Source organism: Aythya fuligula, chromosome 3 (genome assembly GCF_009819795.1).
Source record: "Aythya fuligula isolate bAytFul2 chromosome 3, bAytFul2.pri, whole genome shotgun sequence".
In the NCBI taxonomy this organism is placed as follows: Eukaryota; Metazoa; Chordata; class Aves; order Anseriformes; family Anatidae; genus Aythya; species Aythya fuligula.
In genome coordinates, this window is record NC_045561.1 from 36,813,603 (window position 1) to 36,957,781 (window position 144,179).

Below are 144,179 nucleotides of genomic sequence, written 5' to 3' on the forward strand. Positions count from 1 at the left end.
TTGTTTCTTCTGTCTTTTTGAGGGCTAGTGACACCTGATATGATTATGCACTAACGCAACTCCACTTCTGTCCCACTCATGTGCCCGCTGACTGCCCACTGATAACTTTTCAATGAGAATTTCAACTGCTTTTGACAAAGAAGTAAAGTATCAGAGATGTGACATTTCCACTAGGTTTCATGGGAATCAGTGGCTGGGTAGGGGAAAGAGACAAACATGTACTGATGCTAAGGAAGAGGCTGTTGAAGTTGAGACCCTTCCTAATTTCCAAGAGGCAGGGCCTTGCCAACTAACAAGGCACAGACGTATGCTCCATATTTGTATTACATATCCTTTACATGATCATAGAAGCTATTATTCACATAGTATCACAGAAGCATTAAGGTTGGAAGAGACCTCCAACACCATCTGGTCCAACCATCCCCCTACCACCACTATCACCCACTAAACCATGTCCCCAAGCACCACGTCCAACCTTGCCTTGAACACCCTCAGGGACGGTGACCCCACCACCTCCCTGGGCAACTCATTCCAATGCCTGACTGCTCTTTCTGAGAAGAAATTTCTTCTCATTTCTAACCCAGACCTCTTCAGGCATAACTTGAGGCCATTGCCTCTAGTCCTATCACTAGTATGAGCAACTGGATCCACCTGAGTTGGCCAGTGGGCGCAGTTCACACAGTTTTTCACTTGACAAAGTGTTTGCAGGATCAAGGTCTTATCTTGTAACCATTCATTAAATCGTATTGACTAACTTCAGTGGGTGAAAGGAAGTGCCTGATTAGTTTGTACATTGTCTTCTATATAATTATTTACACATCTCAGAAGGGAATGTAAATTGTTAGTCCTCTATTCAACAGCACATTACGCTCTGCTGATATATAAAGCATCTGCTTGATATATGCAACGGACTCCCTCACTGTATTTCTCAGAAAAGTAACAATCAAACCAAGATATAATATCCCAGAGTAACACGGTCTAAACTAATATGCTGTAGTGTTTCCAAACCTGTTAGTAAATGGTTCGGTCCACTGTCAAAGACCCACTGTGGGGGCATGCAGGGGAATCGTGTGAGAACCCTCTTATCTGTTGTCACTTTGCTCACTGTGCCTGCATCAGCTCCTTTCCTCAGGTGCCAATGTACTGAAGTCAAAGTTCTTTGTCTCTCTCTTAGTTTAGAATCCAAGTAATTATGCTTTTATCAGGAACACGTTACTTTCGCTTTTTCATATTCACAATGTTAGTTTTTGTATTCCTACACATTTATTTATTTTTCGGGGTTCTCCAACTCCAATGTCTTTTAAAAATCAGGAAAGGTAAACAGGAGTATCCCTATCTATCAATTGAAAAGTCATTGCCATATTAGAATGAGATCTGAGGTGTGTTTGTATTGGATGTGGGGGACAATAGCACCACTGTGTTAATAAATATATATAAATTTTAGAACAAATAACTGGCAATCCAAATAATTCTTTCTTGCCATTCATCAGCTTGAGTGATAGAGAAGAATTCACTCGTGTGCAAAATAACATGACTCATTAGGCTTGGGAGGCTTTTTTATTTAATTTGGAAAAAAAAAAAAAAAAAAAAAAAGAGGACTCTGAGACCCAGCACAGCTGATCTTCCCTTTTTCAGGATGTCTATGAAATGGAGTCAGACATAGATGCAGCATTCCTAAAAGCATGCAATTTCTCTATTAGTACAATATTTCAAACACAAAGATCTCCAAAGTCTGGGGATAATATGTTAATTTCCCTAAAAAATAGTTTTAGTACATCCAGAAAGGAATCATAAAAGCCATGGCCACTTGAAGGGAAAAAGTCATGTCAATAAAAAGCTGTTCAAGATCTTTTGGAAGGGTAATTTGATTTCTGTGTGCTGTGTAAGACTTGGCAGTTTTATTCCAGTAGAACCGTGTCTCTCTCTATGACCTCCCAGACCGTTTTACCACTTTCTTGTCCTCTTTCCATTCTCTGTACCACAATTCCCAATCTCCAGGCATCTTCTTGATGTCACCAGCTGCCTTTATAAATTCATGCACTTACTGTGGCACTAGGATACAGGCTTGGATCTTCTCTCTCCTGCCAGACCACTTGAACTCCACCCTTACAACTACAATAAGCTCGACTTACCCATAGGAACAGCATTATTGTAACTCAGATCTGCATCTGACTCAGCCATAGCTAGAGCCCAGCAGGAAAGATACTGTGGTTATCTTCCTTGGGCTTCATCCACCACATACACAGCCTGGCACTGAGAGCTGGGGGATCTGCTTCGATTCTGGGAGGAAGCAGTGGTGCAAGGGGCCAACACGGAGACCTCAGCACATGATGCTACTTGCCATGGTTTTCCTGGACCAATGCGTTCATATGGACGTTTTACAAAGCTGTGTCAGCAAGACTCTGAGAAGGATATGAGAAAGCCATGGACAACTGTGGATGCTCTAGACTATGGGGGTACAATGTGTCTATTAAAAGAAATCAGATCACATCCTTTCTCAGGATGTGCATACGCCCTTCAATGCAAAGCAATTCTCCAGGGAGACATCTGGGCAATCCCCCTTTCCAGCAGGCAGTTCATTTTCCTGAAGGAGGGCAGCGATCCATTCATTGTGGGAGGACGAGGGGACGCGGTGGGGAGGCAGGGCTTGGAAGAAGGTGATCAGAGGCTGGAAACCAAGCAGGCCGCTGCCTCCCACGTTGGCCCGCTTTCATCTTTCGATGTTTATTTCCCGGGCTTGCCGCCAGCAGCCGCGTGCTCTGCCAACAATGCTGGGCTGCTGGGCATGCCCTGCACGGCGCCCCCGGCCTGCTGCTCCTGGCTGACACTGCCCATGGCAGGGCTGTGAGCCGCCGTGGTGGCCGAAGCAGCCCTGAGCTGCCACACGGGGTGTGTTGCCCCAGCCCACCTCGCCCTGCTCCTTGCCTCTCGGCGGGCTCCTGATTCATCGCGGCTCTGCGTGAGGAATTGCCTGACCCTTGCAAGCTCTGCAGCTCTGGCCCCGAGCTCCTTCGCCCACTCCCTTCTCCAGGGTTTATCCTGTCTCCACCCTAGAGCAATTCTGAGAAAGCAAATGCAAGCTTAAATCAAACTTTTTTTTTTTTTTTCTATTCCAAACAGTACTTCATGACGGGACATGAAGTTAGGCAAGGCACACATTTTCCCCTCGCTCTTAGCAGCTCATCAATCACATACTAAACCTCGGTTAGTGCATCAGGAGGGGTAAAACTGGAGTTCAGCAAAGCACAACAGTACCCTTTCAATTTCGGCTGATGTAGCAGGCTTCTCTGCAGACCCAACATCTCTACTCTGTGTCCAGAAGGCAGTGTGTCTGTGAGAATCGTGGTGCAGCTATAGTGGTGGGGCTTTCCTAGGCTGGGGTGAATAAGTGCTTCTTCTAGCCCACAGTAATACACAGCCCAATGTCTGCCCATGGAAGTCAGGGCAGTCATCGAAGTGTGGTTGTTTGATGCTGCCTCCCGTCTTCCAGGCCTTTTCTCTTCAGGCTGGAGCTAGACAAACACCCCTCTTCCCTTCAGCCAGAAGGAGGAGAAGAATTGATGATGGAAAATGTAAGCTATCATCAAGGAAAGATAGCTGGAGAAAACAAATAACCACTTTCATTGTCCTGTTGAGGAAATCTTGGCATCTGTGGATAAATCCTGTCAGGAAAGGATACCTTGAAGCAAAAAGGATGATGAGCATGTGCTACGTAAACCATGGGATCTGGGAAGAGGGACCTACAAAACAAAAGTGGATGCCTTCTGGGGAAGGCGGAGGAAGCTCCAGCGAGTGTGGAGCCTTGCCTGGTGTCGAATTCAACACAAATAATCCCATCAGCAGGTCAGCTGGCTTCGTGCAGCTGGGCACCTTGAGCTAGTGCTAGCCTGCTTTGCCCTCACAGACCTCTGGCTGTTGCCTCCACACAAAATCTGCTGCAGCGTGGCTGCCCTGCAGCTTGCAAGCATACCTGCTAAATTTACAGGACAAAAAGTTGCACCTTGCCCAAATGAACAGAAAGCAAACTTGCACTTAAATATAAGAACCTCAGGTATCAGAAGAAAGCTTTTTGCCATGTTGACCTGTATAGCCAGCACACCTGCCCTGCCGGGGGACTGCCCCCCAAAGAAAAGGAAAGGCTGCTGAACTGTGTGGGGGCAAGCCTGGGAGACATAGATCCAAAGCAGGTTTTTCATCTGGACTAACTGAACATGAGTGGAAGCAGCAGGGAATGAAATAAAACACTGGCAGAGGAAGAGCTTGGAAGCAGTTACTTGCTTTCTCCTTCAGCTCTTTGCTTTCTCCTGCCTGCACCAGTGCAGCTGAGCTGGGGAAAGAGCTCGAAGCCTTTCTGAATTGTTCTGAAGCTGAGTCATTTGGGTGGATGAAATAAGGACATCTGTGATGCTCCTTTCTCCATTATTGCATACCTTGAATGAGCACTGGCACCGCGGCTGAAACATCGGCCTTCTGATTCAGTTGCAGTCCTCCCCTTCGCGCAGGAGTGAATGGTGATTCCTCCTGCTGGGCACAGGACAGCCAGGCTCCAGGACAGCTTCAGGCAGGCACAACCCATACAGTGACATTCAAAAGTACTCTGACATGTCCAAGCATGACCCAAGACTGCAGGATGTGGTCTTGATCTTTCTTTTAATAAGCAATACAAAACAACTGCTAGAACCGGTCCCCAGTCTACCCTCTTTTGCTTACATGCTGTTCATTAAGCAGCTTCCGTTCATCCCCAGAGTCTCGAATTCTCCTCTTGCAAGTGCAAGGAAGGCATCATTTGAGAATATTTTCCTTTGAAATGTATTTATTTGTGATCTGTAAATCTACTCTGGGGCTCTATTACTAACTTGCGAATTGACATACTTTTGTTTTTGTTACCAGTAAACAGCATCCACCGTGTCCTTAAAATGACATGGGCTGAAGGTTTTGAGCATGAGGTAGACAATTTTGGAAAGCCAGTGCTTAGCTTTTCTGAAAACCCGGTCCCTTTTTAAGGTATTTCCAACCAAACACATGAAAGCAAAGAAACCCCAAATCATTAATTACTTTTGAAAATTTTAGCCAGGGAACACTTTTTTAGTGCTGGTTGAGGAGTCATTAATTATCATTGCACTGAATGTAATAACAAACCAGACCTCCCCAATGGGCAAAGGCAAACCACTTCTCTTCTAGATTTTTTTTTATGGCAATAATAAAACATATTATTATGCACCTCCAACCACGAATGTTCTCCAAAGCAACTTGATATTAAAACCCAAATCATCTGACTGGATGGGTTTTTACAGATCGTTACAGCAGGGCAAGCCAGGAATGTTATTGGAGTGGCCTGAGGCACAGTACTATTCCATGGAAAACGAATAACAGTTAAAAATGTGAAGTGTTCCAGAATTCATTTTCTCAAAGGGGATTTGTGGCACTGTTGGGAGATTAGAGCCATTCCTACTCAACCAGCTATACTCCCTGTGAGCCCTTCGTTTGTGCCTGTTTCATCTGAACGGTCAGGTTTCTTTCACTGTGGCAGAATATAAATGTGAGCTGGCTCTTCTGTTGTCTGGACTTGTTTATTTTTTCCTCCTTTTCTTTAGCAGCAATGCATTTGCATAGTTTTCCAGGCTACAGCAGCAGCAGTAGGAAAAGGTTGGGCTGAAACCCAGTTAATGCCACTCCAATATGCTCCAGGTTTGCATTTCAGAACTCGGTCCCTGTGATCGTACTCTGTACTACAAGATTTCCCTCCATGCTTTGCAAGATTCAACGTGGAAGCCCATTTTTTTTTTTTTTTTTTTTTTTTTTTTTTTTTGTATAGCACTTTTCATCTGCAGATGTCACTGCCTGTTGGAAAGAGGACAAGCAAAAGGATGTGCATCTCAGCTACCTGTGGTGCCTCCTGCGTCCTCAGAATAGACCTCTGTGCACATCTGCGTGGGGTGTCTCTGCTACTCTAGGAGTGATGCGGTTTTTAAAATGCTTCAGGTAGTGCAGATCTAACACCAGAACGAACAGGGTTGCATTTTTGCACATCTTTGTGAGTTTTAGAGTGAAATTTAGGTGCAAACAATTAAAGACTCAAGAGGCATGGCTGAAGTTTTTTGAAATTTAGGTCTGAGACCTGTATAGTTGCATTAAAACTTCTGTTTGTTCCCCAGGTCTTGGAGGCACCTGACTGTCAGCATGATCTTAGTATAAGTTGAAGCAGCCAAGCAGTCCCCTGGCATCTGCACAGGCCATACTCCTGCTGTAGAAGAACCTGCCAGGAGCTGGGCAACCTTATGGTTGGTGCCTTCAGTCCATGTAGAGACTCATAGACTTATAGCAAAGAAGTTTTGAACTTGGTCTGTGGTTTCAGAGCACTGACGGTCAGTGATGTAAGGCTGAGGATCTCGATTTCTTACATTAAAATCTGATTGTAATTATTAATGTTCAGTGTTAGTGGCTACTGCTGACAGCTAAACATAAAGAATGAAAAAACATTGAAAAGGTTCATACAGTGTCAAAACACCTGAATGATTTAAATTAAATGATCCTGTGTCTGTGCATGTGTACATAGATAAATATAAATAAGTAATCAAAAACATGAAGGTAGTAAAAAAGAGAGAATGTCTTTTGTGTTTTTTTGTTTGTTTGTTTGTTTAAATCTCCATCAAGAAACAAAAAATACAGTGTATTTGTTCATGTCTTTGGGATTTGTGTGTGTGTGTGTGTTGAAGGAAAAATATGAACTGGGAAATACAACTAAAGCCATAATTGAGAAGAGCTGTAGAAATGAAAATTAAAGACAAATGAGAGCAAAAGGGACGGAACATTAATAAACATACAGATCATGCAAATTCAGTGTCATTTATGTTAGGATCAACTGGATTAATGTTAAAATTAATACCTATTTCTCTGTGAGGGCTGTCTGGATTTACTACAGGTTGGACATTACAAGCTTGGGTATCTCCAAGGATGGAGACTGTACAACTTCTCTGGGCAATCTGTCACTGGACAGCCCTGACAAGAGCCTGCCTCCTTCATTCCCTCTCACCAGGTGTTTGTACAGACCGTGAAGATCCCCTCTGAGACTCTCCTTCTCCAGGCTGAGCAGCCTCACCCCTCTCAGCCTCTCCTCACACGACAGAGGCTCCAGACAAAAAAAAAAAAAAAAAAAATCAAAGAAGTTGAGAAAGTATTAGTTGTGGATTTTCAAACCTAGAAGGGAAGTAAATTGTTTTACATGTACTGTTTATTGATGACTTATTTTTAAGTGCACATGGAGACTTACCACATGTTCAGCTAAGTGGTAACTATTCATTTCCTAAACTGGTTTTCTTTTCCTAGGCTTTAACTCCTAGGTTAGAAGAGGATGTATTACCCTACCTCATCACTGACACAAAGGAAGCCCAGGTGACTAGGCAGGACACCTGGCCTTCAGGTATAGGATTAGGTAAGACAAACTTCCTGATCCCCCACGTCACACACCCACGTACACACACCCACTGGTTTGGCCATGTCATTAGCACTGACCAAGCACGTAGCTCTTCCCAAGCCTGCACAGCAATTGATGCACCTCTGCTGTGGCTGTGCTTGCTCAAGGAAAGGCAAGGCCCCATTTTCCACCCCTTGTGTATCGCCCCGTGCTGTTGGAGTGCTAGCAGGGAGCTCTGGGGTGTTGCTGCTGTTTCCCATAGCCATACCGCACTGTTTGGGAAGCTTTTTCAGAACTTTCTCTAGCTGCTCTTGTGGACTTCAAATGGGATTGCCTTTGGTTAAGTCACTCAGGTTGCACAATGGGCCGAACTACTAACCACATGTCTCATCAGACCTTCACTTCACCAGAGAGCATTTCGGTGAGTGTCGTGCTTCGCTGCCAGCTGCACAGACTATTTTTGCACCTAGGATAGAGCCTGCTTTTAGGACATGTCTATCAGGACCAACATTGACTCCAGGAATGTAGACACAGACATGTCTGAAAAAGCAAGCAGCAAGTTATGGTTGTTTTCAAGCCTCTTCTGAGGCAAGAGGAGGCCTCAGGGGTACATCTCAAAGTGTAAAACAATGACCAGATTAAAGGAGATTTAAAGCACAGATTAAAGGAGCCCTTATTAGAGTACACATTAGAAGAAGTAGGACAACTAGAACATTTTCTCAGGATGTGCTCAGAACCACACAGGAATTGTTTCAAAGAGCAGTGGCTTATGACTAAAAGAGACAGTTTGAAGTGTTTTTGGACATCATGTGTCTCTTGCCTTTACCACAGCTTTAGCCTTGCATGGACAAATAGTCCAATTCCAGCACAAGGGGCATTTACTTTCTTATTAAACTATGCAGTTTATATGTTGGCATTGTCTGAAGCAATGGTGCCTACTAGATTTTTATGCTCTGACTCTTACGACCCCTCTTCTCCACCCTCCTTGTGTTGAACACCTATTTGGGTTAACCTAAACATATTGCCTGGGTGACAGCAAATCATGTGGTCAAATAATAATACTGGTTCCAATGCTCAGTTTTCTAAGCAATCCTACTTCAGTTGGGCTATTTACGAGGATAACGACCATTCTTGTAGTAAAGGAATGCACTATTAGATTATTTTTTTTATTTTTAGCTGGCAAGTAGATGGCCTTTTAGCTGGAAATATCCCTAAGTTGTAAGTAGCTATATGACTATAATAAGATTTACTTGAAGAAACTTAAACATTCATGCTGATCTCTCCTTAAAACATAAATGTCAGAGTAGCTGAGATAACTAACTCCCACTGATTCCAGTGAAATAGATACTAATTACCCTTTGAGGATTTGAACCTGGACCATAACAGAAGGCAAAATGTAACTTAAAGAAATATATAATAGAAAAAGTATTATGACATTATAAAAATAACTTGCATTGCTGTTGTACTGAATATTCTGCACTTAGATGTTTTCTTAAAAAGACTTACAAGATTTATAAATCTGGTTCTACAACATTTTAGAATTCAAACCTGGGATAGACCATGTCATTTATATCACAGCAATCTCCTTAATTTACTTTAAATCAGTTCAGTTTACAAGAACGGACATTTTTTTCAACAGGCTCTATTTTCTCCTATATGCATTTGATAATACAGGCCTCAGGACCACTCAATCGCTACCAGAAAGACTGTAAGTTCTAAAAGCTGGCTCTGAAAACAGCTTATTGCTGTACTTGTTGGAGCCAACAGACCATTGTCTTAGGGACAAGATGTGTATTAATTTTTGATGTTAGCTAACGGCTGTGTGAAACTTCTAAAGAAGTTGTCAATAGTCAGCATTTAACTCAGTGAGACAAGAAGATGCAGCCCACGAGGCTAGTCCCAAGATCTAGTTGACTTTGGCCCCCTAAATCAAGTCTTCCTGTGTAGGCACAAAACACTGCAGTTACAAACACCCAGCTTATGCCTGCAGACAGACATTGAACTCTCCAACTGCCTAGATGACACACAAAACGTTGGGTGTTCTTTTGAGTGAGGCAGTTTTAGATGTACTGGGCTTCGCTCTGAATCTGAATATCCTTCCCTTGCATTTAACAGAATGTAACAGCTTCTCAGATGCCTTTATAGTCTCACCTTGTGAAATGAAAATATTCAGCCAGCTTCATGGTATCTATTCTATCACTTATCAACCTGCTGAAGGCTATGTATTAGCATCCTCAGAAGGACTGCTATGTCTCATATGCATCAGAATCCCCCAAAGCCACCCAGGTAAAATTTAGACGTTAAATCCCAGCTGCCCATTCAGAACTGGACCTGAATCCATCTTTCCTTGGGTCTGGCATAGGCTTTTTGAGTGAAGATTACTACAGTGCCATCTAGTGCCACGTTGCTGATCCTCGCATACGCTGCATAGCATGTCTGAGGGCATTGCTCTGTACTCATTACTTCTAGCTGTGAATACTTAGATCTCGAAAATGCAGTCCACTTCCTCGGGAACATTCCTTCCTCATCCCATCTTTTTTTCAGGGAAGTCATAATACAGATTATATATATTTCTATAACAGACCTTTCAGCAATGCTATGCAATAAAATTGGCACCGAGCAGTGTGACTGTGTGGAATGGGGAAGGAACTGGAGATTATCTTGCAAAGACCATGTGTTCCCTAATCTTCAAAATGTGCAACTTTTAAAAATAGGAATGTGGAAGTTGCTCGGTAAAGTAAGCTTAGAGAAGGGGTCTGATGCCTTCTGGCATGGCCAGTCTGGGTGCTGGAGAGTACCAGGGAGGCGAGGGGAGGTATCCCCGAATGCAAAGATGCACAAAAATAGTGAAAAAGCTATTATTTTCCCTATATATATGGGAAGCAATCTCTGTTGAAAAATCCATAGAGGTTCCCACACCCCAGGAGATGAAAAACTCTTCAAAACTTTCTATGCAATCCTATTAACAAAAATGCAGCTGATTCACGTGGCAATACTCCCTGTCAACTCACCCAGGTCTCCCGCTTTCCCAGACGAGGAGCCCTGAGCGGATCTTGGCACAGGCATGAGAGGAGAGCTGCCCTAAAGTACCCATAGATTAAGAAGTTACCCAACGGGCAGCGTTTGAATTTCTGCAGGCTGAAGCAAGGCAGCGTGCCTCCAGACAGCTAATGCCATATTTCTGAAGTCTTTTTAAAGTAATAATACACAGAAGGTCCTAGTGAGAAACCAATGGGAAATGAGCACTTAGGGACTCGTGAAAATCATGCCGGGTTCCTGTCTACATCTGCAGAAGCTTTTAAACCTGACCTCAGGACATCTTGTGGCCAAGTAAACGTGCTTTGCTAAATGTGACACTCATTTTGGGCACTGTGGTACAATGTGACCTGTGGCCTGTGTGATTAAAAGTAGCTGCTGTCGCCAGATGTTCCACGTGTTTCCCCAGGCTGCTTATTTAGAGTGCTGGCACCATCTACCACCACACGGTCCAGCACCAAGCAGGCAAATGACTTTCTGTTGTCTTGAAGAGCTATAATGTTGGGGTGTTTATCTGAAACAGTTTGAGGCCATGTCCATGATAACAACTGGAGGATGGATAATTTCAGGTGTATGACAGTTTCCACTGAGACCAGTAAAGTCTGTTCTGTGATTTCTCTCATCTTACAATCATTGTAGTTCAAGAACTATACTGGGATTGCTCTTGAAAAGTCCTACTGACACTCCCAGCATTCTCATTTTCATAGCACCTTCAATACTGATCTAAAATTAGACTCTGTTCCTGAACTGAATGTATTGCTCTTCAATATGCAAGCCACAAATTGACAAAAAAAATCCGTCTTGTATACTTAGTGCTGAATTAGCTTGCAGTAAGACAAAAAGATTTACTTTTTGCCACATCTAAGGTCATAAAGTAAATAATAAAACTGTTTTCCATGAAGTCTGATTGAAAGTTTTTGCACCTTATTAGCCATCAGAGCAAATTTTGTCTGGTAGCAGAACTATAGGTAAGATAGTAAAATATGTAAGAGAAGTAACATTCTAAAACTCTACGTTAAATAAATATGTATCAAGAAATTAATGCATTCTACAAATCCAGATGTATTATTGCTATTTTATTTTGACTTAAAAATAGGTACAAGCTTTCACATACTTGATATAAATGTCTAGACCTTATCTTACTTGAGTGAATTCATGTCTGTTTAATAAGCAGAATGGTGCCAACAATTTTATAGAAAGCCCCACATGTTTTTTTTTTTCCCCTCTGGAATGTCTCCAAGCAAGTCACACTCCTCAGAAAAAAAAAAAAATGTTTGGCCCTGATCCTGAAAAGACTTATGTATGTGTCAAGTTTTACATGCTGTGAAGAGCCCCATTGATTTAAATAGAGCCACTCACAAAGCAAAATGTTAAGCATCTGTACACATTTCACCAGGTTTAGGATCGTTGTTTGAAATGCATTTATATGTTCTTAACCGTCCTTCCTAATTGGCCTTTTGTCTCTGTGCAGTCAATACAGCCCACTGTTCGGTTTGTGTGTACCCAACACCTTCTTTAACTGTTGTGTTATTACTTCAGCCTGAATTTGCTGGACCATTTCACAGGATCCTGTGAACTGTGCAAGAGGAAACTGCAAGTCGGGAACCTACCTCGTCTATGCCTTTTGCAGATCAAGAGTGCAATACGCTGTCCTTAGGACAATATTAATAGAACTCTGTGAGTTAATGAGAGATATAAGAATTTGATGCAATAAAAAGTGTCTAAAATCCACTCAGCAGGAATAGGGATGTCCCCCCATGACTGACAATAACTTTCATTTTTAAAAAGTTTCTAGTGCTGTTCCTGAAAGAAAAAAAAAAAAAAAAAAAACAAATCACTAATGTGATTTGAGAATGACACAGTCTAGTACCATCTTCCTGAGTCTGCAAAAGATAATTCCAGTCTGCTGCTGCCAAAGTCTTCTCAAATTGCAAAGGAGTGAAAAATGACAGAGTTTAAACTGATATGAGAAGACACTTTTTGCATTTTGCCAGGTAAGTCTTACAGAATGACAGTGAATCTAAGGTCTTCCTAAAGTCTTTGAGTGAGTGGATAAGCTATTTTGGAGGTGCCCACCATCTATCTTGGATAGTGCTCAAGTTAGAGAACAGAAAAGAGTGACTTATAATCACGTCTGACTGCCACCCACTTGGAACACGTCACAGAAACTAGGGATAAAAAAGTCTGATACAGTTTAATTTAGGGACATTTGTACTGATTTTTACTTCACACTCTACATTAGCTCTGATAAGAGTCTCAATTTTAGGACTGTGCTAAATATGTCTTAGCAAATAAACGTACCAAATATGCAAGCAAACTGCACAGACTTTACTCTTTCTTTAAAGGTCAGGACTGCATTCCTATTGTGTCTAGAAAACATTTCACACAGTTTGTGAGTGCTGCCTATGATACATAAAAAAGAGCTGATTGACAGCGTCACAGTTAAGCACAGTACACAACTGTCTCATTCTTTTAAATGTCAAATAGATGTTCCGCTCTGCTATATTTCAAACTTGTTAAGAGACTTAGATATAACAGGTGTAGATCAATTTTTCACTGTCAAGCAATAAATATAACTTAAGAAACAATATAGAAACAGAAGGCTTTAAATATAAATATTCCCTTCTCCTAGGAGTTAAACCAGAACATATCAATACAAGGATCTCAGTGACTTCTGAAGAGTCAGTGACATCTGAGTTCACATTTTTACCACATATAATTGGTGTTTTGCATATAAACTCCTCAATGATATTTAGCAGGTCCAACTGCTAAACCTTTGACCTGGACTCATTTCTGTCAGAAGGACTTTGATCTAGTCTGCTGTCTCTTGTGAGAGTGAAAACCAGGTGGATGGGCAGAGAGAGTGAAACGTGGGTGTATAAACTGAGGGAGAAGCAGCCAACAACAGCAATGGGCCAAAGAAATGGAGGCTGGTGCAGAAATAGCAGACACCCAGATTTCAGAGTTCAGGGCAAGGGTAACTACAAGGGAGAGGGAAGTGGGACTTCAAGCCTCAGTGTGACTTGTGCTTTTTTTTCAGGCTGCTTGCCAACAAAGAGTTTATTGATTTTTCTGGTTATTGTTGGATAATATTAAGATATATGTCAAGTTCTGACCTGCTAAAAGTGTTCCGAAGGCTTTCAGTCCTTAGCCGGAAGAAGATTTTGCCAGTCCCCCAGTCCAATATTTAACTTGGCCATAGGCTGTCTGAGAATGCAGTGGAAGATCCAGCTGGAGTACATGGGGTTGGGCATGGGCTCTGATAAGGAGAGGTGAGATCAGTCTGGAAACCAAGCTGTACAGAAGCCTCTAAGTGTAAATGTCATCTGCAGCTTAATATCACATTGAAATGAAACACATTCACAATGAGCTTTTGTGGCTTTAAGAAAGATTCGGGTGTCCTGGTGCCCTTAAGCACAGCAGATCAGTGCCTGGGATCCTTCTCCCAGCTGCTGTGTCCAGCTGACCTGAGCTGTCTGCCTGGCCAGCTGGGGTGCAGAACTTCAGAAGCCCCACTAAGTAACTGAGCCCTTGGCTACGGTCACTTCTGATGACACTGGGCAGCCCCTTTCTAACTCTCTCCCTCACCCCAGATATCTTCCTTATCCCTTATCCCATCATCTTTAAAAGTGAAGAGGAAATTGGTAAATGTTCACTGGATACCATCACCAGGCTTGCAGGGACTTGGGCTCCAGTGCAATGATGCTGCAGCGCCCATCTCCCTGAGCAATGCAATCCTCTTTGAGCTTTCACGAGCACAGCAGAAGGCTCCCAGAGTCAGTACTTCAACACAGGTCTGCTGGCCAGCCTGCAGAGCAAGAGAACAACAGAGGGATTTATTTTACCTGTTCTTTGTTTCCTGATGTCAAATATTTGTGCACGCACAAGTCAGCTTTCATAACCCACTACAGATGATGAGATATTTAGGAAGAGTTGCTGGGTTTGTTTTGCTTTTGCAGAATTGTCAGCTCAGGAGCTAATCTCTTGCAAAGAGTATCCCATTTCTCATTGCTGCCTAACACACCCATCTCTCAGTGGTACAGTTTCCTATCCCCTCCATTTAATAGCCAAAGCTTCATTTTCATTCTTTATTACAATTCCTTTAGCTTTATACAGTTCAGTGCTATAACTCCAAATAATCTCCATCTGGAATATTACTTTGGCTTTCTTTTTCATATTACTGGGAATCCATTTGGTTTTGTCAGTGTTTTGGTTTGTTTAACTCTGCCTTCAATTTTTTATTTTTTTAAAACTTTGGTGGTGAGTTGCTGGAAGATTGTTAGCTGAGTTTCTGGATGGGTTGCATTAGTTTCCCATTCTGATTTAAAGGCACAAAATGCTAAAACTTAACAGGTTGTGTCACAGCAGAGATTTCAGTTTTTCAACAGCCACAAATAATGCGTTTTGACATTTTGAGTGTTTCTTTTTTGTTGTTGTTGTTGTTGTCCTCTTAATTCTTGCAGTGCACTTGTGATAGATACTGTCAAGATAATTAGTTTAGATATGAACTTTCACAGCTATTCAGTTGTGTTCCCAACTCTCTGTAATTCCTCCTTGGTGCTGGAATGCCTACTTCTGTTTGTTTGTTTGTTTGTTTTTAATTTTTTTCCCTTTTTTTTTTCCTCATGATTATGTAGCTTCTTGTCTCAGGACAAGAAATTATTGTATCAGAAATTATTTTTCCTAATAACAGTAATGTGGATTTTTATATAACTTTTCTTGCCGTAAGATTGGTATCATTCTATTCTTTTCCCTTTTATCCCTACAGTATGTGTTAGAACAGATTTATCTCGTTACCATCGTGCTCAAATAATGTCATGTAAATCCTTCTCTTTATGATTCCTATGCATGCAGAGCAGAAAGCAATAAAGTCAGTCATTCAGGACCAGGTTTTGTTCTCCTTTTCGCAGAAGTAAAACCGGAGACCACTGCTGACTGTTCTGTAGTTGTCAAGGTATTTCAGTTCAAATGAAAACAAAATTTCTGCTTTAATGCATAGCCAGCAGGGCAGCTCTCTCATTGCCAGCAAGATATTCATTCCTAGCAGTCTTTCAACTGTCTTTTCAGAATAGTTACAAAGATAGATGGTCAAATCTCTTTTTTAGCATGCTCTGGAATTACATGGATAATTAAGGGTGTTTTTCAAACTTCTGCAGAAATTCATTGCACTGTGAATAAAGACCACTGATTTATTTTTTTTTCAGTTTCCCTTCAAATTTAAATACATTATAAGTCTATTTTACTTTCTTGATCTTCCTTTCACACACCATAGAACCACGGTGCTGTTGCAGCAGGCTTTGATACCTACTGTTGCAACAATACATCTGTCCGTACTCTGAGGGATCATCCACAGATCCCCTCTCTCTTAACATTCTTCCCCTTCCTTGGGCCTAAAATTTGGCTTATTCATACTCTGCTCAGAGGGCTTTCCGTAATATGACTGAACAGTGCTTGATGATGAAGTGAGAAGAGAAGAAGATTTTAAAAATATTTTTTCTTTTCTATTAATTTAGCACTGCTGAGTGATTTGAGGTTCTCTGTCAGAAAGTACTCAGGTTACTGCTGTGACTCCTGTAACTGCAGTGACCATGGTGAAAATCTAAAAGTTTGAAAAGGAGTTTTTCCTCTCCTGGAATTTCTAAGAGTCTGCTCTTGTCCAATATTATACATTTTATTCCTGGTTCGTGCGTGTAACTTGGGGAAATTCTGCCTCCCAAAAGAGTACCTTTCCTTCAGTAAGTGGAACTGTAAGAGAATCCATCCAGCTCTCCTATGCTTTGCAAGTAGCTTATTCCTCACAGGTAAGCTGCCTTCTTCTGCCAGGGCAGAGCTCTTGGGCTGCAGGGAAAGCGGAGACGGACAGTTTGTGGGCCCACAGCATTTGCCATTTCGGAACCCAGATGGGGTATCCTTCTACTAGAAGTGGTGGGCTTGATTTGCAAAACCCAGCTGCCTATATTATGGCTGAGTGAGACAAGATGACAGCTAATTCTTTCTGGCTGCAGGGCTTATGAATAAATGAAGACTTGAAGAGGCAGAGAGAGAGAGAGAGTCTACGTTCTTGGGGAGTCCTCTGTCACATGAGGAACAGGAAGCATGTCCACATGCAAAAGAAGCAGAGTCAGGGAGGCCTAAATGACCTACAAATTATTCTCTCCTAAGTTTCAAACACTTCTCTTTATACTGTTGTGAGGTAAAGATTTTCCAAGGAACGCATCTGTAATTTGAACACTTCTGACACCTTTATTCCTAAATTTGGAAAGTCTGAAAAGATTTATTATTTTTGAGTAGTAATTGCACTCTTCTCCTGACAGAGCAGTACATCGCACTGTAACAGGACTGACACTACGGCTGCAGCATTCCCTTGTGTCATTCATTCTGTCACACCAACTTTTTCCACCTCTGAAATGTTCTTCAGCTTTTATTGACTGATCTCATCAATGTGCCACAATAGAGACACTGAAAAACAATTGCAAATTCTGGTATTATATGTGGGCTTGCTGGAAATACTTACCCTTTTTGAGAGATAATTACTAAAAACTAATTAAATTTAAATTTGCTTTAGAAAACACATGAATTGCATTATTGTTTTTAAAAATTGCAATGATTTCAAGAAAGCCTCTTTTTATAGCTTCTAGACTCTTAAGGAACATAAGTTTTCCATTAAAAAAAAAAAAAAAGTTTTATTTTTCAAAAGTAGCTGGTTTTACTCCAAATGCCAAAAGCTAAGACATTTGAGAATGTGAAAATCTTTTTCTGTTTTCATTGGCAAAGAATCCCCATTTAGAGGAAAAATCAGCAGGGAAGAATAGAGGGCTTTGCGAGAGACCAGAGAGCATTATAAGTACATTTATTATCCTGGCACTTTTAATATTTCTTCAAATGAGTTTGTCTTACTGTTACAGCTCCCTTACAGTTAAATGCCAGTCAGGTTTTCAGTGTTCTAACACTTTTCAGGACTCAGAATCACATGATATGACATAGTCTCTCAGAAGCCCACTGTATATGTTTGGAATAAAGTCAATGGTTTTGATAACTGTTTACATTGTCTGAATCATTTCCCTTTCATTTTCCTAAAAGAAAAGCCATTTGAACTAATGATGTCTGCTAAACTGACATATAAATATCATATTTCTTTTTTAGATGTACAGATCCTTGAGAATGACTTGGTGGCAACATTTCAAGCATGCTGCTGTTGCACACACCTAAAGTTCACCTCCTATGGTTTGCACAATCCTTTTGTGCAATGTGTTGATTCAGTGTGTGCTCCGTCCCTCCTCTCCTTGTCTGTCCAAATGATAAACTAAAAGTTCTCAGTGCTGGGATAAGAACAACCACTGAGGTAGCTTTTGCATGCACAGATGAGCAAATACGTTTGCCCTCTTTGAGCATCTGGCCTTTACGGTCAAGTAGAAGAAGCTCCTTCCTCACTTTTGAGAGTTAAGGATCTAGAGGCAAGCTATGGATAAATTAGGAAGACCTCATAAAAGAAGAAGACTAGACACCTACTTCTCACCTCCTTGAAATTCATCCCATAGATTTCAGCAAAGTTATTCTTTTATACTTATTAAAACGGGAACAGAGCAAAGCTCTGAGTTTGCAGGGCTATACTTCTGACATAAACAATTCCACCTCAATATCCAAATCCCCTCCCTATTGTCCTGCTCTCCATGACCTGCTCTCTCCTCACTCCTTCTGCTCCTCCTCTCCTTCAGTAGCTCCTGAAATTTTTCACTGGTTCTTCTCTCTTGAGGCCTAAGCTAGAAGGTTCCCTCTATCTCTTTTCCTGCAGGAGAGAAGGTGCTTTTTTGAGAGAGAAAAAATGCATACATATGTTGAAAAAGGCTGATCATAAGGAAGGTGTTCCATAACTTGTTTACATACAAAATTACTTTGCAGATCCAAAATCTGTGTTAGAGAACCCTGCTAGTTTGATTTAGCATGCGTGACTTGAGTCACAAGAAGTAAACATATTCCAGACTTGCTGCTTCTGTCATCTTCCCTCTGTACGTTGCTGTATGAATCAGTGAATAAGGGTGTGAAGGTCAGCTAAGTGACTCACTGAGTATATTTCGAGAGAAGTGAAGGTGGCAGAATTAGGTCTTCCTGGATACATCTATATCTTCAAAGGCATGCTGCCTCTTGTCTAATCCTTTGCTTTTTACTCCCATGAGGCGAGCTGAGGTGGAATATTCTCAGCTCACCAAGGCAGGAGGAAGGAAACGAGGCCTCACTGGGAGCTCTGAGGGGAGGTGTTAGAGAAAGTACAAGTAGGTGCCGTGTTTAGGTGTTCCCATCACAGGGTTTGTCAAGCATGACGGAGCCCAGCAAGCAAAACGTCTGCCCTGTGTCACACAGGACACATAAGCCTTGACAGAAAGCACAGCAGAGGTTACAAAAGAACAGATTGGGCTTTCAGTCCTCTCAGTGTTCAGTTTTTCTAGTACATACAGCAGAGAACCAAGACAGGGAGCCTTGCGAGCTGGCCTTTAAAAACAAACAAACAAAACCCACAAAGACACAAGAAACACTCCTGCAAAAGACTGTTGCATGTGCAGGAGCTCTAGCCAGTCAAGTCTGTGCTGTAATTCCTGAGCATGCTGATTCATCTGTGAACACGCAGAGTCCAAGCTGCTTTGTGGGCCCAGATCACCTAGGCTCGTCACAGCCGTGGTGCTGCTGCCGAGAGCTCCAGTAAACTAGGATGCCTCACCAGCAGCCTGCACGGTGACAGCCAAAGCAGCCAGGACACTTAATTCAGCTGTAGCCCCCAGCTAAGAAAGAAAACATCCAGGATGTTGTTGAGGGCAAAAGGTTGGCATTTGGAAGTCTGCAAAGAAAACTGACGTTTATGTGCATCAGCCATGCCAGAGGCCCTCTGGCAGGGTGTGTGTTTTGGTTGAGTCTTGTGGCATGAAGGGAAGTTCCTTCTGTGGGAGATCCCACAAGGAAAGAGGCATCCCTGGAGAGGCACTGTTTTCAAGGAAAAGTCTGATTCCCAGATGGCAGATTATCTCTTCAGATCTAGCCCATGATGTCACATGCCTTGATGTTATCATAAAGATGACCAGTGTCTGTGGAGGAGTGACTCCAAAGTGAAAGCGGGAACTGTCAAGGAAAAACCGAAGACTGAAGGGTGGTTGCCCCTTTAACAAGATCAAAGAGGACTGCCAAAGATCACTGAAGCCTAGTTGTTTTTACCAAAATGCCAAAAGCCACCCATGGGGCATGCCCATGAGGGCATGGCATTGCATTCACCCTCTTCTAAGATACAATACAATACTTTCCCTGAAGCTGCTTTTATATTAGATTGGATGGCTAAGTGAGCAGATCTTGCAATGACTTACCTTTCCAGACCCACTTTCAGTATAGGGGAAAGTGGGGAAATATCCTGTTGCTTCATAGAAGTTAGAGTACAGAGTAGGAGAGGATTGCTCTCACACCTGGTTCGCTACTGCTGAAGTTTGACCTGGGGCCACCAGTAAAACTGAGGTTTCCAGGGTAGACCAGTGGGACAAGACACCGAGTATGCTGTGCTTGAGCAGCCGTAAGAACCTGAAGAGCCTGATAATCTAAAAGCCAACGCTTTGTTTCAGTACTGCTAATGACAAGTATTCAAAATTCATGAGGCAGACACCCCAGATCATAAGGTTTTGTCATCACTGTTGTTGTTATATCTTTTGGGGCTCTTTATCTTTTAGAATACATAATTTTTCTTTGCCACTACACAAGTAAGTGTGACAATATGGCATTCCAGGATTTACATTTAGGAAATCCACATCATCCCACTATCATAAAATACACGCTAAGATTATGCGTTTGTAGAGCAATGATGAAAGTTTTGGGTTACTTTTATTTTATTTAGCTCCACTTCTTTCATGGAATTGTTTGAGTCACATGGCATGAAGTGTATTTAAATAATCTCTGGAAATAAATTTGTAGATGTAGAAAACTTCATTGAGATTTGCAAGTCATGTAACTCACTGGGTCTTGCTGGGATGGAGTTACCTTTCCCTGCAGCAGTCGATATAGCGTTGTGTTCTGCACTCGTAGCTAGAACAGCATTGATATCACATTGAAGTTTTGTCTACTGCTCCACAACACTAGCACAGCATCAAGACTCCCTCCAATGTCCCCCAAAAGCCAGTAGGCTGGGGGTGGGCAAGATGTGGGGAGGGGACATCACCAGGCAGCTGAGCTAAGCTGACCAAAGGGATATCCATACCATGTGGTGTCACACTCAGCAATAAAAGGTGGGAAAGGGGAAGGAGAGGGGGGCTTCTTGTTATGAAGACGCCTTTTCCAAACAACCATTATGCATATCTGCTTCCTGGGGCATGGCTGAACATCACTCATTGATATTGATGGGAAGTAGAGAATAATTTTTTTTCTCTCTCTGTGCTTCCGCACAGCCTTTGCTTGTTGTTTCCCTCTTCCTTTGACCTTTAATTAAATTATCCTTATCTCAACCTGCGAGCCTTTTTTTTTTCTTTCCAGTGTCCTCCAGCTTTTCTGAGGAGGAGGGGAAGTGAGAGAGCAGTTGTGGTGGAGTTCAGCTACCCAGCAAGGTAAAACCACCACAAAACCCAGTACATTCTTCTCATCACATAATGGCTTCAATTCTCACAAGAGCCTACTCACATTTAAATAAAGACAGTCTTCGATGTGGCTGAAATCTCATAAATCCTTAATCAAAGGACTCTACTGCCTTTGATTGCATGAAAGCAGTCAGGTGACATCAAGACTGGCACTCTTCACCGCGGCTTACATACCGATTATAGATACACTATGTACAGTTTTTGGTTGCATGTGAGAGCTCGTGACCTTCTGGGTTTCCTTTCATGTGCCAAAACACGAAGGGCTGCTTGTTCTCCTAATTATCCATCTAACTAAGACAAAGGAAACCCTTTTGTTCTACTCAGAAAATACAACCTTTGAACTTCAAATGAATCCCATTTTCCCAGCTAGGCAGACATCTTGGGAGGAATCAGGACAGACCTGGACTAGGTATCTATGCCGTTTAGATGCCCTAGGTTGTTAAGGGATCTACATTGGGCAGACAGGTATGATAAGGACTTACAGAAGATCTAAGCCCTTTTTCAGCAGCAACTGAAGGCTGGTCACGATATAAGAAGACGTGAGATGCTTCTGATTAGCCAACTGAATCACCTAATATTTAACATTCAAAGCTGCACCTAAACAGGATGGCTGTGGAAATTCATAGAGTCTGTAGCGTTCACCATCTCCTACATCTATATATGCAAGCAATCAATTTTAGAAGAGCTGTTGATTCTGCACACATTTCAGGGACTGAGTCTTATTCAGGAGCTAGTGCTGATCAGTTGCCTCTCTGTCCTTTACTTTTTTCCCATTAATTGTTCATGAAGTCTTGCAAAGCTGATAGAAGGCACACACAGGAGCCAGAGACCGAGGTAACACATATCATGCTACTGAGCAGACACTAGAAATAGTATGTGACTGAACAGAATTAATTACAAGACACAAGCAGCAATGCAGGATTGCACTGTCCTCATTTCTTTACTGGGATGTTCCATGCCAGTGGGCATGGTGCTCAGTGAAGATGAAAAAAATAAAAACAGCTGCTTGGCCTGTCTTTGGCTGACTACTGCAGCAAGCTATGGGATGCCTTCAGAGGAGGCTTTTTTCCGCTGTATAGAAAACATGGCAGGATGTTATAGGGTAATAGATAAAAAATTCACCATAGAGGAACTTCTTTACCTCTGAAGCAGCAGCAGGAACTTCTTGTAGATCTTCCATAAACCTAATGCCCAAGACAAAAGGACAGAGAAGGTTTCATGCAGGATGACCAGCAGCCTCTCTAATTCTTGCATTTGTGGCCAACCTGAGAGCTACAAGAGCTTCCATCCAGATCCAGCCACACAGAATAGTGCCAGGAGGAAACCTTGTAACCCTTGTAACCCTCAACAGCATGACCCCAGCAAGGCAGGCTTTGTCCTGTGCTGGGACTGCTGGGAGAAACAATGCCTCCTACCAATGTCACTCCTTGCTGAGAAGAATTACTGTCTTTATTCAAAACAATAGCAAAACTGCTTTTGACTTAGGAGAAAACAGTTTCTTCTTTGGAGAAACGAAGGAGTGGCTTTGTATTTCCAGACTGAGTAGCTCTTATCCCAAGAGACTGGAAAAGACTACAGCTATTAGTGATTCATCGGTGGACGCTCAGGCAGGACTTTCTGTTTCCTTGAAATGTTTGATGGAAATGCCAGAATCTGACCTGTTAATAACATTCAAAATTGGAAAGTTACTCCTTAACTTTGAAGACAATTCTCTTGGTCATAAGTAATGTTTGCCAGCTATAATCTCTGAGTGTACAACTTGAAGTAGAGTGGACAGCAGGTAACATGCAGCTATACAGAGAAATCAACCCTTTGTAATACTTCCATATTTATTCTTTCACTCATGAGCATTCAGGCTGCTTGTGTAGTGCACATGCATACCCTAAAGTCTTAAACTCACTGAATGCAGACGCTTCCAAACAATCTGGGGGCATGAGGGGTGGTGGGAATGCTGCAGACATCTGTCACTGTGATAACACAAGTTAAGCACTTTGTTCTGCCTTCAGTTTCCTGATGACAGGAGTGGAAAACAATTATTGTTTTCCCAACTGGATTCTGAGTTTATTGTCCTGGGAACATTCCTTGCAGATGACAGCTAAAAAGAGAAGAAAGTATTTTACCAGATGTACTTCTAGTTCTTCTACTGTTTATCCCTCCTGCCAATTTGGAAGCCTGTTTATTTGGTTTATTGAATATTACAGCTAACTCTTTAAAATATCATACAGCAGGACTGGAAGAACTACATACTCAACCACTACGTTTTCTTCCTTTGTTCAGCTGTTATCTGACAAGGTCATTACTTATAGAGTGTAGACACCTTCAAGACACAATATGGCAATAAATTGTTCTCGTTTTAGTATCAGTTGTAAAATCTGCAGGATGACTGACAATTATGAACACCTTAGGAAATGAGGTAAGAGTATTTAATACTGGATTCTGACATCTATATTCTGTGTTGGAGGCACGATCTCTGTAGCAGGACGTGTATAACAATTGAATGGGAGCCTATGACATGTTTCATTCTTACAGCTCCACTGCCTCTTCCTCTTACCAAATGATAGTCACTATGAGAAACCTTTTTTCCTCTTCTGTTTTTGCATCAAAGAGGAAAAGATAATAATTATCTTTCATACATCTAGGCAGCTGGAGAGCTTCTTAAGCACTTGCTTCAATAAAGTGTACACTCCTGCCCCTGTGGTCCCTACATGGCATAATTCAGTGATGAATGTATCTTTCACAGGACCTTACATCCTGTGTTGGTCTGTACTTTAAAAATATATATGATACAACTTTTAAATAATTTCAGTACATGTATTTTTTACTGGCTCTTTACAGACATTGATCAATGCCTGTGCAATAATAAGAGCTTTGGAGTGACTCATTTTAAACCTCCTTTTAGCCATACCCTCAGGGAGGAGCAGAGGGTGAGTATGTAACCTTTCAGCATGCATACTCGCAACACAGCAAAATTAGAAATCCAACATATGTGAAAGTTAAAATCAGAACCTTGTACTTTGCCATCAGTGCTCTGAAGGATAAAGGTCACAGGGTCCCACCTGTTTTGGTACCCTCTATAGTACATACAGGGTCTGATCAGCATTGCTAATGGAAGATCTGTGGGCTCCCTCCTCCTCCCAGCGATATTCCACCACTTTTCCCTCTTTTTCCATCTCTACTATCTACTGCCATGTGCTGTATGGGACACAAGTGGAAGCACAAGGAAAAATGACAGTATGGTGTTTTCAAACTCAGAAATATGGGAATGATCCTTCTCTGAGTAACCTTCAGTTCTTGGGAACAATAAAGGTTTGCAAAGGCTCAGGAATAACTTCTTCATCTTCCTCTGAGCCATCCTACAGCAAGTATTCTAGTTCATTTATGTTTTTGAATCATTCAGTCCTATTCTAAGAGGGAGATAAATTCCAGGAAAGTATGTTTACTCTTCTTAGTTGAAGGAGGTAAGTGCATAGACACAGCAGATCAAAACTACTTTGCAGAAAATTAACAAAATGTAGTCATTTAAATGAGGAAAATCTGTAGTGCAGAGCTAAACCTGGCAGTCCAAACCCATTTCCAGGCATTCCTCAAAATGGAATTATTTCTGTTATTCAGAAGTTCTGGATTTAAAGCTTCACATTGTAACAATGAGCACAGTTAATCAGCTTGAACATCAGGCATACTTGTAAATATTCAGAGAGAGTTCAAAACAAAGTGAAAATAACCCTTGAGAATTTAGTTAGGATTGCAAACAAGCAGTGATTTAAATAGAGCTACAGTCTGACCTCCTTCTACAATCCTCCTGTTATTTGATTTCTGTACTTTGCCTGTTATGACACTCCAGACATACACATTAGGATACTAAACACACAGAAGATGAACTAACATGATGTTAAAAATGACCCTTAAAGAAATCCCTCTCCCACAGAAGAAAAAGCGACAGCCTCCCCTTTTGATCCTTCCTTTCAGAGAAAGCCTCAGGCCACATCTCTACCAGAAGCCTTTTCCCCACAGAACCTGTATTGTTTCATATTGGCTTACACTAGTGTCATGAGAGCATATCCTGGTTGTTTTTTTTGCCAGGGGCTGAGTTTAAATGGAGGATTGTTTTCTTTGGGGAGGATAATTTTATTCAGGTGACAGAAAGGCTAGGTTTTGCTGGCTAACATCAAATGTGTATACAAATACATGCAAATCAATAGTGACAAAAGCTATCTTCTGTTGATAAACCTTTCTAGAACAGACCAGATGTTTTCCACCATCTCTGGAAGTCTTATAGGATTTTGGAAACAAAGGGGAAGGCTTAAACTCAAGAGCTCACCTTTGAAAACAGTTACCCATGAGACCTTCCTGTTTGAGGCAAGCAACTAAGTTGATCTCACCAACTTAGGAAAAGAGACAGAAGAGCAGAATCCTCAAAGGGCACATCCATTTACAATCACAAACATGCTCAGATGGGGCATAAAGTATGAGTTTTGTTCAAGGTGTAGTTGTAGCGTCATGGAGCTAGCTCCCATCAGCATCTTAAATGGATTCTGCATCCTATACTTACGTATTAGTACGTACTAGTGTTGTTTAAACTGCTGTTAGCACCAAAGCCAACTGAATGAGACCTCAGATATAAGACAGTCAGCCTAGCACAACTAAATAGATAGTCCTTACATTTACAAAGTCCAAGCCTTACGGCACTTGTTATGGCAAAATAAACACCTTAAGTTGTAGCTGAAAATGAAGTGGAATCTGTAAAGGGAGACGAAATATGCTCTGTGTATGATACAATGCAGAGCACAGGCACACCCCTCTCGTATTAGCTTGGATTACCTTTGTTCTGTTGAGAAAAAGTACAGTGGTCCAAGATGAAAGCGAGAAATGAAGCGAGAAATGCATGGAGTAAGGCAGCATGGTCCTTGTCCAAGGCAGGTATTGCAGATTGGTAGTCAGGCACAAGGAGGTTCCAGCCTCCACTGCAATTTGTGCATCCTGAGGCCGCCAAGGAATGCAAGCTCTAGGTTAAAAAAAAAAAAAGAAAAAAAAAAAGAGAGAGGTAGGCATATTGTTAAATTGATGGGAAAGGTCACATATCTGTCACATCATCTGTTTAAAGTAAATATATTTTTTTCCCGAAATTTGACAGCATTAATGAGACTTAGAGATCTATATCTGCAAGGGATTTCCTGGTATCACTCAGTTTACTCCCTAGTACCAATGCAAAATGAAGTGTATCAAGCTATTCCTGACAGATGCTTATTTCATGACAGCTTCCAGTGAAAATGATTGCACAATGACAGCAACAGCATCCCCTCACACTAGTTCATTGCCCTTCTAACTAGATGTTTTTTTCCTAGTGATTAGGCTAAATCTTTCGTTACAAAATTCAGATAATTGCTTCTTAATGTCTTACCCGTACTGGACACAGACAGCAGTTGAATCGACTTCAACTTCATAACAACTGAAAACATACTTAGCATTGTATAGCAATGTTAGATTGATAGAGAGCAATTGTTAGATTGCTCTCTCTCTTCTTCTCTCAGTTCCCTCTTTTTTTTTTTTTTTTTTTTTTTTTTTTTTTTTTTTAGCCTAACTTCCTTCTTTCCTTTCTTGGCACTTAGGTTTTCTGAACTGCCTGTCATTTCTACTGCTTTTCTTCCCATTGTCTAGCTTTTCATCCCTTTCAAAACACAGTACCCAAAACAGGACTCTCTTTTCCAGCTGTGGAAGAACAATCCAGTGCCAAGCAGACCAGAAAAATGACCTTCTTTGGCCTATGTATGACCCTATTATTAACACTTCCCAGAACATCATTTGTCTGTTTTGCAATCCTGTCACAGAACTTGACTCATACTCAGCTTATGACCCGTGTAACCCCAGGTTTTCCTCTACAGAAAGCACTGCATGAGGATTTTGAGCTCACTCTGAAGAACAGACTAGGGTAGATCACGTTGTGTTGTGACAGCTGTGAGGAAAGAGAGCCTCAGGGCCTGTATCTACCAGCCACCACCAGCCCAGACATAGCTGAAAAAGGTACTGTCAATTATTTTGCACCAAAACCCAGGTGGTATCAATCCCCAGAGAAAGGCTTGATCCTGCCACCTGTTTCATGAGTATAGTCTTACATTCATCAAATTATTTAATACAACAACAAATGGGCTGAAACAACTGTAAAAGGAGTCCATGGGCAGAGGGCAGTGGGGAACAGAGCTATCAGGAGCATGCAGATCATTTTATACAATTACAGGACTTCAGCCTCAAGACTGTCATGCCTATTACCTTTACCCTAAGTATGCTGAATAAAGAACAGCAAAAGGATGTTCGTGCTACTAATTGCTTATTTTTCTTCAGGTGTCTCCTCCTCACCTCGCTTCTGCCTCTGAATTAGCACAGGATTCACCCCACCTCACTGAGCTAAACCTGGCGTCATCTCAAAGCTTGCCTTTTAGGCCTCCTCTGCAGTCCAGGAGAGGAAGGACTACCTACCGAGCTCTGCATTATCCCTCTCCAAAATAAATGTTTTAGATATATGGAGTGTATCACCTTCTGAAAGTGGTGTCTCCATTGACTAGCGAGGAGCATAAAGGACAACGTAGGACCAGATGTCTACCTCTCCAAGAGCCATAGAAAGGCAATCACAGTTATTTCCTTAATGATGGCTCGGGCTCTCTAGTCCAGCTGATTACTTTTCCAGAACAGCGCTTATAATCTGTTCCATGCATAGCCAAACTCATGATGTATGACAATCCACACAGTTTAATTTAAATGCTGAATATCCTCTCTGTTCTCTGTCTTCCACACATCCTCTGCCTCTATCTCCAGTTATCTGTAGCAAATTGTCTTTTCCCTGCCATTCCTGGCAATACCTCAATAACCAGCAGCTGGGTCACATTCATGGAGTCACAAGAACAAGACAAAGCTATCAGTTAAAAAATGATATCACCTCTCCCTGACTTTCATTTGGCCTGACATAAACCAACAATGGGATGTAATTATTTTTTTTGCCTGACTACATTTCTCAAAGCACGTAGAAGGAAGTGTAATTTGCTATCACAGCATTTTTTTCCTTTTCACACTTGGCTAACCACACTCTACATTTCACACAGATCTTTTCAGTCAGCTGCTGCAAGTCATGGTCTCAACATATCAGAAATCAGAGGCTACGCTGCCTCAGCTTGCTTAGAAGCCATAGCACTCTACACTAAAACTAAATAACTTTTACTGATTTTATTAAAACAAATGTTTTGGTAGCAAAATTCATAAAATACAAAATGCTCTCAGAAAAGCTCTGCTAACAGATTTTTGAAGAGTAGCTTATATCATTATACAGCACATGTATATGTAGTTATGGTTCTGTTTCTGGAGGAATCCATGCAAGAACTGGAAGGTCAACATCATTTCCTAGAAAGGCTGATAATCATCAGCTAAATTTGAGATGCAAAGGACTGCAGTTATGGAATGGGTCAGAAGCTGACATTAACCTGGAACAACAGTAGAAAATAATTTTCTCCACCCAAGCTGTGCCTGCAGATTCATTTAACACCCCCAACTTATTTCCCTGAAAAGTATTCTACATTTGCCTCTAACGGATATAGAAATGTCCTTCTGAATTGATCAGTTAGTTCAGTGTAACATCATGAGAGAGAGAAGGGACTGGAAGTCACAAGCATCAAGATGTTTTTGAATATCCTGCTCTGCTATATTTGTATTCTCTAACTGGAAAAACTTAAGTGCATTAAATTAATTAGGTAATAGTTCCCAACACCACTAGCCTTTATTGCAGCTGAAACCTTTTTGTAGTGCTGTTGTGCTCGGTGGTCTAGAGTTTATCTATTTTTTTAACACTAGGTGGTGCCAAGGGACCACACATATCGAAAAGCTGACTAAAGAAGCAAAAATGTTCAATTTAAAGGCAACATAGGTGCCATTGGGTCCGTATCTTGTTCTGTGAATTAGTTCAGTTTCTACTGTTAAAATATCTCCTTGTCTAGGAAGTGACAGGAACAATTCTATGCAAGATGACAATAATTCAAGTAAACTCAGAGGTGATTTGGTGCTGTAGCCTACAGAGCAGACAGTAATTCAGCAGTAAAGTTTCAATACGTGGATATTACCTGCATGGGCAGGTCCAGATTCATTTGGTCCAAAACCTTTTCTCTGACAGTGGCTGGTACAAAGTGTTTCAAAGGAACCTTCAAGAGCTTCGTGGCAAGTAAATAGTCAGACTCCTAGCCTTGGTCTTAGCCTGGTGCCTAGCACATACAGGTTGGCTTAAGCTCCAGTTTATGAAGCCAAACTTCCCCCAGAGGTGTTTCTAATTCAAAAAATAGGATGTTCATGTTAGATAGATAAATACTAGCTGACCTATTTTATAAGTTAACTACAATTACAATGCTAAAAAATACAAAAGTTGCAAATTATACAGGCTTATATAATAACAAAGGTTCTAAAAATCTTCATTTTCCTAGATTTAGTACTTTCTAGAGTAGAAAATATCATATTTGCTCATCTGATAGTCTTACTGGTGTCAGTATATGTGACCAAACTCTGTAATGAGTAAGAAACAAATTTAGAGTAATTTAAATCAGAAATCCACATACTGCTTTAGAGCAGTATTTCAGAATAGAGGTATTCCACGAGGGAGTTCCTATGAAACTATTATCTGTGAGATAATCATGTTGATAGTTTGCAGGAAGACTGTCATTAAGTTACCAGTAGGAAAGGAAAGAGAGAGAAGGAATATTTGAGACCTCATTAGCATTTCTATTCTGATACTCCTTTGTTTCAAGTTATTGATGCTTTTCTCCTTTTCCAGTACAGGTCTGCCTGTTTGTATACAGTTAGATTTCTGTGGAAGGAGGAATTTATGCCTGCCAAGGACATGCAAGAGGGTGCATTTACCTTTTTCTAGGTTTCTGGGGAAGGTCTCAGTTGATGGAGTTATTTGTCAGTACAGGTGCTGGATCCTGGCCATGCTATCTGAATAGTTATCATAAGGAACATCTCGTACATGTTAATGCAGCTGCACAGAGAGTCTATTTCCTCAGTGAAGTGAGTACAATTTCATAGGTCCTTCTGACTTAAGTCTTTCAGAAGCTTCCTTGGATCTGTTCTTGATGTATAATTGTTCCCTGGGAATTGGACTGTGATTTCTGCACAGTGCTATGTCTCAGTGTCCTTTGTGCAGCAGAATGTATGTAAATAAATCAATTTACTTTTAGAGGACCGGTCTGCAAGACTACAGATATCTCTTGCAGATATTTCTTAAGCAGGCTTACAAAAAGCAAGGCCCGGTCCATAGGCAACAGAAATGATGTGATGTAGCCCACCATAAAGGGGACTGAGCACACAGAAAGCACTGTATCTCTGTTGCTTGTATATCTTTCATTTACTAGAACTATGCTGCCTCAACAAAGTCCCATACAGAAGCTATAGTGGGAGGGTGCACAGGACAGGCAAAGATACTGAGAGGAAAACAACATTACACCTGTGCCTAACTGATGCTGATGCTTAAAGACTCAACAAAAGATTACAACAGCTGTGAAGAATGAGGAAAGGTCAATAATACATGACTGTCTGGATGGCATGGTAAACTGGACACAAGCAGAAAATATAATAAAACATAAGTTACAGATGTAAGAAGAAAGAATGCAGACCCATACAGCAGATGAAAGCTAGAAGATCTGTCCTGAGAAGGTGACATTGGAAAAGACTTGGAATTGAATACGGTGGGTTATCTGCTTGGCACTAGCTACTTGCTTCTGATGTGATTCTGTAGCCAGGAGGGCTAATGCTCTCCATAAATGTACTTCTAAATCAAAAGGGAAGAAGCCTATTTGACAGCCGTGTGATTAATCTCCACCAAATTCAGTGCTGGGGCACTGAGAAGGCTTAAATAAGACTCACAATTACCATTAAAAAATTGAAAATGTTTTGTAGTGAAAAATGTGAGCAATTTGCTTTGCTTTAATTCTGAAACAAACCTAAATCTGTAATCTCCCGTGCAGTTCCTCTGCAGATTAGCATTGCTCCACGTGCCCTCTGAGTCCAATACTCCAAGCTTACAGTACTTGGGCAGATTAGGTTCCTAGGATGGGTTAAATATTCCTGAAGAAATATTCCTGAAGCTGAATATTCCTGAAGAAAGAGAGTGAGAGTGACAGAAAATAAGTCCTTTACCCATTCACTAGGGATCTAAAGGGAATAAGGACTGCAGTTCTTCTTTCAGCCACCTCCAGGCTGAAGTCACATCCACCTGAGCAGCTCCTTGTGGTGACTCCACCACCCAGGGAAGCCCAAGTGAATAGAGCTGTGTGCTGTGGCAGTGGGAAAGCTGGTGCCTTGGCTTACTGGTATCTGCAGGATGGGCATTCGCTTGTCTCAAAACCCATGCTGAAGCCTCAGATTGCTGACAGGACATTCATGTGTCCTCGTTTCCCATGATTATGTGAGTGGTCCTTGCCACTAACTGTGCAGTGATGGCATCTGAAGACCTGAGTTGCTGCTGACACATGACTACAACTCATGCCATCTGGGAATGAGTGGCCTTTGTGGGCCAAATACAACCCGTTGCCCAGACTTTGAGCTGTCTTGCCTTAAGCATTCCTTCACAGTCTCATTTCTGAGCGTTGTAATTGTAGATCATCTGCCAAAGACTGATTAGCTTCAAAAGGCCAACTTCAGTTTCCAGGTGTCCTGACAAAACCACCTACACAGCATCAATTCAAGCCCAAAGTCAGGAATGGGAAAACTAAATGATACTGCTGCAGTGCTCAGCAAGCAAGATTTCCACACTAGCAAACAAAACATCAAATAAATAGTTTTATTTCTAGTTAGCCCTATAACTTAACCCTTTTTAACTGGAGAAAAGGAAAAATAGCAGCACATCCACTAGATATGCCTGGATAGTATGTAATACCCAGGTCAACCACATAACTCCCAATATGAAGCTAGAAATATATCCATCCTCATTCTCCAAAAGCTATCAGGGCTGGCTGAGATAACCAGCTACTGCTCACGATGCAAAGTTCAGGCTCAAAACAGATGAACTGATGGGCTGGTCTATGAGCAGCCTGTGTAGGGGATGTCCATCCTTTAGACTTGGCAACCAGCTTACAAAAACAAAATCAGAACACATCATAATTTTCAGCCTGCAAGACAGAACTGTTACAGAGTGATAAAATGGCCCTGGATGTCAAAACTGCTTTTCCCAACTACCTCTTTTTTTTTTTTTTCTTTTCTTTTTTTTTTTTCCCTAATAAAACCAAACTTATAATGTTATACAATTCATGCCAAAAACTTCAGCTCCAAAATTGTGAGTTTTATATACACGCTGAACTACAAAACTATGCTTATGTAAAATGAAGTAGGAGTTAAGCTCAGAATAAGGAGTAATGAGATCTTGATTCAGATCACAGCTCATTTACCAGTTAATGACCGCTAACAAATTTCATAAGCTACCTACATCTGAATTTGCCGTTTGGAAAAAAAAAAATCATAGTATTACATGCTTCACAGTGAAACTATAAGGTCTAGTCTATTAAACTGTGAAGTGCGGTGAGATACTGAGAAGATGTTAGGAACAAATAAGATTTATTTGAAAGTACAGAAAATGATCTGAACACAAAACAGATTTGGCTAAATTAATAGGAGGAATATATACTCTGTTTCACTCTATTAGGATGAATGGCATTTTGCCTGGAATATGAGTCACAGGAGAACTTTATATTCTAAGTGTAAGACATTGCTAGGCAAGACAGGAAGGGGAGTAGTAATCTGGAGGATAAATTGCAGGAAGAAATAAGTAGGAATACGCTGAAATGATAGCAATAATGCATGAAAAACTACGTTAAAACAAAGGTAAATTGTATCTTATTACTTTAAAAGCAGTTCAAGCTAAAAGGCTCAAGGATTCTGCTGAGAGAACGAATCAGATCACAAAGCACAGCATTCATCATGTGAGAGCTGAGGACAACACATCTCAGGCTGGGAGACCTGGCTCTGGAAAGAATTTTCAGTAGAGTTTAGATGAATCACAGTCTGAGCTCTCATGAGTCACTGCAAAACCTTCATTAACCCTTGTAGGCCCAAACAAACAGTTGCAATACTAACTGCAACTCCCAGCTCTCCTGGAGAACAATGAAGGAATAGCAGAAACAGCCTTGGGAAAGGGAAAAAAAAAAAAAAAAAAAAAAAAAAAAATCTTTGGAGAAAGGAAGAAAGTGAAATGTGATAAAAGCCAGAGTCTCAAAATCCACAAGGAGATTCCAGCTGGCCGAGGCATCATACAAAAAGGGCATTCTGATCCTGCAATGGCACAAGGGCTGACAGCAGGTATTTTTAGCTGAAAAGGGATGATTGGAACAAGAGAGCTGCAAGTGGAGAGAGAAAGCCTCGCCATAGTGAAAGAGCCTTGCTGTGAAGGTCCTCCCACTTAAATCAAACATGGGATTGTACCAACAGAACCAACACCAAAAAGGAGCTGCTTGTTGTGGCTTGTGAACATCTTTTAGCACTTGTGAGAGGCCAAAAGGCCAGCACAGAGGGTTGTGAGGACTGTGGAAAGGCACACGGAGATGCCTGCAGCTGTTTCCTCGGGTGATGCTAATCGGCGTAGCTCTGCTGGCTACATGGCCCCAGCCCAGCCCCAGCTCCACACGGGCTGTGCATAGGCAGCACCAGCAGGAACAGCAAGGGTGGCTCTAGCTGAGGCTCTCTTTACTCACTCAAAGCCAGGGAGCCTACCAAAAGATAAAACCCATGGGCTGATATCTAATATTGCTATGCAGCACATTTAACTAGTGCTGTGCAGAGGTGTTTCAATTGTCCAAAAATGTTAAGCTACCACCAAACCTGGTACTTGCCATAGGGTTAATGCAAAGAGCTACCATGCTGCTTCTGGACTGCTACAGCATGGTTTGCTACTCCAGGGTAATTTGTTCATGTTCTAGACCTCACCAAAGTTTCACATACAGCCTTTGGAGGGTTAAGGACTGTTTGGTGAGCACCGAGTTTTACCTACTTCTCTTCTGGCATGCTAGCAGTGATGGCACTTATGGCAACACGTTGCCTTCTGCACTTTCTTGAAGCATCCCATGCTTGCAGGCTGACTATCCATCTGTTAGTGAAACATTACTCATTGCTTCTATAAAGGATCCCCATGCCACATGAGCTAGGTGCCAAGTCTTATTCCCAACAGCTTTCTTGCTCTCACTTTCCCCGTGTCATCACCTACATTTGGATATAGCAATCAACAAAGCCTCTCCACCCACAGCCCTGGCCAGTTCAATGCTAACTGGATATGCAAGCCAAGAACAGAGGCAAACCAAGAGGCAGGCTAGCCAACGGAGGAGGCAAGGCAACCCAAGAACAGAGGGGAGAAGACAGCAGTGTTAACTAGAGCTGCAAATGATCAGCAGAATAACTGGAACACTGAATAACGTAACATCAGTGAACACTGTGCTTCTGCTGATGGTCATGCATGGAAACCCTGAGATCTTGTCAGCTTTGATCATCTTGACCTCTGAGGCAGCCTAATTCCAAGGCTGTTATAATTCTGTTATAAAAAGAGAAAAATACCAGTCCGGGATGCATTAAAATAAGTATCTTATGTAAGACTAGAGCTGATTAATCTGCTGTATTCAGCAAAGATGAGGCCTCAGTTGCATCCCTATGTCCTATTTGTGTATCGCTCTTCAAGGAAATTGCAGGCAAGCTAGATAGCACACAGGAGAAGCCACCAAAGTGACAGGTTTAAGAAACATGACCTGTAAGGCAAGTCTGAAAGAGTAGATTTCAAAAAAGGGAAAAACTGAGCTAGGCAAATGATAACTTTTCTAAAGGGAAGTAAGGATAAGAGGATATTTAGTTACTGTCTTTCCTTTTGTCTTTGAGTTGGATCAGTTTTAAGTGGTTTCATTTTCAACATGGGAGATTTCTGCCGGGTGAGTGTTCTAGTACAAGAGTCCTGACAGAAGCCCCCAAAAGCTTCTGTCAGTAATGGGTGAGATAAACGTGTGCTAGGAATGATCTACAGAATTTCCATCCTGCCTTGGTGGGCTAGGAGGGTTAAACTGGGGGCTCTGTGGAGGACTCCTGCATCCCCCAGTTCCTGTGAAACCACGAAACCGTGTTTGCTCCTGGGGTGGCTGGAAGGGACCTCCATCTAACAAGGATGGTGGCAGCTGAATCTATGCAAGCGAGTAGTGGCATCATAACCAAGGCTGTAAAGGCTGAAAGAAAAGAAACCAGAGACTTCAAATAGGAGTCTCACAAAGGAGAACACCCAAAAACTAAATCGGAGGACTGATTTCCCTGGCAGCGTCAGCTGACTAAGCCTCTGGGGGGGAACATTGCAGTGAAAGGGTAAGGGGCCACATCAGAAGCAACAGAAAGGGAAAGGAATTTGGAAATGAAGCAAGGCCACAGGCCATCGGTCTTTTGAGAGCGCAACAAGAGAAGTCTCAGTGGAGAGGAGTGAAGCAAAGCCATGCTAGAGGGTATTCTGGATGGGATCAGAGACGTGTTGGAGGCAAGGAATGTGATTAACAATTCAGTGTTACTCAGATCTCGCCTGCTCTGGAAACATATGGCATTACAATAATCACCACCAGGAACTCTTCGAAACTAAGCACACAGAAACCACAAAAGCATGTCAGGGCTGAAATGAGAAAAGCTTTGAGTGACGTTTCTGAGTGACAGCAGGACAAAGCAGACAAACTGCCAGTGTAGGACTGCTACATTTCATCTTTACTGCTTGCCAAATGCAGCACTCTGCAGTGTCATTAACAGAATCCAGTCTTAATAAATGTCATTTGTGAAGAGCATTCACAGACCCTGATTTAACGCATCTATTACCAACACTACAAAAATCCTGCTCTGACTCACTTTTGATTGAATGTGTTCACACAGATGGCAGTCAGATATGCAAATATCACATCCATAGGACTTACAGAAAATAACTTCTTGCAGCAATAACCTGGTCAAAAGATACCCCTAGAACTTTTTACACATTAAATAGCCTAAAAATATGTTTGCTAATTTAATCTAGGTTTTACTTGCTGCTTTTTTAAAATCTACTCACCTATGCTTTCAAAGATAAAACAATTCCCCCCCACCCTTTGATGCACTTTCCCTGGGTTTATTTATAACGCTGTGCACATGCCCTCCGAATTTTGGTTTGACAATGTATTAAGCTTATTACCCAGGGTCTCACTCTAGGCTGTCAGTTTTATTTAGATTCCATCCAGATTTTAAACTTATGCCTAGGCTTTGATTTATCTGGCTTGGTTCAATGCCCAGTGAAGTTAATGGAAAGTTCCTATTGACCTGAAACAAAGTTAGATTGAGGCATGTTTATGTGCCTAGCTTGATCTGACATCAAAATTCATTTTTCCATTAGGTTCTCCATATGTAAAGTGGGTTAGCAAACCGTCACAAAATCCTGAATTGTTTTCTGAGCACAGAGATGTGAAAAAGAGCATTGCTCGTGAAGTTCTGCTCCAGCTCTTATTGAAATGACCAGAAACTGTTTCATTTACTTCAGTGGAAGCTGAGCTGGAGCTGCATATCAGTTACATTCATTCCAGGATTTATTCCAGAAAGTAAAAATCTAATATAAAAAACAGATGGTTTTGCCCTTTTTGGGTCTTTATTGAATTGGAGAGAAGGTAGGAGCTCGGTGCTGTTCACAATTGCATGAATTTCATGACATGCAATCTCGACTTAACTTTCCAGAGTTAGGTGAAACTCTCAGCTTACATCTTAAAAAAAAATAAAAAATAAAAATAAAAATAAAAATAAAATAAAATAAAATAAAATAAAATAAAGTGTGAAGTAAGTTAACTGCTTTTAGCACTACAGAGAAAGGTAGAAAAATATAAATCCTAAAACCTCAAAAATAAGAAGGCCATGTCCACTCCCCTAAAATGACTTGGGGTGAAATGCTATGATTTTTAAATCAGCTTCATGGTTTGGAGGTCTGATTCACTTTTAAGTGCTTGGTATTGCTAATGCCTCTGTCTCACTATGCTGGATAACTTACTCCCTGTGCTTTGACTTTTCCCCAAGACTCTCAACAGAATCAGCACTCCCATCATGCCAGAAACTGTCAAAAAAAAAAAAAAAAAAAAAAAAAAAAAAAAACACCCAAAATTTTAAAAGGGAGAAAGACATGTAGCATGTTGGAAAAATTAAGTTTATCATGAGATAATATGGAAAGGGATAAAAAATTGCTGTTTAAACTAAAGCATTATAGTCTGCCTTGATTCCTGTATAAATCAAACTGTAAGATTTGTAACGTGTAACTGTAAGATGTGAGAAGATCTGCAAAAATGTGTAAGAATGCATGGGGTTGTTTTTTCTAGAGGGAAATCTGTTTCAGGTGTAAAATGCAACACAGCTTAAGTAAACATTTATATCTGTGAATGCTTGTGCATGTATGGATAGCTATTTGAAATTCTAAGGCTCAGTCACTGGTACAGAAAATATTACTGATCGCCCCATCTAATTCTGTGTATGATCTACTGCTCATCTGCTGTACCAAATTTCTTCAACATAGAAACTATTGCAACAGCAGCCTCATCATACGCTGCTCATAAAAATGTCTAAATACTTTATTGGCTCTACATACCTGGATGTCTAACACTGCGTTGCTATTCATAACAAAATTGCTAGCAGTTTTCACAGGAAAGAATTTGTGGCACCACCTGTGCTCCATCCAGGCTGGATGCGGCTCTGGGCAGCCTGCTCTAGTGGTTGGCAACCCTGCCCAGAGCAGGGGCCTTGAAACTGGATGATCTTTAAGGTCCTTTTCAACCCAGGCCACTCTATGATTCCATGATTCTCTATGATTAACTCTGACCTAAACCTGCACCAAAATGGAGATTTAGCTGAAATAGTAATAGGTAAACAAGAAAACTTTTCTAAAACAAATCAGTATCTGATAATCCATATTCACAAGGCAAAACCCCCCTGGTCAACAAGCGTATTAGGCCATGCTTACTTTGACAAGCAAACATGAATTCTTGATGGATTGCTCTTCTCAGGATGGGCTGTTAGGTTCTCTCTTCAACTGCTCTTCTCTTAAGCACCTTTTTTACATTCTTATTCAGAAGGTATTCATAAATACAGTATGGGAAGCCTCAATGTGGTGGTCTGATTCAAGTTAAATAGCCATCCCTACCTAAGCATGCTTCACCCCAGGTAAGTGCCCCAGGAAGCTGACTGGGGCTTGGGAAGGGTTCCTCTCTTTTCCTGTAGGACTAAGGGTGCTCGTGGTTCGTTGGTTAGGTTTGGGGGGTTGATTTTTATGGAGAATTCTACACTGTGGAGTAATGCTATTCTTGTTTTGTAAGTTTTTTGAGTCAATATTTTGGTTGCAAGGTTGCAAGGAAACTTTGGGAGAATTAGAAAAATTTTCTTTTTTTTTGTAGAATACCCACCAAATAAAAGCAGAACTCTGTGAAAACATTATAAGTTGTATTTATGTCAGCGAAACTATGATAACTTACTATTGTAAGGATGAAGAACAGCTGAACCATTCATGCACCGGAAAACTGTTAAAATTTCTCCCCACAACCTTCTCTTTTTTTTTAAGTGAACAAACTCATTCCTTAAGCTTTGCTTTAAATAGTTTTTGTTTGTTTGTTTGTTGGTTGTTGTTTTTCGTTTTTTTTTTTTAATCTGCCATCAGGACAAAGTTTTCCAACTAAGCCTTTAAAATGATCAAATAGAGCAGAATAATTACTTCCCCTGTTTAAAATATGACAGCCCAGTCCATTCAGCCTAGAATGACACTATTTAGTTGACTCAGATGCATTTTGTAAAATACTTTGTTCCACATACTTTTCTGCTGCACTACGCTTTTCTATTTATGCCAAACCTCTCCAGGTCACAAAGTTATGCTGATGGGTCTATAATTTCTGATGTTTCCGTGGAGCTGAACGGGTACCATTTCTCTTTTTCAGACCTTGCAGATCCATCCAAGAGATGGCATACCTGAGCTGACTGCCAGAGGTTCATAGACTATTTTCAGTTAATTGCTTGAGTAAAATGAAAATTAAGAATGTCATGCTTCTTGTATACGACAAAATCAAGGAGAAATTGCAGATTATTATCTACTGTTTGATCCGGAACAGCCACTGCTCTACATAAAGGTGTTGTCTCAGATTAATAGGTATGAACAGATTTTACCTTGTTCTAATTTGTCCGGTACATGTCTTCACAACTTGGCTCCCTGTATCAAACAGGGTAAGCATGCCAAGTAAGCACTTACTGCTACGTGCACAGCCCACACACGTTTTCGAAGTGTTACAATTATCTTTGTAATAAACATCTTCTAAACACAGTGCAAGACTGACTTCGTAGTAAGGTGGGGTAAACTGCAGATGTGTCATTGAGGAAAGCCTGGATGGTTGGAGTGTCATGACACATGAAGCAAGACTCAGGGGAATGGGTTGTTTGGCATCTCAAAGGAAGCTTCAGCTGGATGCTGGATGCAGGAAGGGAGTTGGGCTGGGACTGGGCCAGGGGAGCATGGGGGCTGTGGGAGTCAGGCAGCGTGCAGCTGAAGCAAGAGGCAGGTGGCTGGGCCTTGCCCTTTCAGAAGATCCCTTTCCCTGTCAGAAGGTCCTAAAACAAAGAACGGGCTGTTCTAGCAGGGCTGTGGAGGAAAGCTCCCAGAGCCCCATCCTGAGCCAGTCACAATGTTAGGGCAGTGTAAGGTCTGACTCTGCACCTCTGTTCACTCTGCACTTCTGCTGTCTGTCTCCAACTGGAGGTAGCCATTACACCTTGCTTAACTGTCTGATTACCCAGAATTGTCTTTGCACAGCTAATCCATGATAGTAGTATCATTTTATATCATCCTTTTGGAGGCTGTTTTAAGTTCCTTGTTATATCTGTATTTCTTTAAAACTTACCTGTCTAGCTTGAGAATTGAGAAGGGTGCTGATCAGGAATGTCCAACATACAGATTTTGAGCGTCACAGCTAATGGCAAGGCTGCACCATGTGGTAGGCATCCAGCTGTGTCCCAGGGGGGTTTGAAGAGCCAGATAGAGCACTGTATTCCTACTTCTTGAGTGATAATTTTTTACTTAATGAGATACGCTGTTGCTGTGATGGCCTATTTTAACTCAAGGGTCAGCCAAATCAGACACATGTACAAAGAATCTTCTTAATTTAAAAAAAAAAAAATGCTGACCAGGGTTTTTATTTCTTTTTTGCCATTTTTAGTAACAGGGATGATAAATAATCTGAGCTTTACTCCTACAGATTAAATTTGTATGCTTTAAAATCTTCTTCACATTCCTTTAGAAATTCTTCTACCACTGATAGTCTTACCTTTTTAACTCTGGATATTCACATAATAGCAGGTTAGAAAGTCCTCCAATTACTTCCTCTGTTGTATGTCAAGGGCAAGCATTTCAGTACAGGTTAAAATGTGGCAGTATTTAAAGACCAACTAAAATACCTATCTTCACTCAAAGAAAAATCAGCAAGTGGTTACAAACATATTTGTTATTAATGAAATGAAAATAAGAACAAACATTGACATGCATGTTTTTGTTTATCTTTCATTCTGAGAACCTATTCAAAGCCACCTTTTAAGATGTTTCTCCTTTAATTATGTATGACAACTCATTACTAAAGCCAAAGACAGGTCTTGAAAGTGTTTACATGTATCTACTACCTCTGTGCACATGGAGGTTGCCTGGGCTAACACGGTGCTTCACTGAACCAGGTCATACACCAGGTCAGGCAGTAGGCTGACCAAAACAGTATCTAGGAGCAATTCAAAAAAATGAACACTTAGCAAGTGATGAGAAGAGAGATTTGTAGAGCTCATCCTTCACTCTTAGCCTGACTGTGCTTTCCCTTTATTTTTATAAGTTCAGTTGTCAGATTCTCTGTTTCTCCACTGGCAAGATGCTCAATTCTGTAGTTAGTTTAACGCTATGATAATGTTGTCGCTTTGTTAATAAATGGTAATGAAATTTTTAGGCAGCACTAGAGCAATGACTTAAAAGAAGGATTGGAATGAAGAAAATGACAGATACCTGGAAGGAACTACATACAAAAAGAGGCAAATTACGGAAAATGTGAGAATTGCTATACCCCCCCCAAAAAAAAATAAAAAAAATGTCTATTTTGCTCAGTTTCTTGTAATCCTGGAAAATTTCCTTTCTCTAAAATAAATACTCACTTCTTTCTGGGCTGCAGCCTTTTGTCTATAAAACTGAAAATAATCCTATACCCAGTGCTTTTGCTGTGACTCATTTCATTCAGGGATCATGGCTTCTGTGTGTCAACTTGATTCTGCTTCGTTGTAATTCAAAGTCTGGGAGGAGGTTCCTCTTCTGCTACAGTGCGCAGGGGGGTCTACTTTCTCATCCCCTCACATCAGCACACCCACTATTTGTAAACTTGGGGTTCTACTTGGATTTTCCACAGTTCATTTGATTTTTTCTGTCTAACAAATTCACGCCATTGTCAGAGTACTGGAAAATGACCTTATGAGTGTTATATAAGACCCCACATTTAGAAGAACACGATAATGGGTCTTGATTAGTGACTGGTAAAACAGTTAAAGAAAATCAAGTTTAATCCTAAATAATTATCACATTGCCATAGGGATTAAAATTTGTCAGAATTCAAACTTGGTGAAATCTCTGCCACATTCATATCTAGGTGAATTGTTCAAGACTGGAAATGTACCTGAGTCATAGGTTTTGAACGCAGAGCTTTCAACACTCACTTTTGAACTCTCACTTTTTGAACCCTCACCTTCTTGAACAGACAGAAAGATGAAAGGGCAAGTTGGGATGCAAACTCCTATTCCTACTCATTCTTCAGAGTAACCACAATAGGTCAACTTCAGATTTCTTCAGCTCAGAACACACCACTCCCAAAGCTGTTTTTAAGTGCTGGAATGTACACCTGCACTTCCCATTTTCCCATTCAGCAAATTTCTCTTTGGCTTTTTGGTCTGTAGGCCTCATTTGTTGCTGTACAACTGTAAATACCCCTAGGGCAGTTTTCTATATGTCAGATATTTGCTTTCCACTAGAAGCTCATTTCTGTCCTTTCAGGTATGCTCAGTGATGTTGTCTGATGAAGGTCATGACGAGATGATGATCACTGAGGATATTGGCAGGTTCTCCCTTTATAAGCACCACTTAACACCCTTCTTTCGCAAGTCAATTAATCTCCAGCTGTTTTATGGAAAAGATGTGTTTCTTTCAGAGACTTGGATGTTGTGTTGAATAAAAGAAAATAAAACTGAAGATAATAGTAAAGAGAATAAAGGATACATAAAGAAATACGTGAAACAGTAGCTTCTTAGGAGGGTAGTTGGAAAGGATGAAATGGGAAAGTAGTTGTACCTGTGGCAAAAAGCAGTCCAGGGCTGGTCACTCTAGATAAGCACTGAAAGCGATAGCATTATATTTATTTCTACAGCTAGATAGCAGAAAGCTCATGGCCTGGTAAGGGATAAATCTGCACTGCTCTAGGCATTCAGAATTCCCGCTGAAGTGAATGCCTACAGCAGGAGCATTGCTCAGGTAAACACTATGCAAACTATGCTAAAGAAATATCTTTACCCAGTCAGACAAACTTAATCCTAATTTTACATTCACTATCCTGAAATCCTTCCACAACTGAAACTCCCAATACCTTCATTTGTTAAGAATGACATTTGAATAAAGCTGATCGTTTTTTCTCTGCAGTAGAACAACATTTTTCTTCAGCTATACGTGTTGTCTATACCAGTGCTGCTTATCTAAAGTTTTCTCTTTTTATGGCACCAGTGCACACTCCATGCTAATCTTTGGCAGCTTGTATCACTTGGAAATTGCAGAAATCTGACCGCCTGCTTTCCACCTCACCAAAAATCCTGCCTGTGAGCCAGACATATATAAGATGTGCCTCAAGGTAGACTGATTTAATCATTTGAATTACTGTTTTAATCATGATTTACTTTGGCAGATGAAAATTCCTGACTTGCATAGTTGATTTAATCTTCTTTTCCATTTCCACATTTTTGTTATTTCCCTCCAGAAAAGTTTGATTTTCATTGATTAATAATCTAGTCACTTTTTGCACCAGAACGTAGTCTCTGCTTTATATTGGCTCTTCTTTTTGCTAATCACTAGTGTGTTCTAACACTGTTTGCTAACACTAATATGTTCTCTACATACATAAGCACTTATACAACATGACATGTATTTATTCATATTTCTTATGTTTATATTTTACTATCCTAAAAAAGGGTAACTGATATTTTTATAGTTGAATTCTTTTTTATTCCTGATTAGTGCTGCTGTGACCATGGGCAGCCCCATAGAACTGGCACAGAAATCCTCCTCAGTGCTTGCTTTATTTAGCCTTCACCTTTCCTTTCAGGATCACTCCTACACATCATTCAGCATTTATGCACTTTATTTTGCAGGTACAAATCAGACACATAAAAAGAAAGAAAGTGGTTGCATCTAGCAAGTCTGCAAGGGAACTGGTTGTATATGGACAACCACATGGTGTGTGGAATGCTACAGTTTAGGTGCAGGAGGTAAGTCTCATTTTCGGAAGTAAGTGGTGATTCAAAGGGTTGGATTTGCAGCTAAGATTTACATCTTGGTACTGCAGTACTGCTGTGTTCTTACAGACAAGAACAGTGCAGATAGTCTGTGGTTTGTTTGTACCACTAACAGACTATGACAGCGACGTCAAAATATTTTTATTTGGTAGGAAATTAGAGTTTACATAATAGAATTTTACTATATTTTGTGTAGTTATTTCCAGCTGTATTTCCAGCAATGGTCTTTCAGCCCATGGAAATGTTGTCTCTTCTAACCCTGCATCCCAATCAGACCTCTTGAAAGGTTGCATATAGAACACTTGCCATCATCTACAGGCAAGAAAGAATTGGCAGGAGGTGCTCCCTGTGAGAGGCACATAATTGAGGAGTTGGCACCTCACCCTGAACTGAAATAGCCTCATAGACATGCTGCAAATATTTTCCTATTGCCCAGACTTCTCAGCAGTGAGGGACTTGGCAGGGAGCTAAATCCTGTATGAAGGGTGATTATTTTGTGATCTGCTTAGTTAAGATCTAACCACCAAGCATACTTATTTTACTGGCAGCTGCTGGTGACCCTGCTGGTCATCTGCGAGGCTTGCCAGATTACTTTTGTAAGCAAGTCAGGGATACCTATAACTTTCAGACTGATGCCTTTTTTTTTTGTGTAGGCAAAAAGATTTCTCGCAAATGAAATTTTGTTAACAGGTTGAGGCTATCAAATAATCAGCGTATGCCCTAAGTAAGGAAAAGGAAAAGGAAAGGGAAAAAGGAAAAAGGAAAAGGCCCACATACCAAAGAGACAAAAAAAAAAAAATGTGTCAGTGACCATACTGTATTTCTACTGTACTCTGAACTGCAACACAAGGACATTGGGGATTGTTGTACAATTGTGATAGCAGAACTGACAATGCACTAGAAAGATACAGACTTAAAAGACTTCAGAATATTTCCTGAGCAAGCAATTCTAGGGGGCCCTGCTTGAGCAGGTGTGTTTGCACCAGACGACCTCCAGAGGTCCCTTCCAACTTCAAACATGCTGTGATTCTGTGATGGTAAGGTAAGGGCAAACATCTAACATGCCATTTTGTGGACACATATTCATGGCTATGCTTAGAGTTGACAAGCAGCAGGCCAGTCACCAGCGCCATTCTTGCACACTTGCAAAAACCAAAATCCATGGAAGAGTTCATGATGCTTGCTGGTCAAGAATGAAATGGAAACAGCTCCTAAATCACAGTTTAATGGTACTAACAGGAAAAACAATTGCCAGAAACCGATCACCATATGTGGTACATATGCATTAAGTTTGGAGAATCCATGTGAGAGCAACAGCGATTTCACAGCTTTGCTCTCACTTCTTGTTAGCACCTTGCAGTCTTCTAAAACGCTTGCTAGAGTATGCAAGTACTTAATTCATAGCTACCCAACAAAAAACAGACAAGGTTGTTTTCTCACTGTTGGCAGCACAATGTCACTGTAACACTTTGCTAGCTGGAGTCTAAAATGACCTACTCATTTCCACCCCAAAAAATTAAAGACAAACCTACTCCTCCCAAGTAACTACTAACAAAGCCCCCAGAAGATGAACTTAACTACAGATCTACAGAGATAATAAGGCATTTTGGTGAGATTTGCACTGAAATCACATTCTGGGTGACCTTTAAGGGGCTGGAGCCCGAATCTTGAGTATTCTGTCCTATTTCAAAGTATTCTATTGTTTATTTTCCAAAAGATGCACAAATGAAATGAAATAAAACTAAATTATTTTTTTTTTTAAAAGGAGGAGGAAAAAACAGGTTTCTATAGCCAGTTCCCCCTTTGAACAGGCAGAAGATACAGGATTCATGGAATCTGCTTTTACAGTGTCCTCCATCCCGGCTGGTTGGCAGAATTAGAGTGCAAGCTACAACTCGCAGCTGGTATGGCAAGTGTCACACTGCTACAGACACTGCTGTCTGGTTAGCTGCCCTTTGGAAGTCACAGACCACCGGAGAAATAGTGAGGCAAGAGAGCCATTAGTTTCCAGAACTGCCCCTTTTCTCAGCACGAACGCTTCAACATCCTTAAATTGCAACTCTTCAGATACACGGAGCATTTATGGTGCCTTCTGCAGGATCCAAAGAAGCGAGGATGAAGCTGTGTTTTTCAGACCTCTATGCCAAAAATATTCTTAACCCTTTTCCTTATCCTAAAGCAATTTCCAAAGACAGGTTTGCAATGGTTTGAATGACATAACATATCATATCATGAGATACCATGCAAAGTCTATAACATTGCAGTAAATCAGTAGTGCACTTTCAGCATGTTTTAGTACATGGAGAATGCTTAATTGTCAGTAAACAGGCTACCTTGTTCCTCCTGTGAAGGGAATTTATTTATTAGTAGCTGGAAACTCCAGTTCAGCAGTCCCATTTGCCACTTTTTGCAAAAACAATAAGGTTACGCTATGGTGTTTCTTAAGATCTCTGGGATCAGATAGTCTTTCCAGATCCTTATGCACAGGGAAAAGATCACCTGGTATTGCATTGCTATTTATCTGCTAGTGGCAAGCTGAATTTTTATTAAAGCTTTATTGGAAATAAGCCCACAATAACAGTAAATCAGACAGCAGTTATAACTAAGAAGGAACAAGTGACATTTTCTATATATTAACATGAAAAAGCCATGTTTTGTACCTTATTCATACTGTGCAGTACCATAATGTGACTGTTAATCTGATTTTGAATCAAAAGTTTATCTTCTATATATGTTTAGGGGTTTTCTCTATTATTGATTGATTTTATTATTGTTTGATTATAATACCTGTTCTTTCTACGGTGTTCTTGGTTGTACCCATTTTATAAATGTAACGTTTTCCACATGCAAATGTGCTTTCAGAGAGAGTTGTGTACTCCTCAATGCCCCACATCCCTGTTGACTCATCTTCTTGATAAAATGTTGTCTTACAACAACCTGGATATGCCTTAAACTTAGGTATAATTGGGAGAATATATTATAACTCATAGTTGTCCAAATAAGACCAAGTTAAACCGATACTGTTTTATATATGAAATGTTCAATAAATTCCACATTCCCTGCCTAAATTTAACCAACACTGAAAGTCGAACAATTAAAAAGAGAAAATCTTTAGTAACTAGCTGTATAGCCCAAAATATTAAGTACTGGTGGTAAAACTTATGTATATGCAAGTGCACATAAACACAAAGTGGTTTGGAAAACTGTTCAAATGGTCTTCCAGGAAAAATAAATAAATAAATAATAAAAACAATGCTCTATTTGGTTTCTGAATTAATCAGCTCCTTCAATATAAGGGCTCCTGTGTTGAACTCTTGTCTTATTCTGCCCTGGTCAGACAGTAAATTATACAGTAAGTGTTACACACAACAGAGGGACAAGCCATGTCCTATCAATATACGTGTGCCACATTTAAAAAAGAAATAAGTTCTAACTCCAACCTGACCACCTTCTTTGGTAGCCTTGGACAGATCAACCAAATGGTTCTCATTTATCTACCCTGCCTGCTGTTGCAATGGAAAATAAGCACTTAGCAAGTGCTCAAGGACAGAAGCATGCACTTGTGCACTACACGCTTTTACTGTTGCTAGTGTTACCATTTCCTCCCTCAACTGAGCACTATCTCTTCATTATCAGTATAAAGGCAGGAATAAAGCCAGAGCCTATGGCACTTTATGGTAGAGCAGTCTTTACAAAACTTCCTTTTACAGCTAGCATGTGAGAGGTGCACTTGTCAAAACCTCACTCATTAATCTATATATTCACCTCCAAACTAGCCTCATGACCTTGTCATATATAGAGATTTATACTGGAGAGGATTTTTAAACTAAAAAAGAGTAGGTTGAGATTAGATATTAAGAAGAAATTCTTCACTCAGAGGGTGGTGAGGCCCCAGCACAGGCTGCCCAGAGAAGCTGTGGATGCCCTATCCCTGGAGGGTCTCAAGACCAGGCTGGATGGGGCTTTGGGCAGCCTGGGCTGGTGGGGGGTGTCCCTGCCCATGGCACGGGGTGGAATTAGATGGGCTTCAAGGTCCCTTCCAATCCAAACTATTCCATGATTCTATTAATTTTTTTAATCAATAATAAGATGGCAATAGAACAGGGTTACATGCCAACTACTTAACAGCCATGAACACCTTTCATCGCACAGGCCCAGTTACACTGATGTGCTAGTGAACAGGAGTAAATGTATCAGAACAGTAAGCATTCATGGCAACCTGAAAATGACATAAACTTAAAATCCTTACCTTTATGTCAGCAAAACCAATAAAAGAAAATCAATGGTCAGCAATGATTCCCTGTAAAATGGCCTAGTAACAGTGTTTAAGATGCCTGTGCTGAGACCCATTAGCCAGTAGAAAATGGGAGTTTGCACATCAACTGAAACAGCTAACAATGCTGATATTTAATCATCATAACTATGATGAGGCAGAAAAAAAATGAAATCTCAACGTTTGTTTTCCCAATAAGACTTGGCAGACAAGCATGTAGTAAGTGCATTTGCAGGAAGTTCTTACGATTTGCTCTGAAAAACACCCTTAATGAATTGCGAACATCGCCAAGTTCAGTCTGTGTCTTTCAGTGCAAAGAGAGAGACAGAAAGGAAAGAAGTTTCTGGAGCTTCTCTACCACTTGAGAGCTAGTCTGGAAATGCCTGCTTAATTAGGTAGTTATTTGGCCATCACTTCAGTGGCGTCTGAAAAATATACTTGCTATTTACTGCAAATGAAAGGCATCAAGGCAAAAAATCATTCAATTTCACAAATGTTTGTCTTCATGAACCATGTAAGAAAGCAATCTTCACCAGCAACACCCACATGGAAAAGGCTGCCCTCAGTTTTTCCTTCAGTTTCTTGGCAAGATTTCAAACAAATTCTTCCAGGTCCCTTCAACACATCTGTTCCTGTTGTCCTAAAGCGGGTGAAGCAAGCACTCCTTATCAGCAGAGAACCCAGGTCTTCTGCTGGTGTTAGCCAGACACAGTGAACACCTGTACACCTCATGCAAGTTTTGCTAAATGAAATGCAGCCCCCACCCATAAAAGTTGATGAAAAATCAGTTTCTGATGAATTTCAGATGATAGCTTCTTCCATAAAAGCGTAAGTCCATGAGGAAGAGAATCACTTCAAAGCCAACTGCTCTTCACAACAAGGCACATTTATAATCTTCACTAAAGAAAGATTTGGCCCTTATTTGTAAGGGCTGTCCTCATGCCTAATCAGATTGTCCATCCAGTTCTGCTGATGGGGATGTTTTTTAAACACCATTACTCTCAGAATTTTATTCTCAGTGTAGCAGCCCTATCCCAAACTAAGTTTTGCCATATCAAATGTAAGCAGCCATCGCCCTAATTCCACGTTACTCTGCCAGTGGTGGCAGACCTGATTTAGGAGGGTTTCCCACTAACATCCATCTGCATTACTTCTAGTCCCCATGATCAATTTTAACTTCCCTTGCTCAAGCTTGCTTCTTTGTTTTTAAACCTATCTGTCCATAGATGCAGTGTAAAGAGTGCCTACGCATACAGCTGAACTTTGCCAGCTCAGTGCAGGTCAGAGGGCCTGGCACAAGGACCCTGCTGAAGCAGATCTTCTGAGACAAGGAAAAGTACCATGGGACTACAGGCAAATTCTACGAACTGAAGTCATTGTACTTCCCCTGAAGGCACTGGGAACAAAACTTTGTGATGTAAGCAATAAACAAAACTCCTTTAGCTAATCAAATGCTACCTGCGTATATTTGTGGTGGTAAAAAACAATATTCAAGCACATTCAGAAGTACTATCTTTACTTAATTTCAATACCATGGTTCGAACATTAGCACAGGAATTTGAGGTACTAAAATTCTCTCTGTACTTGCACCCTGAAAAAGCCTTTTTCTTCCCTGATACTAACCCTAAGAAATCTTACATTTGCTTTCTTGTTATCTACAGAGTGTTCTGCTGTCTCTGACGATATAGTTTGCTCCTTCTCTTGGCTTACTGTCTGTCAATGAATAATGCATTTCTCATGCTGCGGACTCTCTCCATGGCTGGGAAACATATCGCTCTGTTAGGAAAATGTAGTGACATGCTTCATTGTGGTACTTTGTGCAGCTGCTTAATTCAGTCTATTGTTTATTAATCTTTGCACATATCTCTTGTGTTTACTGATAATACAAAGGCACCACTCATTCTGCCCCGGAATTTGTGACAATAAGATGGGCAGAGGGTCCTGCACTAAGTGACTCTGGGCTGGGCAAGGCTCAGCCAGTACGGAACCGGAGTATCTGTGCTCTAAGTTAGGCAGCGTGGAGAGATGGGCTTACTGCAGGAAGATATACCAGAACAAGTACGTAGGTGGAAGAGACAATCTGAAACCTGTACATCTCTTATTTTGCTTAATATTGGTGCAAGTCTGGGCCACTCTCAAGAAAAACTCAATGCAAAGAGGTCAGCGTCATCCCTGCATATAAGGCATAAAGTCTTTCTTGCTCTGCTTCTTATAAGGAACACAGTAAGCCTAAGAAGGGGGAAAAAATTACAAATAAAATAACCCTAGTGCCTTTTAGTGGCATCCCAAATGAAAAGCCTGGATTGTCCTTTCTCTAGCTTATGCAGTAAAAACAGTATAACAAACGGGAAGGCTGGGAACAATGCGAGGACACCCTGAGACAACAAGGACCCTTCATAGGTTACTGTTTTCATCCCACCGGCTGCTACAAGCCCATAACATTTTTATAGCTATTCCCTCTTTTTCTCTCAATAATCTGCATCAAAACATGGTTCTTTCTTAGCTCACTAATAGCTCTAACATGCAGAAACAGCATGGAGAATACAGGAATTCAGTAGTACTGAGAAAAATTCTAATCCAACTAAATCTGGCAGCACAAATCTCTTACATAACCTGTGAACTGGAGGACAGTCTGATCATCTGGGAACATTGATGTGTTCTTCTTACTACATTAAACAAAAATGGCAAATTTCCATAACAGATTTTCTTTTGCTTTTCGACACATAATGTTGCAGGAAAAGAATCACATGCTAATGAGAAATTTCTAAGATCAACAAAACATGTGTTTGTATGACAATTCAATTATACCAGAGCTGTATATAAATTTAAAAGTTAACTTTAAGTTAATTTACCAAAATTGCTTTGAAATGTAGTGCAGCTCAGAAGCACAGGACAGGGCTTGTGGTCTTTATTTATAGTAGAAACTCTCCAAAACAACACTTTCTGAAGAAAATGGGCATTTCTGAAGCTGACTGCTACATCAACAAATTTTACACAGACTTCAGGAACTGGGCCTCTCACGAGACTAAAAAGGGTTCAGAGGTACAGATGGAAGATCCTAAGCACAGACAAACCACTAGCACAGCAAGCCATGGTTTGTATCCACTGTAAACACCCTCCCTGGAAAAAACAAAACAACAACAACAACAAAATAACAACAACAAGCCAGTTCACCTCCTGTTTTTTCACCTGAGATACATTATAACACACAAAAGCAGCTGCTCAGTAAATGGGATACAAGAGCATAAAAGCTCTATTCACAAAATAATTGTCAACAAAGGATTATATTTTTTACATCTGTTACAAAGTGAGGTAAGAGTTCGTTCAGTGCCAGTATTTCCCTGTGCAATAACCACTGAATTGATAAGCTGCACTCACAAATTACAAACAGCCAAACTTTTGAAATAAAGATATTAAAAAATATTAGGACAACAAGAAAAGCATTTTTACAGAATGGCAAAACTAATCTTATGGGATGCATCCGCAAAGGGTGAAGAGTTTGGAGAATACCAGAGAATCTGCCACCTGAAATCACCTTAAACAAGACTTACAGAAGTCTGAAGGTGAAGGACAAGTTGGAAAAATGTTTAGTATCTTCTAACTCAATTAAGAGAGAAGAAACAAAATAAAATGTACCAGAAAAAAAAAAAAAAAAAGAATGGATGATCTAAAAAATACGGGAAGTCCTATCAAAGACTTACAGAGAAGCTTAGAAATCGTAAACCCCACCTTATTTGTGATTTTTAGATTTATTTTCGTCAAGATGGGACTTCTTGCAATTGTTTTTAAATGCTACTTCCTACATCAAAAATTGCCTTACAGCTATAAACCCCAGTTAATGTTTTCGAATGGTTAGAATTACTTGGTTTGCAACTGTTACTCCTAATATTCTTCATACATTTAGCGTGATACTGCCAGTGCAATAAGGGATACCAGTTACACGAAGAGTACCTTACAATGGTAGAGGACAGAAAAAAAAGTCAGAAAATACGTATTTTCAAGCCAGGTCCTTCAATGCCTTACAATAAAACCAGCATACAGTAACTGAATTCTGTTAACTCTTTCCTCACTACAAACTATTGTCTCCATCACGACAAAGGAAAGACTTTCTCCAAAACATACGCTTCACATTAACTACGGTTTTATTTGTGCTCTGTGGCTGTTGTCAGGGTCTGTGTGTTACAGAAGTGTTTCTACGTAGGACAGTGATCCATACGTGTACTTGGCTGTCATGGTGACCTCGTGATTTGTTTGTCAGGTGGTTAAAATACTTTTAAAATTGTATCACTCTTCTGAATTACACCTCTTTGTCCGTTTAAGTTAGTGAACAGGCACAATGATTTACACACACATACATACATTTTTTGCTAAATCCAAAGACAATCAACATGAAAACAAACTTGGCCCCATTTTTTGCATTAGTTTTGCATCACGCCTTCTTTTTCATTCTTATGATAGTATAGCTTAAGACATAAAGGTGCACAAGAACAGCTTAAAAAAACAACCTTTCTTAGGGCTGCTACACTTTATTGAGCTGTTTTGGGACTAAAACAAGCAACCAGGTAAGGATATGGAACCATACACTCTGCCAACAAGTACTTGCTACAAAACTTGAAGCCCTTTATATTTTTCTTCTATCTCTACAAAGAATGTGCCATAGAGATGTGCAGTAACATTAGAATTCCTTGATTTGCTTGGAAACAAGCAGACTTCACTATGCAGAAATAAAGCTGCAGGCTGCCAGCTAATCCCCAAACCTTTGCTGAATTGTTCATGTAGGTGACACTTGAGAAATGAAAGGTAGCAGCATTCCTCTTCTTTTGGAAGACCCACATCATTCCATCATCCTGACAAAGCTCCTCAGTAAACAAAAGAATTACCATTTTAGTAATTGCAGGATGTCAATATATTCGGAGAAGACATTTCTGAATGCTCACGAATGGAAAGTTAAGGATGACAGGAAACGTCAAGCAACCTCTTTTTGAAGACTACTTACAGCACAACCACAGCACAGCACAAGCTAGGAGCAAAGAGAGAAACTTTATCAACCAGTACTCTTTCTTTATTTTCTCCCACTAACATACAGAAAGAACAGTGGTTGTTCAGTCTCCATTAGTCATGCGTTAGAAAAGAGAACAAAAGGAAACCTAAAGCAGAACATCTATTCATAGGGAAATTCCCATTGAGTTTTTCTGTTATGATTGAAAGAAAGTTTCAGAACCATAAGAGATTGACAAGAAGGGACAGCAAGAGGAGTAAACACTTAAATAGGTCTAATTAAAACTCCATCAAGAATTAGAGTAATATTCTTTTCCTATAAACTGTATGCACAGTAAACAGTTATTACTCCTCATAACAGAAACTGCTTTCTTATGTAGAAATGAACAGAAGGACAAAAGAAATGCAGAGTCACACTCAGCCTCACATGTTCACAGCTGTTTGCTTCAAGTCTTATCTCAAACAAATGCTGAGAAGCCAGCCAGTTTTGATCTTTCAAATTTGACATGTGTATAAACAATTACATCATGGAATTCAAGAGTCAGTTTACAAGCAAGGGTGTAAAAGCCAGACTAATTTAGGAAATAAGGAGACCGAGACCTAGAATTAGAAATTGATGCTCATTATTTTATTGCCTTGGGCCACCAAATGCTGTATGTAGAACTCCTTAGGGGTTGCCAGAAGAATAGCTCACCAGCCCTATTGCAAAAGCACGAACTGGCAGAGTAATGCACTGCATTTTAGTAGCTTAACAATCTGCAATATGAAGAACCCTACTGTTTCAACAGAACAATTGAATCAAACTCTGAAAAGCAGCACTTCCAAGTACAGGACATAATAGGGATGAGAGGAATTATAAATACGCATAACTAAACGAAGATACTACTTCCATGAGGTAAAATAAGCTTATATTTACGCATCTATAAAGCATTACTACCAGACAAGCAAAAGACTGGAGATGCAGCAACAGAACAATGCATTAATCTCAAGGATGTTGGTAACATAGTTTCAACCTGTCACTTTGAACTGTAGCAGTTGCTGCAAACCATTACTTAAGTATCAATTAACATTAGTGCTAAAACAACAAAAATCAAATATCATGTACATTTCTATACAAACAATCAGGCAGTCTCTCTCTCCCCTCTCATTCCATGCAAGTGTATTATCTTCCAGAAGGTGATATTCACAAATGATTTCAGAGAAAGGTTAACGTACAAAGTTGCCTTAGTTAAAGTCCATGAAAAGACTGATCAATATAATTAGACAGAGGTTTGCTTGTAGTTCTTCGTGTCCAAGACCTTCTTGCCACACATTGAGCAGATGCCTATAAGCACACAAAAGGTGTGTAAATTATTCCAAAATCATTAAGTCTTTTTCTTCAGAAACATAGCCTCTGTGTTTTTGTAAAGATAATTTTCAACTAAATGTTAAATGAGAGCTCATTGACAATCTGCATGCGCACCCCCTCACCAGATATTGCTAATTCAGAAGCAGTAATATGATTTCTAACACAAATTAGTATTTGCAGCATATGTGTAATACTTCCACTTGAAAAATAAGCTCTATTTTGAGAGCATTAAGATTCATAACAGCACCTGAAGCCTCCATAATTTGCTTGAATACTGGAGGGCAGCCAGGAAAGGCTCCCATCTGGCAAACAATTAAAAAATGGTGTGTTATTAAACTCTGTAAATCCTGTAGTCTGAGAGAAGTAGCTAAGCTAAGGAAATATAAGCACCAGCAAACTGCTAAATGGAAGATTAACAGGTGGGGAACTTTAGGCAATTGAGAAAGTTGAGTACGATTTCATAGAATTAAACTATTTAGAGTAGCAGAAGAGAGAACTAATGGACACTAACAATGCGAGAGAGTTGAAGTGAAGATGACCACTGTTGACATAGAAGACTTTGACCTAAACCCAAAGAGTGGCAAGACAGAAGACAGGAGCAGCAAAAAGTACACAAGTTTGGCAGGGGCAAAGGAGGTAGTTTCTCAGTGTTTCCCTCTTTTTCTAAAACGGAAAGGTGCCAAGTCTGTCCTATAAGACCACATCTCCTTTTACAAGACTGTTCATCAGCAGACAAAAAAAAATTGTGACAACTATTTCTGTTGCCTCTCTCCAAATCACGGGCTTTTACATATTGACATCATGTGACTGGACACACATTTGAGAGCCCACTAGGAAAGAAAACAGCGGCGAACTTGCCAGGAGATTTGTTCTGGAGTTCAAAATCCAGTCCACCCACTGTTCACTCCAGGTCTAAACTGAGGAGTAATTAACTTTATGTCTCTGAATTTCAGAGCTACACAACAGTTGAAGCACCACGCAGTAATACTGCACCTGCTTCAAGAAACATGCCACAACCTCATTCAATGGTCAGAACTAGAACCTAAAGCACATGAAGATTAAGTTCTGGCTTTTAAGAGGTTTCTACCTGGAAAGATACACAAGCAGGCAAAGATGAAATCCTGAAGGCCACCCAAAACAATGATAAGTTTAAGAGCAAGGTTCTACCATATGGGATTTAGACAGCCATCTGGTGAGCATCTAGCAACTAGAAAAGGCAATGCTCCTACAGCAGACTGCTAAACCACTGATTCAGTGACACTGTGCAGTTATAGAACAATTAACGTCATTCCATAAACAAAACTTACTACTGGTTAGGTGCTGCTCTACAGCTAGCAATTGGTTCAACCCCTGTCTGTGGGGGTTCTTCAGTATTAATGCTGTAACTGAGTTCACGTTGTTCTTTTTTCCCCCTCAGAGAATTAAAAGTTTGAGCCCTTTTGCTTATCTACTCAAACCCAAGTGACTGGTAAAATTTTATAACCTTAAGGCTCTACATGAAACTTGGTTGAAATTGATTTTTTTTGTTCCTGAGGGAACTTCTGAACAATTTTTTTTTTTTTTTAATAGTGAAGGCTTTTAATGAATACATGAGAAAGAGAGCTTCTAGGCATATGAAGAATTTCAGCACATTCATACATTAACTCATAAGTGCAGAAAGATTTTATATATTATGTACTGCTATGTCTTGCTTTCTAGGGACACTGATTAAATTCTTATTTTTCGTTTTTATCTTAAGCCAACCTTGACTTTCAATGCATGAAGTATATTCACAATTGGGCCACAGACTCCCTTTTGAGAAATGAAGCTCTCAATTGCTTATGTTAAGCTACTGAATGAATAAGAATACAATGAGGAGCAAAGACATCCATAAGCATAATTTATCTTCAGATACAGTTTTTTTAATTACTTTTACACCCCAGTTTACTTTTCCTATTTACTCCCCAAGTATACTATTTTTGTTAAGCTAGTCTATTGCTTTACCAAGACTGGATTATTTTTTAAATCAGTACTTCCAAGTTTTGAATTTAGCTATTGCAAGAAAGGTATAGTGGAGAAGGGGGCAGAAAGAGAACTGCAACAAACAAATGAATTTCCTTTTTTCTTTTCATACCAAGAAAAAAAATCAAACTTGCTAGATGACAGTTTTCAATACAATTGCCAAGATTAAGCTTACTTTTCATCTATCCAATTCTACTGCTTTAGATACCAGAAATATTTTAAAAGAAGTTGAATCATAGAATGACTTATGTTGAAAAAGATCTTCAGCAGTCTGTAGTCCAGTCCCCATCCCACTCAAAACACAGACAACTTGGATGAGGCTGCATGGGACCTTTCAAGTCAAACTCTGAATGCTTCCAGTACAGATTGCCTGAGCTCTACGGATCTCTGTTATTACAATATTTGACCACCCTCGTGGTATAAATTAGTTTCCTTGTATGTAATTAGAGTATCCTGCACTTTAACATGTGTCCATTGTCTCTTATTTAATTATTGTGCAACCCAGAGACAACTCTGACTTCGACTTCTCTACAGCTTCCTATGACTAGTTAAAGACAGCAATTAAATCTCATCTCAGCCTTCCCTTTTTAAGGCCAAATTCAAGGGTTCTGCATGCTCTCTAATTTCAAGCCAAACTGTGTTAATATGGTATTCAGTGAAACTCACCTTTTTTATAGGCACATCCTTGACAATAGTGAGACCCTGGCTGATGGACGGAACTCTTACAAATCCGACATATTGCAAATTTGTTCTTCCCATACGGATCAAACCTGGGAAATAAGGAAGAGTACTTTATGAACATTGAAATAAAGGTACTTCCTCTGCCTCATTCTAAAAAGTCTAAACCAGAAGACATGGACGGAAACTCCAGCAAAAAATATGATTAAAAAAAGGAACATACAAAGGTCATTTCTAATAGGATACACAAACTCTACAGAAAAACGCCCTCCTTCGCTAGTAAGAGAGATTTCTTGCATTATGAAGACCAAATTATTAAAAACAGAACTAAAAACGTATCTTTTTACTAAAATACAAGGTTATTTTGAACTTAAAATATCTTCCAGCAGTGCCCCCTTGCATAATGTAACAGAACTCTCCCAGACATTAAAGAAATGCTCAAGAGATCGTATAGGCAATCTTAGCATGGAAAACAAACCTTTTCAGCTCCTCTCTTAACATAAACATCAAACCCTAGCAGTTTTAGGGAAGACTGGAGCAATGCAGCTGCCTAGGCTCTGATTCAGCTGAAAGCATTCAAGAAATACGCATGGATGTAACTTGTACCAAATCATAACATGCCATAACCCACACAAAGAATTTTTTAAAAGAGTATTTGGGGTGAGTTTTGAGAAGTTACCAAGCTTTACAGAAACCAGGTGTCAGCTGCAGAGAACTGACACTTTAGCTGAAGTCTGGCTTAAATACTGACCTTGCCTTCTTTGAGGTCAACGCCTTGTTTTCGTTTAGCTTTCGGCCACCGCTCTCTACAAAAGGAACAGAACCACAAAGCAGTCAATTTCCCAGTCCCAGGGATACGTGGGAGAGGCTCAGCTTGCAGCTTTTACACAAGGAAGTCACAGAGATAAAGCACATAGAGGCACAGGACACCAGGCCCAGCACCCTTGTATACGAGGGGGAAAGCTGGATATGTTCAATATTGAAAAGGTCAGGGCAAACAAATCCCCTGTGGATTAAATTAGCAGCGAAGGGAACTCCAGGAGTGGGGAGTTAACCTGATAAACTACCACAAGTTTTAGCCTTAGGACTGTAAGGTGGCTACTAGGGCAGGGAGCCGGCCCCGAGCGATGGAAGCGTTGATGCCGGGCGCAGCACCTGTGGTGTTTCTCGCCCCGTCCTTCCACGTATCGGGAGTGATCACGGTGCCGAGCTTCCTCTCACCTACGGAAGGAAACGTTAGGAAGGAGAAAGGTTAAAACAGCGCCGAGACACCCGGGGGGGGGGGACCGAGAGGGATGGGGGGGGGGAGCGGGGACTCACACTTCTCGCACACCATGGCTGCCCCTCACAACACCCGCCGCCTTCCGGGCCCGCCCCGGAGCTGACGAGCTGCTCTCGCCGCCGTTTCCCGTCGCCGGGCGGCCCCGGTAAGCGACCGAGGGGGAAAGCGACGGTGTCAGGGATATGGATAAGGACGGGGCTGGGACCCTGCGGCCGAAGGGAGAGCGGGGAAGGGCGGCGGGGCAGGCTGCTCCCGGCGCGGGGTGCCGGGTGTGGGGCGGGCGGTGCCGCGACATGGCCGCCGCTGATGCCTTGGCGCTCGCTGCCTTGCAGGGCGCAGGATGCGGGATGCCGAGGCCAGGCGGCTGTGGGCTGCCAACCTGCTCCGCGCCGCCGCCGTGCCGCTGACAGCCGTCGTGCCGGCTTTCTTCATGGACGGGTTCACGGTTCTGGGGACGCACCTGGCCTGGCTGTGCGTCTGTGTGCTTTGTGTCGGGACCCTTAACGTGGGCTTGTGTCTGGTCCTGAAGCCAAGCCTGCCCCCTAAGAGAAGTTCCGTGGCTAACAAGGTAAGCGCGTTCTTCACTTACTGCCAGCCGATGCGGAGGGGAAGATAATTTTTTCATTGATCTAATCAGATGAGAAAGGAGTTGGAGTTTTTGGTGGTGAATCCTTGTTTTCCATGAATGAGCTGAGTGCAGCACCTATTGTTAAATATCCTGAAAATAGTGGAGAATTTACTTCATTCCTTACCTGCCAGCAGCCCCTTGGGTGAGCAATTCCCTGCCCGTTTCTCGCCGACACACTGTGGGTCTGTGGCAAACGCCAGGGCAAAGCGGGACAGACCCAGAAGTCATCTCCTGGTCCAGGCCTGACCCTCAGCGTTACAAGGAGACACTCTTCTCCTGTGTCCTTACAGGTTTGAAATCGTTTCAAAAAGAAGAGAAATAGCGGGTAGGATTTGAGGTGTAAGAGAGAGAAGAGCAATTTAAACAAAGTTGTTAAGCTTTAAAAAGTGAAGGGAAAAAGTACTGCAGTGGTCGCATTGCTGTGCATGACTATATCAGCACACAGTATATACCTAGGAGAAACTGTTTTGAAGTTGCAGACTGTAACAGAAGCACTAAAGGTATGAATCCCAACATATTAGGCTTGAAGAGGGCAAATTCAGTGCAGCACACAACCAGTTCCTTGAGGGCAGCTCGAGAGTTGTGCGCTCCCCATGTGCTGCTGGGTGGGACAAAGTCAAACACTCAGGTGGTGACTCTTAAAGAGTTAAGCAGACATCCCTTAAAGCAGCATCTTTGTATGTAGCACTTCTGCCCTAATATCCTGCTGACAGAGAGGGACGTAAAATGCACAAAGTCATCATGGAAAACAAGAATTTTAACCATCTGTGACTTGAAAATGAAGTGGGCATCATGTTCTAGGTGAGATTTCATCCCAGCCTATTGTAAGGAACGAGTATCAAAAAAGTGTTCAAGTGAGATTATGGGTTTCCATCGGTGACCTGACCAGAACAGACCTAACCAAAACTCTTTATCGAGTGTCTGTACTTCTGTCCGATACAGTGAGTGCCCAGAAACTGTTGTTTAAATTCATGGACAGTTGTTGGTGTTTTGCAGATCTATGAAAAGTCGTGAGCGTTTTTCAAAGGGATTTAGAATTTAAGATGCCAAATTCAAACCATAGTGGGTTTTATTTCATATAACTTTATGTATTATGTTTGATTTTGCATGTCTTTTTTCATGTTAAGTACTTTGTTGCTTTTAAATACTTTCTCACATTCTGTGAAAGATGCCTTTTAATGAATGGATGTAATGCTCTGATGTAAAGCACGTAAAAATATCTGATGAAACTATCTCTGTTTATGTTGTCATTTCCAGTTGTATTTTTTGTATGTTTGTCTTAATATTACAAGGTGGGTGAAAACATTTTAGATGGAGTGAGTGTGGTCATTTGTAATTCATTATTTAAAGTATTAAACATAAGGAAACCTGTGTGGAAATGCACCATGCTGTTATCATACTATGCTGTAGCTAAAATTAAATATCTAAAGAAATGTGTAGTGCTGTTGAGAAGATATTGGCTAGGTATGTTACTTATGTTCTCTCTTCTTTTGAAACATTATTCTGATATTTTATTGCTCTTTTTTAGATATCCAGATTTCTAAAATGCTGTATATACTTTTTCATGTCTTGCATACTATTTCATGCGATTATTGTTCTTTATGGAGCACCTCTCATAGAGTAAGTCAGAAGACCCTATTTTTCTCTAAACGCTTTAATGGGGAGTTCTCCTTGCTGATATTGGTATAAGTTCTTGTGTGTTAGCTGGCACATCGGATATTTAACGATAAGTTCCTGGCAGGGGGGAGAAGGATGGCTGTCTTTGTGTAGAAGTTAGCTCTTAAAATTTCTCTGTATTTGGAGAAATGTTTCAGGAGACAGTTACAAACAAACACTATAATATTTGTTATACTTATGGGTACAAATATTTTCCAAGTTTCATTTCTCCCATAAGCTTCTAAAATATGCATCTTGCTTATCTTTCATCCTTTTGATATTAGTATTTTTAATGATAATTAAGAAAATAGGAGAAACGTGAAGCAACCTAACTGATATTTGAGAGAGATGATCAATTACTGACTAACAATGACATCGTCTAGTTTGGGTTCATGGTTGCTTCCAGAATGTCAAACTAGAAAAATGAATATTGAAGTAAATAGCCAAACGTTCTTCAGAACTGATGTTATGTATGAGGTATATAATGTATTTTTTAAAATGTTGCAGGTATCAGGCATTAAAGTAAGATGCTACATTGCAGTCTTTGTTGAGGTAACAAACAGATACCAGATTTTTTTTTCTATTTTTCGTTACTGTTTTAGAGTAAGAAGAAAAGACTTCTTCTACATGGGGCTTAAGAAAGCATGCATGCTTTCACAAGTTGACTGAGAGGGTTTTTTCCTAAGTCTTGGAGCTCTTTAAAAAAAATAAAAATAAAAAAAAAATAGTAGCTTTACCTCACTTTATTTTGTTATATTGCTTCTTCGTAGGTCAGTGACTGAGACATTTTTGTTTGCAGTTCTCCTGTCTACCTTTACTACTTTACAATGTTTATGTATGCTGGGACCAAACATACAAGCTTGGATACGGGTATTTAGTAAAAATGGGTAAGTTCCATTTCCACCCTGGTAAAATTTAGAATAGAGTGAATTAACATAAATGAGATATCATATTTTATTTTTTTTTCTGAAAAGAAAGAGGAAAAAAAGGAAGCTTCCTGAATTATGGGTGCTTTTTCACTTTTATTTTTTAGGGCCTGTGAAAACTTTTCTGACAAAATTAATAGTTTTGAAGATGCTAAAAAAGTGTTCAAGTGAAATTATGGGTTTCAATTGGTGACCAGAAAACTGACATTTTACGTCTCATATCCAGAGACTAAAATCTTGCTTTATTTGTTTGAAGGAAGTAAAGTTTCAAATGAGCATTTTAGTGATATAAAACCATTCTGCTGGCCAGTGTGATGATCATTAAAGAGAAAGGAGTCTTGTGACTGAGCTGCATAGGGAAAATCATACCTTTATAAAGACAGTGTTTACAGTAGGAATAGTAAGCCAGAACAAACACACTTTTAACAATATTTTTAACTTGGGTGTAATTGTGAAAATAATATATAATCTACTATGTAAGTACATAGTCTTTGTCAGTGCTCTCTTTCACATTTCAGAGAAAGCTGTTTTCAAGCATTATTTTCTTCAAGAGTATGTTTAAAGGAAAATAAGCTTTTTTTTTTTTTTAACCTTGTAAAAGCTCTATCATTACCATGTATTAAGGATAACTTATTTTTCAGAAATATTCTATCTCTTCTGCCTTTTTTCGCTCATTAAGTAACAGGAACATTGAAAGGCTGGAACTCTGAAACCTAAAGAAGCCCTACGTATGCTTGAAGTTTAGTAATAAGATCTTAGCCTTCATTCCTGTATAACAGTTCATACGGGCAAAGTCTCACCTCCAAAGAAAAGGAAAAGTTGTATAACTCTGAGCTAATGAGTTGTTTGTGTTTTAAACTTGCATAGAGAAGGTCAAAAATAGACTTTTTGTAATTGTTTCATGTATAGTTTTTTCTATGATCTCAGTTCTCAGCTTACTGAAAATTATCTTAAATGCTTATCCAAGTTGGTTATGCTTGCTTTTGATTTTCAGTGGAGGGAGTGAATAGAGTAATAGAGATGACACCTTGCAATAATTCAATAAAAGCATGGAGTTGTTTAGCCAAAACAAATCCTTGCTGATTCACTTAGTCATTATTGGAAGTTTTGCAACTGGAAATCATAGGTGAATTCCATTACTACAACAGATGTTTGACAGCAGTCTGTCTTTGTGCTAGGTTAGATTTTGAATGCGTGTCTGTTTCTTGCCTAGTCTGGATCCCAAAGTTGTTGCAGTATAATTATTGCATAGGAAACAGGTTTGTCTTGCTTTGACGTTTTTGCTGTGACACTTTGTATGTGTTTCTTACTAGTGAGCCATGTGATGTTATCAGAATAAAATGCGTATTTAATGATGCTGTTTAGCTAGACTGCCCTTTGAACAAACACAGACTACAAAGAAATACTATAGCATTTTTTTATGGATTGCAGCAAAATGGTCTTTTACAAAGAATTCTGTTGGCTTTTCATTTGACCTCTTGAATGAGTTGGGAGGTCCTGCACTTAGGTGTTAGCTGACTGTAATAAATCACACCCACAAGGTTGTTTCCTCTGACTTAATAGTTTGGAATGAGGTGGGACGGGTTGAACGGGGTAAAAGGGCAGTCAGGTGAGATCAGCACGGCTGTGTGCCTTGAAAGACAAGTGTACTGAATTGAATTGCACTGAGACAGCAAGCTGGGAAGTCTGATTAAGAACACGGTGTAGAATGAAAGAGGAACTTGTTTACAAAAAATGAGTACAATTTAGACTGAAGTAATCGTTGACACTTAATTTTTGTTACTTTCATTTGCCTGTGCAATATTTAAAAGATGGGGATGTGCTTGTGCTTTTGTCTTCACAGAAAAATGGAAAAGGGCATCTCAAAAAGTTTATTGATGTATTAAGTGTAAGCAAGTGCTAGATGTTAATATTAATTAGCCAGCTATTGCTCTGGATACCTACTCGTGATGTTACATTGAAGTAACTTGTGGTATATAACCGATTGCATTGTAACAGCTGTGGTACAATTGTGTCATCTGCTGTAAACAGATTGGGGATCATTTTATGAACCTTCTAATCAAGTGATCACTCCTAAGAAAGCCAAAAGATCAGTCCATCAGTCTAAGTCACCTCACCTGTAGGGGGCAGATGCCACGTGCCAGCTCAGGATGACGTGACCTGTGACGCTGCAGGTTTATTGCTTGTATTAGCAGTGTTGGGGTTGTTGGTGGATGAGGAAGAGGTTGTTTTGTTGGAATGCATGAAACACAGTTGTAGCTCAGGCAGAAGATTCCACATGCTTCGTGTTTTCAAACTGAGTGCGCTTTTTGAACAGATTGAACCTAATGAAATAAAAGCTCAAATTTCTTAGAATTTGGTAAAGAACAATTTGCTCTTGCCTTAGGAGTCTGTGTATACATAGAAAGTGTGAGAAAAGGAAGCTTGTGCATTTTGCATCATCAAGACTTGAGTTTTAAGTGGGCTGTACATAGGGCTCTTCTCACCGATTTTCCATTTGAGAAGGGATGGGCCCACTCCGGCTGTCTCTGGACTCCCTGTGCTGACATGCACTGTGATGACACTGTTCATATGGTGTCGTGTGCTGCTCTGAGTGGATAGAGGGAAATAAAAGCTGTGGGAAGGCACATTGACACTAATGGAAGTAAGAGGCTTTAAAGGGTGTTTCAGTAGTTGTTGGCTAAAATAGCCTCCCACGTAAAAGTCTAGAAGAAACCAGCTTTCGACTGCCAATTTTTTAATTATTTTTTACTCTTCCTTTTGAAGACAATTCATTTCAGGTCCCTAATCTGAGCAATTGTGTTGAAATTTCTGGTGTCATAACAGATGTAAGATGTTACTTGGGTGGGAAGTAGATTCTATTTGGAGCTTGTCCAAAAATACAGTATAAACCAGTAGCTTTACAGCTGTGTCCAGTTCTCATTTCTCTCATCTCATCACTTATACTGTCCTGCTTACTCTCACAGATTTGGGAATGTCCTTTGGAAAGGTGGGCATCATCAAAGTGCTGTACTGCTTTGTATTTCAGTACTGCCACAGTGCAGAAATTCTAGATCTTGTCTTTCTAGGAGCTGTCTTAATAAATTCTTTTTTTAACTAACCTCTTAATTCAAACGTTATTTAGAACAGCGCTTAACTTGTATAATTAATGGGGTTAAATAATGATTTGAGGTTTTAAAAGGTCTTTATGCCACTAGTGATAATTCATCATCTTAAATATCACTGGTCTTGCCTGCAGAATCATTTCAGTTCTCATTTATTCGTGGTCTAAAAATACAGAAATCTATAAAACATGAAGTTCATAAATGTTTCTACCGTTGCTCCTCAGGTAAAAGAAGGATTTGTGTGATGCATCAATGAATACCTGTAAAAATCCTGATAGGTGACATCCATGCAGAAAAGAGAGTAATCAAAACATGGTTACTGTGATACGATGTTGGAGGACGCGGCATGCTGTGCTGGGGTAGCCGGTGTCCGTGCTGCAGAGGGGATGAATGAGAAGCTCATGTTGTTGCCAGACTGCCAGTGGCTGTCCTTCACTCGGGCACTGCACCTTGCTAATTCTGTTGTTTTGCTTTTGGACTTGGTCTGGTGACTCCACCTGGTGCAGCAGGATGTGTGTGGATTTACCAGATAGGATGTCTTGTGAGGTATAAATGTACCTCAGTCAGCCCTCGGTGTATTCTCCCGGCTCTTTCACTCCCTTAGGGCTGTAGTGAATGTTCTCCTCTCCCTGCTGGCTCACAACTGCCTGCTCAGTTACTCAGCTTCTGGAAATAATTTACTGATTTCAATGTGTAGACTTCTAAATACTTTTTAAAAATACAAATAAATAGAGTTGTGTGCTTAAATCTAGTATTATAAGTTACAGGGATGGGGTTAATGTAGAAGAAATAGTGCCTGTTTCTGCCCCCAAATGTTAGCATTGAATTATAAATATTGTAATCTGTATGACCTTTAGTTTGCAAACAACAGAAAATGTTTGCCCTACACTTGTATTTCTGTCAAATATTAAATGCAGCAGTGAGTTACATGTACTCAGAAATAGTGTGAAATTTTGGACTCTTCTAAACAAGGGTTAAAGGTTTAAAGCTTTCTTGTCATGCAACCTAAACATTATTTTTGAAGATTGGGGTTTGCTGCTGTCTAGACCTCTAGCCATAAAAATGCGCCCCCGCCCCCCCCTCAGTTGCCTAAAGTTGTATTTGTGTTTATAATTTAAGATACAGCAAATCTAAGATTCAGATCTCTCCTCTTACAGATTTGGAGCAGGGATCTGAACCCAGTTCTCCTGCCTCTCAGAGCTATGCCCTATGGTGTTCTGAGCTGCTCTTCTCTTTTCTTAACTCGTACAAAGAACGCAGATGCTCATGGCTTGAGGAAAGCAAAGCAATCACTTGATAAACTGATAATGGACAATAAGTGCTTAGCTACTAAGTGGAAATCCAACTTTTCCAAAATTTTTCCTAGTGGTAGGAGGCTATAAGCTCAAGACCAAGCTCATTCATATCTGCTGTGGTACACTATGCACTATGCGAAGCAAAAGGAAGCCTTCAGCATGCAAGAAATACATCCTGCTGTCAGCATAGTTGAACTGGGATGCAGTGTGACTTAAGGGCAGTAACATGCAGGCTGCGTTTACTTTGCAGTGTTTCTTTTCAGTTCATCTAAGTTTGCTTTGCAATATTAACGTAGTGGACTTCTCTTTTAAATTTCAAGTTGTCTTAGGCATGAAACAATGGATCTATGCTACAGAGTACTTTGCGATCCCATACTACCCCTTCACCTCTGTTTTTTCTTGCAATGCACATAGTGTTTTTGTGATGTTTTAACTTGCTGTTATTATGGTGTTTCAAATTCAATAGGAGTGTTTTCAGGTAAAATAAATTAGCTTTTTCAGTAAACACCTCAAGGGAAAAAATCTCTTTAATAAGTGGTATAGAAAGATTGTGATTATAGTGAAAATATGCAACTTACATTTTACATATAGTTTGTATATACCTGTTAGGGGAAATTTGCATGCAATTTATCAAATATATTGACTATTTGTTTGTAATCTTAAAAATCTTAGGAGACATCAGATCTAACATTCTGAACTGGTGACTTTTATTGCTGTTGAAGTCTTGTAACACACTTCTCTTGCAGAGCTACCTCCATCTGGGAAAACAGTCTACAGATTACTACAACATGCAGTATACTAGGAGCTTGGTTTGGAGCATTTCCTATTCCTCTTGATTGGGATCGACCTTGGCAGGTTAGTATCTACAACTTATCATAAATATATTTATTTTCTGGATATAAAGCTACAAAATTGTCCTGCAAGCTACACAAAATTGCTCTGAAACTGTACAGGTGTACTGGATTTACTCATACTCTGTTTCTGTAGGGTTGTGCCAAACATTTAAAATGCCATTAGAAGCATCTGTGCTTACAGAATGAGGGCGTAAAATGCAGAATTTTTGCCCTTCCTTCTTACAAGATTCTTTATTATAGACTTATGAGCGTCTTCGCTGCATGCAAGTTTTCTCATGAAGTAGAGCTGTAAGGGTTTTGATACGAAGAAGCTAGACAAGGAGGAAGAGAAATGTGAAATGATGAAGATGGCTCCAGGTTTGTCTACCTTTAGTCCGGTATCTTTTATTGCTTATGGGTAGGAAAGGAAAGATGCTCTCCTAGTGTGTTTTAGTTCCCCTCTATCTTCCATAAAAGCACTTAGCAGAATGCATTTAAAGTAGATTTGGATTGATTTGTGGAAATGGTGCAGCCAAAGCACTGTACTGAAAACTTACCTTCTGACTTCAGGGGAAGGCAAGGATTAGCTTCATAGTTGCACAATAAAAAATGTGAAGCTGGCATTGCAGATTCTGTTTTTCTGAATTCACATCTGTGCTATTATCTTCATGTTTTGTTTGGCATGGCGAAGTGATTCTATTAAATATAACCGAAATCTGCAATTGCTGTAAAATGATGATACTGGTACCAATTCTTCCTGAAGATCCTCAGTGGATATTTTCTTTCCTCAGGTTACCAAACTCATAAACTCTCAGCTGAGTAGCACCTAGCAGGCCTGTTCTTAAGCAGACAGTTTCAAAGGTTTCTCTCAGAAGTCAGTATAGCAGGCAATGCTTTTCTCTCAGATATTGGAGAAGCATTGTGGCCTAGAGCTGTAACAGAAGTTTGTCTTCCAAAAGTAGAGAACAGCCTGTTTTTATACCATCAGCCTTCTATACACCACTGTAAAGAGACATTAGTATTTCTATTTCAAATATAAGATTAGAGGAGTAGAATAACACCCTAAGTATAAAACAAAGTTTTCATCCCTGAAACAGCTTGCTTTTATTTTTGCAAGTTATTTCATCATCAGTCTCACATAGAGACTGACTAGTGTTGGCAACTAGTTTATTGTTGCTGGACTTTCCTGAATGTCATCCAGAAAAACAAGGGATTCGTTGAAATGCAACCTCATCTCTTCTTGCAATGACCTTTTTGCAATGAGAAACAAGTGCTTCTTTTCTTGCTCAGCTAGGATTTTAAAATGGCATGTCGCATCTGACAAGTTTTGTTTTATTCACATGCTTGCAGTTAAAATTGTCTGTCTTCGCTCACTGTCATTTGTGCTGTGAGTCAATCCGTACAAGTGCTGATGAAAACTTGCATTTATACAAGCGTATAATGCCATGTTGTTCATTCCCCTGCTTTGTTCACATCTGTCAAAAAAAAAAAAGTCCAAAATGCTCTGTCTCCTTTTCGCTTGGTGTAACTCGCTGAATTACTCTACGTGTTGCATTTCCTCATATAGAACTTCATCTTCTGGAGTGAAAACTGTTGTGTATGAATAATAATTCAGAAAATATTAATTGATCAGAATTTAGGATTAGAGTGACTCCATGTACGTGAGTTTTGGATGATACTTGGTGACTTAAATGTAATATTGAGTGCCATCTGATACATCCAGAAACTCACATGGGACTGCTGGATATTGCACAGGACATAAAAGGAAACCCATCACCTTCCAGAACAGTAGACTGAAGAGTAGGATGCCTAAAATGGCACTGCACACCCATATTTAGGTAAATGAATACCATCCACAAGTGTGACTGCTCATCTCTTTTAAGAAAATACATGCATGTGTGTACACACACACGCACACAAAATCTCTAATAAGCTAATATTCTATGTATGAAAACTTCACCTTTTATGAACTGATGGTATAAGGAAAGATTAACGAAAGTCAGTAGACTCTGATTAACAAAGCAAAGACATTTAATAGCTTAAATCAGGTCACTTTAAATACAGTTCATTTCTTTACTTGTCCATTCCCTCTCACTCCACAGTAGGAGGCAGAAGTTTGGTAATAGTCTGGTGGCTTTCACTGTTTGAAAAGTCTTCAAAGTCATACAAACCAAATGTAACTGACTGAAGTTAAGCTCTGGAATCTATACATCTAAAAAGATATTATCTGGCTTCTCAGAACAGCAAAGCATCTGCAGAAACCTCAAATACCATAACTTGTTGCTATTTCTGGGCATGAATGCTTCCCAGGGAACTCAGGAAGCAGCAAAAACTGTGGGTCTGTATTTCTCTTTCCTTTTACCATCTCCACCCTCATTTCTGAAGTACTCTTGATACCAAAGTTATCAGGGAAGAGTTTCTGGCTACCAACTCCTGCATAAAAGCTTTTTTTTTTTTTCTGTAGCTAGATCAGAGCTTTTACTGCTGTGTTCTTTTCATTATGTTCCCTTAATTTCTTCGCCATCCCCACTTCTCCTTGTAGGATTTAAAAGCATGGAGTGGGTGAAGAAATCTTACTATTCGTTTTTGAGTCTAAACTGCTTGATCATTACTTTAATCATCATCTGAGCAATTCAAGACCTCAGATGAATGGAGAAGTTTGCTTATCACTTGTGCAGGCTGCCACTTCAATGGTCTTTGAAAATTACAGGTTTAAGTGCTAGTTCTTTTAGGATCTGCTGTATAGGGGAAAATGAAAGAAGCTCCTTATGAAATATAAAGGTTTTAAAAATTAAATTATTGCAGAAAATTGACAAAGTGAAGCACCAAAATTGTAACACATCTTGAAGGCAGAAGTAAACATCCTTTAAAGTAGCTTGCTTAGAGAATCCATTTGCTCAGAAGTCTGCAGTCATCTATTGATTTATTTTTTTGTTTTGTTTTGTTTTCCTGAAGGTGACCTCTTAAGTATTGGTCACCAAGCACAGAGGGGGGGAAAAAAGTGCAAGTGTCCTGGCCAGACATTTTCAGTAGTTGCCCAGAAACACTGCTTCCTACTTCAGCCAAGCTGACGTGTGTATGAATGAGCTTTGTCGAAACACTGAACTTTTTGCAAGGGTTAACATGACTGTTTTGTCCGTCTGTCCCCTCCAAGTATGAATTCGGTAACACAGGTTACTACATGTAGTAGCTCTGCATTGCTGTCTCAAATCTTCAGAGCCAAGAAACATTTCTGTCATTTCTCCAAAGTTCTGTGCAGAAGCAACGAAACCTCTTTCTGCAAGAGTATTCTTCCTGCTACCTGATGTCAGGTAACTACAGAAGCTCATGGTAGACTCTTTCACAGTAGCAATGAAAAACAAGAGGTCCTTTAAGGTGTTGCCTTCTGCCTGAAGTAGAGGAAAGAAAAATGGTCCTAATAAGGGATTATGCTGTTGCTGCAAATCTGCTTGCTTTGGGAAGAAAATCTTTAGTGCTGATTGCCTATCTACTGAGTGATTGATCCAAGCACTGACTTATTGATCATAAAAAAAAAAAATAAAAAAAAAAAAAATAACATAGTTATGTGCCTAACGCAGTTGTGGAAAGAGGTTCTTTAAAAGAGGAAAAAAATCAAAACCAAAAATCTCCCCTCCGAAAGACATGGGTTGGGAGTGTTTTGCGTAGAACCTAATCCAGCCAGTACGCTTACAGGAACGCCTTCAGATTAAGCCCCAAACCAGGTCTGAAAAAATCATGCAGATATTAACGTAGGCTCAAAAGTAATTACAACCCATTCAAAACTAAATTATTTCTAGGCATCTGCATAAACAAAGTATTAATCTGTCAAACTTTTGACATTAGCTGTTTCTTATATTAGTGTAAAACCAGAAAGCTTGGGTATTACAATTCTGGTTTTATCTGTCTCAGATTCAAGAAGGGACTCAAATGGTTTGGACCCAGGACTGGGTTTTGAGATAAGGACAAGTTTCACTAGTGCTTGGCTGCTTTTTGTTTTTGTTTTTTGTATGTTAGACCCTTTGTTGCACACAAACTGAAAAAAAAAAAATAGTGGAAATGGTTCTCCTCTAGAACAGAAAGTGTGCTTTAGATATTAGTTATTATGTGGCTGTTTTTCTACAGACTGGGGCATGAGAGGCTGGAGAGCAGCCCCACAGAAAGGGATCTGGGGGTTTTGGTCTACAGCAACTTGAATCTCTGCCAGCAGAGTGCCTTGGCAGCCAGGAGGGCCGACCGTGTGCTGGGGTGCATCAGGGACAGCGCTGCCACCTGGGTGAGGGAAGGGATTGTCCTGCTCTGCTCTGCTCTGCTGGTGCGGCCTCACCTTCAGTGCTGTGTGCGGTTTTGGGTGCCACAGTATAAGTAGGACATAAAGCTATTAGAGTGTCCAGAATAGGGCTACAAAAATAGAGAAGGGTCTGGAGGGGAAGATTTCATGAGGAGCAGCTGAGACCCCTTGGTTTGTTCAGCCCCTAGCAGAGCAGGCTGAGGGGAGGCCTCCTGGCAGCCTACAGCTCCCTCAGGAGGGGAGCGGAGGGGCAGGCGCTGAGCTCTGCTCTCTGGGGACAGCGACAGGACCCGAGGGAATGGCATGGAGCTGGGACAGGGGAGGGTCAGGCTGGGGGTTAGGGAAAGGGTCTGCATCCAGGGGGTGCTCGGGCACTGGGACGGGCTCCCCAGGGCAGTGGGCATAGCACCAAGCTGCTGGAGTTCAAGAAGCCTTTGGGCAGTGCTCTCAGACATCTGGCTTCATTTTTGGGTGGTCTGGTGTGCAGCCAGTTGGACTCAACAATCCTTGTGGGTCCTTTTCAACTAAGGATATTCTGTGGTTCTGTGATCGTTTTAGAGAGTGGCATTAAAGCCTTGAAGACCGCTTGTTGCAAAATCTGGATCTAATGTTTCTGTTGGTTATGGTTAATGTTTGTGGTGTAACAGCGTGTTATGGAAACACAGCTGCCTCTGTGTCTTATAATGTAAAGGCAATTCATTATTTACAGTGTTGCAGAAAAGGCAAAATTGTTACTACAAGAATACATACATACATACGCTGATACATACAGCCATTCTTATGATGCGACTTGGTTGCTGCTTTGTGGCCTTAAAAGAGCAATTAAGGAGAACAACAGAACTGTAGGGTGGTTTTTGGGTTCCTGGAGTTTCCCAGTCCTCAGCTGTTTGTACTGGCATCTATTCCCACAGTCACAGGATCACAGAATCATCTAGGTTGGAAGAGACCTCCAAGATCACCAAGTCCAACCTCTGACCTAACAATAACAAGTCCTCCACTAAACCGTATCACTAAGCTCTACATCTAAACAGCTTTTAAATCTTAACAGAAGAACTGAAAAATGATATGGTAGTCATCCCCTTACACCATGATTCATCCTTAGATGCTCACAAACCAAAGAAAACATTTGTTCTGTAGGCACACCTCTTGCGACACACAACAAAACCAAGGTAACTACAGATTTCTCAGAAAATCTTCACTTTATTTTCCTTGTTCATATGATGAAAAATATTGCATACAGGGGATATTCAGACTAGTGGGCCTGCCTACATTTAAATCTAATAATGTGAAATGCATGTTTTAGCATATAACAGACACCTGTAAGTAAACTTAATAGGAACAGAATATTGGTTTGGAAATAAAATGACATTCATTGTCTGAATGGTGTTTCAGAATGGAAATGAAAAATGTGTAAAGCATTTGTTAGAATTACAGAATATATTGCTCAAAGTCATTTGGTGTCCTGATGATTCATTTCCCATTATTCTGTTGTTATTCTTTAAGTAACTTTTTAATATCTAGTTTGGCCATGCCTATTGCCCATTTGCTAGTTTTCAGAAAAAAAAATATTTTGATGCAAAACAGTTGGTCAGGGTGGCCTACTCTGTGGTTCTTCCTTGGTTATGGGCTTCATTCTGCAGACCTGTCTTCAGCAAAGGTAAAAATGTAAAGACAGCTGTCTTACAGGAATGCAAGTCCCTACAGTAGTTACATTTCTGTATTTAAAAAAGCAAACAAACAAAAAAAAAAACCACATTTTTCAAGACTTACTCTGCAAGACATATTTCAGCTTACTACAAATGTCAGACTGGTAGAATAACTATTTGCCAGTGTTTTGTGATTACTGTCAATTTTTAAAGAAATTTTACAAATAATTTTTGAGGCTTAATTATGGTCATTTACCTAAGGTTATTCTAGATGATGTTCAGAAGTTTTAAAGAGTCAGGCATCCATCTCTGATTGCTTCCAGGCCTCTGATACCCAGCAGTTATGTAAGGATTAGGGCTGGTTGGGACAGTTCCAGCAAAGAAATAGGAAACAACTGCCTTTGCTGCAGTTTCTCATTTTGTTTTCAGACTGACTATTTCAGGTTGGTGGTGTGCTTTCAGTAACCGCTTGTGATTACCATCTGAGCTTTGCGTATCATCTGAGAAATGGAACCTCAAAAACACAACACCACCGAAACAGAGTGGGAACATTTAGGTGGTACTAGATGCAATGTGACGCATCCTTTCTTTGCACAGCCTGAGGTAATTTAGTTGCAGAACAAGATGGTATAATTGAAGACAAAAACCTCATCTGCACGCTATATGCTGTACAACTAATATTCCAGACATCTCATTCAGCATTGACAATAACCGAATTTTGGAAAAGTTCCTGTTTTTATTGCGTACTTTGACACCAGACTTTTTAAACATCTTTAAGTTCACTGTGTACGTGCCCACCTGTTTTTTTCATAGCGTTAACTTCGATCTGTAGTAACTGTTGATAATGATAAAAAGTGGCTTTGAAAACATACTCTGTCTACAGTGTTTTTATGTCACTAGGTGACAGTGAAGTGTACATTCCTACTTTGTACTAGATGAGTAAAACTTAACAGGTAGAACTCAAGATAGAAGTGACAGAACTCAAACAAGCTGACTGACTGCCCTGTAGCTAGCCAGTGACTCTGAATATTGGCCAGATACCTCTTGGACAGCTCCAACCCAAAAAAGACTCCGTGAAGAATCTTGGGTACAGATCTTTGTGGTTACTTGAGTAAGGTGAAACAGAACTACACATTTTCAGACTATGTTGCTATTCTTAACGCAACTCTGAGAGTTTCACTCCTGGTTTTGCTTTCGCATCTATTACTTACTGGGAAAGTTCTGTTGTAAAAGAAGGTGCTTTATGTGAGTAGAAAGGACGCTGTCCAGTGGGGTGTTTGTTTTGGTTTTGATTTGTTTGGGTTTGATTTATTTTGTCTTATTTTGTCTTGTTTTAAACAGAGGTAGAAGCGTGTTCCACTTTAGTGGGGTTTTCATTGTTTATTTAAAGGTATGTTTTCATAATGTAAACCTTAATGGTGAGGACAAAGGCAGTTATGCTTGCTAAAATTTTAGAACACAAAAACACAGAAACAACTTCTAGTTACAAATACCAGCCTGAAAAAAACTTCACACTTTTCTTCTCCTCGGCACGTGCTTGTCAACATACACAGTCTGTACAATGTGATCAGACACTTCTAGTTAACGCTCACACAACCAAAATAGATTAAAGGTACGTACTGAATTTTTTAAAACAGTACAGGTTAAGCAATCTGGAATTTAAGGCATGTTAGAAACAGAGGGAAAGACTTTGTGCTCATTTATTCAGTTTTTAAATGAAACAAAAATCTTACATAGCTTTCCAATTGACAGTCAGAAATGGATCTTTTGAAGTAGCAACACTACAAAAAAAATCCTAGTTTAGGACTATGAGAAAAGCACTCAGCTAGAGAATGGGACTGGTTTACTTAAATAAACTAAAATCCCAAACCAAACAGTAGATTGCCCCCACTGCATTTATGTAATTAAACTTCCAGCAGTCAGCTGCTTACTTTACAACGTCCTTTAAAACTTCATTGGGGTGTTACTGCTCTGGTCTGTAAGAATTGGCCTTTATGTCATTATCAGTGTTTATGTAAATCCCGCTGCATGGGATGCAAGTTGCAGACTCATAACAGAGGACAAAACTGTCATGCAGACAGAAGTCTGATTTCATTAGTTACGTGCATAGTACGGCGGAGCTCCCTTGCTGTGATCCTGCAACATGCTCTGCTTTCCATGCATGTGCTAAGCATTCGCACATCAGCTCACAGGTGTTCTAAAGAGCACTTGGGAAACTAGCTCATTTATGTCCTGAAAGGCTGGCAAGTTCTGTTCTCAGTCCTTGTTCTTAAGATAAATTCTTACATACATGTATAACAGAAAGCTTGCAATTCTGCAGTGTCTGTTTAGCTAGCCTAAAGAAATTCTTGTTAAGTCCCATCACCGATGCCAGATGAACAAGGGAAAAAGAAAACTGAAACAGCAGAAGTCAGGATTGTTTTCTATTAATCATTGGCTTCTGCTCTATGCCTTAAAATTCAATTTTTGTGCTTCCTGAGCATGTAGGTGGGGATTTGTTTTTGCCAAGCCACTGTTCAGCTTCCTAGTAATCATATACAGGTTGTCAGAACTGGCCTGTTTCCACATGCGTTTGATATGTAAACCGACTGTGTTGGTCTTAGGCTGTGGGGATGGTAAGCTGATGCTTCCCAGCTGCTGGGATACACGAGGTATTTCAGGACAGTTTCCTGAAGAATGTTCTGTCCTGCCTCCTACGCTCCCCATATTTTTCCCTCCAGATCAACTCCTTCCCCCTCAAAAACATTTAATTAGGCAGTGATGCCTAACGTCTTATTCCCCTGCTGCTGCCCCAGCCCAAGCATGACATCAGTGATGGAGCAGGGTATGTCAGCTTCCCCATGGCAAAAAGGGGCATGAAGTAGGACAAACTGAGCTGAGTAGTGCTCAGAAGGAGACAGGGCTGTGTTACAAGTTGGGTACATTAAACAAGTGGAATGGAAACTTTTGAAAAAGGCAGGTGGGTATCAGCTGCTTGGTGTTAGCTAAGTGATAGATATCTAAGTCAGGGGTGCCAAACCAAGTTTAAGAGAAAATACTGAGACAGGGCAAAAGCAGACTGATCGTGCAAGTCAAATTCATTTTAGAAGGTCCAATGGAAAGTGATTGGATCTCAGAAGAATGAGGCCAGCAGCTAATGCAAAGGAAAGCAATCCGCTTTCTTAGATAGACAAATTGCACTGCATTTGCCACAGAGCAAAAAGCATCCAGAAGGACTGTTATTTCAGTGCAGCTTAAGAGCTGCATCTTAATCCGTCTTTGATAATTTGCTTCTTTAGATACACCCTTGAGTGCATCTGGCTATAAATAGTCCAAAGGCCAGCAGTCAAGAACAAAAGGTGCAGAGCTAGTATCATCACCTGTTCATTTGGTTTTTGCCCTGCTTTAAGGGTTAGCAAAAATAGCATAAGCACAGCAATTCTCTTAAATCCAGGCTTTTAACTCCTGTACTTAGGGAGTTTTAGGAAGGCCAGTCAGTCTGCCTTCAGAACTATTTTGGGCCATTTGACCAGCGTAAGGTAGGTGACACAACAGTAATAATGTACCTGATGACCTAGTGCCCTTCTGTGGCACTAGAAGGGTGGTGTTTCTTTTCTCTCTCATTCACAGTCAATGAGGAGTGTTATACGGTTTCTCACCTTTAACCCTTCCTTACCTTTGCTGGCTGCCACTGGTGAGGGTTGGATTTCAGAGGTCACGCGTTAAGTGAGGCAGCCTGAAATGTCTGTGAGGTAACACTGGTTTTTAAAAAGCAAAGCAAAAACCAAATGGTTCGGAGGGCAGATGGAAGTATCAATAACATTGACAGTTACATCATTCAGAAAAACTATTGAGAAACTGTGCTCCACGTCACGGTTCAGTCAGGAAAAGAAGCTGCAACAATCAACAGAGATCCTTTTAACTGTAGCAACATTTGCCCACTATACACAAAATACCAAAAGATACAGGGTGAATGGGTCATCGGGGATACTGATTTACCGGTTACAGGAACATGACAAATTCAGAGTCCGACATCTACTTACACTTCTGAAAAGCAAATAGGCAACTAGAGATTCACCTAATGTAGGTAAAATTTAATGAAGGATCATTGATCGCTCACAGATAGAGAATTTGATGCAAAAAAGACCACTGACTTGTGAAGCCTCTGTCCATAGTTTAGTAGCTATTAGAGTGGTATTTGACTTCACCAGCGGATAAGAAAGTTTGATTGCTGTTTCCACCAAATGTTACTGAGTGAGCAGCCGGGGTCACAGGGAAGTGGTTTGTTTTTTTTTTTGCTTTGTCCTTTACACACACGTAATAGCCTGCAAAATGCTAGAAATAACTTGATTAAATTTTATTTAAAAGTTGAAAAGATCTACCTGAAGCATAAGTTTAGCCAAGGCCACAAAGTCATGTGAGTTTTAAATACATGTAATATCTTACCATGCCAAAGCATCTCAAGGTTTTTTTTTTATAGAAGATCTACAATGCCACTGTTAAATGAATGGAAACAAGCAAGTCTTTGGTTTGAGAGGCACCAGCCAAAACATTCTGGCAACAAAACCAAGTAGCAGAGAGACAATGTCTGGAAATGGAAGAATGAAACAAGGTCAATAAAGAGTACCTAAGGCACCTTGTTTATAGTCATCTTTGCTACACTCCTTAAGACCTCCAAATAATATATAAAACTGCGAATGCTAAGGAATGTGAAGATGAAACAGCAGAGGACAAAATAAGTTACTCTTATTCCTAGTAAAAATTCCGATGATTGAAGGAGATGAATAAATACATTTCTCCGAGTGATAATGAAGTAAGAAGAATTAGAGCTAGGAAGATGAGTGAAAGGAGGAACCAGTACCATTAAGAATAAATTCATTCGTTAGTCGTGAATTGCCAGTCAAAATGAAGTAGGAAAAAAGCCTGGGCACTGAGATGTAGATATATTCTTCAATGTCTAGTGCATTTCTCAGTCTCAAGTACTATAGAAGGTGGGAAAATAAAATCCCCCTTAATTTAAAAAATAAAGAATAGGAGAGTGCAGTCTGTACTCGCTTAAGAACTATACAGCAGGAAGTGCAAAATTGACCCTGCAATGTGCAAAGGAGAATTTTGAAGAGGGATGGGAATTCAGTTTATTCTACAATAAATATTTTTAATTGCCAGCTTAGTTGGGACCTTCATCAAATGCAGCACGTAGTTGACTGGTAAAATACGCTACATCTGAGGATAAAACGGTTGCAGTTTTGTTTTGGCCCTTCCTCCGTGCAAATCCAATTTAAAAGGGGGCGAGGGGTCCATGACTTCTCTTCAATACTAGATGCTTTGTTAAAGTGAGTCAGCTGTATTGAGTCAGTTCCCTATTTTTATGTTAGCAAATAAAGCTTATAATTAAAACACTCCTAGAGTCTTCATCATTTTTATGTTTTATATTCTCTGTTATATTATAAAATACGGTATTTTTCCTGAACTGGGTGCAATGTTCAGTTTCCAAATTTATGTTCCCTTCCTTTTGCTAGCCAGAAAGGGAACTCATCCTTTTGCCTGCTCTTCAAGACCAAAAGAAAAACCTCTCTTCATCTCAGTCTCTGGCCTTATTTGAGCAGTTCATTTAGACACACCTCTGAAAGTTTCAGAATGTCATGAGAAATTGGAAGGAAAGACTGAAAGAGGCAGACTTAAAATAGAACAGTTTCAGTTGGAAGGGACCTACAAAGATAATCGAGTCCAACTGTCACAAAGAAATCTTCAGGTTTCCCAACGTGTGCAGCAGAACAGGAAGTTAGGGTAGCTGAACACTTCACGGGATATAAATACTTCCAAGTTTTTCACATAGTTTTGGGAATATCAAACTAACGTCTGCAATAGCCAGAAGCCTGGTTACATTTTAATGTGTATTAATTAAAAAACTGTACAACAGCATTTAGTGTTCATGAAGATGCACGTATGACTGTTACACTTTTGGCATTTTTAGGAAAGCACATCAAGCTTTAAAGCAGAATGAGACTGCATTGTCTTTCAGTACCTAGGTTACACTGAGAATTTGTGCTCACAAAGTACAAAAAACCACAAACATTCTTCTCAGTGTCTGTTTTTACCTTGCATTCTCCCCTCAGGTATGGCCCATTTCCTGTTCCCTCGGAGCTACCTTTGGCTATGTGGCTGGTCTGATTATTGCACCTCTGTGGATACACTGGAACCAGAAGCAGCTTACATACAAAAGCAGATAACTGGAGCAAAGAGAGACAAGGTATTTCTTTGTGCAGATTCCATACAGACTGTGCAAACGTTTTTTGTTGGGTTTTGTTTTGTTTTTTAGATATATATGTATATGTGTAGTCAAAGCCAGAAGACTATCCAAATTCAGTTAGAGTATTTCAGGCCAAGCATCTCCACTCAATAGCATCACACAGATGCAGTTTCAACATGGTGCAGTTTTTGCTTCCTCTAGACTATGTAACCCTGAGAGATTGTACCTTCCAGTCTTAATAAAATATTTGTAACAGACGTGGTGGCTTCTTATTACAAGTTCATTGAGTTTGATTTTATTCCTCTGGATTTCACTGGTGGTAGAAGGCAGAATCATAGTTTTAGCTTTCACACAAGTTCGCCGTGTACCTTAATGCGTTGCATTTAAATTCAGTAGAATTTCACAGTAAGCCTGGCCATTGTCAAATGTATCTCACGTGATTAAACAGCAGTTTATGCATCTTGAGCCTATCCTCTTCTTCACCGTGTGTTTCTTTGGAGTCAGAATGGCTATAATAGCTTCATCAAAAACAGTCTTCAGTCCCTTCTGTGTTAAAGCTGAACACTCCACATAGCAGTAGGCTCCTATCTGTCAAGAAAATAAGTTAATTCAGTAGCAATCTACTTCAGCTGTTCAGATCTCTGCATGTCAGAAATTTGTTTCTATAGTGACACCACGAAGTTTGGCTGCGATCTTGAAAATTTATCTGAATGTGCTTCCTCCTGTAGGAGACACTAGATTTGTGTTTTCGCCAAAGATCCGGCATTTATTTAAGCTGGTTTGGTTTATAAAGGAAGCATATTAAATAAACTCTTTGTATTGGCAGTGGGGTCCTCAGGCATTTTTTATAATTAAACAGCGAAAAAGAACGATATAACCCATTTCCGTTTCAAAAAAAGTCTCTGTAAAACTGTCCTGATGAACAGGATCCATGCAGTGTGTTAAAACAGTGTATAGCATTCTGAAATAATTTCCTAGAAATGCTTTCAACATCTTGCTTCAAAATGGGGCTTGGACAAGATGACCTCCAAGAAGGGTCCCTTGCAACCTCAACCATTCTGTGAGTTTTTGATTTTAATTATCTCCGATTCACGCTTACATAGTTTTTAAGGAGTTTCTAGACATAAATTTAGAACTATTACTAATAAGCTAGTGCTATTCCATAGATCTAAGCTATATTCAACAATATAAGTAAATATTGTTAACTGGTAACTAGTCATAAGGTTTCATATGCTGGCTGGTAAAAGAAATGTAAAGAAAGAAAAGTCAGTTGCAAATAGATGTGATTTTTTTTGCTTCTTTGCTACTTGATTTCATTTAGGAGTATCCAGTTTACCTCTTTTGCTAATTTCTGTCCTTGCTCCGCAGATAAAGGCTTCTCTTTCATATCATTCAGTCTTGCCAGAGTTTTTGGGTCATCACGAAGATCAATCTAGCAAGAAAGATTGAAGTCATGTTGGAATAGTTTTTCTAAACAAAAGTCAGCAGGTTATATGACATCCTCATTTTAGAGCATAATTATGTAATGGAGTATGGCATGTAAAAAAAAAAAAAGGTGTCACGTCATGGTTCAGATTGTGGATCCTTACTGCTTCAAAAGCTCTAGAAATTTAAGCTGTGAGTTCGTGAGCTACTTTTAATCCAGAAGGACCACACATTTACTCCCTAATTCAGCTCTTCAGTTAGAATATGAGAAAGTTTATCTAGCAGTGCCAGCAAAATTAACCCAAATATAATAGCAACATGTTGGTCACTTCATAATTGAAGGCCAGTCCATGGCCCACGAGAAGCAAGAGGAAATTGTCTCAATTCTCCCCTAGATCCTTTGCTTCCATAAATAATGGATATGATCAATGGTTGCAGACCAAAGTATTCCAAGTAACATTGGAGAGTTATTAGATGAACAACCTTTATTCCTACAATAGTGCTATGTTAGTATGAACAGACACTTCTATTCAGTAAGTCCCATGACTTGTACAGAAAGTCACCCTGAGGGATGCAGCCAACCTTGCCACCCTGTTTACAATGTACAGATTTTAACAAAATGAAAGTCCCTTATTAGAGAACAACACAGATCTACTCTTTTCTGGCAATTGTTAGTGCTGTTCTGCAAAGCCAGAAGGCAGTGCTGCTCAGGTCCTGCTGGATGTGAACTTTCAGCCCGAAGAAATCATACAGTGAACAGATTGATTTAAATAAACTAGAACAGAAACAGATATACCTGTGTTCCTACTAGTAAAAAGGGAACATTAGGTGCATACTCCTTCAACTCTGGTACCCATTCTTCCTTCACGTTTTGAAATGAAGCAGGGTTTACCACTGAGAAGCAGATAAGGAAGACATCGGTCATAGGATAAGATAAAGGTCTCAGACGATCATAGTCTTCCTGAGAAAGAAAAATTCTGTTATCTGCAATCCTAAATTGTTGCTTGTATTTCATTAACTGTATATTCAGGAACCGTACTCCTATTTCAGGAAGTTTGTTGAAGCAAACTTTCTGAGTGTTTACAACTATTCCAGGTTAGTTAGTGTGGCTGTGAGAACAAAATCTGCACATAAGAGTAAGTATATGTGAATGTAAATATAAAAATAATCTCAGTGTTAAAACCGATAGAAACTTACCTCTGTAATAGAATATGTGGAAGATTGCTCTTTAAAAAGTTTTCATTTAAAGGAAAAAAAATGTTTACAGTCCAAACATACTTGCAGATCAGAAGTTAGCATCTGTTTTACCAAAGAAAAGTTAGCAGCTGTGACTGCTACAGAGCCACCCAGGTTATACAGAACGAGGCTAGATAAAGGCTGCTTAATGCACTTAACTTAATGTGCTCTTTTGGATTGTATGTAGAAGTGATATTTGAGTTCCTCCTTAAAATTTTCTTTCCGGCTAAGAAATTTTACTGTCCTGTGCTAATGATCGGGGCAGAGGAAGGAAGGATCAGAAGGGAGCTCCTTTGTCCAGACTCTGCTTTCTGTAAGCAAGCTCAGCAAACAGCGGGAAGGAACAGGAATTAAAGATCAAGAACACTATCAAGGGAACATTAATGCCCTTTGGGAAGAACGTGTCGCTTTGAAAAGATTATTATTTGGGTCATTTAGAGCCACAGCATTTAAAGCCCCCAGTCCTACTGCTAGTGCATACAGTACCCTGGCAAGAGGTACTTGGGAGCACTGTCCCTGCTGTCAAACAGACACAGTCCCTCTAGCAAGAGAGACAGTGGGGTTTGCCTTACATTTTAGCTAAGGCCAGGAGGGAATATGCCCCAGCTTCTTTTTGCAAGGATTCTTTTCGTCTGTAGTGGTGAATCAATGCCCTGGTATTCCTACCTTAGACTTTTGTTTTCTAATATATGTCACTAATACTGAGCCCTGTCATTGCCAAGATGGTGAAGGATGACAGGTTTCTGCCTTCTCTTCCGCAATAAACACCAGTGCCTGGTTAATCAGGGGGCTAGGCAGCCTCTCTCTTTGCCACGTAAGCTCCCCATCTTAATTAAATCGCACAAATAGCAGAATTACTTGTTCACTGAACGTAGACAGAAATGTAATTCAACTCCATGTTTGAAACAAGCCAGAAAATCCAATTTTCGTTTCCTTGGCAGCTGTCACATTACTAGATTAACCTATAGTTGCACCCTCAAAAAAGCCCTTCTTTGATTAAACGTTAGGTTTTTAAGGTTGTGTCAGTAGAATTTAGAAAACATGTGAGAACTTTCTTCCTCAGAACAGCTTCTGCTAGATCCATCTTTTCATCTGGAAGTCAGCAGCTATGGGAAGAGGACTGTTAGCATGAAACGGAGAAGAGATGAGAAAAGACGTGTGGGAGCAAGCACAAGAGGAGATCCTGTGCAAGTGAGGAGGCAACCACTGGCCAGCACTCTCCGGTGTCCCCATTTGGGCAATTTGGGTTATACAGACTTCGCTGCCAGTCCTATACACTCCGCAGTTTGGTCAGTAAGCCAGAGCATGCTGAACTGTGAACACGGACACACCATTTCACAACCCCAGTAGCCGAAACTACTGTGAAGCGTTTTGACAGCCCTTTTGGAAGATCTGCTGTTTCTCTACTACTGTCGGGGTCCTGTCCTGTTTCAGAAGAAAAACCTAGTAAGCTTGTCTTTTGAGCCATTATGGCTATTCATCATAGAAAGCAGAAATAAATTTTTTTTAAAAATCACAACTGCATCTCAAAACTATTCCACATTCAATTGTTTGTGTGTGTGCTTTACGTTTCACTTAGAGCCTGCTCAGAGTTGCCACTCTGTTTTCTAGGGTGGAGATCAAAATCCTAAAAGAAGCTTCCCAACTGCAAATTAGACCGGTCCCCAGAGTACAAAATCTGCGTGCAGGAACACTCGCACAGATCCGTCAGTTGCTCTCCAATTCAGCTCTACTAAATCATATGCAGGATATTACTGGAAAGGTTTTCCTAAAAAAACAAAAAGTAGTACAAAGTCCTAATTTATGCCTACCACCAAAGAGTTGCCTTTACTACACAACATGTTTCGTAAAAATCTCTCACCTGTGTTACAATACTGACCACGTTAAATATTGCAACGGAGAAAACATTTTACTGTCGCCAGTAAAATGTTTTCCTGCTAGTCCATTGACTTTAAAATATCTGTGAGTTAATCCATTTCAAATTACAGACAGATGGTTTATTCTTGGCAAATACTCATCATTTGCTAATCCCAAAGCCAAGTTACCTTTGCATGATTTACTTCAAAACTTTTACATTTAGTTTAGCATTTTTAAGTCCCACTGGATACAAATCCTTGTACGTTTGGCCACATCTTGGCAGTGCACGTGACGTCCCAAGTGTTCACCGGTGATCATCCGTGAGTGAGCAATTTTAGTGCTTTTTAAGGAGTGCTGATTGCTGATCTGTCCTGCCCCTGCTATTTATACGCCTCTGGATTTATACCCTGCTCCGTCTGCACTGGGCAAGCTGCGGGTCCAGCCTGCGTAATTAAGATGTTAAACTGAAGACAAGTACAGTGTGATTGGATACTTTACGTACCACAGCCACAGGCGTACGTGGTATTCGCTACAGTGACTTCACTGCATTGACGCTTGCTTAAATTAACAGAGAATTTGGCTATACCCACCAATGCTGCTGCCTGAAACAAGCCAATGCTGTCAGGCTCTCCTTCAAACCTCACCTGTGCTATGACAAGTGTGTTCATATTGATACTCATAATGGCCTACCACCGCTTGTTTTAGTAAGACAGGTAATTCTAATGTAATCTTCCCCCACACCATCAGTTTTAAAGCATCCAAAACTTGGCTATTTTTTATCCTGGTCCTTCATCCTCCTAAGATAGAGCCTGGCTTCAATGTTAGCAGCCTCCAGTGGGCCGTCTGCGTGTTAAGGCTCCTTCTGCTCTCCAGCAAACCCCCAGAAAATAACAATCCAAACTGAAAGCCTTCTCTGGCGTATTGCTGCACTTGGTAAAAGAACCTGAAGTACCACATGAATTTAGGCTGCATATTAGAGAAGCCTGGAAAAAAATCTGATCGCTTCAATTATAATTTATTTCCTGAATCTAGTGTAAGGGAAATAAATGTGGCTTATTCTAAAATTAAATGCAATGGCAAAATCCAATTATCCTAGTCAGTCAACATAAATTCCAATTTGAGTGCATGGACACACGGCACTGTACAGCAATTAAACTTCCAATCTAACTGGGGGAGGCACTGCCTATATATTTAGGCATTAAAAATATTTAAAGAATTTAACTGGAATATTTTAAGAATATAAATAAGATGGGTAAGGAAGCCACTAAGGATCAGAATATGCACTAAGCTCTCAAAAATTCCAGACTGTGCTGAAATGGCTCGTTCTCCAATATTTCCTGGACTTTAAAACAAAAAATGTTCACTGTTTGCTGAAGCAGATAAATACAGATAGAAAAAAAACATGCTGAAAATGTAAGAGTTGTAATGACTTTAGGCAAATTGGTTGTCTAAAGTATGTTGGCTTAATCAATGTTATATGGTGCTGTGATCTATGGACACCCCCTTGAAGACACTAAATTGCAACAGGAGCATCTGTTTTTTAAACAGTACCTCTGCAGTAACCCAGGACAGTTGCTAACAGAGAGGAGACATGGCAAAGGAGACAAGATGGAGGAACTGGTGACTTGGCTTCTCAGCTGCAAGCTGGGAAGGACTGGTTTCGGGTTGGTTTTGTTTTGTTTTTAGGAGTGGAGAAAGGAAATCCATACTTTTAAATTTTCATTTCCCTCTAGTTTTGATTTTCTATGGGTACATCTAGCATTGCCTGTATCTTTAGCTCCTTAAAGTCTCTCCTGTAGATGTCCTTTCCATCTGCTAGAGTAACTCATTATCTGCCTCTCCAGTTTTCTGCTGCCTTGTGCTGGAGTACTGAATCACCGTTTCTCATCGTATTTTGGTTGTTCAGGTGGATTTGTCTTAATGCATCCAAAATGTGGCTATTTCTTTACCTGACCTTTAACTTCTCAAAAATAGAGGAACTTTTTTGCATGCAGACTGAAGAATGGCCTTGCATTTCTGCAGCTGTGTATTGGTCTTCATTGCAAAGGTTTGCTCAAACCAAAAGCAGAATGCAGTGCTGTATTTCAAGTTGTCTAATTGATTTTAAATTAATACTTTTGCCCAGTTCCATGGATATCATCTGGGAGGCATAGTTAAGAACACAAAAACTGTATTTCTAACTCTGCAAAAAACATAATATGTCGCCCTGAGCGAATTACTATTCTCTCTCTACTTGCATCTTCCCATCTGTTAGGGTGTCCCAAAGGGGTTTGCTAGCTTAATAATGCATTAGTCTTTGCAAAGCACTCCAAAAGCTTTTGATGTACACAGCTTACGTGCAGTGGGATATTTTTTAAAAATAAACTCAGACAAACTGAAGTCTAATGATCTCATAAGCATGATTTTGTTTGGTTTATCAGAAAACTGAATGCAGAGGTGCAGGCATACCTGTGATCCCACAGTATTAGAGCCTCTATTTTATGTCATCCCCCTCTTCCCTGACCAAGTTAAAGTGGTGGGGACTGAGGTCCTCACCCCTCTCTCAATACTGTGAGACCACAGGCCTCTTTCTCCTCCTCTGGAATGGGATTAGGGTCTCTGTATCCCATTAGGAGAGATGAAGAACAATTAGAGAAGCCTTCTTGCAGTCAGGACCGTCCCACACCTTGACCAAGACATTTGGGGAAGTGCACACCTCTAAGGTCTGCTGTTACAGGCAGTGAAGAAGACGTGAACCTAGATCATTCTGTTTTCCTTGCAAATATGTGGGCTGTTGTCCTTAAACAACCAGCAGAAACCAAATTCCAGTACTTCATTAACACCAGTGGCTGGGGCTCTGAGCAAGGTGTGTCATGCTTGTGTCTGAATTCAGGCCTCACTTTGTACTTTGGCAGAAACAAAGTTAATGACTTGGAAAGAAATGTAAAGTATACATCTCCAGTCACATAATGCTGACAAACTTATTAAACAAAAGGAGAAGCCTACTTCTTTTGTATTCTGAAAAGGTATAAGGTGGATGGAGGGGAACAAAATAAAGCCTGAGTGGTCTCTGGAAGAAAAACTGGAACTTGACAACTCTGGGTTTGTGCCTCTGCGTTAGCAACCATCTGTTGCTTTCACAGCTTACAACAGCAATCACAAGAGGAGGTTCTCGCTCCCAACCATCTGTTTTTAGAGGGGAAGCCAAAAATAGACATCAGGCGGAGTTGCTAGAGGAATGCAGCCTTCGTGTAGCGCAGGGCAATGACAACCGCTGCTCACAGGGTCTCGGGGAGGCACACAAGCGTAGCGAGCTGCTTTCTGTGGAGCCGAATCCCAGCTGTAAGACCAAGTTGTAATCTGCTCCATAGTAGGATGGTTGCAAATACAAACATATACAAGATTATACAGTCCATACAGATTGCCGAGCTCTAATTTTACCATTTTTGGAGTGCATTTCAAACCTATCCAAGGTTCCAGTGTGTGTAGTTTTCCTCCTAGTAAAGAAATTTCCACTTCAGTAGGCCCCTGGTAATATTTTGGTAAATGTAACGAGCAAACCGTAACAACTGTGGTGTCTAACACATCCCCGGGGACTTAGCAGCAGCTGACAGCTACCCCAGCGGGCAGATCCTACTGTCTCCCCCAGACTATTTGGGATGAGAGGCTGAGCCGCAGCCCTGCCATAAGCCCCAGCGAGCAGCTGCCTGCCCAGAAGCAGTGCAGGAAGGTTTCAGGTGCCGGGCTGAATCACGCTGTGGTTTCTGATTCTACTACGTACTAGGTGGGGGAGGAGAGAGAGGGAAGTGGGCTGTACTGCCCTATAGGAAGCACAAATTGCTTCCCTGCCTTAAAAACCAGCTCTCTACAGCATTTCAGCACGGGCTGCGTGCACTCTGTAGCCCTTTGCAAGCTGCAGCCCGGCCTGAGGCCGCACGGCCTGACACCGCTGCCGGGCCTGGCCTGCAACACAGGCCCTGTCCCACAGATTGCTACGTTTGATTTTGTGATTTCCTACATCTGCAGACAACCTCCAGCTGCCCCTAGTTTTGGGACATGCGAAACAGGGTGATCACTGCCTGGCTGCAGGCCCCCAGACCCTTCAGTGGCTTCTGGCGATGTGGCCCACACGCCCAAAGGCAGGGTCGGCCTGTTGGGGCCTGTGCTCTCAGAGGTTTCCCAGGGAACACAGAAAGCGGCTGATTTGGGTCCAGCAGCTATTTTTAATTTATAGAAAAGGCTGCAGGAAGACAGGCTAAATGCTCTCCCATTGTATTCTAAAAATGAAGTAAACCGATGTAAACCCATCTCTAAGCTCCTGTGAGGAGGGCTGTTCACAGGACGTATGAATTATACATTGAAAAGGCCCAGTGTTTGCGAATTAGGATTTTTCTTCTGACAGAACTTCCCTTCTGGCGTATCTGAGATCTACGCAGCTGCTTACACGTCTGAAATGCTTTTCTGTGTAGAGAAATAACCAGCTGAAAGATGGAGCCTATTAAGATGGATTTTAGAGCCTTGAGACAAGGACGGAATATGCCCTTTATTATACATAAAAATGCCTTTAATTGATCAAAATTGATCCCAGTCTTAATGTGGGTTTAAGTACCATCCAAATCCTACATCTTGGCATGTGGTGCTGCTAAACTATTTGCCTAGACAGTCTCAACAAAACACTGCTCTCTATCACCACAGTAACTTCAGCTTGCCAGCCTCTTCCTGGTGTTCTGAAAGTAAAAGTCTGATTTTTCTCTGCAAGACTTAGTGTTTTAGCATCTTTAACATGGATTCAGCAGACTGCAGGCACTACCAGTGAACACACTTTCACTCAAACACACCTAGGGCAGTTGCTCAGCCACCAGGAGCTCCTAGGAAGCAGCAGGGTGACTGCCGTGGGCAAGCCCTTTCACTCATTATCCAGCAGAAATTGCAGCTCGGAGGTGCTGTGCTGGTTTCCTGCTCTGTCACTGACCTTATGAGTAACACTCTTCCCACACCAGTTTCACACTTGCTCTGCGAAAGGAATTCACCCCAGTTTTGGTGAGTGTGGCCAGGAACAATCAGGGGTTTTCATTCTTTCACATCGGGTAATCAGGGAAAAACAATTAAATTCACCCTGGCACAGAGGATCTGGTCAGCACCTGCTGTTAGGAATGATGGATTCTTTCAGTATGTTTTTACAGGAGAAAATGACTGTCAAGTAGTCTGTTTTCACTGAGAAAACAAGCCTTGGAATAGAGGTGGTTTAATACAGTTATCTGTGTCACGGCAACAAAGACTGGTCAGTCAGGGGTCCCGCTCCCTTTCACTTTTCACAAATAAATCCCAAAAGCACATTCTTCAGTCCAGTGCTGAGAAACACAGCTTTGTAAGACAGAAGACTAAGACTTCATCACACTGACTCTGCAAGATTAATTCCCATCACACAGCTGCATAGAGGGCATAAGCTGCCAGAGTACCTTTGCCATCACGTGCACTCCATAAACGCATCACGGTGAAAGTTCCCGGAATTAAAGGTGCTCCTAGGAGCCTTCTGCATCTCATTTTACGTCAAGCCCCGATGTGTCAGGGCTAACAGCTGCCATCGAAGAACGTGGTAAAACATCTAGTGGTTTCACTGCCACAGATGCTAAGGCAGCTGAGAAACCTTCTAGGGTTTCTCCTTCTGAGGAGAGGAATACGACAGCCACCTCGCTGCCCATGACTGGGCTACCTGTGGGTACCAGGTAAAGATACACGTTGATGCCCACGTTGCTCCTGGCATCCAGCTGTAATTCACTCCAGCACTGCATCCCAACTGGACATCAGACAACCCAGGGCAATGAGCCCTACAGATGATCTTTCAGCATTCACGGCTGCATCTGATTTAGAGCACGAGCTGCCTGAGGCACATTCGGTCTGTGTTTCATTCATCTAATGCAATTAGCTCACCTAGGATGCTGACAGATGCTCCCTTGCTCTGGAGAATAACACTGCCATCTGCATTTTGATACACACACCAGCAAGTGCCGACCACTGCTAAGAATTTCTGCCCACATGCCACAAAATGGATGCAGCAGGGATTAAAAGAGGACGAGGACAGCAGCAGCTCATGAGTCAACTGACACAACCTTTACAGAAGTGCTGGAAGCATCACGTAGCATTCAGGCATTTTTCTTAACACAGATCACCCAGTCACCAATCCAAACCAACAGACTGCTTAGAAAACCGCAGCAGAACAGAGCAGTAAAAAGATGTCATTCCCCTCCTCTTTGGCCCAGTTCACTTTTTTTTTTTTTTTTTTTTTTTAATTAGAGGAGCCACAGTTTTGTTAGAAGCGTAACTGCTAATTTGGAGGTTAAAAAAAGTCCTGAATTTCTGTCCCAAAGCATCTGTTTTAACAATATTGTTTTTTTTATAATTCCTAGTAAAACTTCAAGATTTGGAATCAGTGTTTTATATTATTTCTTAAAGCCCAGGTTCCCAGAGTTCGATGATTACATGAAGAAAAATAACATCCTGTTCACTTTTAAATGAGCGGTGTTTCCAGTCCCCTGTGGACACAGAGAAAACCTGAACACACAAAACTCAAAGGAAAACCACTTCCAGCAAAGGGCAAAAGAAAAATTCCCAATCCGTTTTCCTTTTCTAGGTTTTTAGGTGCCTCCTAGTGTGGTCCGGGGATAGGAATAGCTGACTCATCATTTTGAATGCCTGGGACTGACAAAACATTGGTATTGCTATTAAGTTTTATGTTCATTTTGTCCGTGTTCTCAATAAAGGAACAGGAACAAAGCACTCTGAGCTCAGCAGTAGGGTGCCTGCTGACACAGAGCTGTGGATCAAGCCCTAGCTGACGTTTTAAGTCCTTTTGCACTGTTTCTTGCCAAGTAATTGATTGGGAGAAAGGTCTTTGCTGCGGAGGCAGTACTCTAGATGACGTCTGGCTTGAAGGTGTAGATTAGAGGCTGACTCAGGAGCTAAACTATAAATGAAAATAGCACTTTTTTGAGACTTTTCATATTTACCAAAACATGAAGAGCTCTTTGCAAAGGAGACATTTCAGTCAAGAACTCTGACTACACACACCAGCTTACAACTGGGAGGTGAGAGGATATGCAATAACGTTATACTGGAAAAGCAACAATTATTGCTTGCACTCAGGATTGCCTTTTTAGATCATGGTGTTTGGATAGCATAGGAACATGGCGCTGTACCTCAAAGAAACCGTAAATGAGCAAAATTCAGAGAGAACTCTGTCACAGCCTAAGCCCAGAAAAAAAAAAACATTTTTACTTGACTACACAATCAGTGTAGTCAATCACTTGGCCAAGACATTCTGGATCTACATTTTCACACAAAACCCTTACGTTTGGTTTTAAGATAACTCAGTCCCAACCTTCAGAAACGCTGTGGGGCTTTGGACACTCTGAAAAAGAAACAGCTGTCTTGGGTTTGCCACATATATTCAGTGGATCCTCTTGGGAACTCAGAGCAGTATTTCCCATCCTCAATTCCCCATCTGGTGATCACAATACCTGCCTGTCTTTCTAGGAAAGGTGTGACGCTTTCAAGGTGTGAATCACAGTTCACAACACGGTGTTGGAACGTAAGCTTGGCACTGGGATTATTATTATTATTGGAAGAGCATTTTTAAAAGCCAAGCTGAAAGTAAAAGTCCCTTTCTCTTCAAAGGGAAAGCCCATTTTTGCTCAAGTATTTGTCTACTGAACTGTCATCATAGAGACTGTAGGCTCACGTGCATCACTTCCTCCTTTTGCCTAGAAATCTTAAAATTTCAGAGGGGGAATCCGGGCACGTTTCTATTTTCAATTACCTACATCCAGCCAGTTGCTGCTGCAGAGCCGTTCAATCTGCACGGCTGGCAACACCCCTAAGGGCTGAGGCTGAGCTATTCATAGGACAGCACATTCATAGGACAGCACATTCATAGGACAGCACGCTGGCCCGGAGCGGGCTCGCAGGCGGCCGCAGCAGCTGCTGGCCCGGCCGTAGCAAGGCGAAGAGAGCAAGGGAGAGCACGTGGGAGGAGGGAGGTGCGGGGTGAGGGGACAGACATGGGGCAGAGTGTTCATGGCTGATGTTTAATTCTCGGAATTGCCAAAATCATGCTAATGATTGTAGCAATTGTAACTCCACAATGGTTTTGTGTTGTGGGAGACCGTGCTTGCGTGCTGCAGTTTGCGTTCGGCGCTCTGGCCGCGCGGTATCTGCAGCATATGTGGTCCGAGGGGGAAATTCCTGTTGCACAACAGAGCAGCCAAAAGGGCCAGCAGCTGCCGCTCCTTTCAGGATGCCAAAGTGGTACCTGCTAAACCAGGACTACCTGCCACAGCCAAGAGAAACATTCAGCAAGGATTACGAAGATGACTGCTCTTTCTTATTTATAGCAACTGCTAGGAGTTGTGTGTCCATCCTTTTTAATAACCATGCCCCCATCCCTCTCTTTCCCACAGGCTCATTCGCAGTTATAACCACTTGTTTATACACCTGGCCTTAAGGCAGGCGCTGATCTCGCTAATATTTGAGTTAGATTTACACACTTCGGCAGCCTGACCAAGTTTAATACAAAATTGCTTTTAACATCGGTTTTAACTCAGTTACAACAGCCAAAAAAATATCAGCAGATCTGAATTAAGGGGGCTGCAGCTGCAGCAAGAGTAGCCACCAAAAACTGAACCAACGAAACCAGGCAGCAGCTTGTTCTCATGTTGTGCTTAGTGAGTTTCGCAGCTACTGTCTGGGTGACAGCTGAGAAGCCACCGAGTGTCTTACCCTGCTCTGCTCCAGCCTCCTCCTGGCCTGCCCCCAGCTCTGCCAGCCCTTTGCTCCACAACACACCGGGACCCCAAGGCTTCCAGAGGTACCTGCTCAGCACGTACTGGAGGAAATCGACCACACCATGAATGAAAACCCCACATCAAAAGGGAAGGAGAGGAGGATGAGCCCTGACTGCCACTTTAAGCAGCAGGCTCCAGCGTGGAGCACAACCCCCTAGAGGTAAGCGCTGTGTGTCCTCACGGTTACTCCGGTCATTTGGGATATGGCAAGGGGACACGCAGCCCCTCTGTGAATGCTTGCAGGCATTTCTCCAAAAGCTTTGATACCACGAGAGCTGGCAGTATTATGCTTGGTATTACGAAAGATCAAAATGATCACCACTTGGTCCTAGTTCAAAAGCGCTCTACCAGGGCGAAGTCAGCAGACTCCTGATGGAGCCACGGTTCCCTTCCCAGGCTTATTTTACCTGGCAGCCGTGCTCCATAAAAACTGTACTGGCACGCAGTTACTCTCCCCCAGCAAGCAGAGATTGAAAAGCCAAAGGCACCCAACCAGCAGCATCACGAGCACCTCACAGTTAAACTTTGGCAGATTTCTGCTCCCAGCTCTCGGCAATGCAGGTGGAGGAGTGAGGGGATGAGCCAAGAGCCAGCCAAAGCCAAGGGCTGTGCCCAGCAGCAAGGCTAAAAGGAGCTGCTGCTCCACCTCCGGGAGGAATTGCCCGAGGAATGTCCTCCCTAGGATGGCAGGGCCACCACAAGGACCAGTTCCCATCTGCCTCCCTGGAGCAGGAGCCGGCCTCCGCAGCTGCAAAACCAAACGGGCTCCGAGCGCCTCCCCTGCCCAGCAGCTGTACTGGCTATTTTCTGCTGAACCACGGCCACAGTATTTTCAGCCAAAGCGCCTGGATGCACTGCACGCACACAGAGGGGGGAAGGTCTGTCTGCGTGTAGACTGAAGCTTGTGAACTGTGTCATTTTCCCCTGCTATATATAACCTGAAAAAACGGGACTTTAATGGATTTATTCTCAACCTCCTGGAAACGCACAAAGACGCGAGGCATTACGTGCTCAGTGCATTTACTACATGTGATTTGCCTATGTTGTGAAGAAGCTTGCTAGAAACGCATCCTGGGTGTCATGAACTCAACAGCTTACAACCCCTCTGCCAAACAGAAGTCTGTCACAAGTTGCTAAATACATAACCATGCAAGCTACAGACACCCACAGGCTGATAAGTCAGAATTTCAGGCTGACGAGCCTGCTGCGCACCAGCTAGAAACCAAAAGGTCTCGATTCCTGGCTCTGCCACGGGCTCGCCGCATGGATTTGGAGCGATTGAGAAGTCCAAGCCTTGGTCACGCTCCGTGCCCCAGGAGATGAGACCTGCAGTCTGTACCGACTGGCTCTGCCCAGGGCTGGGGACAGGCAGGCTTTGAAGACAGCGAACTGCTCAGATGCCACACAGTAATCGTGTGCTGCCAAGTCTGGAGAAAATGATACTACCAGGCCAGTACTTTACAGTAAAACTATTTGGGGGTGAGAGAATTAGAAATGAAAACACCGATGTACGCTGGCACAGAAACCCTATCTTTGAGCAGCAATGGATCCGAGCTGTACAAAAGTCTGTACAAACAGCAGGCATGCACCAGATACAGCAGACTGTTTCCTCAACATGGAGAAGGCACCAGCAATTCGTGGCTCTTCTGCTGTTAACTACATAAATCTTTAAACTTGGAAGTAAGCTTTCTTTTATCCCCTGGCTCTAGGAGAATGGCTTGTCAGCAAATCCTCTCTGATGAAGGAGGAAAAAGAAAGAATAAAATTGTTGGTCTAGGGTCTTTACATGGGGTCCCCGTGAGAATCTCCTTAGTCGTGCTGCTTGTTGGGATGAGGCTTTCATGGGCAGCCCCAGGTGTCCACCGCTTCCCCCCATACGCTGAGCTGGGGTGAAGATAACAATAAAGATTTTAGTATCACCTGGTAGGACTGACTAAAAGGAGAGTTTTGCCAAGACCAGACATATTTGTAAGGGTAGCTTCATTAAAACACTACATGAGCTAAGGCTCCTCTGAGTTAGGACAGCAAGTTCTGGTCCTGGGTACATCAGAAGCTGTAATGTGAGTTTAGGATTTCAACTTCTCACAATTTGGACAAGAAAAAAAAAAAAAAAAAAAAAGCTTACTTCAACTTTTTACAAATCTAGATACACAATTTAACACTGAAAAGTTTTTCTTAGCTTAACAGGAATACATGCTCACTGTTTGCTGCAAACTGGCCAGTTTACACTGCTAGCTTTAGAGGGGGCCAAAGCTCTCCCCGTTTGGTACTCAGCACGTTCAGGCAGCGAGGGATACCACAAAACCACATTAGTTAAGGTTACACAGAGTTGACAACACGCGCTCCCATTAATAGTAACAAGTCAGCACAAGCTGTTTGAGACAGCATCCACAAATAAGCTGTGCATACGCACGCTAGCGCTAGGTGCTTATTTTTATATTTTCCAATGCTCATGATAGAAAAATAGATGGGTATTAACGAGATGCTTTAATTTGCCTGAGCACTAACTAGATCCTCGTGGCTTAGCACACTTGAGCAGCATTTTACAACAAGCTGTGTTTTGAAAAACCATTTACTACGGGAAAGCAGGGCTACGACAGAAATAACAGATGAACTTAGCTTGCATAAATGGGACTGGTCTGTGCTTGGCTCAGTGAGGTCACAGTGAAGTCAGCCTTTTTGGTAAGAATCTCACCCTTCAGCTACCAGCTTTTTGGAAATGAGGCATGTTTCCTGTAATTCTCCTCGAATGGGGTTTATTGCTGTTTTCAGGCCTCACAAACCCACGAAGGACTGTCTGAGTGCTGCTTCCCTTAGGGCTGCACGCAGACCCGAAAAGTTGCTCTGCTTTGGCCAACCAACAACTGCTCGATGTCGGATGGGAGGCACTCGGTCTGAACGCACAGCTTCAGCTGCACCCGGATCCGGTGGGATTATTTTAGTCTCTGCTGGTTACGGCAGGGAAGCGCGCTGAGGTCATGTGAGACCCAGCCACACGCTCACACGCCGAGAAGTTTTCATGTCAGAAATCCCCAACTTTAAAAAAAAAAAAAAAAAAAACACACACACAAAAAACCAACAAACATGCTGCTTTTCTATATATACTCCGGGTCTCCTTGGGGGGGTCTCCTGCACCCCCCGGGGCCGGGCCCTTTTCCCTGGGGCGCTTTTTTTGTTCCTCCTCCAAAGCCGAGGGGGGGGCTGCGCAATGGGGCCCGTCCAGCGCCACCACCCCTCGCCACGCAGGCTGCCGCACCGCCTCGGCCAGGGGACCCGCTTGGATCGCCTAAAATACCCGTAAGAAAAAAGAAAAAAGGGAAAGGACCCGAGTCCAGTCCCGGCTGGGTGTCTCACCTGTCCGGCGGTGTCGTAGAGCCCCAGCAGGTACTGCTTGCCCCCCACGGTGACGCTGACTGCAAGGAGGGAGAAACGGAGCCGGTGAGGCGAGGCAGGGGCAGGGCAGGGCAGGGCAGGGCAGGGCAGGGCAGGGGCGATCCGTGCGGGCACCCCCTGCCTCCTCCCTCCCTGCCTCCCTCCTTCCCTCCCCTCGCCCCCCTCACCTGCGTAGTGGTCGAACACGGTGGGCACGTACTCCTCGGGGAAGGCATCGTTGGCGTAGCTCATCAGCAGGCACGTCTTGCCCACCGCGCCGTCCCCCACCACCACGCACTTCAGCATGACCGCGGCGCTGCCATGGGCCATGGCCGGAGCCCGCCCTCATGGCGCCGGGCCCCCCGCCACCATCGCTGCCTCCTTCTCCTCCTCCTTCTCCTCAGCGGGCGGCCCCCCCGCCATCCGCCGCCGCCGCCGCCGCCGCGCTGGGCCCGGCGGGAGCCGCCTTCCCCCGGCCGCGGCCGCGCAGGGGAAGTGCGGGCCGGAGGGAGGCGGAGGGCGGCCGCGCCTGGGCGAGGAGGAGGCGGGCGGCGGCGTCCTGAGGCGGCGAGGGGAGCCCCCGCCGTGGTGCTTTGGGAGGCTGCCGCCCAGCTGAGCGGCCTCGAGCCTTTTCCAACCTGAGCGATGCCACGCTTCCATGACATACTGGGTGTCCCCAGCCCTGGCAGCGGTGCCCCAGGCTGTGCAGTCAGTGGGGAGTGTGCTCCCTCCGTGCTGCTGCTTGCAGAATCGCCAGTGTTGCTTCACAGAATCAGCCCTCAGCACTTGCACAATCTCAGCCAAATGGGTCTCATCCGTGCCATGCCTCCGTCTCGCAGACCGATTAGTCTGCGCTAAACATTGAGAGCAAATGAAGATGGGGAGCTGGTAAACGAAAATGTTCGCCTTGGATCTCCTTGCCACACCGCACAGCCACGGGGAGTAGCATGTCTGTGCAAGTGGAACCTCATAAAACGTCCTAAAAGCCCCACGGCCAACACAGAGCTATGAAATCTACCTTAGGAGGCAAGGGTTGTAAATGCTCAGGCTGTTTCATCCACAGAGTGTTTCTTGTACTTGTTTTTCACCCTCTATAGATGTTTTCCTGCAAGAACACACTGCAATTCAATAAGAAGGATTTATGAGAAATCTTCTTTTTTTTTGTGACAATTTTTATTTCTAAGGACATTTTTTGACTAGTTCCAACTTACGAACTCAACCGTTACGTCAGCATCGCATGTGAGTGCTAAAAAGTCTTTTTTTTCATATTATGAATTTAAATTTTACTTTCTAGGGCTTCGGTAAGACCTCTCTATACATGTGAGGCAGAGCACTCACTGTGAGGAAGAAGCAGAGCTAGACTGCTTTAGGAGTAAGGCCTATTCCAAACATTCAGGTCAGTAATGGAGGGAGACGTGCAGACAAGATCCAATAGACTATGGGAAGTCTGTGAGGGGAGAAATCAATGGAAATCCCATAGTTGACCATGCAGCTAGATGACAGAAGATAAATACGTATTGGAAAGCAATTTCTGGGGTATACAAACTTCTGGAAATGAGAACATGGGATGAGAAGTAGAATCAGAATGTCCTTTGTGTGAATTAGCAGCAGTGGGGAAAAGAGATGGAGCCAGGCCTTTGTAAGCAGCAAAAAATAAAATAAAATAAAATAAATAAAATAAAATAAAATAAAATAAAATAAAATAAAATAAAATAAAATAAAACCAACAACAAACAAAACACACAAAACAAAAACCTATTTGGTCTATGGATCCGGGGAGTTAAGTGTTAACCTGGCTAAACTCAACAAATTTTATAAAGATAAATCTGTCCACCTGAATTATTAACTTATTTCTAAATTTCATCTCTAAATTTACACAAAATTGTTATATTCATCAGTTGTGCTACCACTCTCTGTTGTGAGTACACTCCAGCATTTCTCCATCCAGATCGTCTTGGTGATGCTGCTAGATAAACCGCTGTGTCTCACTTTGTCACCAAATTGTCATGTGCCACTAATGGTGACATCTCACCACAGAGGCGAATGTCTTCCCACAGTGGGTGAAAAGACTTCATGGAAGAAGCCAGTACTTGAGGAAGCATCCCAGAAAACTCCAGGTCCCAGCAGTAGCTCCAAATGATACGTGAGTAACGCTCATATTAGTCCCACAAAAGTCAATCAGAGGATGTGGTTTTTTAGGCATGCCTGGGTTTGCAAGATTGGAGCCATGGTTTAAGATTCTCTACAATACTTACAGGCTTACAAGAAATGTAAAGTCTTTGTGAAAGTCAGTAGAAAGGGCAATGTCATCTGAATGTCCTGTTTGCAGCCTATCATCTTTCAGACCAATCAATCTCTCGTTTTCAAACAGAGTTCTCAGTGGTGTAAGCAGCAGAAGGTAATACCGGAATGGACGTAACACAAGCCCGTATTTCAGTCTGAATGATTTATTGACACCATAAACGGTGAGAACACCATTTCTGCAATTTATGAATCAGATCATTAAGTTTTGCTTGTCTATCCAAGATTAGGTAATGCAGAGATTGTTGTATAGAGCTAATACAGAGGAAACATTACATATTTCTACTGTGCTAAAAATGGATAGGCAGTTCAATAGCTGCAGATACAATTCTTTTGGAATCTCAGCATCTAAGCCATCTCCAATATTTTGTTTTCATAATTTACAAGAGCAGTGATACTAATTTCCTCTCAGTTTAAAGGGTCCCACCTGCGTGCTTGCTTCCCTCGCAATGTTTTTCTTGAATATGGTGATGGTCTCCATGCAGAAAGCACGCAGTCTGTAAAATTAGAATAAAAGAAATAAAGAAAATTATAAGCCATCAGCTGTAGTCATCTGATTGTTTGAGCACACTTGCTCTTTACAGTGCTTGTGGCAATCCTCCGTTATATGGAAAGCCCCTGCACAGGTCTCTTGAATTATCTAATCTTATCCTGTTATCCTATTACAGTTTGGGATACCTTATTAGCCACCCTAAATGATTTCCTTCCTCTTTGCATGGATGTAACTGAGATGGGAGCCTTTCCTTAACTTTATGGAAGTGTCATTACTTGTGTCTTACCAGTAGGGAAACAGTGGCACCAGGGCCAAAACTAGAGCCCATTGCTGAGAGTGAGATACGATGTTTTAAAAATAAATTTGGCACTGGACACTGGAAAGTGTCACAATCACTAGTCTATGTGCTTTTTCTTAATAACATTAAGCTTTAAAGATGGTCAAAGAAAATATATCAGGGGAACTCTTTTCTCTGAAAAGACAGCTCCTTTGAGGTGAACACTTTCTGAAATCATGTGAATTCCATGAAGATGTTTCAGGAGAAGCAGAAAAATGTTCCGGCAGCTTCAAAGCATCCAGATTTTATAATTTTAGATCAAAACATTTCAATTTCTAAATAGTTATGGTTTCAATTTAAGTTATCATAGTGTTAGAGCATAGTGTAAGACAAATAAAAAAGTGACCTCATGAAACATTTCAATCATGCCCTTATTTTTTTCCCAAAAGTTTTTAAAGGGATTTTGAAAATTTCAGGTCGTATTCCTAATTAGTGCCCATACCATTCCTACCTGCTGCAAATCACAGGAGGAGGGCCCCAACAGGGAGAGCAAGGTTCTGCAAAGATCTCAGGTATGGACAGATGCAGTTGGTCTTGCCACAGTTTGAGAATCAGGAAGCAGAGACCCGGTGTTCCTCTCTCACTTTCCTCCATGCAAAGGCACTCGTGAGATACTCAGCTCCTTGGATTTGTTTGTAGCTCCAAACAGCAGCATTTAAGTGACTATCAAATCCACTATCCATCTAGCAGAAGCAGTGAAGATAATGGATCTCCTGTCAGGAGGAATGCCTCTTGACTAAAATCAAGGAGAACTCAGCAGCAGCGCTAATGAACGAATTCTTTCATAAGAAGGGAGATAAAAGTGACCTTAAAGGGGATATTACATCATTCTAAGCAATGCATTTAGGCAAGAGTAAAGATCCTAACACAAATGCTCTGGACATGGCACAGAAGCAGTGAGCTAGAGGTTGAAATGCCTTCAGACACCCGTTTCATCCTCTGGAAGGAAGAACTTCACTGGGTCTGTCTTCTGCAGAGATCAGCCAGCTAAGCTACTGCCGACATCAGTTTCCACGTTATTGCCACCCACTCTCCTTTCCAGGTGAGCACCCCTTCGTGGCACATGAGCATCCAGTCGGGTGGTTTTCATTGCCTTAGATATCTCCAAATGACTAGGTACCACAGTTCGGGACAGCTCTTCTGGTGCTATTCCCTATTCAGCGAAGGGGCCTGAGCAGAATAAATCGCTTCTCAGCTATTTAGCACTGGGCTAAGTGTCAGAATGAAGCAATTCTCTTCCCCAGGCCAAAGTAGAGACAATTACTTGCAGTTCACCAGATATTTTGTTGGAGATAAAATCCACCTCACGGTGGGGTTTTTGTACGCCGACAGTCACCACCATTGACAGCAGAGAAGAGAGGACAAAGCAAGCAAGGGCTTCCTCTGAGCACTTAGCATCCTCTTTTCATGCTACCTATATGATTCCATACATCACCATAGCATCAGAGCATCCCTTTCACTGTTGCTAAGAAATGTACACCTCTGACTCATTCCAGTGCTCAAGACTGAGTAGTCTAGCATGGCTGTTATGTACCACAGTGTACCAAAAAGGAGAAAGAATCAAGATCTTGAACCTTGGCTCCATGCTAGAGACCAGAAAAGGTATTCTTGTTACATGAATAGGACAGGATTTATTTCGGGAATTCTGACTCCTTCCATGGCTTGTAACATCCAGTGTAATGTGGGGGTAAGGAATGGTGATGGGTGGGATATTGGGAAGGGACGTGGATGGCAGAGAAGGGGAGAATTGAATGGAAAGGTGGAGAACCTTGCAGTCACCCCACTCAGTCCTGCTCTAGGAGCTGAACCTGTCCTGTGCTGGGAGGGAAAGAGTAAATCCTTCCCTGGCAGTCCTCTTCCACAACTTGTCATGTAATTTGGCATGTGGAGAATGCTGAAGGGAATCCAAAATAGATCTGAGGACAGAAATCCAGAGTTGGGGGAATCTAACATACTATATGTGAGCTGTTTGCTGTGAAGCATGCCTGCAACAGCAGAGAACCAGAGAGCAAAGAGAAACCCTAAGTGCTAATAGCTTATAAGATGCTAATGGCTTAATAGGGCTGGAAGGGAAGAGAGTGCTAGAAATTTTCTCAGGAAGGGTTATGTATATCCTGATAGGAAATGGAGGGAAGGGAGAAGAGGAGACGCTCGTCATTTTCTTCTTCTGAGGTGTTTGTTGTAACCAATGTGAAGCCATCATTTCTGAGGATTCTCTCACCACACTGGCAGAAACTTCACCTTCCCAGTATTTCAGCAAGTGGTAGTGACACCTCTCCCAGCACAAGAGAGAGAGCAGGGCCTGGCAATCACAGAGTTCCCTTTGCTCATTTCAGTAGTGCTGTTGTCGCAGTGGTAACTACAAGCACCCAAAGAACCTCTAAGATCTTTGAAAAATATGTCTCTATTAGAAACGCTACTTTGCAGAAAACGTTTAGTAACGTATGGCTAAGATTGCAACTTGTTTCCATAAAGTCGAGTTCAGCATATTTTAAACCTCTGAGAAACCAGAAAGTACAGAGCATAATAGAGCAGTATGAACTCCAGTCTTTATAGCAGTGCCTGCAATGGAAATAATTCACTGTTCCAGTAAGCATCTTTCAGAGAAGATAGTATATAACCGGTATGGCACAGGCACACCTTCCCTTTGGGAAAGGGCGCTGCATTTACACTTACACTTCCTTTATATATATACACTGACCCAATTGCATAGAAACAGTTCCATAATAATTAAGTTTTCTCTTTCCTGCTAGACACCAGGTAACAATATGTGGTCCCATATATATTATTAAGCCCACAGAATATTTTTCCTACTTTGCCCGAGTGGCAGTGGCTAAAACGTTCTTGTGTCCCAGTGCTGACAGCGTACAGAGCTCAGCGGTGAGGAGAGGCAGGCGGTGGTTATCTCAGGATATATATATGTATACATACACACACATTTTTCTTTTGTTCCCACCCCCAGAAGGGATGAGTGCTGTGGGGTTGGGCTCCAGCTGTGAATTATGGCCTCCCATACATCCTGCCAGCACAGTTTACCCAGCCTGCTACCATTTGGCACAGCAGCGCTGAGCTGAGTAAATACCACCAGCTCCCCATCCCTGCTGCCAGCTCCCAGGAAGGAAAAATAAAGTTTGCCTGAATGTTGACCTAAGCGCTGTGTTACCTGGCTTCCAAAACTCTGAATTCTGCTGAAGCTGGTATTTTTTAGTGGCTCTAGCTACTGTTAGGAAGCCCCAGCTCTGCTTTAATTAAGGGTTTTCACCCATCAGTAAGAAGGGAAGGTGTTTGTATGAAGGACCTGAAATTCGCTCTTTCCTTGATCCTCAAAATATGACTTCTGCAGGCATCTTCGCGATTTATTGGGCCATGATTCATGAAGAAAAAGAAAAGCTGAAGTTACTCGAGTCCTGAGGTTTCTAGTAAGAACCAGATGCATGAGGGAAAGGCAGAGTGTTTTTGTTTTGTTTTGTTTTGTTTTTTCCTTCGGTGTGTGGGGGCTGGTGGTTTGGTTTTCAACATTTTCTTGCTGACGGGCTCTTTTATACCAGGTGGGATTTACCACTGTTTTACTGTTTTCTTTATTGCTTTTATGAGTTCTGTTTTCCAAGGCAGTCAGAAAACACTGAGCTAAGGATAAGTAGGAATATGCAGGAGTGTGCTGCGACCAAGTTCACCGCCCATTAAATCACTACAGAAAGAGACGGTTGATGCTGGGCACAAACAAGGGAGATAAACCTGATCTAGATCTTTGTAGCAATAGTTGTAAAAAAAATCAGTGCTGGTATGAGTCAGCCCAGTCGCATCAGCTTCACTGATGTCTGAATTTGGTCAGTGGAGGAATCTGAACAAAGAAGGTCTTGCCTTAGAAATAAATTTGACACGGCCTTTGCGCTGCAGAGCAGTGCAGGAGATGGACAAAATGATTTCAGGCACAAACAACTCCAACACTCCCAAAAGGAAGATTTCTGTGGCAACCAGTAATTATGTGTGATTGGAACCAGACAAAATATTTTCAGAGAGCTGTTTCTTCCTGAGTCAAAATGAGCTTCTTTTAAAATGAACACATTCTTAAATGAAACGGAACGTCTTCACATATGTTCCAACTTGTGCCCCATGCCTCTCCCAAAAATAAGTAATATGATCACTCATTTGCTAGAGCGACTGCCAAAATGCTGGGAATAATGGCTGTAAATCTTCTGAATTTCAAGCTTGCTGAGTTGTTTTAGATTTGCCTGCTGGCTCCAGACAAATCACAGTTCCCTTACTGGTCGTCTTGCTTCATGCAAACTGAGAAAACAGTAGAAAACTACTTAATGTTTTCAGACAGAGGAACTGTGCTGTGTGTGCTGCCCTTTAGCTAGAAAAGATACAGAAGTTGCTGCTTCCTTGTGCGTGGATCTGTAGTGTCTTACTGACCACGAGAAACCCAAAGAGACAGACAGGAACTGAAGGACGTGAACATTTGCAGACATAGCAATCCACCCGGTAAAGGCTTCAGAGAAAAGTAAAATAGGCCACCCTACACCTAACATAGTAACATTGCATAATTATAAGTGATCTTACGAAGTACTCCAAAATCACGGACAACTTTGAGTTAAAAAACTCATTTTCTTTATGTTGGTAGAACGGCACGGAGCATAGATATGTGGCAGTCAATTTTGTGAGTTTATGAGCAATGGTGTTGCATTAACAAAAGGACGGATTAATTAAATCTATCATCATTAATGTACTTCTTTTGCAGGCAGAGTGAATCAGTCCTATTTGCTACATCGCGCGTTCCTTGAACGGCAATCTGCAGTAACCCAAACACCTTCAACCTCATTTGCATCATCTATACCAATATGTACTCGCCTCCCAGGCAAATCTCAGGTTAGGGAAGTACCACCTGATCCAATGGTACTTTAAAGAAAAAGGATAGAAAAGAGTTAACTGTAGAAAGCACTAGCAGAACCAGAAAAGGAGCGTTCATGCTAATGACAGCTTTTGTGTAAGTGCCCTGCCACCTGTCTGACTGCCTGCAGGAAGCCAGCCTTTGTGCTCTGCTAGGGTATGCCTCAGAACATTTTAATGGGATATGGCCTGGATTTTAAAGAGCCATCACTACAGGGGAAAACTTGGTTCAAAAAATTGCAGCCACGCTAGACTGCAAAATGAACAAAGCATTTCCAAACCTGACTGGGTCTGTGTGTGTGTGTTATTCCTATATATGCACAGAAGCTCTTTTTTTTTTTTTTTTTGCAAGAATTATATTCTTCTATCATATTGTTTGTATTAAGAATCTATAGAGGTTTATTCTTCCCCAAAATCTGTGCCATGGAGTTATAATTCCATGAGTCCCACCTTACTTTAATTGGTTTCATTAAAATTTCTGCCCTCATGACTGTGAAGAAAAGGTGGAGATGGGAACTGTAGAGCTTCAAGCACTAGAAGAAATTTCAGCAAGTCTGAGGATTGAATTTTGGGGTCTGACTCTTCATTTCACGTATTTGGGGTTAGTAGCATGGTTACCCTCAAGACTAGAAGGGCTGAAAAAAAGTGCCGTAATGCTCTCACAAGGGTTAGAGAGGACATTTTCTATTATGCTTCCTTCCCCACCCCAAGACTAGTACCAAATTACATACGTTGCTTCAGATTTCCAACATTTCCCAATCTGGATTAATTTACATTTGGAGAGAGGGTGTGAATTAAACTGTTATAAAAGGCTTAGATGCAGTGCCAACTTGTTACTATGCTCTTTCAAGCATCGAATGCTTTTTCTATTAAGGAAGCTCTCAGAGAATTTCTTGCATCTGGAAATCTCTCTCGTTGTACGGCTTATTTATAAATGGAGAAGTAGCCATACACAAACAAATGCATTCATAACAAAGCAGCTCCTGGAGCCTTTGCTGCAGCTGGAGGTTCTGTTGTATTGTGGCCTATAGCAAGGTGTTGCCTTCTTCATGGAGATTTCAATCTGAATAAAACCTAGCTGTTACAGGGGTGCAGAAAGCAAGACAAAAGACTGAAGCAACAAGACAAAAACAGGACAGAAGAGCACACACTGAATTGTTACAGCTGACACAGTGAAAACTCGCAGCCTGCAGCCTGAATGGCACTTACAGGCCAAAGTGAGAAGATGGGCCCGACGCCACTTCTTAATTCATTAGAAAGTGACTTCAGTTTGCATGCTTCATTTCACACATGCCACGGGCAGCATGCCTAGCCACGAGTGTGAAAGCCCTCCTCATCTTCTGCTCTCATTTTATCCTGAATTCTCTTGTATAGCAAGTGCCTGCAGGCAGGTACTTCCAGTTTCTGCCAAGCAATGTGATGTAACTCCTGTCCACTGCTGGCTGCAAACATCACATCTATGCCATGTTTTCTAATCAAGACTCTCGGGTATTGGATGAGGCTTCATCTGATTCAAATTTGGCTTTGTAAAGGATGGTCTCATTCTAGCTGCTGTTGATATCAGTATCGGGGCTGTGCTGGTCACTAAGGATTCTGCTAGCAAATTGTATTCAAGTCCTGCTCAAATCCTCCCTTGGCAGCATTCAGAGAAACCTTTCCCCTATATATTATCTTAATCAATTAGCCTCTGCCAGTTTTTGTAGGCCCTGTAACAATTACTCAGGGATCACAGATTTCCCAGCGAGTGCAATTTCCATCCAGAACCATTATTGCCCAACATATCCTCCAGACTCTTCAGTATGTTCATCTACTTGTGACTAATAGCCTGTCCTCACTCTCAGCTCACTGCTACCTGCATAATCATCTTCCTTCCTTCAAACTAGGGAATATGGCAAAGAGTTTAGGGCTGAGCACCTTTAGTTTATCTCCACTGGGCCTGCAGAAGCAGAAGGGATTCAAAGCCTTCAGAGAGAATTGGTGGGGTTTTTTGTTTTGTTTTGCTTTGCTTTGCTTTGTTTTGTTTTTCTGTTGTTCACTCATTTGAATCAACACCTAGAAGATCTTCAGAGATTTTGCATTCCCCTTTTACTGGATTTCTTCAGTCCACTGGGGTTATGTGGCTGGTATTGTGAGGCAGCTACAAAACACAGCTGTTCTCTCACATCACCAGTACCAACATCAGAGACAGCCTAAATGCTGTGGGCAAAGGTCCTAGTCCTTTCCATCAGTTCATCTTGGTTACTTTTCTCTCTGACTCTTTGCTGAGTGTGAAGACTGTAAGTGTATGTACCAGCATGCAATTCCTAAAATGTAAGTAGTAGTTTTATGTTGCTTAATAGATGAGATAGAGGTGAACTGATGTGAACTGGAATGTAAAGAAATTACCAGGTAGCACGTTTTAAATGAGCAGAAAACAACTGCTTTAACACTGTATACTAGTGTTGCAGAACTCATAGCCATCAGTTGTTATGGCAGCAAAAATGGATAGATGGGCTTTAAAACATTAAAAAGATTTGTGGAGGGTGGTCCCATCCTTAGCTATTAAGTACAATTGTCCAAATGCAACTTTCAAATCAGTAAACTGCTAAACTTTGTTTGCCAAAAGCTGCCATAAAGTTCTAGGAGAAGAAACACTCTACAGGGAGAAACATTCCCTGAGCATCAGCTCTTGCACCTTGTTGAGGATACAATGTCAGTCTCAATGAACTTTGGAGTAGCACAAATGTTTTTGTATTTTGCTTTAAAATTCTGCATTTGGCTAATGCTTTGTATGGCAATTGATCTGTGTCGTACAGGAACTTATACATACTGATCCATGCATTTCTGGTGAATATGTCACTTGGAACCAACAGGATATTGTTGGACCCTAAGCAGTGAAATATATATAAGATAATTAGGGGGTTTCCTAGTAAACACATACTCTTCTCTGCCATAGCTCACAATATAGAAATCTTCCCTTACTTTTTATAAACATGTTAAATGGAAACTCAAAGGATGAGAACCTGTTCACTCTGTGCTTGCATTGCTTTTGAGTCTGTGATACAAAAAGGAGGCTGCAAAGTGATAGAAAACACCGGTGTGCTGCTGTACTGCTCCTGACAAAACCTGCAGCAGATCTGGCTATTCTTGTCATTGTAAAATAATCAATGAAAAAAAATACTACTCTGTCCAATGATATCCACCTACGAAGCCATGCTGCAGCTAAGGTGAGAACCATTCAGCCAGATAATTTGGAATAAAAGTCTCAAATCCCAGTTCCTCTAGGAAGGAGACTGCATTTACTCCTGCTCAGCCTAGCAGGCTCAGAGCTCTCCCGAAGCAGAGAGGTTAAATTCACCGCTCCAAGCAGTCCTACCCAGGAGACTGCCCTGAAGCTTTCAACAGGGAAAGGATTTAATTAACCAAATTCTCAGAATGTGATTTTCCTGGTATATTGCAATATTCGGTATAATAAACGACTGCCAAAATGTATGCTGTGTGATTCATGGTACTGGTTTGTTTAGACAACTTTTAAGATGATCCCTAAGTACAGAAAGAGCTCAGGCACCAGAGGAGGAGGAGGGACTTCACTGAGCAGGTTTGAATGTCATAGATGCACAGTTATGGGTTAGTAATTGTATCACGGTTGACAGATGCTGCAGCAGCCATGTGACTAGAACATGACCTCATATTTCTGCTTTCTCCCCTCCTCCCAGTGATGAGGGTAGCGCTAGCACATAAATAAGCAAAAGGCATTTACAGGAGGCTAGTTTGTGAGTTACTTAAAGGAGAAACCTGAATTTGCACCCACAGATATACTATGTATGGACTATTAAGCAGCTTCTCAACAGTGGCAATTACGCAAAACTCTTTTATCCTCTTGGGAAGCAAACTACAGTTGCTGTTAGGGTAAAAATATTGAATCACGAGTCACATGGGCTTAGATCATCACTTCCCAATGAAAAATCTGCAGGAGGGGCCGTAGAGGGAAGAAATGCCTCAATGATCTGTTCACAGGATTACCACACAAACAATGAGGCTGCTGCAAGCTCAGATGTCCTCCAGGGATCTGTGGGAGGATACTGCAGCAATAAGGAGGTTGTCTCTGTCCTGCCTCTGCTCAAGCGGCTCTGGATGCTCTGGCAAGATGATTTTGCAGGAGGCATATAAGAGCTTCTGCCTTTTTTCCAGGAGTCCTGGGGGCTAAGGACTTGCCAGGACAGCCTGGAATGGTGTTTCATTTATTGGGGATTTTCCAGAGGTACTGAGCGTCCCCATAAACCTGCCCATTCCTTTTTGCGTAGATTTTGGATCATGCAAGTCCCAAAAGGGTTCTTGGAGGAAGAAACAAGATGCTCTCTAGACAGCTGAACAACACTCAGCATGAAGGGCAACCCACCCTGGAAATTTACAAAGATGTGATCAGTCCTATAGGGATAATTTTCTATCATAGCACTGTTACACAGGGACCAAAGCTGGGGCTGCCTGAAAGTTAGAAGTTCTAGAAGTTAAATTAAAATCTCAGCTTTCATGCTGACCTCCTGACATGTTACACCATGCATGAAATGGCAATAGCAATTTTTTTCCTGAGTTATCCCAACAGAAAGTGTTTTAAAAATGCAGAGATTTTTTCATTTTTTAGTTTTCTCACTAATAAATCTCCCACTTACAATTGTTCCTAGAAAACAGCAATGGCTTCAATGTTGTTAAATAGACAAAAAGATTTTTCTGTACAGTTACTCTTCTCTAGCCCTTCTTTTCTTTAGCATGTTGCTTATCTTCTCTTTGAATTGAAACATGTCGCAGTTATTCTAATCTACCAACTGCAGTAGTAATACTTCGGATCAGTAAGATTCTAGTTAGTCTTCTTAATGTTGACAGTGTATTGGACCAGGATGGAATTTCTCTGCTTTGGATAACATGAGTTTCAGTCATGTTTTGGTTTCAGATCCAGGAAAGCCTTTGCTTGAATAGGTCTGACTAGATGTGGTAACTGTTATTTTAATTACCACAACTATAGTGTTAATGTTCCTGAAAGCGCCAGCAGCTAGTTGGCCTGTTGCTTGTGCCCTGCTTTGATGCTGACCTGTTAAATGACTTTGCTGACTTGAAAACCAGCTAGTTTCTTGCCTTTTTCTGTGTAGAGTGTTGAACAGACAGGTGCTACTGGCAAAGCCCTCACACAGGGCAGGATGAAGGCCACGGGGTGTGGGCAGAGGAAGGGGCCTGTGGTGACCTCCGGAGGCATGCATGCTGCTCCAGCCTCCCTCCGGTCTTTACAGCCTGTCAAGCCCATCTTCCTCCATTGTTGTGGCAGTTCCCCATGCCTTATGTTCGGCCTCGATATTTTCCTGGAGATCTGACAGCGGTTGCTGTGACTACACATCAGTAATCCATGGCTATGTCATGGCTCCTGTCCCATCCCTGCCCAGACTTTCACACCCACGGCTCTGAGATACTTTCAGCCAGCACTTTCAGTCAGGAAGCCTTTCAACGGCAGAGGGGAAGCCTGCCCGTGCTAAAAGTGAAGATGCTCATCGGTACTGGAGGGGATAATCCCGGCTTTAAGGTCCACGACCCGCCTCGGGCGCGGGCGCCATCTTGGGAGCCGTATAGGCGGGCGGGGCGCCATCTTGTGGTGGCTGTGGGCTGGTGCCATTGCCCTCTGTGTTACGAAGAGTAGTAAAAACATCTCAAAGTGCTTCTCGGTGCAGAAAGTGAGGGAACAACTGCGACAGCAGCCCCCCTCTGATGCCTCTTTGCCCTTGGTATGCACCACATGGGCGCACGGCGCTGCACACCCTGCAGCAGTGAGGAGAGCTGGCACCCTGACAGGGGTGGCAACCCCACCAAAGCCCCAGCTGTGGGGTTTGTGGGTGTCTTCCTGAGCACCAGCTCTGTCCCAGCATATGGGAAGGATCTTCCCAGTGGAAACCACATCAGCAGCGCAGGACTGCCTCTCAGCAGCTGCTGAACAGGTAAAAATATTGTGGTGTTAAATAAGCATTATTCCTGTTCGGGGTGAGCCTACACCTAACTCCTTTTATGTGTACATGGCTGAAAATACAGTTTCCACATTTCACCAAGAATTATTATTCTCGGGTATATATTTTCACCTGTTGCCTGGCTTGTGATAATGTGTTTTCTAGTAAAAACTGATTTGCAAGTAAGCATTTGGGAAAGCAACCTACTGACCAGCTCCACCTAAAGAGGTGATGATGGTGCTCAGAAACTGGTGGAGAAAGCCAATTTATCCCCAGTTTTGAACTGGTCTCCCCTGCTGCCAGACAGAAACAACAGACAAGTGGCTCAGATAAACACTGCAGAGAGTTCACACACCTTCTGGGGCTTACGTACTTTCCAAAGCTGGATTTGAACTGAAAGATGAGATGAGCCTGGTGTAGGGATAAATAATAAAGCAGCAACAGTCACTTTCAGGTTTGTCACCTGTCTTCCCTTAGGTAGTCTCCCTTTATCCATCTTCTCACTAAAACCTTTAAAGAAGTGTTATTTAGACCTCAAATGTCTCATTTCATTGGATAAAAGGTTTTCAGAGAAGTACTCTGTATTCACAGTGTTATGAACATAAACATCTACATTTGAGTGAGTATAGATTGTCCATTTAAATGCCTCTAAACATTTGGAAATCTGCCTCTTAGTGTTCAGCTTAATATTTTTTTCTTTTGTTAGTATTGTTAAATTAAGTAGTAATCAAGTAATTGGTATTATTTGTTAGAATAATGCTGGGGTGAAAGCATCAAACAACCTAACGCATACTTCACTGTTTTTACTTGACACTGTTCAGAAATCAGTTTTACTGAGGTAAAGCAGTCCAAGGCCTCTGTGTGAGCCCCACCTAAGCCATGGACGTTCAGGAGTGACAAAAGCTCATTTTTACAAGTTTGCACTAAGGTCACGTGGCTTGAGTATAGACCACCTTTGTTTTTATTTGACTACACACCTGACCTTCTACAGCCAGTCTAGGAGGAAAACTTAATTTATTATACAAGGGTTTCAGGATATGCACCCTTGTAAGTGCTATGTCTTACTGTAAATGAAATTTTATTCAGGGAGTAGATTAGATGACAGGATCATGGGCAATTTGTCTAGGGCTTTGCAATTTTCTCTTTTGACTTGAACTGGGAATTAAATTAAGCTGCTAAACTCTGCTTTTCTACTCACAATCTGCCTAATCAAAGCAGGAGATCCTCCTGAATATCTAAATGCCCAAGTTGCTGGTAGGAGTCCCTGATAGATTTCTCTTTTAAATTTAGCACAGCCCAGAATAGTAACTCTTACATAACATATACACAGCACATGTGGGGCTTGCTACAATTTCAGTGATAGACTGCAGATTTCCTGCCTTGCAGAATAACTAAAGCAGACAGCATTTCAGTCATCCCTCATATATATAAAGCCTGAGCAAATAAGTTTGTTCTTATGGAGCATAGGATAATGTTTCCTTTAGATATCAGAATATAGTTGACAAACAAACGGACTTAAGCTCTGGTCGTGTGTCAATGAGTGACGCCGTGGCCTCCCTTTACTTCCAAACCTGCAGGTATGCTGGACAACCTGTTCCTGACAATAAAGGGGGACAGGAGACAAGAACTTAAACTCCACCGTGGATAGGCTATTGGGGTTGTTCAGGAAGTGGAGTACTCAGATAAATATGATACCTGCTTATTCATGGCTAATTGTCTGTGGAACAGACAATTGTCTGTAGCTTGCTGAGCTGGGTAGGAGGCAACTGTTCTGGCAGGCCTGACAGCAGGGTACCCTGTCCTCCCAGGGTTACTCCAGTGCTGTTACGCTGGAGGAAGCAGCAAGGACCTTCACAGTGCTTAGTCAGGTGGTGGTAGTCATGTGGGCTCTTGAACAGGATTTCTATCTCACAGGGATCCACAGATACAGTGTCCTAGAACTGCTGGCGTCCTGCATACAGAGTACAGGCTGGACTAGCATAAAAAAAAAAAAAAAAGGAAACTTACCAGGAAAGGCACTAAAGCATTAGTCAGGTTAACCTTGAATTTTGATTCTGCAGAGTCGCCTGGGTAATTTTTTGTCTGCTAAGTATCCCCGCTGCTGATTTGGTAGAGTACCCTTTTCAAGCAGGTGTAAATGGGGATGCAGACAAGGCAGTGTGACCTCAAAACCAGTGGAAATGTCCCAGTTAGAAGGCTGATGTTGCACTGGTTTAACTGCATGTCCATTCAAATCCTGCTTACCCTGATGGAGCTCCCCCTACTAGCACAGGACATGCACATACACGCATAGCTGCGCTGAGCTTGAGCAGTGTCATGCTGTATTTTTAACTAAATCATTGAAATGCCTCAATGAATATTAGGTGTGGCATTTTTCTGTCCCCCAGACCTGCAGCAGTGCTCTGAACCTCCGCTCTTGCCTCTTAGGAACCAGTCTGTGACTGTTTTCTCTGCTGATACAGAAGGTTGGGCATAGAACATGCGTGGAGTCTTCCTTCCTGCTTGCTTCCCTGCAGACCTAGGATGCTCTTGATCCCCAAAAGAAAAGGCAATGCTAACTGGAAGGGTAGCTTGAATGCAGGGCGTTGCTGTCCATAGCCATGAATGCACTCTTTCTGCTCCCTCAGTCCCAGAACTCCCCAGTTCAGTGTCATTGTTGATCAAAATATGATCTGTCAAAGGGGTAAAAAAAACAAAATACGAGGATCCTGCCTTTGTGTAGGCAATAGACTGGCACTAAACCCCACGGTCAGGTAGGGAGGAAGACTCCAAAAAGTAAAAATTATAGTTGTAGCCTTCTATGGGTGTCTGAAAGTCTTGCTGTAGTTCAGGCTGTAGCGGCACGTTTTTGGCAGTGAAGAATAGTTGGCTATTGGGGGTACCGGATCCCCCGCCGTTCATAGTCCCTGTCAGAAGAGGATGCCTTCCTTGAAGTTTAACTACATTTCAAAGGAGAGCCATGGGCTTTAAACAGGAACTCCTGGGTTACTTTACTTGGTCAGTCCTTTGGAAGAAGTCATCCTAGAGTATCATAATTGATATCGTTGAATCCAGACTATCTGAGGCAAAGATTTTGTCTTGCTAATAAGAGCGGTGCTATTGGCCTTCGTGGGAGTTTACCCTACGCTGTAGGTAGAAGCAGCCACTGTGAAGCAGTTGCAAAGGTTTAATTAAAAACAAACAAACAAAAACACCTTGATTAAAGGGGTTAGGTCAGAAGAAAGATTTATAAACAGCCTTGTGGAAGACATTTAAATTATACAAATACCTTTTATAAGACTGAAGCTTAAGAAATACTTACATAAAATATTTGGATTGAGGGTTTTGCCAAGAAACGTTGGAGAATTATTGGAGAATTTAATCAGGTTCTTGCTGGTGCCCTTCATGCAGGTCACCTTCATGCAGACAGCCACCACAAGGCTCTACTTAGCAGCGTCAGAACTGCCCTTAAATAATACATAAATTTGAGGTCTCCACGAGTTATTTTCACCCTGTCTGTATGAGAAGAAAAGCAAGTATTTCCTTTAATCCTGTGTGGCTTCTGCATTAAAACAAGCCTTGATATTTATCCCTGGCCATCTGGATTTAAACTGACATATATCCCACAGCTTCAAATACCAGAACATCTGAATTACCAATGTGCTCTTTAACCCAGAGTGTTTGTGCTTAATCACACCAAAGGACAGAAAAGTCATTACCCTCGCAGAGTTTGCAGTGGGTTCCTCCAAAAACCTAGGTGGTTTTGCTCACACTATTTCCTTTTGCTGCTGTGTTTGCCTGTTGCCCATTCTGAACTGAAAGACCATGACTAAGACCAGTCAAGGACCAGGCTCCGCAAATAACCGAAGTGGTACCAATAGGATTATGCCCGCAGGCTTTGTCAAATCAGGAGTTTCCTCAGGCAGTACTAATAATTACCGACTCCCTTTTTATACATCACACTAGGCTTCAGCTGCGCATTTGCTAATCCCTGGAAAAGAAATGCTGAGGATGTAGGAGATGGTGTTCCACGTACTCCCCACTCCATGCTTTATCACCAGAGGAAGTGACTGGTGCTGGCATTTCAAAATCTGTTACAATTGTTCTTAGACCGAGGCGGAAATACTATCTTGAAAAGACAAAATGCACATTTCTTGCATAGGTTCCTTTGGAAAATTTTGTTTATTCCACTTGCAATTCAAGGATTTTTGCTTTTGGGATTCTGGAAGCCTTTTAAAAGATTCAAAAAAGAGCACATTCAGAGGAAATACCAACCTCATCAGAAAACAGATATTTTTAAACTAGAAAAACATTTGTCCTCATCCAATTCTTACATTAGTGTCTGGCAGTGATTGAGGGCAATGAAGTTAAGTGGCCAAATTTCTGTCCTTGCAAACTGAAGCAGGTAACTGCTACATCTGAAAAATTGCTACCATTTGAAAGGGACATGGAAGAAAAAAAATACAGGAAAATCAATGACAGACTCTAACTGGTCCCAGAGTGTCTCTGTTTCTCGGGATATCCGCAGATGGTATGTCCAGTGAATATTTATAGGTGAGGGGGAAAGCAGTAACACTGGGAAGCCTCTGGTTTCTAAAACTGTGCTTCTTGTTCTCAGGGATTTTTGATTATCATGAGATCTGCATCTGCTTGTTATTAACTAATTATCTGATCCAGTTGCCTAGCAAAAATTTTGAAAGCAGGTGGTGCGCTCACTCCCCCCGCTTACATTTTCACTGCAGTGTTTGACCATTTGTCTCCTTAGCATCTGCTGAAATTCTCACAGACAATCCAGTTTTCTGATTCAGGATTGTCGCTGTTTAAGACCTTCTGATTGAGCAGTTATTAAGAAGAAAAGAACAAAATCTGTACTTAAAAGTATAACACAGAAATATAGCAAGAAAACAGTGGCTTTAACCACAATGTATGCCTTTGGTAGCAGCAGTCTGTTTGGCAGCATTTATGGAATTTCTCCAGTTTGGTCTTTATCAAAAACCACAGTGCAATGAGCACGTCTGTGATAGTCAAGTGATGTCCTCTTGCCCTGAAGTTTGAGCAAGCTGAGGTAAGGAACAGAAATTTTAGAAGTTATGTGCTGAGAGTGCAGTCTGCGAATGTACCCACAGAAAGGAAACGGGCTATTTTTGGTCAGCTATGACTCCAGATTTATTGAACCACTTTATTTCATACAGAAATGATCTCTCTGGTACGGTCCTGAGGCTCTGCAGCGCTTCAGGAGCAGTAGGACAGAAGAAGGGAGCAAAGCACAAACTGAATTATAAAGAATATACATTAAAATGAAAGAAAAAAAATAGAGTGACAAACTCACGCAAAAAGATAGGACCTCAGGCTTAGTGCCTCCCTGCTATTGTTATAGCACATTCCACAAAATACAGTTAGAAAAGGGCAGGCACCACTGCACTGTGCTTGTTTCTGTTTGTTTCTTCTTCCTCTCCCTGACACGGGATACTTCTTGAAGAGCAGTATATGCACCCAAACTGCGTTCAGGACCACAACATCTTTAGTGCTACAAAAATAATAGTTCCCTCACCCTTGCTAAATCCAAATATTCAGAAACCATGACTCAGATGACTGAGATTTCAAAATGATGACTGGCTTAAAACTCATATTGATTTTTTATTTTTATTTCCAAGCAAGTAAGAGCCTTAAAGATCTTCAAATTGTCATCTGTTTTCTGGGCTCCGTGTTTTGCTCTGGAGTTTTGGTAGGTATGAGAGCTCAAAGCTTGAAACGAAAGTGCAATCACATGACTAGTGGCTGTGATGTGCAACAAAATCCTCAACAGCCAGCAGGACCGTTTCGATTTGTATATTTGTAAGATGGAAAAAATAAAGAAATTGGGCTTCCGTAGCCTAGTGCTGAAGAAGGATATAATGGATCTGATGCTCAGCTACGTGGTTCCTGCACTTCAGGCAGGAGGGGAATGACAGCAGCCAGGGAAGCAAAAGTATGTGTGAAGTTTGGATTCATACCCTGGAGTCCTGCAGGGGCCGCAACAACTCTTAGTGTGAGCCAGAGCATCCACAGGGCCAGCCTAGTTTGTGCTCTGCTTCTTAAGGCTCTATCCAAGGCTCAGTGCATACCTGCTGTGCTCCCCATCTCCTCCGTGTGCTGGAGCTGGGGGCGCCCCATCCCTGGAGGTGTTCAGGGCGAGGCTGAACGGGGCTTTGGGCAGCCTGGGCTGGTGGGAGGTGTCCCTGCACACAGCAGGGGGGTGGAATTAGGTGATCCTTAAGGTGCTTTCCAACCCAAACCATTCTGTGATTCTGTGATTCTGTGACATTTTGCATACAAGAGCTCACATTTTTTAGCCCATATAAATGTCTCTCACACACATGCACAAAGTATTTGGTTAAAGTGACATTATCTTTCATTTAAAAATTTGTAGTGAATCCAGGACATACTGATACTTTACTGTTTTGAGATAAATGAGCTTTGAATCGGGATCTGTTGTATAAATGAACAGATTTGGGCACAATTTAAATTATTTGATTAGGGTTTTTGGAAGGAGTTTGTGGCATTTTAAGGAGTGAAGCCTCAGAGCCCTGTCTGTTAGCTTCCTTATGTTGCTGCCAGTCTTCGTTATTGTTTGCTGCTTTGATGCAACTGCAGAAAAAAGCTCCCAGTTTCAGACTCCACGCTGGGTATGGGTTTGCTGTGTGTAAGCAACAAGAGGTGCTGAGTCAGCCTGGGCTGCTGCACGAGCTGTGATTCTGGGCAGCAACTGAGGTGCAGATTAGTCCCCAAGCTGCTGAAGGGTGTATGTTTCTCCTGGAAGGCCTGTCTGTATGTTGGCACCCAGATAGGGGTGCCTTTAACAGGGGCAACTTATAAAAGAGTGTCAGGAAAATAAGTTCTTCAATGGGGACAGCTACTTTTAGATTTTCTGACCTTTATTGTGATACATGTTCTCTCTTACATACACACTCTGATACAAGAGCGTGCAATTGAATAACACGACTGAGCCCTCCTGCAGCACAGAAGTGAGCTCTGCCAACATCAGAGCTCTGCTTAGGCAAAGCTGAATTTGAGCTTGTCACTTCGGATTAAAGGTCATAAAGAGGTTGCAGAGTATCACTGTGTGATACCAGTGTTAGGTGGGTGATTTTGAAACTTTGGTGTAGATGGCTTGTCTACAGCCAACTGAAGGAGCTAGTGGAATAAGCAAAAGCCAAGCTGAGGTGCTGTAGTTGCGATGTGCTGTAGTTCTGAAGCCTGTGTAATACCCACTGCAACAAAGCTGACATCCAGCAGATACAACAAGAGGTAACTAGAAAGGTTGAGGTGATTTATGTCAGTTCTCTTTTTAAATCCCATTGCAATGCCTGAAGACTGTAATGGAATAGCCAACCATATTTTATGACAGATTAAGAAGACAAGGTATGTATATACGTATATACACACACACATATATGTTTACCCAAGAGTGAGACCAGGCTCTTTGGTTTCTGTTAACATATGCATTTCTTATGCAGTACTAAAAAAAAATCAAAATGTTCACTTGGTGGGCACTACCTTCAACACTCACTCCAATGTCCACAATGAAATACCAACGTTGATGATCTGTGTTCAAGTAAGAGAGTTTCTGTCATCACTTTAAGCCACAGGGATGCACAGAGCACCCCCCTCAGTTATCTCAGCAAATGGTATTTTGCAGCATTTTGGTAGCCATGGCTCATTTTCAGCTTTAATAAAACCACAGAGGGTTAACAACTTGAATTGGGTTCATTCTTATTACCTTCTTGGACAGCTACAGTACTTGGCATCACCCCGGGGGATTGCTTAAGAGTTCTCTAAACCAGTAACTGTAAATGCAGTTAATGATCTAACTTTCTCTTCACAACTATTTAAATAGAAATCACTTTCTGAACTCAAACAAACACACACACAAAAGTTTAAATCAGGAGCTCATTTAAAACCATAAAGCCATGTGATCCAAATTTTCGGAAATAGTGTAGAAATTTTGCGACCCTCTATTGACAGTGTAGCACCTCAATGCCAGATCCTATGGGAGAGGAAGGCGATTTTATTGTAAAATCAAGAGCTGAAGCCAAACAGATATCATTGATTCACACTGCCAGTCTCTCTGTCCATACAAGCACCAGGATGCACATGTCCAAGCAACCTGCTGAGCAGCCAGGCACAGCCCTGTGTGTGCAGGTGTTGAAGTAGCCTGTCCAGTACGTGGGCACTGAAAACGTGTCCAGGCAGCCTGGCCAGGATTCCTTGCAGTGATGCAGAGGACAAGGACATCAGCGACTGAGTCCTCCTCACATCCGTGTTCTTTACAGATGGGTAATCATCTGCTGGTTTCGTATGCACCTTTTTGTATTCTTTTGGAGCTGGCACTAACAAATCTCTCCATCCTGGCCCAGCTCCATGATGAATCAGGATTTACTGCCCTTTGTTCTCTCAGCAAAGATGTCCTGAGAAGCTGCACAAAAAATAAAATTAAAAAAAATGACTTGTTCATCTAGATGCCAACAACACTTGCTGTTCCTCCAGTCTTTTTCCTACCTTGTGTCCCTTCTGGTACTTCCACACCCAGACAATTCCCATTCATATCAGTCTTAGCATTTCTATTGCAGTTCTCTACAATAGAAAAAGACTTCCCTCAGTCAAAGTGTGCTCCTTTGAACCCTTAACATCCGTGTTTTCAAAAGCCACTTCCTGCTCTTTGTTCCTTCTCTTTTGCTGGGATTTTTCCGTGACTCACCCCCAGTTCTCACCACTGGGTGCAATGGCAGCCATACATATTTTCTAAGACAGTCCTATTTATAAGGAAAACTGTTCATGCCAGTGACTCACTTAAATTTTTCTGTTTCCAGGGAGTTACATGACACCAGCTGTGGTAGCAAATTGCAGATTCATTACATGCTGAGCCTTTCCATGATACAGCAATTTCATAACCTTATCCAGCATTCATAAATTCCAAACAAATGGATTTTTGTACCTGATATTCTGTTATTTAAGACAAGCTTTGACCTCACACGAGTTTATGGAATTATTTGATACAGCCTTAAACACGAACATGATTACTGCCTAGAAATATGGGGAAATTATACTGTATGTACCAAAAAGCCTAAATGTGCCTAATGCAAATGCTTATCATAGAATCATAGAATATCCTGAGTTGACCCAAAATGTTCATTGATTCCTTAAAGGCCAATATGCCTAAAATACATGAGAATGTAGTACAAAGCACAGGATGCCTCACTGCTCTTGAATACCAGTCACTTGACATCATTTACAAAGGTCCCAGGAGGAGGGTTACACAACCATTTCACTTGGTTGCTGGCAGTGGTGTAAATGACTCAACATCAACAGCACAGAGTCCACCCAGAATTTTTTTCGGTCATATGCACTGTGTCAACATGATGAATGCCTCCCAGGAAAGGAAAACGATAGCGAAGAGAAACCGTGTTGGTATTTCTGGTGGGCAGAAGGTTGCTGAAAGCTATCTTTTTCAGTTCTTCCATTTCATTTTCCAGGTAAAGGATTGACTGTAGAGATCTGTTCATAGATACGATCTATCAGAAATAGACAGTATCAAAAATTAGGAGGTGAAGCTGCCCCGTAGCTCACCTGTAGGAAAACTGCATGTAAACAGACACCATCCCATGGGAATCCTGTACTCTCCAGTAGATCGATGGCCTCTTGTGACTCGAGGCACTACTTCATCATCAGACAGAACCGAGCTGTTATTTCTGCGGTGGGGACAGCTGACACAAAGGGACTCGCTTGTACAAACCCTGTACAAATTGATGAAACAACTGGGATAAAAACCGAGAATTTACCCAGCATCTGTAAATAAATGTAAATACAGTGTTCCACTGTAAATAAATTTACAGCCTTGTGCTGAGGGCATGGACAAATAGCTGGGAAGTATGGGCCAGTAAATGCGGGCTGATGCAAGGTAACACTTTTTTCATCTTTGCTGCTGGCTGAATGTAAATGAAGACTTGCATTCACCATGGTTAGAAGAGAATTTAGGGTTACTGTGGCTTTCTTTCTGTTCTGCCATGTCCTCATCACATGGCCTGCTTTTCAGTCATCCTGTTCCTTCACTCGGGGGAGAGCTCTTCCATCATTCTGGTGGCCTCAAGTGACATACTGAGCCGTTTCAAGGCTGCTCTGAGTGACATAGCTGCTTCCCGGCACTTTCTGTTATGCCCAGGCTGTAAGGACAAGCTGTATTACATCGAGCACTCCCAAGCAGCTTCGCTTGGGCCCTCCTTCACTCCTGAGCACCGGACTAAGCAGCAGGCAGGTACCGAGCTCTTGCTCCTTGCTCGAGGAAAGCTTTCTACGGGGTCATTTGCGCTCCAGAGCTTCAGTCTGCTGCTAGTTGACCCCAGCGGAGCCTTGAGCTTTGCTGGCACTGAAAATAAACCCCTTGGCCCGGAGCCGTGCCAGATCCTCAGCCTCTGCACTTCAGCGTGCCCGGCTGTACGTGAAGCTAATGATACTTGCCCACCTTTTTCCCTGGGTGATGGATGTGTAGCTGGCAATCACGTTTGCGTGGCTGTTGGCGATTCCCGGATAAGTGCATTGGAAATGCCATTGCTATTTATGCACTGCCTAATTTGCATGATTTATCACTGTGGTATTGAAACACCCCTGGCCCGTGTGGGAACGCCGTGCTGGCCGGACAGGACACCCTGCTGAAGCCCAGCTCCACGGCCCCTGTGCCAGGCACCGGCAGGGCTCCAGCTGCCTGCGGCATCAGCATCACCCCCTCCTCCTGCCACGGCAAGGTAAAAAAAAAAAAAAAGAAAGAAAAAAAAAGAAAGAAACCTCATTTCCAATGAAACCGTGTCTGTGGCTTGTGTAAACCTCGGCTCCCCCTTGCCCCTACCTGCGCCCCGTCCCTCCGCCAGCCCCGCTCCTCCCCGGCGGCTGCGGCCGCTCACGTAGGCGGGGGCGGCCACGGGAAGCGCCGGGCGCGGCCGCACGTAGCGGGGCCGCCCGCGGGGCACAGCACGTAGTGACCCCCTGCTGGCCCTGCCGCCCCTCTTCTCCTCTTTTCCTGTAGCAGCATCATGCCTGGCCCTCTAAACCTGCTGTTTAGTTCTTTCCCGTCCTCATGGCGCCGTTCCATCTTTTAATTTCGTCTCTCTTTTACTGTAGCAGCTCTCATCCACTTTTCCTGTGACTGCACGCTTCCACTACACGTGCCAGCAGCTGCCATCCAACTCATTTCGTTGGCCAGGAAAGAGAATTGACAATGAAGTAGCAAGCTGGTTTCCTGTCCTGAAAGGAATCCTTAATAACGGGTAGGACATGATTCTTGGGGCTGCTTCAGCTGCCATCACTCTGCCGCTACAGAAGTCGGATAATTAATAGGGTTCCCCCCCAAAACGTGCTCTATTCAGTGAAGATAATTGCCCCTTATTTACCAACCAAGTTGATGTCTCTTAGGGTAAGGGAGCAGTTCCACAACGGCCACTGGGTCACTGAAGCAGCTAGAAAACTGCTCTGAATCATGCCAGAGACCAGACAAGATCCTTTCTGCTCCCAAGATCTGAAGAATATAGAAAGTTGTAGGATGACCCGTGTCTACCCCTCGTCCTGCTCCTGCTCCTTATTGCAGCATCGAAGTTTAGCCTTTGATGTATGGATATTGAGCAACTAGGCATCTCAGAGCTCAGCCTAGTTGGCTGTACGGTGATCTGTGTTTGGGAAATATCCCAAACTGCCACAGTTCAGCAGAACTTTAGGGCATGATAGTAAAGGGTCTCTGAGAAGACCTGTTTGGAGAGCCTCAACGGGTTAATTTCTGTTTGTCTGCAGTGGCAATCGCATCGCAGGCTCTGAGTTTCACTTTCAGTCGGTTAACATTCCTCTTGCCTGTTTCCAGCATGCTCATAGAAATCTGCGTGCTTAGGTCCCGTCCGATCCTCTCGGTCACTTACCCTGCAAAGAGAAAGGAAGCAGGCTGTGTACATCTCCGCAGACAAGAGGATCTTCTAGTAGCCCAGTTTGTTTGGTCCCAGGCAGGTGTTACCAGAAACAAATGTGCCTTTGTGCTTAGGCTTTTGGCAGGGTCTTTACTGTGTCTGCAAATGTTTGTGGTCTCGACGGCAGCTATGAATCCTTGCTGCTGCATGCTGCTGGGTGCAAGCTGCCTCTCCTTTATTCCAGCATAGGTTGTGTTTCAGCTGCAGTTTGCAGAGAACTCGTGGGATTGGGCTGCAAACAATCAGTACTGTTCTTTTTAATTGTAGATAGTAATGCGGTTATTATCTGTGCTGAGCACTACACGCATTTATGAAGCTTTTCACAAGGCAGCTCTGATCTCTGGTTCTGTGTAAGAATGCATTTTTTCCAGAGAGGCGGTAAGAAAAACCCTCCTAGGTGGCATTGTCCCTGCAAAGCCTGGGTGATGATACGTTCAGAAAAAAAGGACTAAGGTGGAGCTTAGGCCTGAGGTCATACCAACAGCTGGCAGTGCATTTCTGCACACTTAAATAAAGGCAGAGCACTCCCACTGCTACCCAGGGCCTTCTAGATCAGGTAGAGTTGTTTCTCATGCCTTGTAAGAGGTCCTTTCAGGACCCAGATCTCCAGCACAATTAGGAATCTACCTTATGGTCTTCTAGGGAAATTGGTATTTTTATTTATTTTTTTTTTTTTCCCCAAGAAAACTAACCTGTGTAGGGAGCGCAGAGGTTGTCAAAGAAACCATGCCTACCATTCCTCTCTCTTCTAGGATTTTAAGGGATCTGCAGATTATGATATGTTTATCTTAAACCTCACTTAGGAGGGCGAGATTTTAGTAGACAGTGAACAGCTGGATGAAGCAGAAAGTCATGGAGAGGGTGTAAACAGAGGTCGGAGAGACCTTCGAAGCCACAAAGACTCCCACAAGGGGAGTGAGGGAGGCAGCTGAAGGTGCAAGGGGACGATATGCTTGAGCAGTGCTTATCTGGCTTTCACCTTGCGGTAGCAAATCAGTGGGCTGGAACTGCAGCATGGCAGTGACACTCGTGCTTCTTCCTGAAGTGAAGAATGCCAGCCTAGCTGCAAAACAAGAGCATCCAGCCAGCAATGCTGATGCGAAATCCATTTCTTCTGCATCAAACTAAATCAAGCATAACACTCCTGATTCACGGTGTAACTGCTGTGCAAGTTCTTCCTCTTTATTAGAGTCTCAGTCTAGCTGATAACCCAGACTTGCACGGGCAATAAAGTTTAATAAAAAAGAACCAGGCGATAACATTTTCAGGATTTATGGCTGGTCCCATTTACCAAATTGAGTTAGGGAGTGTGGAATGAGTTCTGATGTACGTTTCTTCTTCTTTGCTTCCTCATTCTGAGCCAAAGTTTAAGCTGGCATAATCTAAATAGGTTTACAATAGTGCCAAACCGAGGCTTACAAAGAACTTTTAAAAATGAACAGTCTGAGTTATGGCTGGAGAGAGGTATGAATATACCCTTTCTAAATGGTTTCTAGACTCATACTGGGCCTTTTGTCTAGTGCAGGCTGAACAGGGAAGATGAAGCTAGAACTGACTTCCTAAGTCTTGTCCAGAGCTATTGCAGGCAGCCATGCCATGCCGTCGCTTTTATACCCTTCGGATGGCTCTAATCAGTGTAAAAATAATGAAGGGCACGTCAGGGAACTGCTCCAGCTCCCAGAACAGCCTCGTGCTGTGCTCCGTTGGTCCCAGCACTGCATTATGGCTTTACCTGAGAACTTCAGTCTTCCTTTACACAGATCTTTCATAGGATTTTCTTCCCTGTTCTATCCCTTGCTCCCTTGGTCCGTTAATTTCTCTTCCTCTGCTTGTTTTGCTTAGCAATTGCTCTTTTTGCTGCTTAGCAATCATCCAAAATCAAGGGGTCTGACAGAATTCCCTGTAATCTAGCTGCTCAGCACTGTCTAAAGTGAACGCGACAGGACATCATGCCATGATTGTTAAAAGTAGTGGTCTTTTCTTTTGCTGCTGGTGGTTTACTTTAAGAGTAATAGCTGGAAAAGACAGCATGGCAGCATGGTGAGGGAAACGTACAATGTCAGATCTTCCTGGCAATAGCTGCTCTATTCTCGAATAACCTCCCGTGGGAAAGACAGGTCCTCTTGCTTGTGGCATTTATGATGGCATTGCACATAGTATTGAAGAAGACAGTTTTTGAGTTCCCAAGACGCTGATGAGGTGTTGTAATACATCTTTGGTTCATCCATTCTCTAATCGAGCTCAATTAATTAAATGATTTTTGATAAAGGAAATAGTTTATTATCGATGAAATAGTTTACAGGGCTGAGAGAGCATCAGGAAAGTGAGATGGGTTCTGAAATGTGAAGTATCAGAAAAAACACCAGTGACACATCACATGGCTCATCCTTCTTGTAAGGTGCCTTTCATCCTCACTCCTGAACACTGTAGATCGCAGTCAGGAATTTCAGCGAAGGCTGATATTGGAGAGGAAGAACTAATAACAAGCAAATAATTCCCGAGATTTTTAATTATATATAACAGGGTTAGTGCAATAACATACAGCTCGTGCTTCTCAACAAAAAAGAACAGCAGTTCCTTTGCTGTGTTGATAAGGAGTATGAAGATGAAGCAGTACAAAAGCAAAGCAATCTGGTCTTGGGGTACATGGCTGTCCTGCAATCTTTCATCAGACTGTGGGAAAAACAGAGCAAAAATAGATGAGGAGGATTTAATCAGGTGGAGAAATCTCATGTACTCTTTCTGCCCAGCCCAGCACTGCTTACAGAGTGGCGCACAGTTGACCTCCCGTCTGAATTGCAGCCATGGATATTCCAAGGACAAGCACTTGGCACCGACACTTGTCATGGCCAACTGAAAACCAGCACAACTGCTGGGGAGAGTGCCAGTGAATTGCAGGCTGATGGCACTGCTTGCTTAGGGAGACCATTCAGCTAGTGCTTGATGGCGTGCGCCAAAATTTCTCTGAATACCTGAATATTCCAGCACTGAATTCTGCCTTTCTTGTGCTTCAGCCTAATTTTATGCTCTTGTAGCATAGACAGGAACAGCAATATTCTGGACATTTTTATGTCAGCTGCAGAATATTTCTTTAAATCCCAGATGATGAGCTAAATAATACAGTTTCCAAGAACTCGTACATAAAGTCACTTGAGGTCATTGCTGCTGCTCATTTTTGACTCCTTTGGAGACTTGTGCTTAGTTCATAGCCCAGTCTTGGGACACTGCTCCATTTAACTACTGTAAGAACAGCACCATGCTGGATAGCAACCAGTAGCTGCTTTAAAATCTACCGTGAGAGCACTGCTATCTCCAAAGAGTCATTCTGATTCAAATGAGAGTTGCATTAGTCTAAGGTTAGGTTTTTTCCTTGTGATCTTTGTCACTGGTAGACAAAAGCATTAAGGAAATAAATGCTAGCACAGAAATCCCATACTGCTACACCATCAAACTCACAGCAGTACTTTATGGATTCATTTTCCTATTCACATACTGAGCCATCCAAGGAGGTATTGCATGACCTCAAAAGACTTCCTGGAACTGATCTAAAGTGGATAATCCTGTACAGAATAAAGTTATTAGCTGTTGTTACTTAAGTTTTAAGTTATAATTCCACTTTCTAAATATCTGCTCAATCTTTGCTACTGGACGAAGAGAGGCAGGGAACATTCATGAATGGCTCTTCATCACCTGTGCAATGATCGACTTAACATCACCTGCTCCATTTTGCTTTCAGCTGGATAATTGTTAACAAACTGCCACTTTAATGAGACAACCAGAGCTTTTTTTTTTTCTTTTCCAGTCAGTGGCTTGGATCCACAGCCAGCAGTCTGAGTAACTGAAGACTCATTTCAGAGCTAGCTGAGTTTCCCCACAGCTGTAGTGCCATCTGGCCCATTTCTTTTACATCATGCTGCATGTCTCATTATTCTTTTCCTATGAGCTGTCCTTGTGTCTATTAACCATCACAACTGCTTGTTTTCCTATGCCTGGGACTTGGTTCTCTCATCTCCTCCTCAGCTGCAGGATTTATTCAGTCACAGGGTATTTTTGAGCTGACCGAATGACTGCTACCTTGCCTCAGAAAACAAATGTGACCTCTGTATGCAGGTTCCAGCCTCAGCTATGCTCTGCTTATATGCCCCAGCCAAAGAAATATGGGGCTATATAATCCAGGGGTTTATTTCTAGATAAATTATAGCAAGGTATTCTGGAAGAATGCCTGGCTGTATGCAAACAGCCCAGAGGGAGTGTAGGAGCGAGTGGGCTGTGGGCCTCTCCTTGCACAGGGTATGGCAGTATCTTCAAGGTATCGCACAGAAAGTTAGCTGGAAAGGAAAGCACAGAGAAGGAAGATTTCTGTGTAGTGTAGCTGCTTTTTGGAGGACACTAATGAACCAGCAAGCATCTGGGAAGAGTTTTGGGCAAGGAAGGGAAAGGGGGCTTGCTTACTTCAGTCTGCTCTCAGAGCTGAAGATTGTGGCAGGGCAAATGGAAACTTCCTCCTCCAGCTCTGCCAGGCTAGAGGGAAAAGGGTGTCCAGCTGCATCACACTGAACCAACTTTTATTGAGGCGTGGAGGTGCTGAGGATCACATTTAGAACCACTGGGTGCCAAGCACACATCTGGAACTACCCACTCTTCCTCCTGGCTTTTTAAGCAGACTTACAGGTGCTGGTGAAGTTTGCAGCTGAAGAAAACACATTTTCTCTTTATGCTGCCGTTTCCTTTGCTTCTCCTCATACTGGCATTTCAGCATGGCAAGCTCCATGTCCACCCTCAGCTTTTCCAGGTCAGGCTGAGATGCTTGGTTCAGCCTGAGGTTCGCCTGCTTTGTCTGCAGTCGTGTGTTTATCTCACCCTCACCGCTGCTTAATTTCATTTGAAAATTATCATTTTCTTCCTGTACCTTCATCTGCCCGTGCATTTCTTGATTTCCAGCTGCTGGTGACTGGCAACTGCTGGTGTTCAGATCACAAAGACTTCCTAGAGTTTCGTCCTAGTGTAATTTGTGAGAAAAAAAAAAAAAAAAAAAAAAAAAAAAAAAAGTTTTTAAAAAGTATTATTCATCTATAACCAAGAGAAACAAAATAGTATTTTTTTATTAATTTTTTTTTCCCTGACTGGTTAACTGCGGCAGATTCCTCCCAGTAGATTTTTTATCTATGGAAACACATGGAGCTTATGAAAATGTGAATGCTTTTTTCTTAACTATAGGAGTCAAGGGGGTGCAGCTTTGTCAAGTTACCGTGCCACATCCCCACAGCGAGATCAGGGCCTTTGACCCAGATCCCTGACTCCGGGGTGGAAGAGGCAGAGGGGCCACTGTCAGTGAAACTGAGAAGGAGATAAAAGTCAAATTTGTCACCAGTACAGCTCCAGTGAATGGTGTCACACAGGGTGCACATTTAAGCGGAGGCTTTCCCTTTACAGGCGGGGTACAGCAGGAACCTGCCATACGGAAGCCAGAGGCAGATATGTTCTCCCTCTGAACAGAAGGAAATTTTAGCTTCTTAAAGCTACAGTATTTTTAACTGGTGTTATCACGTTTTACGTTTTTAAATCACTTTTTTTATTTTTTATTTTTTTCTGAATACCTTAGCATCTCTAATGTTAACCCGTTTATTGACTATAAATTTCACAAACTTAATTATTGATTTCAAAGGCTCCTGTCCCATCCCAGTGCACATTCCTGCCTTTTCCTTACTCTGTGCTTGAAATGTCTTCCCCTGTCACCTGTGTCAAATGCCAAACCATTAGCATAGGACTGAACCCTAGATGGTGGTACAGGATGGCTATGATATGCTTCCCTTGTTATTCTCAAATTAAGCGTCAATTGTGCTTGTAAACAGAAAAAAGCTAGAGAAAACTGGACAGTTTTCTTCCCACCCAGGTGTTTGAAGCTGACCTCACTTCTGAGTTGTACCACACAGACTCCTCCACTTTGGCCCTTCCATCTCTCATGTCCTGTATCCTCACGGCTAAACCTTCGTAGTCCGTCTTGTTATTTTCGGAAGAGAGCAGTTTTGTACTGACTGTATCAGAGGTATCTAGTTATAGTTGCAGATGGAGTTTGGGAGAGGCCTGCTGGGTACTTCCATCAGCTCTTGTGTAAACCCAAATAACTCTGTGCCCTTTCAAAGCGACGGCAGTTGAGGTAAGCTGAGGGATGTTGTCTGAAGATCTGTTTGTTTAGCAAGCAAGCACAGGAAGTCTGCCCAAGAGTTTTCATTTAGAAAAGATCAGACAGAAAAGGCAAACAGCCCCTGTCAGAGTAGTTAAATTCTGCCGTAGTTCAAAGTCTACATTAAAAAAAAAGACAGTAAACATGAGAAGAGACAGCACCACTCTTACCATTGAGAAGTTAGGCACCAAGTCAGAGGAACCACTGCTAGGCTCCCAGAGAGCAGCCCCTGTTTCTCAAGCCTCTCGCTGTTCCCCCCTGCGAGGACTCGGTGGAGCCTGTTTCAGCTGGGCCCAGCGCTGTGCCTGCAGCATCCTGGCCGTGCTGACCTCACTGATGCCATTGTGTGGCCTTCGCCACCCGCCCTGCTGCACCGGGGCTGCAGAGGGCCGTTGTCTCTCCAGCCTGGAAAATCTGATGAAATTGAGTTTCCCCAATATTTCTTGAGTGATCTGGAGCAGAGCCCAGCCGAGATGGAAGCTGGAAGCTGGTTTAAAGCTGTGGTCACTAAGCTATCGGTCTGATTTTCTTTCCTGCCTGCCTCCTGTTTACTGGCTTCTCAAATGGAGGAGATGCAGCTTCTTCCACCTGATTCTGAGTGCTACAGTGTGGTCTTAATTCACCCTCCAAAATACTCACGATAACCCAGAAGACCTGGAGAAGAAAGACTTGACAAGGAATTGAAGAATGCTCTGGTGAAGTTTTCCTGTTTTTTTGATAGGAAATTTGATAGGGATATTTATACTGTGTCACATACTGATCACTTGGAATAACAAGGCATGGAGCTGTTATTTTTGTGCCAAAGGAGATCTGATTATCATGGTAAATGTTACTTCATGGTAGTCTTCAAAGCCTTGTTTACACTGAAAGTAATAAGATGGTGAAAAGAAAGCAAAGTGGACCTGGAAAACAAGCAAAAAGCAAGGCAGAAAATAGCAGTAGTGTTTGGCAAAGGCATGAGAGGCAAAAGGACTGCAGGCAAGAGAGCTGGAAAAGTGGAGGTGACAGTAGTCAAGCAATGAGATTATCAGCCCATCGACAAACACTTTGGCAATCTCTCAGGCAAAACATGATGGTCTTTGCAAAGCTGAGGAGGAAGGAGTGATAATATTTAAACAGAGCCAAGATATAAGGTAATCTGGGAGGGGTACAGGGAAACATGGTGCACTGCTTATGCTTAGTGAGTAGGACGATGATGTTGTCATCCATGATGAGAGGAGAAGGAGAAGGGAAAATGGGAAGAAATTTGAATCTTAGTCAGCTTAAAATATCCTCCAACACTGAAGTGTTGTCATGGTTAGATATATAGTGGAAGTTTTTTAAGAGAATCTCACGAAGTGTTCCTAAGGTATTGCTTCCTTCATAGAATCATAGAATCATAGAATATCCTGAGTTGGAAGGGACCCTTAAGGATCATCAAGTCCAACTCTTGACACCGCACAGGTCTACCCAAAAGTTCAGACCATGTGCCTAAGTTCACAGTCCAATCTCTTCTTAAATTCAGACAGGCTCGGTGCAGTGACCACTTCCCTGGGGAGCCTGTTCCAGTGTGCAACCACCCTCTCTGTGAAGAACCCCCTCCTGATGTCAAGCCTAAATTTCCCCTGCCTCAGCTTAACCCCATTCCCGTGGGTCCTGTCACTGGTGTTAATGGAAAAAAGGTCTCCTGCCTCTCGACACCCCCTTACGAGGAAGTTGTAGACTGTGATGAGGTCTCCCCTCAGCCTCCTCTTCTCCAGGCTGAACAGGCCCAGTGACCTCAGCCGTTCTTCGTACGTCTTCCCCTCCAGGCCTTTCACCATCTTCGTAGCCCTCCTCTGGACACTCTCCAACAGTTTCATGTCCTTTTTATACTGTGGTGCCCAGAACTGCACACAGTACTCGAGGTGAGGCCGCACCAGCGCAGAGTAGAGCGGGACAATCACCTCCCTTGACCTACTAGCGATGCCGTGCTTGATGCACCCCAGGATACGATTGGCCCTCCTGGCTGCCAGGGCACACTGCTGGCTCATATTCAACTTGCTGTCTACCACGACCCCCAGATCCCTCTCTTCTAGGCTGCTCTCCAGCGTCTTTCATGCTCTTTCTCTCCTGCCTGTGAGCTGAACTGCTGAGCACAAAGTGTACATGTGAAGTTCCTGGTTATTTTGCCCTATCCTTGATGAGTTGTCATTTCTTATAAACAGTTTTAATAAAGAGTACAGAGAATTCTTCAAAAGAATGTCCTTTTAGCAGAATAAGAAGTGAAACAGCCTTTGAGAACAGAACAAAGATGGAATGATTATGAGAACTGATCTTCATAGAAACTAAGGCATGAAAATACGTAATGACAGGCAGATAATTTTATTTTGTAACATACATTGGGCAAAAAGAGATCCTGGAAAAGCATGAGGCTACATGAAGCCTGCACAGAAGTGGATAGGAAGAATGGATTGGGGTGTTTGAACTACTCAAAGCCTGTTGTTTTCCACAAGGAAAAAAAAAAAAAGCCTCATATTTAAAAAAAAAAGGGGGGGGGGAAAGTAATAAATGGATTAGTTGTTTTTGATAAAACCTTGGACTCTGACAATTGAAGTTTTTGGATAAAAACTTAATGAAAGTAGAGAAGTAATATAGAAAAACTATTCAAAGTGGAAAAAAAAAAATGTCAAAGCCGCTTTAGAAGAGCTGATACAAGTACTCAGTAGCACCATGGCAATGTAAATGTGATAGAAAGGAGAACATAACTAGCAATCAGACCATCCCATACCAACATTAGAGCTGTGCCAGGAGGAGTATGTGAAATCTTACCAGAACTGATGACATCCTTGTAGACAGTGGCACTCAAGCAGCAGCTGAACTGGTAGGAGGACAGAGCTCACATGCAGTATGGACAAAACGAGGGCAATTGCTTACAAGAACCAGCTTTATCTCTGGCCATAATACAGTGCTTTTGGTGGGAATCTTTGTTTCACTCCATGGTCACTGAATCGGGCTTTGACCTGTTGATTCCTCCTCTTCAAAGGATATCAAAAAGCATGGGGAAAGTTTTTCAGAATGTTCAAAAGCATCACCAGTGGACTGAGGCAAGTAAAATTTCAATAGAAAAGACATAGTTCCTATTGACTTTGTGTGATAAACACAAAGAAGAACAAGGGATTGCAGCTACCTTCCATTTTTTAACAATGACACCAAGAATTATTAGTAGAAAATACCATGAACTGTGCTAAAAGAAAGCCTAGATAAAATTTCTCAATGTGTATATATAGTCTTGCAGTGCCATATTATAAGAGCAAGAAAATGCCCAGTAACCTTCAGTACCTGAAAAAAAGGGCAACAGAGTACCCGGTAAATTTAATGAAAACATTTCCAAGAAGTTTCTACAGAATTCATTATGGAGATAGAAGAATGTAGCCTTTGGGGAAGAGGGGGAGATGACCTACTGTAGCTGAGTCATCCTCAGAAGATTTATAAATAAACCTTATTTGCCTTTCCACCATGTGTTATCATTTCTGACTGACAGTAAATTACACAGGACTGCTAAATACAGCAGCAGTATTGTTTGGATGTTTTTTTAAACCGAACTGAGTGTCAGATCAGTTGTGGATCTCATCAGAAGGTCATGCAACTAAAACCAGGATGGACTCAGTTGTTCTGGATTCACTGCCAGACCTTCACAAGCTGGGCACTGAGCTTGGGCAACCTAAGGTCAAACCTAACAACCTACAAAAATCAAATGATTTCTGAGAGCTTTGTGTCAGGTCTTCATCTGTTAAACAGAGAGTTAATAGTATTTCTTCTTCATCTTGTCCGTTTGTTCTACAAGATCCATGTTTTTATGTTCTTTAGCAGTACTGATGCAAATACTCAGTTAATGATTTTGGCACTTCTATTTTTCATAGATAGTAAGAGCCATGGGTTGGCTTACAGGGCTGGCTGCGGGTACTTGGGGTGAACCAGAAAGTAAGTGTATTTGTACAGAGTAAAAATAAAACCAGGGGTGTGAAGATAAGATGACTCACCTGTAGCTACAACACTCAGAACTGTGAAAAAGAAAATACTGCAATGTCAGTGCACTGACTGATGTAAATGAGACACACTCCTCCCCTACTGAGACCTACAGGCTCATTCCTGTCTGTCTTTTATGCAAGGCCAGGGGGTGCAAAGGCTGTGGCTGGAGCTCAGTGACCACTTTAGTGATCAAATTTTCCTTAGGTGGTAGGTAAACACCGAAGTCCTTTGTCAAGTGAATTATTCTTAGCAGTCTCAATATAATTTTTTCAGTTTTAATATCTTTTTCTTCTGAACTTTTAACCTTCCTTCTTCAGAGCAGAATACATCATACTTTAATAGCCTACCCCATCTACTTGAGCTGACCAGGTGGGAGTATTTTGGCATTTTCTGCGAATACGTTTGCACTATTGGTACATTGCCCAATCTAATTTCAAGCAGGTTGAGAGGATTTCTGAAGAGTACTTCTTGATGGAAGGAGATATTAGCAAAATGCATTTAACAACCGAGTCAGGTATGATCCTTCCTTCTATATTCTGCCCAAATTTCTTTCTGCCACCCTTTCTTGCTGATCTGTGGGCTGACGTATCTCCTCCATTTCCTTCTCGAACATCTTTTACATTTGGTTATCTTTTTTTTGTTTGTTTGTTTCTGAATCCCACCTCATCTTTGCCAGTTATAAATCATCTTCTGTGATCATCATGCATCAAAGCTGTTCCAGGTCCTCCAGATTATTTGGCAGAGAAAGCTCTCTAATCAGCTTTGGCAAATGTTCATTCGATACATGTTTTTCCATGCATTATCCTAATAGCTTACCTATAGGCAGATCCAATGACCTAGTCACACCGTGAGCTTTTTCTTCCTTTTGGAAGATATCAGACTATACAGATAAAGGCTGAAAGGCCTCTGATGCTGTTCATAGCAACACGCTTAACTGAGCTAAGGGAGAACCCATCATCCATTCTTACGGCTGGCCCAGGTCACTTTCTCTTTGTTAACTATTTTATTCTGGTCATCTCTGCTTTTCCATTTCAACTTCCTTCAGGTAGTGAACGTAAAACAGCTGGCACTCTACTTCAAAATCTCTTCCCTCCTATTTTCTATCTCCTATTAAAACTGCAAGCAGAGAACCTGCTGATCATACACGTAGAGCTATTGTATCCCCTTGTTCTGGTATGTGTTGAGATCTGTGACCTCATCTCTACCTTCCCAGAACTCAAATATGATACTAACACATCATATGGCTCTGATTAGAACTGGCATTTATCGCCAAACTGGCAGTGAAATCAAGAGCCATGACTTGTGGAAAATACTCTCACTCCCAGTTGAAAAGTCTTTGGCTCTGTGCAAGCGCTGTTCAGCCACAACTAAGACATTAGTGTGTTATCAGCATTATTCTCATCCTAAATCCCAAACGCAGCATCATACCAGCTACTAGGAGGAAAATTAACTCTATCCTAGCTGAAACCAGGACACCAGTTAGCTGATTTCTGGGAAATACCATCATTTACATAAAAAGAAGCACATATCACTGATGGCTGCAGTACTATTGATAAAGACATTTTTCTAATATTTATAAAACATTCTTCAGCTTCTCCGATTTTCACCATAACATAAATGTACTTTCTTCATTCTATTTCTCCCCAGTAGGTGGTTGAAAAACAAGGGATTTTCAAACCTGACTTGTGAGACCCTGAGTCACTGGGTGCATTTGACTCCTTCCGCCAGAGAAAATGCATATACACAAGAAAAGTCAGTCTTCTTTTATAGCCTCCTACAGTATTTCTTCACTCCTACAGACTGGCATCTCGGCTCAGTGAGCGAACCTGCACCACCCACAGATCTCACACCTCTCTCCCCCTCTCGTTCACACACCAGCAGCCCACCTGTTCCCGCACCCTGATCCAGAAGCGCAGCCCCCAGCCCAGAGTTCCCACAGCAAGCACTGCAAGCGAAGCAGCAGGTAGGGCAGCATGGAGCCAGTGGCACACACAGAAACGAGCTGCTAGCAGTCAGTGGGGTGCAGGTAACTCCTTGCGTGGAGGAGTGGTGCTTGAGCTCAGCTCAGCTAAATGCTTCCCCACACAAGGAACTGAAACTGCTGTTGCCACCTGCAAGTCGAGCTGAGCTGGAGTTCACAAGGGTCATTTATCTCTCTGCGCTCCAGCTCCAGGACCATTTTCACTGTGAAGAAGCTTTGCTAGCAGCTGATCAGAATTTCCCTGGCTGCAGCCTGTGCCCACTGCATCTCAGTCTTTCCCTACGTGACTCTGAGAAGAACCTGGCTCTGTCTTTTTCACAGCTACCCATCAGGTAGTTAAGCAGGTCTATCCCCGCAGGGACTGTTCTCCAGGGTGAGCAAACCTACATCTCTCATTCATGCATTCCAGTCCCCTAGCCATCTTAGCACTCTTCTGCTGGACTTGCTTCAGTTTGTCAGTGTCTTTTGTGTACTGTGGAGCTCAGACTGGGTACAGTACTCCAGAAATGTTCTCACAACTGCTGAGTAGATGGAATAAGCACTTGCTTTCACCTGCTGGCTGTGCTTTTGCTGGTGCAGCCCATTATGCTGTTGGCCCTCATCCCCATGAAGACACATTGCTGACTCATGCTCAGCTTGTCTACCAACACCAAATATCCTGTTCACCTGATGAGTTGGAGGCCACGTGGCCCAGTGCTGCAGCAGATGCTCTCTGCTCTCTCACCAAGACTGGTTTTTATGGGTTTCCATTTCCTTTTCATGCTTTAGATGAGATAATGCACCTTCTGCGGGAGGAGAGGGGGAGGGAACCCCGTCTCATTCTCTTGCTAAATTGTGTCTAAGAGTAAGTTTATGATCATCCCTCAATTATGTGAATGAAGCCATGTTGCTGCTGCCTGGTTCTGCTTACTGATAATATATTATATGGCGACCTAGGCAGTATAGACTATAATTAGGCATGCTATTTACAGCCACACAGCTCCCTTTTGAACCTAGAGTGCTTTTGCGGAAAGCTCAGTAATGGAGAGAAGTCTCCAACAGACTGCTGCTCTCCAATTACATATTCACCCCAGAGCAGCCTCATTGCTGTTTGACTGGAGACACAGAACATGAGACAATTCAGTGTTGCCCGTGCTCCATCTCCCCATATTATGAATATTTGAAACCGTGTCAGTGACAGCCACTTCCCTGAAGTTTGTTATGCCCTTGTCTGTATAGCCCAATCTCTTCACGCTGGTACATCTCTGGCTATTCCAGCCCATTCGCCATTCCTGGACTCCCTCCAGAATGGTTTGCCAAGCCTGATGTCAGAATGACACGTTTTCTTTGCTGTTATTATATTGCCTGAGTAATTTGTCTGGGAAGAAGAATGACAACCCCAGCAGGTCACTTTGGGATGATACAGCACTTTTCTTCTTTATTCTGTAAGACAGTTTTTCTCACGTTATTTTTAAAATTGGGGGGTAAAGGAGGTTGGACTGCATATGACGGTCAGCATCACTCTTGAGTTCTGCTGTATGGGCTGTAATGTGCTTCCCCTCTCCTTTCCAGTATTGCCTGACGTTGCCATTTGAAGAGGTGACTGCTTGGAGCTGCAGCAGTCAAGCTGAGGAAGGGGCTGAGTGCTTACCACTAGAGACCTCCCAGCTCAGATTAGAAGAGCAGCTCTTCGGTCCCGCAGAGAAGTTTTGAAAGGGAAGCTCTGGGAGTCACTTCTTGGAAAAGGGGTGTGCATAGACAGTTTACCTACAGATTTTAGCTGACAGAGAATCTGTGTTTGCCTTTGGGAGAAAAGGAGGCTTAGAGCCTGGATGATAAAGATGAATTGTGCTGGTAGAAAACCTCAGCAGGAGTTACATTAAGGACTCAGTGTGAAGACCCTGAGCCAGCTGGGAAGGCTGGATGGGTATTCCCATGTTGCTTGGTAAGTGTTTTAGAGAGTGTAAATCCCCAGAAGAGAAATGTTCTCTAGGACTTGTCTAACTTGCTGGGGGAATGTGAAGGGAGCTGAGAGACGTGGCGTTAGCAGCGTTACGCTCTGCCAAGGGGATGCGTGCCTGGGGATGGAGCTGTGTTGGCTTCTCACCCATGCAGTACACACAAATGCAGATTGAAGACAGAGACTGCCTTTGACATCAAGAGTGTCTATGTTCAGTTAATATTTCTTTGCTCTTTTGCTCCTCTCTGAGTCATCTATTGTCCTTTGTTCCCAGAGCTACTCCATGAGGGAGTTCAGCCCTGGTGATATTAATCTGCTTTGTTTTTTCAGGAGCAATTGCCGTTTAAAGCTACTTGTTAGCTCCCTTTCTTTATTCAGCCCTTGTTTCTTCTTTTGTTTCTTTGTCCTATAAGGATTTCCATGCCTTCTTTTTTGCCTTACTTTTCTAAAACACCAAGAGTCATCTCCCAAATAACTCTCTCTGTGTGTCCTCTGAATTATTAACTTTGACCCAGCAGACTAAGAATCAGTGTTGTGTTCCATCGCTTTTACTGTAATTCCACTTCCTTTTTGAGGAAAAAAAAAAAAAAAAAAAAAAAGTTAGCTAATGTAAATAACTACTGTGCACCGTTTACAGAAGTAGAGCTGTGCCTGGAACAACTTGGGCTTTTAACTGAATCATCCTGACCTTGGTTTATATTGTGAGGTCCTGGGAGAAGGGACTCATCTACATATTTACATCAAGACAGACATATTATTGATGTTCAGTGAGGTTAGTCAGAAAGAGGAAAGCACCATTCCAAAAAGTTTTTTGAAATGATACACGTGTATTTTTAAAAACAGATGAAAAAATATTGTCTCGATGACTTGATAACTGATGTATTTCTCTCTGAAGCAGTAACTGTATATTTCAGATGAGGATTGCTGATAACTCAGAAGCATATTTCAAATCCTAATGCCATACCAAGACAGTTATCACCATATAGGATGAGATAGGACAGGCTGAGTAAGTAAGCTGACATTTAGTGTGAGTAGTAGTACTTTGGGGGTACTTCTAAGTACAGCGGTCATTGTGACCTGAGAGAGACACCTCTCTCAAAGCTGAGAGAGCTGGGGATGTTCAGCCTGGAGAAGAGAAGGCTCTGGGGATACCTCATTGTGACCTTTCAGTACTTAAAGGGGTCTTATAGAAAAGATGGAGAAGGACTCTTTACTTGGGTCGATAATGATAGGAAAAGGGGGAAATGGTCTTAAACTAAAAAAAGGATAGATTTAGACTAGACCTTAGAAGGAAATTCTTCACTGTCAGGGTGGTGAGGCACTGGAACAGGTTGCCCAGAGAAGCTGTGGATGCCCCATCCCTGGAGATGTTCAAGGTCAGGCTGGATGGGGCCCTGGCCAACATGACCTAGTGTGTGGCATCTCTGCCAGTGGCAGGAGGGGTGGAGTTAAATGATCTTTAAGGTCCCTTCCAACCCAAGCTGTTCTATCATTCTATGATTCCATGACCTCATCTCCAGGGTAGGAGGAGAACAAGAGCAGCTCTCCAAATCATGGCAGTAGTTCCATGATGGTGTTTCACAGGTCTGATTGTTACCAGCATGCATGGTACCTGTCTATTTTCAGACCAGTGGAGAGGGCTTCCAAACAGCTAAATTCCATCTCCTCTCTTACTCAGTGTCTTACTTAGTGTATATCCTACATTTTCTAAGCAGAGATCAAACAATCTAACTTCAGTGAATCATCTCATTTGAACATAGATATCTTGAAAATTCAAAAACCTGAGATTTGCCAGTTATTGGAAGTGCTTCTATCCTTGCAATCAATGCAGCAAACTTGCTATAAAGAACTTGAGGGAAATCAGCAGTACCTCAGACATGAGACACCACCCAACCGACATCCATGAGGGAAGAAATCACATTCTGCCAGTTGATAGTCATTCTCTAAATTGATACTGTGTTCTAACAGAACTGCAGGCAATCGTGAAACTAATGTAGGCATAAGCAATGGGAGAAACCATATCTTATAGTCATGGCCCAAAGCCATCAGAAGAAAGATTGCGTTCATCCTTCAGTACTGATCACTCCTCAGCTTGGACTCTATCAATGGCACAGAACCTAACCAAAACTTTGGGCTTACAGCTTGGAAGAATTCACTTGGACGCAAAAACTTCACTAACTCTTGAGTGCTTGACATGCTGACTGCAGTGAAACAAAAGTAGCTCAGGTTTTATGAATAATTTTATGTTTCTTCAAGGCTCATTTCTAAGACTTCATGGAATAACTGCAGAAGTTCCTGTCAGGTATTTGAAAAAAGCCCTTTCACATTCCAAATGCATTCACGGTTCCTCAAAATCCTATACAAAAACTCAACCGTCATCTCCCTGCTGCAACTCTTGGGTATCTTTGAAATTTCACAAAATGCCAATTTAAGAAGTTATCTGGATTTGAGGGTCACAGCATTATTTGTCAGGTAAAAGGACACAACTTTACCTGTAGTGCCTCCAGATTGCTGTGCAATATTCAAGGCCAAATTCTCAGATGATTAAAAATAGCAGACTTTGAAAGAAAATGAGGTTTGTTAATCTATTCTAGATGAAATCTGATCCCTGGAGGAAGAGCTATTTTCTTGGTGCACAAGGAAAGGAGACCATGATTCATCAGCCCATGAAAAGGAATTACCCCAGCGCTGACACAGGAGTAGATTCTGAGCTCATTAGGCAAATGGTAGGAAAAGAAAAAGGATGGCAGAAAAATTAGACCACTTCCTCTCAGCACACCTTAAGTATTCTTGTCTTTGTCATGCATTATGTAGAGCCCATGTGTTCTGTGCTTATCTTCAGGAAATTCAAACATGCATATTCTGTGCAGTCATCAAAATTCACTGAAGAGATCAATGAAGCACAATTAGCTAGGATAATTGAAAAATGGTTCATCAGGATTGATAAAAAATACATAAAGGAAGCAGCTTAGCTTTTGAAATGCTTGGCTATACAGATTATCATAATTTTGACCAGTGGTACATATATTTTAAGTTTACTGAGACACGAAGTCTTTTCTTGCATTAAGTGTTGTCCTACCAGAAGAAGAGAAACTTGACCATTTGTCTGTAATTTTTAAATGTTTAGCATCTTGGAGGTCTTACTGATGTTGCCACTATACAGAGATTGACTGTGTAGGGCCTGCACAAGACCTCCAGTGTGATCACAGTGTGAGGATGATTGTCTGTGTGTTAGCCGCTGTATTGACTATTCCCATGTATGAACTATTATGTGGGAACTTGCAGTGTCTGAGTACCAAAATATAAAAACATATAAAGGAGAAAAAATTCTCTAACCAATCAGTATGATTCATACCAGAGAGATATAGGCATAAAGCCAAGAAAAGACTGGATTCCTTTTCTGCTACTATAAAGGGTAAAATCAGAGTCATATAAAATGGTCTGTTGTTTCCCAATGCCTATTATCTAGGTTCTTTTAAGGTCCCCTTTTTATTTCCGCCTAACCCCACTGTTTCTGTCTCTTGGAACCACAGAGAGCTTTGTAATGCCCAGACATGTTACCAGAAAAACAGAGGTAATCATAATCAAAGAATGTCTAAAAACTTGCTCTTTTTATTATTATTATTTTTTTTTGCTTACTAGGTAACCTAATATCAAAAATGTTTTCTTGCTATTAGAAATTTAGATGGTGTTTCTCAGGATTTACTACCTCTATCCCCCTGGGATGCACGTTGGCAGAATGATGAAGCGTTGTATTAAAAAAGCTACAATTTCATTCATTCACTTTGAATCTTCCCGGTCTGGTGCATCCATTTACTTTACAATAACATTGAAGGTGCTTTCAACTGTTCCTGTTGAAAATTGAACAGAACTGGGGTCCATTTATTTTATAAACTCTTCCAGTGCAGCTGTTAGCACAGTCTGTGTTCCATCACTAGATTTGTATTTATCTCCTTAGTTTTTTCTTTTCCTTAAGAAAAACGTACCTTACACTGCCAGTGTTGTCAGACCATGCTACTAACAAAGTCTGAACTTCATTGTGAGAGCTGCATGGCCTAATGCTCTTCTTGATGCAAGTCCCTGTTAGTAACTACTTGTTTGGATAGGTCCCATTTGCATTTACATGCCATGTTCATGTGCTTCTTACAGAGCTGCAAAATATGCAAGCCATCAAAGTATGGCCTTCAGGATCTGGAGTGATTTTTCTGGCAAAATCTCTTCAGAAAAAGATATTTTAAAGTCTCTCAGTCTTTGGACTAAAGTCTAAGCTATCAGTGATACTTTCATGCACACCTGCCTGGATTATTCATCCTTGGAATAATCTTTTACATTGCTCTGTATTCATAAGAAATATATCTGAATTTTCTGTCAAAAAGAGTACTCACACTTCATTTTCATCACCAAGTTGTGTTTCACATATCATTATAGTCAGAGCTAGCTTGTTATTCATATACCTGTTGCCTCTCCTGTGTTTATCTACAAGCTGTTGCTTTTCTGAACTCCATTTCTTTTGTGACTAGAGCTGTAGATGTGTTGACAAAGTTTGGCAGAGCCAACTGTTGAAAAAAAAAAAAAAATCCTGCAGCAAATCCTGTTCATGCTGCTTTGGGAAGCTACAATGTTTTTGGCTGGTGTGGTTAGTTGCTCTTCTGCTTCCCCAACCGGCTCAGGTTCAAAACCAGAAAACCTGGCTTCTTCTGGGGAAAGCCTGGCCTCTGGTTCTTCTAAGTGCCCCATTGTGTCCCCACATGCTGTGGCCAAATCTCTGCTCTGCCCGTGGAGTCAGCTGAAGTTCTTTTTTTGTATTTCCCAGTTGCATTCAGGAGATGTTGCTGCTTTGCTGCTTGGCATATTCTGTGTTGCCCCTTTGGGTAATGGCAGCTGATGCATATCTTCCATCCTCTTTCCATGTTTCCACTGTTCTTCCTTTTTCTTTTGAGATTTCTGCTCATGCTGCCTCTCTCTTCCATTCTCTTCATAAATATATTTTAGCTTAGATCAAATTCCATGCACATCTTTTCTCTCTCAATTTAAGTTATTGGATCTAAAGGCTGACCAGTAAAGGAAAAAAATGAGTAATCTTTCTCATAATAAAAATTAGTCACAAACCACAGCAAGAAAGGAAGCAAGGGCAACATGGGATTCCCAGGCAGCAGTCACACTCCCATGGAGAAAACGTGACACCAGCAAGAAACCAGAAGCAAAAAAGTCAGCCCCAAACCTCAGTTACATGCACTTGAACCCTATGTCTGTCCTATCAGTAGCAGCATTCTGTGTCACTAATGTCCCCTCCAAGGGCCTCATGCTGTCATGTTGCATGGAGCTTGTATTTTTTTGTGTTAACATAACAGACAGTCTGCAAACGGACAGTACTGAGAAGTAGCACTGAGGCAAAGCATGGCACTATCATTCTGTGACTTGTGTGGCTGCTAAAAGCTGTAGAGGCATGCCAGGGGAGATCCAGTAGCTGCTTTTATGTCCCTGATAAATCCTGGGAGTTATGGGAGCACCAAGACACAAAAGACACAAAAGACACAGTGTACCTAGGGGTACACTGGTGTTCGTATTGCCCTTTATATGCTTGCAAGAAAACAGATGAAGTTAGCAAGTGGGAAAGTGTGTAGACAGCAACTTCTGCTACCCAGAAATAATGTTTAAAATCAGCATCCGCACTAGAAATCTGTAGAGGTGTTCTCAGTTTCCTTCCTTTCCTGTTGTTTCTGGCCTGTTGGGTGCATTGATCTCGTTTGCCATGTTAATTTTTGAACTTGTTCGTTCCTTACAGCAACCCAGGGATATCCAAATCCCACAGCTTGTAGGCCGATGAGGCTGGGTGAGTAAGCTTTTGTGCCAGCACAAGCTGATTCTGCCATCTTACCTGGATATGTTGAGAGTGAGGGTCAGGACGTGCAACCACACAACTGGTCAGTCAGTGGTGTCTCTGTTCAGCACAGAGACAATTTCCTAGAGCAAGAATCCTCTCAAAAAAAAAAAAAAAAAGAGCCATTACTTCACCTCCACTGCTCTCTCTAGCCAATGAGGTTGACTGAGCATGGGCGAACACCTGGTGCACCTTCAAAAGAAGCAGCCTAGCAGCATTTGCCTCTGAACAGAACTGTACACAGCTCCCGCCCTGAAGTTATCTCTAAGGCTCAGCATGGCCATAATTTCATTCATTTCTCCCAGTGTCTGTTCCAGAACTTTGTTCTAGTCAGCGTAGATCAAATATCTTCATTTTGGGTTCTTTGCACTTGCTCACGATGCCTTGTTGCTCGTATCCCATCCTGCTCTAAATTTGGTCTCCAACGCAGTGGATGCCCATATGAGATGCACGAGGCTTTCTTGAGAAGTTACCTTCAGATACTGAAATACATCCTGAAGAGAGACATCTGGCTCAGGCATGGGCATCCCCCTCTTTCTAAATATATGCCCTACTGTGTCCTTGCAACTCTGTGAAAGGAAATGAAAGAAAGTAGGATTTTGGAGTCTCTGTCGGTAACTGCAGCGCAAAGAATGGCAACAGCAAAAGCAATTAAAAGTTGTCTAATATTTTCAGGCAAAACTAATGATGGATCCCAGCCCCCTGTGTGTCATTCTGCATTCACTGTGCCTTGGGATTTGAAAACACATCTGTAAACTCACCAAACACTTGATAAATGATGCAACGGGAAGTGGTCTGAGCAACTCCATTACTGTTTCTTATCTTAACCAGATCTGTCATGCAGCTCTCCACACATCACCTACCAAGCAGATATACTGACTCTGCACTGGTGTATATGATACAGAACAACTGAGGATGCTGTGTTTATTTACAGGATATAATCTGCAGTTGACAGATACTTTTCTGAAAGATGCTTTATACGTGCTATTAGCAGTAGAAGAAATTTGTCCTCCTTCTCATGAATAACAGCAAATAAGAAAGTTTTCTCCAAGGTTCTTAACATTACTGTACTACAAGGACATCCTCTACTGTACCACAGGGTCACTGTGAACTTGTGATCAGTCCCAGTCAAGGATTTATAGACTGGAAACTGAAATGCTGGCGCATCTACAGTAGGGAATAGAGGACAGTGTAGAGATCCCTGTGTGAATACATCCACCAGATTGCATGCAGCACCTTGAAGATAAACTATCCGGGAGCACCAAAATGGTTTATCTATGTTAGCGTGGTGTTTCACCTGATCCAATAAACCTGCTTTCCAGAAGGAGATAGTTGGATTTGGCACAGGGACGTCCTGGGAATCCACAGATCCTTGCAGAAAGCTTCACTGTGACAGAGAAATGTATTTATAGTGGAGAAAATGGTAGCCAAATAGGACGGTCTGTAACAGAGAAGGAGTTAAGCTCAGTCCCCTGGAAGACCTGGATGCTGCCTTGGCATTAGAACAAGGAATGTGACAGAACGTCACCTTGCCAACAGGTAACAGGGCAGTTATGAAGTCAGCCAAGGGCTGGACCTCCAGCAGCCACAGCATCCTGGCCTTTGAACTGGGATAGCTGGTTTCAAGTTTTCTGTATGGAAATCCTGTGAAGAGGTGGTTGTTGCCTTATGTTAGCCTAGTACCTGCCCCTCTCTTTTGACATCACCTTCCCATGGTACTTAGCTCACTTTACTTTCTCTTTTGCTCCTCTTCCTCAAACTCAATAACAAACAAATTAATTGCCTTGACTAAATCTTTTATCAGATATGAAATCTATATATTGTATCGCTTCTATAAAATGTAGCACATACCATGAGCCTGGACAAATGAGGCTGAATCAGGGGTTCACATGCTGAATCGTTTACCTAGCTCCGGCCGGTTAAAAGGATGGTATTAACTTCTAGCTAATGACTACCCTACAAGCTGTGATCCACCCATGCAGGAGGCAGTAAGAAACTCCCCAGTCTAGGGTAGATATTCAGTCAAGTTTTATTTCCATGAAAGAAAAGCCATCCTTCTTTGAGCTGCAGAGAGCTATTGATTATGTCACATTTTAAAGAAGTGTGATATATTCAGGCTCACTTCCTGAGGGCCTCTAGCCAGCTCCACTGGTTACTATAAAGGGATTTACTGACAAGTTCTCATCTTAATAAGCCTACAAACAAGATCTTCAGAAGATCTACCTGCAGATCTACATACAGTGTGTTTGTGTGTGTGTATGTGTTGTATTTTTTTTTTGTTGTTTATTTGTTTCATATTTAGGCAAGGAAAATGATGGGATTTCAATGAGACTTAAACCCCTTGCCATTTCAGTATATGTCCCAGCATGCCGTAAGTGTATGTGCCTACATTTATCTTAGAGCCACTCCTTTTGTTACACACCAGTCACCTGCTTCATTGTCACCACATACATACCCCCATTCTGTTCCAGAACATCCCTGGAGAGAGGTGCTTTCATGTCACGGGGGGTCTCCCATGTTCAGCCAGGGTCTCTGCTAAAGACAAAGGAAATACAAGGCAATTTGCAAGAACTCAGCAATCTAGAGGGATCAGACTATTCATTACAAACAACTATGGATGCACTAGAGGAAAATCAGAAAGATATTCATCTTAAATTACAGGAAGCCCAGAATAATGATAACAGGAAGCAGAAGCAAGAAAAGATGGTAAGTGGAAAATACAGTTCTTCTAGGTGTA

General features: G+C 41.9%; 3 protein-coding genes across 8 annotated transcripts; 1 reads left to right on the top strand and 2 right to left on the bottom strand.

The window, feature by feature from the left end:
• Positions 1–52,412: 52,412 nt before the first annotated feature.
• Positions 52,413–58,333, bottom strand: CRIPT (CXXC repeat containing interactor of PDZ3 domain). Its single transcript, XM_032184020.1, has 5 exons — positions 58,248–58,333; positions 58,083–58,148; positions 57,679–57,733; positions 56,916–57,019; positions 52,413–54,224 (listed from the first exon to the last, which is right to left on the bottom strand). The coding sequence occupies exons 1-5, from the start codon at positions 58,261–58,263 to the stop codon at positions 54,160–54,162; spliced, it is 306 nt and encodes a 101-aa protein (XP_032039911.1). The 5' UTR covers positions 58,264–58,333; the 3' UTR covers positions 52,413–54,159.
• PIGF (phosphatidylinositol glycan anchor biosynthesis class F) lies at positions 58,299–85,717 on the top strand. 5 transcript variants are annotated; one of them, XM_032184014.1, is made up of 7 exons: positions 58,299–58,354; positions 58,542–58,777; positions 60,366–60,457; positions 61,264–61,380; positions 66,565–66,673; positions 78,681–78,814; positions 82,539–85,717. In XM_032184014.1, the coding sequence occupies exons 2-6, from the start codon at positions 58,550–58,552 to the stop codon at positions 78,792–78,794; spliced, it is 660 nt and encodes a 219-aa protein (XP_032039905.1). In that variant the 5' UTR covers positions 58,299–58,354; positions 58,542–58,549; the 3' UTR covers positions 78,795–78,814; positions 82,539–85,717. The 5 variants fall into 5 exon arrangements, with proteins under 5 accessions (XP_032039905.1, XP_032039906.1, XP_032039904.1 ...); XM_032184015.1 differs by having other exon boundaries at positions 82,544–85,717; XM_032184013.1 differs by lacking the exon at positions 82,539–85,717 and having other exon boundaries at positions 78,681–79,071.
• RHOQ (ras homolog family member Q) lies at positions 73,951–95,974 on the bottom strand. 2 transcript variants are annotated; one of them, XM_032184018.1, is made up of 5 exons: positions 95,712–95,963; positions 95,506–95,564; positions 81,036–81,200; positions 80,151–80,246; positions 73,951–79,402 (listed from the first exon to the last, which is right to left on the bottom strand). In XM_032184018.1, exons 1-5 carry the CDS (start codon positions 95,851–95,853, stop codon positions 79,247–79,249), a joined length of 618 nt encoding a protein of 205 aa, XP_032039909.1. In that variant the 5' UTR covers positions 95,854–95,963; the 3' UTR covers positions 73,951–79,246. The 2 variants fall into 2 exon arrangements, with proteins under 2 accessions (XP_032039909.1, XP_032039910.1); XM_032184019.1 differs by having other exon boundaries at positions 79,306–79,398; positions 95,712–95,974.
• Positions 95,975–144,179: the final 48,205 nt, after the last annotated feature.

Coding starts and splice junctions, on each gene's coding strand:
- PIGF (XM_032184014.1), top strand. CDS start 58,550: ATGCGGGATGCCGAGGCCAGGCGGCTGTGGGCTGCCAACCTGCTCCGC. Junction 58,778..60,365: donor GAAGTTCCGTGGCTAACAAG/GTAAGCGCGTTC, acceptor GCTCTTTTTTAG/ATATCCAGATTTCTAAAATG. Junction 66,674..78,680: donor ATTGGGATCGACCTTGGCAG/GTTAGTATCTAC, acceptor TTCTCCCCTCAG/GTATGGCCCATTTCCTGTTC.
- RHOQ (XM_032184018.1), bottom strand. CDS start 95,853: ATGGCCCATGGCAGCGCCGCGGTCATGCTGAAGTGCGTGGTGGTGGGG. Junction 81,201..95,505: donor TCTACGACACCGCCGGACAG/GTGAGACACCCA, acceptor TTTCTTTCTCAG/GAAGACTATGATCGTCTGAG. Junction 79,403..80,150: donor GACAGAAATTAGCAAAAGAG/GTAAACTGGATA, acceptor TTTTCTTGACAG/ATAGGAGCCTACTGCTATGT.
- CRIPT (XM_032184020.1), bottom strand. Junction 57,734..58,082: donor CGGGGCGAGAAACACCACAG/GTGCTGCGCCCG, acceptor TTCCTTTTGTAG/AGAGCGGTGGCCGAAAGCTA. Junction 54,225..56,915: donor AGGATGTGCCTATAAAAAAG/GTGAGTTTCACT, acceptor GTGTGCTTATAG/GCATCTGCTCAATGTGTGGC.